Source organism: Pituophis catenifer, unplaced genomic scaffold (assembly GCF_029215685.1).
Source record: "Pituophis catenifer annectens isolate HBS135680 unplaced genomic scaffold, rPitCat1.0.hap2 SCAF_3, whole genome shotgun sequence".
Lineage (NCBI taxonomy): Eukaryota > Metazoa > Chordata > Lepidosauria > Squamata > Colubridae > Pituophis > Pituophis catenifer.
In genome coordinates, this window is record NW_027256883.1 from 111,625,151 (window position 1) to 111,769,329 (window position 144,179).

At 41.0% G+C, this 144,179-nt stretch overlaps 2 protein-coding genes across 3 annotated transcripts in view; both read right to left on the reverse strand.

Moving 5' to 3' along the window:
- Positions 1–8,514: 8,514 nt before the first annotated feature.
- Positions 8,515–85,676, reverse strand: SEC16B (SEC16 homolog B, endoplasmic reticulum export factor). The gene is made up of 26 exons (XM_070940933.1): positions 85,546–85,676; positions 84,234–84,580; positions 82,737–82,822; positions 79,645–79,765; positions 70,874–71,024; positions 70,558–70,705; positions 62,215–62,372; positions 60,737–60,798; positions 58,716–58,851; positions 57,779–58,009; positions 56,775–56,872; positions 56,595–56,676; positions 53,997–54,114; positions 53,066–53,177; positions 49,231–49,336; positions 40,848–40,988; positions 32,012–32,125; positions 25,673–25,742; positions 24,637–24,903; positions 21,464–21,534; positions 20,485–20,631; positions 15,621–15,731; positions 11,166–11,301; positions 10,338–10,402; positions 9,921–10,007; positions 8,515–9,338 (listed from the first exon to the last, which is right to left on the reverse strand). Exons 2-26 carry the CDS (start codon positions 84,512–84,514, stop codon positions 9,255–9,257), a joined length of 3,183 nt encoding a protein of 1,060 aa, XP_070797034.1. The 5' UTR covers positions 84,515–84,580; positions 85,546–85,676; the 3' UTR covers positions 8,515–9,254.
- Positions 85,677–125,036: 39,360 nt separating this feature from the next.
- The window catches only part of LOC139313782 (quinone oxidoreductase-like protein 2), a 26,417-nt gene continuing 7,274 nt past the window's right edge, over positions 125,037–144,179 (reverse strand). Inside the window, exons 2-10 of one of the 2 annotated variants that reach the window (XM_070939237.1) lie at positions 142,749–142,905; positions 139,367–139,463; positions 137,816–137,874; positions 136,395–136,460; positions 134,105–134,214; positions 131,328–131,409; positions 130,470–130,651; positions 126,754–126,982; positions 125,037–125,546 (exon numbers count right to left, since the gene is read on the reverse strand). In XM_070939237.1, coding sequence (XP_070795338.1) covers positions 125,478–125,546; positions 126,754–126,982; positions 130,470–130,651; positions 131,328–131,409; positions 134,105–134,214; positions 136,395–136,460; positions 137,816–137,874; positions 139,367–139,463; positions 142,749–142,905 — 1,051 coding nt within the window. In that variant the 3' untranslated portion in view covers positions 125,037–125,477. Of the gene's footprint in view, positions 125,547–126,636; positions 126,983–130,469; positions 130,652–131,327; positions 131,410–134,104; positions 134,215–136,394; positions 136,461–137,815; positions 137,875–139,366; positions 139,464–142,748; positions 142,906–144,179 lie in introns of those variants that run through there. The other variant, XM_070939236.1, reaches the window with a different exon arrangement.

Below are 144,179 nucleotides of genomic sequence, written 5' to 3' on the forward strand. Positions count from 1 at the left end.
CTTCTCCTATAGACCTCATAACAATAACCCTGTGAGGTGAGTTGCATTATATATCCAGAGATAGAGCCACAGTGGGTCTGAAATGGAACAAGCCAAGCACACGGATTTGTCACTTCGGTCATGATCTTTGGCTGAGATCTCTTGAGATGCATTTACAAATCTTTATCCAGTAGGACAGATTCCTACTGTGCTACTTGACATTTGCAGGAAAGCTGGAATTCAATCTGATTTTAGAATTCCTACTGACGTCTGTGTGATTTGGAACTGACATAAGAACAAAAGAACATTCAAAATGTGGGGGAGGAATACAGATCAGATGGGAGACTTTGTTCCTAGTTGGCTTAGAGTCTTTGAACTCACAATGTAGATGCATTCATTGTGTTTATCTACTCCTGCAAAATCAGGAGGTATTACCTAAATTATGGGAACAACCCGATCCAGTGATAATGTGTCATGTCTAGAAGACAGATTGGGTTTGTTCCAGCGTATTTCACCTCCAACCTGCCCTTCTGCCATTGAACGCCAGTGTCCTTCATAGCCAGACTGTGCTGGATGTTATTGGTATACAGGTGTTCTCTACAGTCTCTGAACACAGAAACTTGGAAAGTGTCACACAAGAGAAGATCACGATGCCTGTGCAATTGGAGCAACATTTTTCACTGGAGCAACAAGAAAAATAGTGTTGTGTAGCTGCCTACCTCCTACTGTACAGACTAAAACATCCCCAGGAACAGCAAGGGAAGAAAAAAGTAGGGAGCTTGGTGGCCCGGCACTGGATCCCTCTTCAGATTGTGAATGAAAATGGGGCAGTTATTCAGCCATATAATAAAAAGCTACTCTTTTTTAGTCCCCTACCCTACCAGCATGCTGCTTTCATACATCTGCTCTGCGCCCCCCTAATGGTGATACTGGGGACTGCTTATAAACTCCTTTTCATATAAGCTCTACTTTTCTCCACTCTGTTTTCTTTGAACATATGGCCACCAAAGCAAGGAGCCCCTTCTGAGACCTAATTCTTGAACAATTCATGCAAAATGATCAAATACATAGTTTTCTAGTTGTTAGGGAAAAAATAAAGCCCATTATATTCATAGGGTAGAATAAGCTAGACAACACTTCTGCCCAGTGGTGGGATTCAAATAATTTAACAACCGGTTCTCTGCCCTAATGATTTCTTCCAACAACCAGTTCACCAAACTGCTCAGAAAGTTAACAACCGGTTCTCCCGAAGTGGTGCAAACTGGCTGAATCCCACCACTGCTCCTGCCTATAATCAAATCGGAATATCCTGTTTCCAACAAAACTTTAAATCTTTTCCTGAGGGGCTTCTTTCTGAAATCTCATCTACTGAATCTGTATCAGAAGAAGAGATGTGAATAGTGCCTCATTCTACATTATTAACCATAGATATATTTTATTTAGACTCTGATTATCAATTCTTAAAACAGCAAGGTTACAGTTTGAATACAAGAAAAAAAAAACCCAGCAAAATGTAATTTGTCATGCAAGTGATATAATCTGAAAATTTCCTCTGAATGCAATGATTAAGATGCAGAGGCCCTTCCATTTTTTTCACAAAGCCATATCTACCACCTCTGTTGAGAACAGACTCAGGGCAAATACAGACACTACATCAAGCGATGAAGGTCTACTGTGTATTTATATATGTAAATAAGTATGTAGCTTTTATGCTAGCCTTAAATCTTAAAGCAAGAGTGAGAAACATGTATCCCTCCAGACATTGCTGAATTGCAACAACTCTCAACATCTCTCACTTTTGCCTAGGTTGATTGTGCCAGTTGAGCATTGTAGAGCAGTAATATCGGCAAGGCCACCGGCTTCGTCTCCCCTCATCATTTTTTAATGAGAATCACTGTCATGAGAATCTTACAGTACTGCACTCTGGTGGGGCTGCTGAGAAGTTGCTATTGAAGAATCTTCGCAAACTCTACTCTCTGATCTTCAGTACCCAGAGAAAGGCTTTCAACCTACCTTGGTTTAGTACTTGATTGCCCTTTAGCTTTAAGTGTAATGTGTCATAGCTACCACAAACATCAAGGGTTACATCTGTTTACAGTTTTCAATCAGAATTAATCTAAGAGTAGGATTCAAGGATTTTAAGATGTTCATGATCTTGGTTCTTAAAGTAAGTTGGGGATTCCAAGTAGTTGCTTTTTGTTGTCAATATATATTACACTGAAACTTATTGTACTTCTATTTCCTTACAATATCTGTTAAAGCAGAGATGAGCAAACCACATTCAGTCCACAATCATGCAAAATTTTACACACTTCTGGTTAAATTTATACAGTTCGATGAATTTCTAGGCAAACAGAAGCTGACACAATCTCCACAATGGCCCAAAGTTAAACTTGATGTCTTTCTGCACATATGAATGCATCTTATTATTTATGTATAAATGGTGCTTCTTGTTTTTCCCACCCAAGAGGGATAAAATGCACGTCTTCAGAATGGCTTTGCAAATATAATATATAAAAACCACCACCACAAAAACAATCCTTCCAATCCATCTTAACCATTTGTCTAACTCCATCATATCATCTTTCTTCCTTTCACCCCTTCCCCACATGCAGCTTTCAGGTATCTAATTGTTTTTTAACAATCAAAGAAATTGCCTGCTTCTGCATTAAAATATACTATTGTCAATGAAATAAAACTTGTGAGTGGTAGTTGTTCTTTATGCCCTCACTCATTCAATAAATCTTTTTGCTTTCCCTTTCAACCTTGCTTATATTTAAAAAGTGAGCCTCAAAGCAACTTGCCCCAAATGGCAGATGCTGAGATTTTACTAGAGCCTGAAATTAGAACATCTGTCTCATGTGGTTTATGGAAAAGAATTTATTTCCTGAGATTTTCTGCCTCCATTCTCAAAATATTATATTTCTAGCCCTTTCTTTCTTTCTTTTTTTTTTTTTTGAAGAAGTGTGTGAAGTTATATGAGTTTGCCTGCTAAAGATTTCTGACAATCATCACAAGGACTTCCATTGCCATGAATAACTCCTTGCTACATTTATGATAAGCAGGAACAGATTAATTATGCATAGTTTCTTGTTGAAGGGATTTAAAAAGCAGTTCTGACTCTGGAAAGAGTGCCAAAAAGAGCAGGAAAGATGATTAGGGGGCTGGAGATTAAGACATATGAAGAACGGTTGCAGGAATTGTGTATGTCTAGTGAAAAGAAAGACTAGGGCAGATATGAAATCAGTGTTCCAATATTTGAGGGGTTGTTACAAAGATGAGAGGGGCAAACTTTTTTCCAAAGCACCAGAAGGCAAGACAAGAATCAATGGATGGAAACTAATCAAGAGGAGAAGCAACCTAGAACTAAGAAGAAATTACCTAACAGTGAGAACAACCAACCAGCAGAATGCCTTGCCTTCAGAAGTTGTGGGTATCCCATCGCTGGAGGCTTTCAAGAAGAGACTGGACAGCCACTTGTCTGAAATGATATAGGCTCTCCTGCTTGTTCAGGGAGTTGGTCTCTTCCAACTCTGTTATTCTATGTTCTGTGTTTTCATATCTTTATTGTTTTAATATGAAGTGCACAATATCCTGCCTATAAAGTAAAATATTTTTTTCCATACTGATATCTTCCAGACTCCCAGATGCTGGATGGGAATTTTGGATTCCCTAATCCCAATATATTTATAGAGTGTTAGGTTTGGAAAGGTTGTTACAGATTCTCAGCAGTATAGGAACCCAACCCCTAGTCTGTTTACAAGGAAGGAAGGAAGGAAGGAAGGAAGGAAGGAGGGAGGGAGGGAGGGAAGGGAGGGAGGGAGGGAGGGAGGAAGGAAGGAAGGAAGGAAGGAAGGAAGGAAGGAAGGAAGGAAGGAAGGAAGGAAGGAAGGAAGGAAGGAAGGAAGGAAGGAAGGAAAACTGAGAATATCATCCAACAATCGCTCGCATTGAGTCCTGCTATCTATTTTCTATATTTCCTAATGCATATACACTGATTAAACATTAAATATTTTTGTTTCATGATTCTGCAGCCTAGAAGTTAGTAAAATAGATCTGACTAAAAAGTTAAAACAATATCAAAGAATTCTGAAAAACCCTAAGATTAAGTACAGGACTATAAAATGTTTTTTCTAATACATAAAGTTTGTACCAGTATTGTTCTGAATAAAATACCTAATATGTTTGCATTTTTCCTTAAGATTAGATCTGCATTTAGTCACATATCAAAAGCTCCTAAATTTTTGTGCTTTTTAAAGTCTTTTTAGCTTTTGTTTTCATCTCAGGTTTATTTCTTTTTTTACTTATAATTTCACATTTTAATGTTTTGTTTCTTCAATTAAAGTAAAAGAAATGAATATCCAACAAGGTTTTTGGAATTCCAGGGGTAGCCAGCCATAAGCAATGCCCACAACCTACTGGAGCCTCTCCCCCGCCCCCCCGCCCCCCAGGCTTATGGTTATCCATATCACATTGTAATATATCTTGACATGCGGCAAGTTAATGTAAATGAAAAGTTTGCAAAAGCCCAAGGATGGCCTGCAGCAGTAGGCATCACTGACATATTCCCTTGGTGACAAGAGAGAGGCAACACTAGCTTTTTCTGAAGTAACGTTAGAAATTCCATTTTTTGTGTGCAGAATATTGATGCCAATAAATTCCCCAACACAGGTACCTTTCCAGCCTAGGAGCTAGTTCATATACTACATTAGTAAACCATACTATTTTTCCTGGAATTATTCATATAGCAGGAACTGGGAAGATACTGGGTCAAGGCTGGTCCAAGAAAAGTTATCTGCATTAAGACAATAACACTCTCCAGTTGCAATTCTATGTTTAATATCTCCCTTCTCTTTGAAGGTAGCAGGCAAGTTTAGGAAAAACTAGAAGACTGCCTCCTCTAAATTGCAAGTATCTCTCAATTTACGACAAATTCAAACTGAACAAGCAGGAGTTATAACCAGTCTTTGGAGTTTTGGCCATTGTAGCTTCCCTATGGTCACATTACGATCCAGGCACTCGGAACCTAGCTCATGATTATGTCATAAACCACAGTCCCACAGTCACATGATAGTCATTTGCAACCTTCGTTGCCAGCTTCTCAGAAGCAAAGTCAATAGGGAAGACCAGCAGATTCCAAATGGCAACCATGTGACACTTAAGAATTTGCAGTGATTCACAACAGCAACCAGGACTGCCAGAATTGCCATCGCTAAGTGATGCAGTCACATGACATCATGCTTCATGACCATTTCACTTAGCAATGAAAATTCCTGTCCCAATTATTGTCATAAATTGAGGACTACCTGTAATGGTTTCCAATCACAATTTTCCAATCTGTATATGCGGTAGAGGTCAACAACCCAGTGCCTATGAGCATTCTGGCATCTGTCCCTATACAACTACAGGTAGCTTTCAACATTCGATCACATTTGAGCTCAAAATTTATGTTGCTAAGTGAGAAATTTGTTAAGTGGGTTTTGCCCCATTTTACAACTTTCCTTGCCACAGTTGTTAAGTGTTAAGCAATACTGCAGTTGTTAAGTTAGCAACATGGTTGTTAAGTGAATCTGGCTTCCCCATTGATTTTGCTTGTCAGAAGGTTCACATGAGCCCAGGACACTGTAACCGTCGTAAATATGAATCAATTGTCAAGCATCTGAATGTAAATCACAATACCATGGGATGCTGCAATGGTCATAAAAGTGAAAAATAGTCATAAGTCACTTTTTTCAGTGCTGTTGTAACTTTGAATGGTCACTAAGCGAATTGTGGTAAGTCAAGGACTACCTGTGTCTCCCAATTTAAAAGTGTGTTTGTAAAAGTTAAAAGTATCAGGCAATGACCAAATCTTCATATTTCAGTCTACAGTGTTACAAGATTTATGGAATTCTTCTAAAATTTGGGGCAATTATGGCGTAAATCTATGGTTTTAAGCAAATGTAAGATTTAATAATTTGGAACTTGGGCAATTTAAAAAATGGTTTAATTTGTCATCAGGTAGCCCCTCACCATGCTATTAGAGATCACCATATGTCCCCAGATTACAGATTGGGAAAAATTATATTAAATAATTTGGGTTGTCCACACCTTGATGCTGTTTTATGCTTCCTCCCCTCTCCCAGTATTTGATGCTGTCTACCCATGGAGGAGGACATATATGCAAATTTTATACATCTGTGTGCTGCTTCAGCAACTCAAGGGACACGTTCTGATCAGCATACATAATGAAAGCAATGTACATGTAAACCAGTTTGCCTCTATTTAGTATGCTCCTTGTCTCCCCATAATCATAAATTATACTCAGAAGTCTTGAAAATGCGGTTTTATTAGTCAGACAAATTAATATCAAGCAGACAAATAAACTAGATTTTTTTTTCTGTATAATAGTGATTCCATCTTTAACCAGGCCTAAAAAGAGAGCATGCTAACATGGAAACACTGGCAATAATTTTACAGTGATCCCAAAGGAAGTCAGGGGGTTCATGACTTGGGGTTCTTCCTGACTTTTAATCTATTTAAATAGCCAGTGGAAGTTAGAAAGCTTGATCTTAGTAACTCATGCCTGGATCACCATTAGTTGAACTCCTGAAATCTACTCTGCAAGGAGTCTCCGGAGCTCACTCAGAAGTTTCAGCTAGTACAATACAAAATTGCACCCAAAGTTGCTCCATTGGTTTCTGAGTCTGCGGACATTGTTTTTTAACACTATTTGTTTGTTTGTTTATTTATTTATTTATTTATTTATTTATTTATTTATTTATTTATTTAATTTCTATACCGCCCTTCTCCCGAAGGACTCAGGGCGGTGTACAGCCTAATTAAAAACACAAAGACAGACAATATTTAAAAATAATTAAAATTATGAAATAATAGGCCCAATTTATAAAACCCTGAATTTAAAATCCCATTAAAATCCCATTTAAAACACTATGAATTGCACAGCAGTGAGATAAATCAGGCAATTCCCTGCCAGAATTAAATCTGCTCTGGACAGATCAAATGGAAAGAGTCTACTGAAAATTCACACCCCTGACTGAGGTTCATGGCGCATGACTGAGATGGCCTGCCTTTTCCATAACAGCCTCCACTTTATGGTATTTTTTTCCTGAGAACAACATGCAGCATCTTCTTGTTGCAATTTGGTAAACAGGCTGTTCCAACATGTGTTTGATCCCAGCTCACTTATCATGAGCGCTTACCTTGGGTTTTATTTTTGCTTTGCTTTTGTATTTCTTTTTTCAGCTGCTTTACATTAATTTGGATTTGCTGTTGATTATGTTTTTGGCTGATGCCATATCCTGCTCAGAATCTTTTGGGGTTGGGCAGGGAAAGCTTAGATGTACTGTAAATATATATAAATGCATCCTCTGGAGATAAATTTGTTGACTACATGAACAGCATTCCCAGGGCTTCCCAAAGCCTTCAGAACATGAGCAGATCCCAGCAGTCTCAATGGTAAATTCTGTAGACTAGACTATATAGAAAATATCCTTTGGCGTATTTATGCACTTCATACTCCAGAATATCCACTCAAAACACCACAAATTTACACAGCTCTTCAAAGTAAGGAGCAGGAGATAGCAACACATTGATAGAAGACATTGAAATACATTGAAATGTATATGAGCAACGTTGCTGGGGGAAAAAATCTCATTTCCCAGATGAGACAGTGCCAGATTTGGCTACAAGGAACTACAACAGAACTTCTCTGACCCTAATAATATTTTACACATAAACCATTCAATTTTGTCCCATTTGCCATGTAGGATTTCATATCATGTACTTTAAGGTCTAAGTTGGAAAGTCAGTGGCAGCTTTAAGTTAGGGAACCTGCACTAATGTCAAATAGTTGGTAGAAAAGACAGCATTTTTACTGGTTTTACACAACACTTCCTATGTTATTGCTGGGAGTCTTGTGGTTTTGATGGCAACTGAAACTCACAAGACAATTGTTCATTCACTCATTTTCTTGACTGACAATTGACAAAGAATACCTTGCACAGTATTTAAACGTATCACAAACCGATTTGTATCAAGCAAATGTCAATGCTGTATAGGGTTAAAAGACAATTCAGCAGTTCAGCATAGTCCCTAAATCAAAGTAAGGAGAAAAAAATGTGATTATGATTTTACAGATTAATTTACAAGCTCTTAACAAAAGGTCTACCAGAAAAAGTATTCCAGGTAGGATTACTTCTGACCAGAGCTTTCTCAAGACAATGCAGTTTATCTATGCTTCCCAGCAATGTGATTTCCATCAGATAATTTCCAAAGGGGTCAAGGGAAAAGATACACTCTGGGACAAGGTTCTCAAATTCAAATAATCAAAAGTGCTACTACGATCTAGTTCACAAGGTCACAAATTGAGGGCTACAACAGTGGAAAACTTTTTCCTATATTGATACAAAAATCTTCGGTGATTCAAAACTGAAGCAATGAAGAGTACAACAGTATGCTAACAAACATAACTTTATCCAGAAAACACGTATTGCAAAAGAAAGCCATTTTGCTTTGATCATTTAACTGCCAGCATTTTTTATTAACAAGAACATCAACTGGACTACAATTTTTGGTTTTATTACTGGGATGATATGTAAAATATTTCAAGATTCTGCACTGCATAAAATAATTTTGCGTGTGTGTATAAGTTTTCATACAATATGGGGCTGGAACCAAACCCTGAGTATGTTATACAACTTCTTAACAAATAACATACAAATTTTAAAAATGAGATTTATTCCCAAGTAGCTATGTTTAAGTATATGTTCTTCTTCAGTACAAAGCAGCATAATTTAATTTGCCCCAAAATTACATAGATCTCAACTGAGATTTATTCTCAAGCAAATATACAAGAAATCCTATGTACATTTATTTTAAAAAGACGTTTGTTGTTCTTTCCCAGTTAGTACCCTCCAAATATGTTTGGACTAAAATTTCAAGCCAGTTGAGCAATAGATTATGAATACCTGCATTAAGTGGCAATGTAGACTATTAATAGCTCTCTTCTTAGAACGGAAGACAGAAAATAAGGGGGGGGGGGATTTTATTTTATGTCCATCTCTATACTATCTGCTGTAAAACTGTCTTTTAAAAGTACCAAGCAAATAAAAATGAAAGGGGCTTATCCATTAGTTCATATTTGTGCTGTTATCCTTTTGATAACAAGCTCAAATGCCAGTAAACAGGAAGGGTAGCAAAGAGAACATAGAACTGCCATCTTCGGGTAAGGAAATGGCTTCTGATCAGAGGGACAGTCATAGGAGTATCCTGGATTATTTGTATTGCAGATGATGTGGGTAGTATCGCTGAAAATTCTGTTGCAGATGCCCAGTGCCGGAGGCTGCTGGTGTGATGACCTGATAAGAAAGAATTATCTTGTAACATTGGCAATTTTCATAGTCTTCAGATCATCTATTGTTGACTGCGCAATAAGAATATTTAAGATGTCAATATTTTTGCACCGTTGCAGCTCCAAAATGGTTATGAGAAGTATCAACGTTACATTGTGTATCAGAATGCTACCCAAATTTTTTTGCCAATGAACTCATTCAAAACTACATTTGATGGAGAAGTCATAATGGATTGCTTAAACAATTGGAACACAGGTTTTCCCATATATTTCTCCTCCTAATTCTCCATACATACAGAAAATATATCTTTAGGATAAGAGATTGGCATCAAAGAAAAGCTATTGTCTCCCTCCTGGCTAGTCTGCAGCAAAATGTTCAATTGTATTGATCTTTCCCAATTTTGTGCTATCTAGATTAGATGAGCCTCTCTTTCCATTATTGAGGGATTATTAGAAGGATTCTAAAGGAGTATTTGAAAGATTCACATTGTTCTATTGATAACTTTCTTAGGTTGCTGTTTATAGCACAGGCCTGAAACTCCTCTTTCTTAACCTACCCATCCCATTTTACATGTGTAATCTCACATACCTGAGCAGGATTGAACATAGGAACTGTCCCTTCTGTGGGGGGTAGAGGCACATTATCAGGGTTGTACTGATGTCTGAAGGAACTAGTCTGAAATATCAAGGGGTAAATTATGAATTGTTAAGAGTACTCAAGAAAAACTAGAAGTAAGTTACCTATGGTTTCATATATTTCTGAATTTCATATCCAATAAGTCCAAATCAAGATTATTATGGAAACTGGTAACTGAAACATTGGAAAGGTTCATGGTAACCTATCACTGGAATGTACTATACCACCAAAAGTGAAATTGCCACAACATTTGGCTTCCAACCTGGATTGCCAGAAAGTCTGTTTGACTAGATTTCTGACTTCCCCAATGACATTTTTTTCCAAACCAAAGATTTCATTTTGTATTCCACACTGTTTTCCACATCTCACCTGATCACCAGCATCTGAAATGATAGTTGCTTCCTTGCTGCTATGGCCTTGTGAATTTTGAGCTTCTGGAGAAATAACAGATACGTTTTTCAAAAGTAGATCATGATGGCTCAGATTTAAAGTAGTACAGGTTGTCCTCGGGGTGATATGGTGTAATGTCAGGTGACCACACAGACTTAAAACAGTGATTGTGGCATTGCCAGCTATATTGTTAGATAAATCTCACATGGTCATAGCATCCTGTGGTCGTGTGATCACCATTTGTGACCTTTTGCCAACTTCTTGCCAATGACTTTGCTTGTCAGAAGCCAGTAGTGAAGGTCACAAATGATGTTGATGTGACTGCAGAATGCTGTGATATTGAAATTGAGAGGGCCAGTTGCCCAAAACCCAAATCAGAATCACATGACCATTCAGACACAGTCACAATTATGAAGATCCATCATACTTCCCCCCTCCCTCAGCACTGCGGTAAGTTTGAGAGGTCTTTCAGTAAAGACTATGTGTGGAAGGAATACTTCTCTATTGCATCCCCTTGATGACAAAACCCTTTAGTTTTCCCTATCTCCAAGAACCTGATACCAAAGGTTGAGGGGTATACCAAAAACTTAGGGTTTCATTATGAACAAAAAAGGAGATGAAATGCCAAAATTTTCTATGCACGAAATATTGTTGTTGTTGTTGTTGTTGCTGCTGTTGTTATTATTATTATTATTATATTTATTTCCTACCTATCTTGCCATTTGAGGCAACAAAAAAATCTTTAGTTGTAACTAAACTAACAAAATATTGAGCAAATAATTCAGAAACATGCAGGGTTATATTTACCTGGAGATCTCTTGGGAAAAGGATTGCCTTCTGTCGGAGAAAGGGGAGGAGGGCAATGACATGCGATAGATTTTGTCTCATTCATAGATTTTGCCTCATTCATGGGTGAAACTAAAAGGGGCTGAGTGATTTTCTCCTAGAGAAGGAAAATATACAATAGTGATGAAGTAAATTGCTGGCTATTACCTTCAACCTTCCTGAGAAATTTGTGGAACAAGCTTTCCCTTGAGATCTGGCAGGCCACTATATTTCCTTAAATCAGCAAAGAACTGGCATTTCTCGCAGGGACTGGGATGGTAAGATTGGAGCCCAGAGACCAAAGAGATTAATAGTTATTGTTATGGATTGGGTGCCTGGTTTTTTTCTCTTCCTTTTTGAATTGGTTTATTGTTTGTGTTTTAATACTGATGTTCACTACCCAGAGTTGCACATTACAAGAGGGCTGGCCATATACATCTTAGAAATAAATAAATAAATCCTGAAATATGAAGCAACCATTTGAAAGCACACGTGACTCCCAGAGGAGTCCTAGAAGAATGTGAGCTGTCCAATGGTTAGCATTAGTTGTTATGTAGGGACTCAACTTTAAGGCAGATTTGCTCTTCCTTTGGAAGTACAAAGGACCTTGCACCAAAGGAGTTTAGAAATAAAGCAAAGGACCAAGATAGCTATGATAGGGCATTGCAAAGAAATATTTAATTTAGATGTTTCAAGTACACTTCCGTTGCATTTCCAATTTTCTTTTTTGCCAAGGGAAATTCAAAATGAAGCAAATTGATCAGAAGGTCTTTTTCCCACTGCTATTTTGTGAGCTCAGCCTATTCATTATATTGGAAAGTTCCTCTTTATTAACAATTATTATTCAAAATGCTTTAGGAATACAATTAATTCATGCAAATCTCCCGGGAGAAGCCCAACCAACTGAAAGAGAGAGAAGCCAGATCAATGTGGGAAGAAAGAACTGATATACCATGAACATCACTAGGGCTGACACTTGTTGATACAAAACATCTCTCTTCATTTTTCAATGTTTTCTTGGACAGTAGAGTGCCTGTAATAAAAACTGTAGCCTGGCCAACCTGTTCAGTGTGGCGCTACTAAATTTATTCAATCTTTCCTGAAATATTTGAAGGGGGAAAACTCAATGGAGGGAGGAGTTCTTCTGAAAACTCCTAGGTTCTCCTAAGCATGACCATCTCTCCATCTTATTCTTAATAACACCATTTTACCTATAACTGCTGTAGCACACATCGCCTGAGTTAATTATTTTTATTTTCTAATTGCTTCTCCCCCAAAGAAACCTAATTATATGTCATCTGGCTGTAAGTTTACTTCAGAAAGTGAGAAATGATCAAACTAGCCAAGAAATTGAAAGTTAACTTCCAAGCCAAGAAACACAATATTGTCTGAGAAAACCTGAGGATCGATTCCTGAAGACAAATTTCAGGGATAGACAGTTCCCGGGGCCTTTTCTGTTGGTCCTTTTTCTTCCTCCTCTAAAAAACCATTTTCTTCTTCCCTCCTTATTCTCTGCTATTCTGGTTCTTGTCATAGAATTCTAAATAGGATTTGAATCCTAAACTTTTGAAGCAAAAAAAGGCAAGATGTCTCATTTCTCTTAGTTATTTTAAAAGACAACTTTGGTCCTATTTAATACGGCAAGTACATATTTTTCATCATGTCTCTGATATCCACTGAATGTTAGGATAATCCTATGTGACTAGATCATAAATTTTCCAACAACACTACTTTATTCCAATACACCTTCATGTCTCCTTCAACCTCATTCAAATGCATCTCTCAAGTCTGGGTAACTATACAAATATATTCATGTAGGATTTGGGGGCAACAATTCTTACCAACTCAATATTAGATCCATATCCCTGGTTAGTTAAGGCCTCCTGGCAAGAGATATGTGGTTCAAATCCAGGCAGTGATTAATTCCTGACAAAGTGGGTGGTTCCGCCATTTCTTAAAGAACTGGTGGTCCAGCCCTACTTTCTGGAGAATTTTCATCCAGTCTCCAGTCTCTTCCCTTTGTAGGGAAGGTTGTTGAGAAGGTAGTTGTACTGCAGTTTCAGAGGGCCTTGGAAGAAGTGAATTATCTGGAGTCTTTTCAATCAGGGTTCAGGCCTAAGTATGGGACCAAGTCAGAATTGATCATACTCTTGGATAACGCCTAGTGGGAAGAGGATGAAAGTAGTGGATCAATCCTAGTTCATCTTCACCTCTCAGCAAGAGGATGATATCCTTCCGGATTAGTTCCAGGAACTGGGAATGGGGAAAAATGTGTTATACTGGTTCTCTTACTTCCTCTAGCATTTGTTTCAGTCTGTGTTCATTGCAGTACAGAGGTGTCACAGGATTCAGTATTTCCTCCCTTCCTGTTCAACATCTAAATGAAGCCTCTGAGTGAAGTCATCCAACTGTCTGGGATGAGGTACCATGAGCATACTGGTGGTATTCAGTTTTATATCTCCACTTCAGGTTGCTGAATAATCTCATGGAGATTCTGTCTCAGTTCTTGGAGCTGTGATAGCTTGGGTTGAGTGCAACAGGCTTCAACTCAACCCAAGCAAGACTGTGTGGCTTAGGGATTTTGGACCTCCTAGATCTAAGGATCCTCCATCTTTTGTCCTGGATGGGATGGTACTGCCTCTAACAGCTGTGGGGGTCCTCTTGGATTCAAGGTCGAGGAGCAGGTGGTAGCCACAGTTACCATATCACTACTCTTTGAGCTATTTTGGCTACTGATTTGCTTCTAGAAGCAATTAAAGGTACTTTAAAGCCCTTCCTAGCTTGGGATCAAGTTACATATGGGAAAGTGTTTTCCTGGTTGTTTCTACCCTTCCTGCCCAATCCAGCAACAGAAATATGCTCTGGATCTCATCAACAAAGGAATGGCAGTTGCCAAGGAGTTGAAGAGTTTTTCTGCTGTGGCATCCACCCTTTGAAACATCTTCCCTCCAGACGTTAGGTTGGTCCTGACTCTTCTGGTCTTGCTTTTGTCCCTGAACCTAAGGCTCTGGGTGTATTTGGAACCTATCTCTTGCTTGTGTTAATGATTGTTTATGATTACAGATGATGTTTTTTTTATCTTTTGTATTATATGTGTTTTATTTAATTTTAGCTATTTTTATTGTAAGTCATCCAGAGTTACATTTGCAAGAAGGGCAGTTATATAAAGCAACAACTTTAAATACATGTAATCCTTATTTGCCACTGCTTTCTTTTGAATCTTTTCTGACTTCCCAGTTTAGCTTACAGCCCCAAAATTTCCTAGTGGTTTCCATCCAAGCGTTAACCATGTTCAACCCAGTTTTCTAAGATTACTCAAGATTGCCCAAGTGTTGCCTGCTATTGGTATCAGTAACTGCATTATTAACGATGTTATTATCCCTACACAATAAAAGTGCAAAGTAATCAATAAAAATAAGCAAGTATTTCTTTATCTCTAGGTACTGAAGAAACAAAAGGAATGAATGAAAAGAAATACTAGAGAAAAATTAACCTGAAGCCAGGATAGGTGGAAGAGAAAAGAATCCAATAAATCCTTAACAACATCATAAATATTAACGAAACACTCACAGTGGGAACTGGAGGTACTATACGGTACGTACAAAGTTGGAAATTGAGGTGGGAAAGCAAACAGACAAAGACTGAGATGAGGGCAGTGGAAGAGAAGACGGCCAATACAAGAGACAACACATGAATAATGCATCTGTGGATTTTTATTTAGACACACCAACTGCAGGGTGCAAGAAGGAAGAAGAATGTTCCTTCATGTGAAAACCTTTCTGCACAAACAAGAAATGTCAGAGAGGATCCTGCCAAGTTTTCACTTCAGCATGCTGTTTTTCTATCGGCAAACAGACTGTGGTGTTCATTTTTACTTACAGTTGTTCTTTTTTTACTTGGGTTCATTAGGGGCGCTCTAAAGTTTGATCTTCACAGTAGCTGAAAGTGATACAATCTGACAAAAGCTTTACTATTTGATTCTGTTGAACATACAAGGTAATCCTTAAACTTTTTGTGTGTGCGTGTCAGATAAAGCTGTCAGTTCCAGCGTTTCCCTTGTAGTTCAGTCTTCCCCTCCCCACCACATAAGCCTCCAGCAGATATAATGCAAGATTCCCAAAGCCCCCAACAACTCCAGTATCTTACTGGTTTCCTACAAAACGCAAATATGCTGTGTAAGCAATAGTGATCCCACTTTTTGTATTCAGTCTTCAGTCTAAAATGGTAGATCTAGGATAATATTTTCAAGCTGGGGTCCTTGGATGCTTTCAGAACTGCTATCAGTTAAAAGACCATTCGTAGTAGCTCCTGCTGTTCTGCTAGATTCTGCTGCTGCTGAGAAACACTAGATTTTTCTGAAGACACATTGCTGAAACCACCACTACTATCCCCAAAAAACCCCAAACTCTTTCTTCTAAAAAATGGAGTCTTTGTTACCTGAGAAACTGAAGCAGTTGAGTCCGAAGAAGCAATTGGATTTTTTTCAGATGTTTCTTCATCTTTATTTGCCTTGGAACGGAACCAACGGAACCAGCCAAAACCAGAAGTCTGGAGGGATACAAAATCTTGAGTGAATGTATAAGTATGAAATTCTTAACTGATGCGAAACTGTTAAAACAGAAAAAGGGTTAAAGCTTTCTTTTTGTTTTTAAAAAATGTTTAATAATTTTTTTTTAAAAAAAAAATTGAGTGGAACATGCTGGGCTTTTCTTCTTCTAGACATAGAAGACATTGAGTCTCTGATCCAGCCATAAGCATGCCATAGGGCTTATTGTGTAAAATAGTGTAAGAAATTATGAAGGAGCAGGAAGAACTGGAATCTCACATTTTACTGTTGAGAATATGAGCCTTCCCCCAACCTCATCTTCTTCATCTACAGTGGTTTTTCATTCCTGTAATTCTTCTTCTGGTCCAGCATTATGTTTTCAAAAGAACCCAATTAAATGTTTCTGAGAAGCTCACATGTAAGCATGGAAACAAACTAATTTCCCTGTTGTTTGTCCTCATACCTAATCTTGAATGGCATGTTGATTCTGAACATGAAAGATCCATTACACTTCCATAGTCTGACTCAATCTGTTCTTACTTCATATATAAGTATATTTTACACTGGTTCCATGATTTCATGAGTGGATGGTTTCGAATGGCAATAGTGGGAAAGAGAGATCTACCCCTTACCTGCTACAATAGGGAGCATCTCTCTTTCCTGTTTAATATTTATGTAAACTGCTGGGAGAAGACCTCTATCAGTTTGGGATCAGGTATTGCCATTTTTCTGATTATACCCAGATAGGCGTCTCTACTCTGGCCAAGCTGGTGATATCAGGATATCATGGGGACCTGACCAGTGCCTGAAGGCTGTATGGATTGGGAAGAAATAGATTAAAGTTGAAGCCCAAGTAAATTGAGTTACAGTTTGTCCAAAAACATATGGCAGTGGTTCTCAATCTTTTCTTCGCCACGGACTTGCTTTAAATACCTTTTCAATCAATCAGAACAGAGCTGGAAGGAACCTTGAAGGTTTTCTAGTCCAACCCCCTGTTCAAGCAAGAGACCCTATACCCTTGATGGTGAACCTATGGCACGCGTGCCAGATGTGGCACACAGAGCCCATTCTGTGGGCACGCATGCAGTCACCCCAGCCTAGCTCCAATTGTGTTTCTCCTTTGTGTTTCACTCAATCAATTCCAGCTTCTTGTGAAAGAAAAAGATCTCACAAAGTTGGAATTGATTGAGTGAACTTTTTCACTTGTGCGCTTCACAATGGAGGAGAAGAGATCCTGTCCTCCTCCTGAAGCCCATTATGACACAAAGCCACAATGCAACCCTGTGTCGACTCGGCTCAGAAAAAAAAAGCAGTTACTTTTCCTGCAGAGCTGCCAGTGTTGGGATGCCCCGCCTCCCCATCAACCAGCTGGGCTTCTTCAGGCACTTAGCTTGGCCACCTATTAGCTCCACCCCACCCTCTGCCTTAGCAAGTGGCGTGCAAAAGTTCGGCCGGGCTCCTCAAGAGACGGAGTTTGCAAGGGTCGATCTAGCACCCTTGCTGCTGGCTACAAGACAAACGTTCATTCTCAGCTTTGAGATTCCTAGTTGCAATGGGCAGCATAGCTAGGTTCGTCCCCTGCACTGATCTGGCAGACAAAACAGGAAAAGGTGGCAGAGAGAAACAGTCCCGTTGCCAAGGTACATGCGGGTCAGAGGGGAGCAGAAATCCCAACTTCAGCCTCCTGGTGTGGGGCTGTGGGCAAAGGCTGGAAGGAAGCACCACTGGCTCACTCACGCTCTTTCCCTCCCCAGTCTAGCTTGATGCAGGTGGCAACGCAGCTCACATTGCTCTTTCCAAGCCCACTGTCGGTGAAGCTGGGTGCTGGTGAGGACTGGCTTTTTGCCTAGCTTTGTCCGGCTGTCGGGGGGAAAACAGATAGAGACCTGGGGAGGAAGCCTGCATCAAGCTAGACTGGGAAAGCTGGCTGCGAGAGGAAGCCAGGTGAGCCAGACCCAGATGCTTCCTGAGTCCCCTCGTCCCAGAAGCAGCAACCTTGCATTCTCCCCTCTCTGCTAGCCTCCTTCTTCGCATGGGATCACCCAGCAGCAGGAATGGAGAGGGAGGAGGGGACGGCGTTCCTGCATGCTGCCATTTCTGTGTGGAACTCTCCCCTCAATGCTAGCGGCCATCACTGCCCCCTTCTCCCTCTCTGTTCCCACTGCTGTGTGATCCCGTGTGAAGAAGGGGGCTAGCAGAGAAGGGAGAGTGTGAGGTTGCTGCTTCTGGGACTCGGGGATTCGGGAAGCATCTGGGTCCACCTCACCTGGTTTTTCTTCTTCTCACAGCCAGCTTTCCCAGTCTAGCTTGACACAGGCTTCCTCCCCAGGCTCTCGTCCATTTCCCCCCCAACAGCCGGATAAAGCTAGGCAAAAAGGTAGTCCTCACCAGCACCCAGCTTCACCAACAGCAGGCTTGCAAAGGGCAATGTGAGCTGCATTGCCACCTGAATCAAGATAGACTGGGGAAGGAGAGCAAGCACTGAGGAGACCGCGGAGGAGGGAAGCCAGGCAAAGGGGTGAGCGAGGGCCATCCGCAGCATGCTGGGCCTGGCTGACTTTCTAAGCCTGCCAAAAGCAGGGAGGGAGGGAGGGAGATCCAATATAACCTCTGTGTGTGTGTGTGTGTGTGTGTGTGTGTGTGTGTGTGTGTGTGTGTGTGTGTTAGAGAGAGAGAGAGAGAAAGAGAGGGGGGAGAGAGGGAGAGGGATAGAGAGAGAGAGAGATCCGATACAATCTCAGAGAGGTTTTTTTTTTTTTTAATTTGATTTATATGCCGCCCTTCTCCGGAGACTCAGGGCGGCTTACAGTGCGTTAAGCAATAGCCTTCATACTTTTGTATATTTTATACAAAGTCAGCTTATTGCCCCCACAAACTGGGTCCTCAATTTACCTACCTTAGAAAGGATGGAAGGCTGAGTCAACCTTGAGCCTGGCAAGATTCGAACTTACTTTAATTGCAGACAGCTGGTGTTAAATTACAGTGCCTTGTCTGCAGAGCTATCCAGGCTCCTATCCAGGCTGAGTTATATCAGGGCTGAGTTATATCAGCCTATCCAGGCTGAGTTATATCAGGGCTGGCGGCAGTGTGCTCTCTATCTCTCACACACACACACAAACAGGTTGGATCTTTCTTTCCTCCCACTCCCCTCTCCCGCCACACCCACCAGAGACCCCTGAATTCCCTCCCCAACCCTGCCTGTCTCATACAGGCACCATCCACATGAGTGAAGTAGGATTGGCCATGCCCACTCAGTCACATGACCACCCCCAACTACGCCTACCAGGTCATTAGGAAGAACCTGTTGTTAAATTATTTGAATCCCACACTGGTAGTAAAACCTTATTATTCAGGTTAATTTGCCATATTGGCACTTTGCGATAAATAAGTGGGTTTTGGTTTGCAGTTTGGGCACTTGGTCCCTAAAAGGTTCGCCATCATTGCCCTATACCAGTTCAGACAAGTAGCTGTCCAATCTCTTTTTAAAAACCTCCAGTGATGAAGCACCCACAACTTCCGAAGGCAAGCTGTTCCATTGATTAATTAGGACGTTTCTCCTTAATTCCAGGTTGCTTCTCTCCTTGGTTAGTTTCCATCCATTGTTTCTTGTCCTGCCCTCTGGTGCTTTGAAAAATAAGTTCACTCCCTTCTCTTTGTAGCAACCTCTCAAATACTGGAGACCACAGACCATGGCCACAGACCACCAAGACTGAACTCAAGATTTAATTATAACATTTCTTCTTTGCGGACCCCCTGGAATGACATCAGTGTCCCCCAGGGGTCTGTGGACTGCAGGGGTCCGTGGACTGCCATATAATGCCTCTCTCTGAACCAGTGATAATTCTGGAAGAGATAGTCCTCCCTTTGAAATAACAGGTCTGTGATTTGTGAATCACTTAGACTCATGGTTATTGTTGGATAGATAATGGGAGATTATAATTAAGGGCCTTTGCTCAGCACTGGCTGGTGCATCATTTGAAGCTCTTCCTGGAGGAGGCCTTGAGACCCTGACTCATGCCCTTGTCATGTTCCAGTTAGATTTTTGCAAAGCAGTCTAGACTTCAAGACTACTCAAAGACTACAACTGCTCTAACTTATCTATTACAGAATGAGAGTCATTATTCAGACTTAACACTGGGGCTTAGGGCTCTACATTGTCACCAGCAGGTGTCAGCTACAATTTAATATGCTGATTTTGGCTTTTAAAACCATTCATGAACATGTATTTCAAGTAGATCAAATCCATTCAGTTTCTGCATGATGAACAGTGACAATTAGGCTTCCTCCCTCATATAAGGAACATGGAAAAGGAGGAGACTTTGTCAATTGCATTTACCCTATTTATCAACCTCCTTTCAGAAATCCAGATGACTCCATTGCTTGCTATTGACCTTTTGAAAAAAATTATTTTTAAAAAAATGTATAAATACACATACAGGTTAAAGCAAATAGATACAAATAGTAAATAAGTAAATCAATGATGGCCTCTTTTGCTAGATCTAAATTGATTTTCTCAGAACTGAAGCCTGCATAATACACACTGGAACGTAATAAATGAAATATATAATACGGCTTATTTCTTAGTTAATATGAATTGGCTGCCACAATGCAGTTATGTGTTGTATGAATTTCAGCATGGGTCAATTGCCTACAATGATCCCACCATCTTCAAGGTAGAACAGAATATAATCCTAGCATTCACAACTGCATAATTTTCAGATAATAACAGCCGAAATTTCAACAAGATTGCCTCACCTTCACTACCTCTTGCTCTGTATTCTCCACTAATTTCTTCTCCGATGAGGTTTCATCCTGGGAGGCTTCTGAGGACTGAGGTGGATCTTCGGAAAGGGTTATTGTGGAACTCTCAGAGACAGTCCGGGTTCGTGCATTGAAAATGGCCTGGCATCAAAGAGAAAACATCAGCACAAAGTAACCTGAACAGAGCAGGTCCATAGAAACAACTAAATGATAGTTTTGTTTGTAGCCTAAACCCATAATTGGTTTATCATCCTATTTGTAAGACAAATCATTGTTTCCAGTCCTACAACAAATCAATACTTTTAAAGATGGAAAGTGGAAGATAAGTGACTTTCTCAAGGCCAACTAGAAACTTTCTCAAGGCCAACTAGAATTTAGTCTTAGTATTCAAATTTCACACATCCAATTTCATCACAGAACTGCTGCTTTTTATAATGTTTTGGGATACAAGTGGGATACTTTTGGGTACTAGTGGGATACAAGAAATTGGAATATCTCAATTCAGTGTTCCCTAATTTTAAAAAACAGAATCAGCAAGACAGGTGGCATATATATAAGAGCTAGTTTGGTGTGGTGGTTAAAGCACTGGTCTAGAAACTGGGAGACTGTGAGTTCTTGTCCTGCCTTAGGCATGAAAAGCGGCCGGATGATTTTGGGCCAGTCACTCTCTCTTAGTTCAACCCACTTACCAGGGTAGTTGTTGTCAGGAAAATAGGAGGAGAAAGGAGTATTAGATATGCTTGTTACCTTGAGTTGGCTATTTATAAAAGTTATGAGGGGGAATTAAAATCAAATGAATAATAATAAATATGCCATAAGACTTATTAAAGGCTTATTAAAATTGCCCACCTGGATGGCTTTGAAACAATAATTAGTCTAGGATTGCTATGTTTGCCAAAAAGAAGGGGGGGGGAGTCTTAGATCTGACTCCTGGATCCTGCCACCATCATAGATCTTCTTCTCCCTCTCTCACCTGATGTTCTGGAATGTGTTTCTTTGGATCACCAGGAAAATGGTCCAGCCCACAAGATTCCACAGTCTCCCCTGCAGGCCAAACAAAATTTCAGAGCACTATTCGAAATTGAGCTCCCGTAAATAGTGGAATAATATCCAAAGAACACCCTCATACCCTAGAAGCAGCTCTGGGCAACTAAAACCTCTGGCTTCTGATAAAGATACATTGCTATATATGGAAGTAGGCAGACAAAAACAGGTAAGAAACATTTTCACCAGGGGTGGGTTCTACTTACCTTTATTACCGGTTCACAGCGGGGCCGTACACAAGCATTTTGATGACGTTGGGGTTGGTGGGCGGAGCCTCCCGCCAGTTTTACTACCGGTTCTATAGAACTGGTGTGAACCGGGGGCAACCCACCACTGATTTTCACGTACAAACCTTTTTCATTCCAATTTTATTTGGGAGGAAAAATAACACACTTTCTGCTATGATGATTACAGCTCCTTCATTATTTTACAAAAAATGTTAAACAATGTTAATTTTTCCTCATGTATCACTGTGTTAGGTATGGTTTTGTTACAATGGCTGAGCAGGTGAAATAAACTTTCTGATAGACCTATGAGGAATTTAACATTTGGTCTAGCGTTGTAATGGTATCACTGTTTACAGAAGCTTATGACACAAATTTCAAATACACAGACACAAACACACACTCTCTCATGCAGTACGGTCCACCCTTCCATTTGACTTTCCCTGTTTTGGGGGGTTTTTTTTCTCTCTCAGATGAAAAGCAGCACTGACATCCCATGAAGCAGGAGTGCTGAAGAATTTAGAAAAGAGGAGGAGAGAGCACGCCCTCTCCTGGCCAAAAAAAGTCAAGGCTTTTTTTCCCAACCTGTTACAGTATTTCTGTGTTTGTTTTTAATACCTGGGCTACTAATCCAGGAGCAGAAAGGAGGAGATACTTGTCTCTTCCTTCTGTCCTTTTCTTAATAAAACCCTGCTCTCTGAACTCTCATATTTTCATCGGCCTCTGTTTGGAGACATTCTGTAAAAGAAAAATAGGATTTGGGGCCTGGGCGAGTAAAAAGAAAATGCATATATTTCACAGCAGGACTTGGCTCTTCATTTACAAAGCAACAAAAACATCAAACCAGTGTGATTAATGTCACATCTATTTTAGCCTTCAGTTTAATGTGCTTTTAGAAAGCAGGCAAACAAAAAAAAGGGTCTCATTGTTCCTTAGCAGCTCTTTTGTTAGACATTTCCTGAATCCAATCTGTGACCTGATTTCCCTATATAATTTCTTTCTCCTAGAAGCAATCACAAATGTCAACTGAAGAGCAAGACAAATGGTACTGTGGAGAAAATAAGGTGTACATGGACTGGGACTAATAGCAAAGAGGAATTACCAGCATGTATGCCCAGTGGTAATTATAAATAAATAAATAAATTGGAGGATCTCCATAGCTCTTAGGAGCAAAAGACACAGAAAGAGCCATCATCAGCTCAGAGATTACTGTATATCTACCTTCACCCAGAGTGCCATTTAGTTCCAAGCAAGAACATACAGGAATAGTTTGGAAATTGGCAGATTTATTGCAGTACCATCTTTGGAAATAATGAAATGGTTACTAAACAAGCATGATAGTGCTGAGTAGAAGATAGAGGAGCTAAAATAAGATAATTTTTATAACAGTAGGGTATTGTTGTTATTGTTGTTGTTGTTATGGTTAATCTTAAAATCGCAGATTTACAGTCTGGGACTGATAAAAATTTAACAGTTTTAGTACTAACCAAGAATTGTTAAGGTAGCATCTGAGTAGGCAGTTCCAAGTAAGGTGGGCTTTTTTGCAAAATCAGGATATTCAGATCCAATAAGTTGAAAATTCCTACGTATCTAGGCAGCCCTTTGGGTATTGCTCCAAGGACTCTTATTACTATTGGTACAACTATTGATTTCTTCCTCCATAATTGCTCAAATTCAATTTGCAAATCACACTATTTTGTTATTTTTTCTAGCTGTTTCTCTTCAATTTATGTATCACCTAGTATTGCAATATCAATAAACCAGACTTTTTTCTTTTCCACCATAGCAATGTCAGGCGTGTTGTGGGCTAGATGTCTGTCTGCTTGCATCCAAAAATCCGACATTATGCAGTATAAATTCAGGGAATAAAAACACCAATAGGTTTTATGGTGTTTATGGAACAGCCCCAGGATTTCAATGATTTGCTGTAAAAGAGTTGAGTAGAAAAAGATTAACTAAAGTGGAATGGAGTGATACGGGCATGTGGATCTCTGGCCTGCATCTCCCTGCTTAGATATTTCTTATTTTCCTGTCTTTGGGAAGGGTTTTCATCATACTATTTTCTCCCATTACACAGTCTTCAATATTACCCATAAAAATATATCATCCTTCTCTCTCAAACAATCCATGTCTTTCCTAGCTACCCTGAAATCCAAAGGATTAGCAAATGCTCCTGTCTTTCAAAGAGCCTTTGGGGTTTAACATCAAGATAAGGATTGTCTTCCTGCCTTCTGCCATTCAAGGCTTAAAAGAAATTGTTTAATGCATAAATACAGCTTGGCATTATCAACAATATTTGTGAAAAGAGACAAGCTTGAAATTAGTTATCTGAATTGAGTTTTAAATGTAGAATTTCACTTGTCTAATTTAATTATTTCTAGATCATTACAATCAGCAGAGGGAGAATATGGTGGTTTACCAAATGTACTTAAAACTGAAATGCTACTTAAAATTCTTCGGTTGTCTTGTGTTCTATTCTTGAATGAACAATTATTCCTCTTCTTTTGTGCTTTCCTTAAGTAGTATATAAAAAAGGTAAAAGGTCCCCCGCACATGTGTGCTAGTTGTTTCCAGCTCTACGGCCGGTGCTCATCTCTGTTTCTAAGCCAAAGAGCCAGCACTGTCCAAAGACACCTCCGTGGTCATGTAGCCGGCATGACTAAACATCAAAGGCGCATGGAGCGCTGTTACCTTCCCACCAAAGTGGTCCCTATTTTTCTACTTGCACTTCACTCTCTACCCCTAACGTCCTTGCACTCCACTAGAGGAGAATAAGGTGCAATAGGAACAAACGGTAAGTGTGGCCCTATAGTTCCTTACAATTAAAGTCAACTAACAGAACATCATGGATAACTGCTGCAGAAGCACCCATCTTTACCTGATGGCTGTTTCAGATGTGAGGAAGGATCATTTGAAAGACCTCCTGAAGACAAAGTGGAATTTTGATCATTTTCTGCTGAACAAGCCTCTAAACTGGCAACTGTCCTCTTTGAAGGATGTCCATGTCCAGAATAGATATGCAGCTGTTGATCCACATCTGGTTGGTGCCCACTTGAATTAACAGGTGATGGATGACTACAAGGATGATGCTCTAGATTCTCCCAGCATACCTCAGCTTGTGCAAACTGAAAATGAGGAGCCAAACCTGATAATCCAAGTTTGAATATTAGTATCATTCCCAACTGATAGATAAGAAAAAGAGGCCAGGAATTAATTATCTTATTAAGGTAAAAAAAATTGCACTCTTAAATGGGTTAATTTAAAAGAAGATTGGCCTTGTAACTATAATTTGTAACCATAACCATTGAAAGGTTTAAATTTCTAGAAAGCATGTCTAAGATCAGACTGCAAATAGGATTATCTCTTCCACCAATAATTCTCAGGTACAGTGCCTCTATGCAAAACTGGTGGATATATTTAAAAAAGCAAATAGCTCACTGAAAGATTTGTGAAATGTAGAAAAGAGAGGGAGAACAGAATTAGATTCCAAAAAGCAAATTCATTCTTTTCAGAAGCAACCTTCTTTATACTGCCATTCTCCTCATCTCCACTGCCCCCCAAAAAAGCCATGGACAAAAGCTATTGTTTTTAGAAGGCTTTAGAAGGGTCACAGTATGACTAGAGTTAGGAGAAGCGTAGTCTTGTGAATTTCACTATGTTTCCTTCCATCTCTCAATGGTAGCATTATGGCTTACTGATTCAATAAGATACATTCCTAGACAAATACATATGCAATTATAGCTGCAGACTTTCAATATAAATCCCCTTTTCCAAGTGGCATGTATACTTGAAACCAACTCAGTTCTCAAATGTTTCAAATCAAACTTGAAAGAGTTTAGTTTGGTTTAATCTGATGCATTTTAGAATACACCTTCTGGGTACACCTGCCACAATTTGTTCTTTTGTTCTTTTACCTGATATTGATCCATTGCCTCTGAAAACCTCTGGCTGGGTGGATGTGGTGTTGGGAAACCCTCTTTGATCCTTAAATTAGATAAAGAGAAAACACACATAAAATCCAAATCCTGATAATGATATAAACTCTGGGGCATCAGGTAAGTAAGTACAAAACAAAAACCCCTACTATAAAACCCTCAATTTCAACAAGTCAGAATAATATATTTACCGTATCTCTTTGTTTATTTAGTTACTTATTCATTCTAGGTATATGACTGCCAGCTTGCCAAGCAACTCACAGTGGCTAATATAGGTTAAAACATTAAATGCAAAGAAAATATAAAGAATAAGTCATTGGAAAATGAAATAAAATAAATAAAAAACACACTGCACTAGGAATTAGACACACAACATTAATAATTTCAATTTCTATCTCTAAGGAAGGAAACAGAGCACTAGCACCTGGGCGTTATTTTACCCCATTTATGGGTATTAATATGAGCCGAGCCAAGGTGGCACAGTGGTACTGCAGGCTACTTCAGCTGACTGCTAGCTGCAGTTCAGCAGTTCAAATCTCACCGGCTCAAGGTTGACTCAGCCCTCCATCCTTCCAAAGTGGGTAAAATGAGGACCCAGATTATTGGGGGCAATATGCTGACTCTGTAAACCGCTTAGGGCTGTAAAAGCACTATGAAGTGGTATACAAGTGCTATTGCTATTAGTTACTCCATACATGGTTGCTATTTCTAGCTACATAAAGGAGTTTCTACTTGTATTGGCTTTTGAATCACTTTGCCTCTACAGTCATTCCTATCTGAAGACAAGGAATCTGAATCTGATGATAAAGGTTGAACATTGACATCCTTTGATATTAATTCAAATTCTGAGTTTGGGGCTGCTGGCAAACATCCAATTTGACCATGTTTCTGGAAATTCCTGAAAATAAAAAGATTGCTGCTTTTTAAAATTAATCTGATGTCACTCCACCTACCACCTCTGGAGCAATGGCAGTTTATAAATCTTATGAACGAATGAAATAAGTAAATAAATTACTTATTATTTATTTTATTTTACTTATTTACTTTACTTATGTAAATAGGATATTGTTTCCCGTTTGGCTTGTTCTGACCTTCTTTTTAATCATCTAATTTGATGCACCTTTGAGATCTTGGGAAACCAATGCCATGCAGGTTAGGACTAATTTTATTATATAGTATATGTACAACATGGTGTGTATGTGTACTGTACATCTATTGGAAATTCATTTTGCAGCTTAGACCACTTTTTCCCCACTAGGTTTATAAATAGTGATGGCAGCTCTATTATGTGCCACGTTATATTTCTCCAAACAATTCAAAACACTGCATGGACAGATGCCTATCTAAATTCTTTATTGTAAACACTGATCCAGATACATTAATAAAATAATCTAAAAGCAATCATCAATTTCTTCTGAAAGTTTCAGTAAATCCGGATCACAAATTATAGCAGATGCCAAAATAAAGTATCTGCCACTATATATTCATTATATGAGGGTTACAATATTTCAAGGGCAAGACTCTGGCATCTCATTGGTACCCAAGCAAATTTAAATATTTGCAACTTATCAGGGAAATCCAATTCCTTCTAGTCTGTATATAGCTCTAAGGATTCCACATTCCCATGAAATCTTGCCTTCAATTTGGGCATATTGTGTTTCTGGATCTGTGGATGTTTTAGAAAAGGCTTTTAACTTCAGCTCCCTTTTAAGTTTTTGGAGCATTCCTCCTCCTCCTCCTATTTCATAGCTGCTGTTGTTGGGCATTATAATAATAGAATGCTGGTTGACATTGTAGAATACCAATAACAGGGTTTCAGTTAAGAGATGCTTGACACATCTAAAAGCTTTATCTTGTACCTGTCCCCACCATCAAATGGTATATTTTGAGCAGTATATTTAAAGTTAGTTTGATAAAATCTTCGGTCAAACGTAGAAATCTTTTAAAATACTGCACCATGCCCCCAATCTTGCTAGTTCTATTAAAGATAGTAAAGCTTCCACTATATTTGGATGTGGGCTTATTTCATATTCATTTCTGCAGTGTCCCAGATATGTAAACTCTTCCAAGCATCAGAGGTATTTACATTATGTTTGTTCTATTTGAAAATTACAGCTTTTACAGGACTAAAAGTTTGGGCAATCTCAGTCAAGTCCATTGACTTATGCTTTTAGACTAAGTTGCTATTCCTGAAAATCAAAATATCTTCCAAGTGCTGTAGATGTTTTCCACTGTAACAACCCAAGAGACCTAAAAATTCCAGTTTGTCTTTTAAAGAAAATTCTACCAAATGATATAATTCAACCTAAGATGAGCCTAATTTACTGGCAGGCTTTTGCAAATCATGGAAGATTGCTGTTTCTCTCTGTTCATGACTTTGTACACTTTTTTAAAGCTCTAAATACATACAAGCTCTGCCAGTTGTCTTGGCATGCATTAGTTTGCTACAATCATTTAGTTACTCCACATTTAACCCCCTTTTCCAGTTCTGCTTTCAGTTTGGCAACAACTCTGGTATCATTCTGGCCAGATGAACTGCCTAGGCAAGAACTCTTTCTTTAAGCTCTAGTTTATTGAAAGAATCTTCATGGTTTCTTTTTCCTTGCAAGACTCTATGTTGTTTTTCCTCATAAACATACTATGTCTATTTCAACAGATGCTTCTCTGTCCATTTACATTCTTTGCCTCTGTGCTGGTTACTAACTATAAAATACTCCTAGGAAGCCTAATTTCTTGCTGCCAAAGATGTTGTAGTCAGTTGGAGACAATGCACTCTGGAAGCTTTTTAGACAACTTCTGAAAACCCATTTTCTTTAGTTTGTATATCAGTTTTAAACACACTGCACAGCTGTTGGTCTCCAAGACACTTCTCATGATTTGGCAGAATCATCAAGCTTGCAACTGGTTCTCAAAAAAAAAATTCCTCATTATATTTTGCATGTATTCTCACTTTAGAATGCAGCTGTGATCTCTTTATCTATATTTGTAACATTCAGCAATTTTAGCATGACATTCTAAATGACCCCTGTGCATGTCCCTTCCCACAACAAGTACTTCTAAAGCCCTTCTGTTAAATTACTGTAGGTTCTTGTGACTGTGGAATAAAGTTTGTCAAACCAGACTTTTTGTCTACTTTCCTTCTGTAACAGGATGGGGCAAAGAGTGGGCAACGTCCCCTATAACAAGAATGGGCAACTTTTAGGGATGCATCAAGCCTTATATGTATATGTTTATATACACTATAAAGGTGATTTACTCCAGGATTGATTATGAAAGTTTGAGAAGAAAGAGTTTAAGGGACAAACCCTCCAAAACCAGTTTTAAATCTTTCCAGAATTCCCTTTTCAATCCCTTTTATTAAAAATAAGATATGAATAGTTTGGCCCCAGTGGTCTTGAGACCAGAAAAGATTGCTGAAAGACCTAGCCAAGCAAAAAATTTTGCTTTGTAGATTTGTTTGGATGGTTATGCTTTTTAGCAAACTTCTACCGGCCTCTTTAATAATCTTGCTCTTGAATAGCTCCAAGCTTCTTCAATTTGCACTCCCCTTATTAAAATTAAAACAGTTCCAGTACAGCCTTGGAAAGTGTGTGAGCTACCTAGAGTCACATGTGGAATGTAAGATGGGTGGCTATATAAATTGAGCAAATAAATAAGCAAATAATAAAGTTCACAATGCCTAGAACTAACCAGTCTGAGGCAGGTAGTTTCATTTCTGCAATCTTCAAACGTATCCATTTTCTTATGCAGCCATCTTAAATCTAAATATTCTAGGTTTGTCAGTATCAAAGAGTGGTGTAAATACCAGGAATACAAAGTGGTACTTTGTCTTGTGTCCTCAAGCATGGGAGGCCTGTCTAACTGCACCTTGCTACCCCATTCCTTGTTCTGCCCCTTTAAAAAACCTGATTGTGGAATATAGGGCTCTCATGATTAGGCTGCAAAAACCCAGACAACCCACTAGAGGACAACAATGAATTTGAGTTTTTGATATCGCTTTGCTGCTATGTGCAATTTAGATTTTTACAGCCCAAACATGTAGCCCAAACAAAGACTCTACCTGGAAATATGCCAGAAGAGCAGCACAGAGGAGTAATAGAAATGTCAGGCTGAAATTGATCAGTCCAATCTTCTGCAATGTGTAGGAAAGTCAGTCAACCTCCCCAAGAGAGATCTTGAAATCTGCCAGAAACAGAGAATCTTTATCTTTATATGGAGATCCTTCTATTTATTTTACCACTAGGAAGCTTTTCTTTACATTTAAATGAAATTTAGAGAGGGAGGGGAAGTGTTAGTGTTACTGCTATTCCTGCCACCTTCTCCTCCATGGCCACTCCTGAGCCTTGGAAGCTATATTTGCTTCTTCATCAATCAGTGTTAGCTGCTCCCTTTCTTTTCTCACCCTTCCCTTTCTTCTTGACTGTGGTGAAACAATGGGAGAGAAAACAGGCAAATCTAAATAATGGATAGACATGACCAAAAAAAGAGATACAGAAACTTTAGCACTTCTCTGGATTTTTGCACCACTAATAAGAGATTTGTCTTTAGATCCAGAAAGTTATGCCTATACCACTGGCAAACCCCAGCTGTCTTGTGGATCTCTTGGGCACCCAAAGCTCATCAAATTTTCTCAAGAGAAACTAACCATCTTACTAGCAGCAGCAGAAAAGCTCAGGCATTTAAAAATCTGCACGATCTGCGCTTCCATAGCATAAATGGTAGTGCACATCTAATTTTACCCTTCTCTTGCATTCTGGTTGATGGCCATTCTGGAACCTGTTTCCAAACAGGGCTATTAAAATCAAATCCACCTGCAAATTACAGGACTTCACACGACTGAAGAGCTACTTATGCTGAGAAGCCTGTATCACTGCAGAATGGCTAAGAGTTCCAACTCCTATTTTTCTTTTCATATTATAAAAGCCAGAAACTTTTAGTTAAACAATTCTTTAGCTGATTTATTTTTAAATAAATATATGAATTGCTTCTCTCTCCAACTAACTCTGCCTCTGTTTTTCTTGGGAGAGGTTCTTCCTTACCACAAATATAAAAAAATTGACTCCTCCTTCCCTTATTCACTGTATAGGATTACATTTCACTATAGAGCTCCATTGTAGTGAAAATAAAATATAGTATGTGTCTATGACAATCTGAACCACTATCAAAATAATTAGGGTTAGGGCTAGGGTTAGATTTCACACTAGGCAGGGCAATAAATTTTAGTTCACCAGAAATCTAATCCCGTATTCAGGAGCAGGAAGTTATATACAGAAGTTTCATAGACAGGTGGCTAGATAAATTACTTTATTGTAGTCAACTTAGAACACAGAAATTAATCAGACTTGGTTTGCTTATGTGTGTTTCTATATATCTAGTGTGTATCTATTCCAGGATTTAAATTTTACATCTTTTCCTCCTGCCTGTTTAAGTCAGTGGAAATTTTGTCATCCTCTTCCTAGCCTTGAGAATGAAGGACGCATATTAAATGTTGACATAACAATTCTGACTGACCTAAGCATCAGTAAGTTCCCACCTCCTCAGCTTCAGTCCTTATAAAGATTGAAAAGGAGTCAATCCTTTGAATTGAACTAGATTCCTGGTGACTAAATGGACCCACCCATGAGGATTTTTTGGCAACAATATAAAAGCGGTTTGCCACTTTGACTATCATCTCTAACCTACAGCCCTGAGACTTTCTGGCTGGCTCCCATCAAAGTATGAATTAAGTCTGGTTCCACTTGACTTTTTTTTTTAATCAGTCAACTAGATATTGTGGTATGTAGATTCAATTAAAAAAAAACACCCTAAATTCCAAGTCTGCCTGGCCCAGAATACTGAAGTCCAGCTCAGTTTAAAACTAATACATTCAATGAATGACAATTAAATAAAAAACGGAAAACCTATAAAGAAAACACAGTGGCTGCATCAAGCCAGATACTTGGCAGACCCAGATCTTGACTTTCATCCCTGTGTTTGGGAAAATAAGAATACTTTTCACTGATCATCAAGTGGTCTAGTTGTTAAGGCACCAGGCTAGAAACCCAGAAACTGCAATCATGAAAGCCAGCTGGGTGACTTTGGGCCAGTCACTCTCGCTCAGCCTAACCCACCACCCAGGGATGTTTTTGTGGGGAAAATAGGAGGAGGAAGGAGTGTTAGATGTGTTCACTGTCTCTATAAAAATAATAAAATTGGCATAACAAAAAAATAATCAATTCTAGTAACATGTTGATTTCAGATTCAATTCAATCTGCGTGCCAGAGTCACAAAATCACATATCAATCTATTTGCAAGGGCACACCATCCCATAATTTTTACCTCCCACTGTTGACAACGGGCTCTGAGTTCAATGAGCCAATCTGATTCCAAATCCATCTCATATTCTGCCTTCTCCAGGAGCCGTGGGTCAGAGAACTTTAATCGGTCTGCCAGCTGTTCCATTGGAAAGAGAAGAATTAGTAACCAAGCTATTAGAGACTTTTTAAGTTGCATGACAAAGATTTTTTTTTTTAAATGAAGCAAATAAATTGTGGGCAGAGGAGAATCTAGCAACAATCTTTCACTCTATAGACATTGCATTGCCTTCAGTAGAACTATTTTTCTGATACTATAAAACCAAGGGTTGTATTCTATTAAAAACTTTTAAGACTTTGATGAGCAAATAAAGGGAGGGAAACAGAAAGTGACTAGAAAAGTCCAGCTTTTATTGATCCTTTATAAGACCATCTCTTTGTACAGTATGTGATTGAGTTTGTTTGGGTGTGTTTATTTTAGGTTCTGTTTTTTGGAGGACTAAATTTAAATATTTTCCAAAGATGGTAACTCACCTTTCATAAGCAATCATGAGGGTCTGTTAAAAAATAACCCAGGCTGCAGCTATAAATATTAAATATTAAAATCAGCTCGGTTGCAACCTGGGTTATTTTCTAACAGAACTAGAATATGACCTCAAGCCAGGAATTACATTTTAAGAATCTGAAAAGTGAATAATACCACATTATACAGGCAGGCAGGGCTGGGTGGGTGGGTGGGTGGAATCATTGAAGCCTTTATTGATCGATAAATTTAGGGCTTAAACTTCTGTTTTCATCTGCTTTGCATTAATAATGCAAGAAACTGTGCCTTAGTTTCCAGACATACAAAAGGGATTCAGGGATTACAAATATATTTATTTATTCATATCCAATCTTCGTTATTTTTATAAATAACTGATACTCCTAGAATTATTACTCCTACTACAAGTTGCCCTATTTGCCCTTAAACCTTGTCTAAAAAAGAATGTGCCAGCTCATTTTGCTTTTAGTATAATCTAAAATTAATATCAAGCTTTGCTAATAAGAACGAATGCTGTTTTCTCCTTCTGCTTTCTGCTTTGCAAGGAGTCGTATGTTCTAATTAGTGAGGGAAACAGCTCTTAATATACTGGCATCATTCACATTTCCAAAGAGCGCTCAGCCATGTTGCTTTGTCACAGTATGCCTTAAAATGTATCTTTTGCACAAATTAATTTAAATTGCCTGAAAACAGCTTCCTGGATTCTCAGCTTAATAAGATTGCATATTGAAGATAAATCTCCCACCATCTCCTTTACTGCTCCTAAAAGCATCTTTCTCTTTTGCCCTGTTTTTCAATTTATATCACACCAGAGGAAAAGGAGAGTGTTGCTATCTCCTTTTAAAATAATGCTGAGATATTATGTTGCTGGATGGATTTTCCCCCCCAACATCTGGATTTTTCATGCTGGTGTCTGAAGTTTTTGTCACAACAGCACCCTTTGCACTCATCTCATCTAAGATCTATTTGCATTAGGATTGTGCCTAGTGGTTTATTTCCCCTTTAAATTTTTCCTGTGTGTTATAAATGTTTTTCAGCAGAATAAAATAAAAGGAGGAGAGATAAGAACTGGTTTAGGAAGTCTACAGGGAGGGGAGAAGAGTTCCCCTTAGTTCCTTATCTGCTGGAAATGGTAAATAACGTTTTTCCCTTGCTCTGTTGGATCACAGTGCCTGTAGGAGCTTACAACTTCCTTCCTTCCTTCCTTCCTTCCTTCCTTCCTTCCTTCCTTCCTTCCTTCCTTCCTTTTTTCAAGTAAAATATAGTTCTAATTCTGAAATGGTAAACAACCAGCTGTATGGAGGATAAAAGCCTGGGGTGCATGCCACAAACAAATACACTGGGCATTTTTAGAGTAAACAAATGAAAAATGAAACACCCTCTCAGCCACCTCCTGCAACCTCTCTTTCTGAGAATGTTTTTAATCTTATAATCTCTTTGAAAAAGGAACAAAAACATTGTCCCTCATTTGCAGAGTAAAGACCTTTCCTGAACAAGAAGCAGAGTTCAGCACAACATTCAAGCACAACATTTATACCTTGAACAATTCAAAGGAAGAAAATGTGTCATACTAACATTAGGAAAGTCAGACAGCTGCATTTGTACTCCTGAATTTAATATTAATTGTAGTAATGTAGCATGAAATTTACTCTTATGAAAATGGCTATTAACACGGTTTTTTGTTTATGAGATTAATTAGGTTGGACCATTTGATTGAGTGCTCCAATGGGTTCATTAGCACCAAAGTCCTCGCTGGGTTCTTACAAAATGATTTGTTGTATGGCAGCACTAGTTCTCTAAAAAGGCAGGGTGAGGCCCTTGCTTCAGAAGGTAATTCAGGCGGGCTGAAAATTGTAGGCTTCCTCTCCAGTTTCTCTCAAAAACAAACAACGAACAGTCACCAATAGCTGTTGTGCCAGCCATAGACATATCCCAAACAAATAGGGCCAATAACGTATTCTTTGAAAGGTTTCCTCATAAAGAGAGAGAACTATTGTGAAGGCCAGCTAGCTTTCTACTGTTGTAGGAATACAGCAATACAGATCTCTGAGTAGCCAGGTGCTCCGTGCTCTCACACTGAGGAAACTTGCAACTTGTTCTCTAAGGTAGCTATAGGAAACAATGCAACAGAAAAGCACCCACAGTCCTCCTGAACACACTCTTAAGCCAAACATTTGGAGGTCACTTAGCTCTGGTTTTGGTAGCAACATAACTTTCACCACAATTGGCAGGGTACATCTGGAGAACATGTATATTGTTGGGATTGACATAGAATACTTAGCTGTGCTTTACAAACATCTCCAACCCACCTTCCCATCAAAAAGAAGCCCCTCTCTGATGTTGACCCCAGGTACCACATTTTACTCGGTTACTTTTGCAAATGCTACCTGCTCATTTTGTTCACACACACACATCTCCTATAAAGGTAAAAACAAAGGATCCAAAGTTGCTTTTACCTTTTAGATTACTTTTATTATGCAGAACCAGTCAACAAATGGCACCTTATCCCTATATCTATGTTACTCTTTGCCAGAATACACATCACACTTGCAACCATCATCTCCAAATCTGATTCCTATGAGCAGGTTATTCATGTCAGCTGCTCCTCTTGAGAGATATATTTCCTGATACAGGTCAAAGATGCTTCTCAGATTGAAGGGCCTACAGCCCTTCATATTAATGTGTTTATGTGAAGGAAACACAAATGAAGTAAAATCTGTACCTCAGATAGCCGGATGTGAGTCCCTTTTTGTGAAGTGGGGTCGTGGGGCGCAGATGGGTCTGTTGATCACGTACCTGGCTCCCTGCCACGTGGCAACGACCCTGCCCGAGCTCCTCAATGTTATAGCCGAGGTGGCGGCTGATACCCCCAGACTTGTGGTCATGGGGGATTTCAACCTGCCATCCATCGGTGAAACATCTGAGGTAGCTCGGGAGTTCATGGCTTCCATGACGGCCATGGACCTGACCCAAGTAATTCACGGCCCTACTCATATGGGGGGACACACTCTGGACTTAGTTTTTATCTCTGGTCAGTGGTTGAGTGGCCTTGATATAGGGGATGTAGATATTGAACCCTTGTCATGGTCTGACCACTCGCTCCTCCAACTTGACTTTCTGACCGCCGTACCCCGTCGCAGGGAGGCGGAACCGACCAGGTGGTTCCGCCCCAGGCGCCTGATGGACCCTGATAGGTTCCAGATGGAGCTTGGGCCATTTCCTGAGACTCTAGCTCATGACTCGGCTGATGACCTGGTGGCCGCCTGGGATAGGGCAGCTGCTGGGGCTTTGGACCGGGTCGTGCCTTTGCGGCCTCTGACCCGGCACCGAACTCACTTAGCCCCTTGGTTTTCCGAGGAGCTGAGGGAGATGAAGCGCCGGAAAAGACGCCTAGAGAGCGGTTGGAGGGCCAGTCGTTCCGAGTCTGACTTGACACTGGTAAGGTCTCATATTAAGACCTACCTAGTGGCGATAAAAGCGGCGAAATCTAGCTACTTTGCCACTCTTATCGCGTCATCAGATAACCGCCCAGCCGCCCTGTTTAGGATGACCCGCTCCCTCCTCCATCTGGGAGCACGGGAGGACCCCTTGCAGGGCCGTGCTGAGGATTTTGTACAGTATCTGGATGATAAAATAACTCAGATTCGGGAAGACTTGGCCGCCGACTGGGTTAGTTCAGACGAGATGACTGAGGCAGGCCTTGAGAGTGTTATCTGGGAGGAGTTCGATCCTGTGGCTCCCGGGGACGTGGACAGGATCTTGGGACGACTGAACGCAACCACATGTTTATTGGACCCGTGTCCCTCCTGGTTGGTGCTGGCTTCCCGGGAGGTTACACGAGGCTGGCTCCAGGGGATTATTAACGCTTCTTTGAGCGAGGGTGTCCTGCCGGCCGCCTTGAAAGAGGCGGTGGTGAGGCCTCTCCTCAAGAAGCCATCCCTGGATCCGGCTATTTTGGCTAACTATCGTCCAGTCTCCAACCTTCGCTTTATTGCGAAGGTTGTTGAGAGTGTGGTGGCGCGACAGCTTCCCCAGTACCTGGATGAAGCTGTCTATCTGGATCCACTCCAGTCCGGCTTCAGACCTGGGTACAGCACGGAAACGGCATTGGTCGCGTTGGTGGATGATCTCTGGAGGGCCCGGGATAGGGGTTATTCCTCTATCCTGGTCCTATTAGACCTCTCAGCGGCTTTTGATACCATCGACCATGGTATCATGTTGCGCCGGCTGGAGGGACTGGGAGTGGGGGGCACCGTTCTGCGGTGGTTCTCCTCCTATCTCTCCGACCGGTCGCAATCTGTGTTGACAGGGGGGCAGCGGTCGACCCCAAGGCGCCTTGTTTGTGGGGTGCCACAAGGGTCGGTCCTCTCGCCCCTCCTGTTCAACATTTATGTGAAGCCGCTGGGTGAGATCATCCGTGGTTTTGGGGTGGAGTTCCATCAGTACGCTGATGATACTCAGCTGTACATTTCCACCCCAGACCATCCCAATGATGCCTTGGAAGTGATGTCCCAGTGCCTGGAGGCCGTGCGGGTCTGGATGGGGAGAAACAGGCTTCGACTCAACCCTTCCAAGACCGAGTGGCTGTGGCTGCCAGCATCCCGGTATAGCCAGCTGACGCCATCGCTGGTTATTGGGGGCGAATCATTGGCCCCCACGGAGAGGGCCCGCAACTTGGGTGTCCTCCTGGATGCGCGGCTGTCTTTAGAAGGGCATATGACAGCCGTGGCCAGGGGGGCTTTTTGTCAGGTTCGCCTGATACGCCAGTTGCGCCCCTTTCTGGACCGGGACTCCCTACGCACGGTCACTCAAGCACTTGTCACTTCTCGTCTGGACTATTGTAACGCTCTCTACATGGGGCTCCCCTTGGGGTACACCCGGAGGCTCCAACTGGTGCAGAATGCGGCTGCGCGGGGGATTATGGGAGCGACGGGGCGCTCCCATGTGACTCCTCTCCTGCGCAAGCTGCTTTGGCTTCCGGTGGACTTCCGGGTGCGCTTCAAGGTGTTGGTGATCACCTTTAAAGCGCTCCATGGCTTAGGGCCAGGGTACTTACGGGAGCGCCTTCTGCCACCAATAGCCTCCCGCCGGCCGGTTCGCTTCCACAGAGAGGGCCTCCTCAGGGTGCCGTCGGCCAGACAATGCCGGCTGACGACCCCCAGGAGGAGAGCCTTCTCTGTGGTGGCACCTACCCTATGGAACAATCTACCCCCAGAGATACGAGTGATCTCCGACCTCCGGATTTTTCGTCGGGCCCTAAAAACTTATTTTTTTCAGCTAGCCGGTCTGTCCTGATTTTAGGGTTAGTTTTAAAAATTTTAATATTTATTTTAATTGACAAGTTTTAAATTATGGGCCAAATTTATAAATTATTTTAACTTTATTTTTTAACTGTGATGTTTGTATAGATGTTTTTTATCTGGCTATTCACCGCCCTGAGTCCAAAAGGAGAAGGGCGGTATAGAAATTTGAATAAATGAAAATGAAAATGAAATGAAAATATAAATTTCATCAGATGAAACATTAGACAAATTAGGCTGACTCATAACTGCTGTATTTGAAATATGCAAAGTACTTTTTTGTAATTTGTGATGTTTTAATATTAAGAGGAGTCATTTCTTTTGAGTTGGTATATAACTGAATCAATGTTAGGGGAAAGGCAGAGACTTTGCCCTGGACAGACATAATCTTAGCTACTGCTATTCAAGTGAATAAGCCCCCATTCATGATTTCACTGGAGAAGCAGCTTATTTTGAACAGTAATTATTTGGCTATTTTGACATATGTCATGGTAACCTCTAGGACAGATTATTGAAATTATTTGCCCTTGAAGACTCTGTGAATCAATTCAAAATACAGCAGGGAGTTGTTTGAGCATATTACATTTGTACTAAAGGGGTTTCAAAGAATAAACTGTAATCACATGCAATTTTCTTGCTTAAGAATTGTGGACAAAAATCAGGTGTTCATTCAGGCAGAGATTGAAATCAAGTTGCTTTCTTTGCTTCTGTAATCAAAATGGACAATGCAGCAGCTTCTAGTAGGGAGGGGTCAAAACAAGGAAGAAGGCCATGACAGCATTATGGTCAAAAGCCTCTTTTTTATGAGCTTGTAGATGCCTACTTTGATGTGAATATCACTGGAGTTATCTCATTGTTATAGATAAAAGGGAGAAGCAGTTCAGTCTTTCTGAAATTTCAGGAACTGAAAATCATTCTTACTATTTGCATGATATATTTGACAGGTTTTGGGGAAGGGAAATAATGATGTCCAAAACAGAGTTTGTATCTACAGTAGTTAATTAACTCCACAGGGTTAGACTCAACCCCAAAGAGATCCAGTTTTGTTTGGTGATACAAATCACTCATCTTCCCCATTTGTCTGAACTTATTATAAGATTAATTTCCCCTCTAATGTCCATGCCTGAAACAAAGTTCTACAAAGTTCCAAAAAGGGACTTATTTCTATGGCTTTCCCAATTCTCCTCTCCTCACTATGGCCACAAGGGTGGATAGAAAATGATCAGAAATAGATGAGAATAAGTAACTTCTCCCAAATCTATTCACAGAAAAATCTTTTCTGCCAATCCCAGAAAAGCCTTTTCGGACATTATTTTCCTGTTCTGTTAAAAATTAAAAAATGGGAGGAAAAGGGAAGACGACAGGAAAAGACAATTCAGCATGATAGTAAGAAAGAATATAGCCAGTGCACAAAAGACACAAGAGGCGAGGTGACTCAGTGCCTTAAAACACGCTGGAGAACATCTATACTCCGGTGGATGGAGTGTGATGGAGTGAGCTTCTGTCACTTGTCACTTAGCAGTTCGAAAGCTTGTAAATGCAAGTAGATAAGTAGGTACCACTTCAGTAAGAAGATAACAGCATTCCATGTTTCGTCATATACAGGTAGTTCTCCACTTACAACAGTTGGTTTAGTGACTGTTCGATGTTACAACAGCACTGAAAAAAGTTACTTATGACCATTTTTCACACTTATGATCATTGCAGCATCCCCATGGTCACATGGTTTATATTCAGATGCTTAACAACTGGTTCATATTTATGACAGTTGGGGTGTCCTGGGGACATGCAATCATCTTTTGCGACCTTCTGACAAGCAGAGTCAATGGAGAAGCCAATTTCACTTAACGGTGTTACTAATTTAACAACTGCAGTGATTCACTTAACAAATGCGGCAAGAAAAGTTATAAAATGGGGCAAAATTGCTGAGCACATTGTAAGCCACTCTGAGTCTTCGGAGAAGGGCGGCATATAAATCAAATTAAAAAAAAAAAAATTCACTCAACAAATTTCTCACTTAGCAACATAAATTCTGGGCTCAATTGTGGTCATAAGTCAAGGACTACCTGTACTTGCGCTGCACCATGATGTCACTGGCCACATGACCATGGAAATGTCTTTGGACAGCGCTGACTCAATGGCTTCAAGAAACGGAGATGAGCACTGCCCTTTAAAGTCAATTATGACTAGCATAGTCAAGCCCACAGGACTCCTTTACCTTAACCTTACAAAAGATGCACCCATTCTATACCATAGGGCTGTGATGGCAAACCTATGGCACGCGTGCCAGAGGTGACACGCAAAGCAATGCCATCACAGGGGGTCTGCGAAGGCTTGAAGAAATGTTATGATTTAGATCTTGAGTTAAGTCTTGGGGGTCCAAAGGTATTTAAAGGGAAGAAAAGGTGGAGAACCATTGCTTTACTATCTATGCCACTATTACAGATAAAATTTCCCCCTTTTCTATTTGGCATCGGAGAGAACTACCTTTTGGCACCAGCATGAGTTTCTAAACTGCACCAATCATGAAATGTTCATTTTTTATCACAATCATTATTTGGGGGGAGAGTATAATAACTCTTCTCATATACCGCAATCTAGTCCTGATTAGAGCTCCAAGAAGCTGCTGTACACAGTGCTAAGTACACATTTAATATCTTACACAGTTTGTTTTGCATCATGTCCCTCCCTTTTAATCTTTCATTTATTAGCTAAAGAAATCTGCATTGTGGGTTGACATGTGTTACCTTTTAAAAAAAGGTTTCTCCCAACTCTTTTCACAACACAAAATGAAGACTAACTCTGTAAACTGACCAGAGTCAAAAAGGAAAGTGTGATGGACAGAGTCTGAATTTGATAAATAAACGAACAACCACAATGTATATAATTGCATTATGAATTGTATGTGAAATTCCCTGCAGTGTAAAACACATATTCCAACACATATTACAAGTACATGAAGAATTATAATTTTAAGAGATAAACACAATTCTTATTGGGGTCCCTCACCAGACACTCACCTTGATAAGCTGCTCTAAGAGGACAGGATAAGCATTCTGATTCTGGGCAAGAAGTGCCATTCCAATCCCTTCACAATAATGTAAGGCCTGAGCAGCAAGACCATAGTCCACCAGGCGAGATGCATAAATCAGTTTATATACCTATGAAAGAGAATTAAGAGAAAATGTATGGGCGCAAAAGAGGAAATACACACTCGAATTACTCTCAGTGTTGCAGCCCGTCTGCTCGTTTGTATGAATCCTTGTCTTAAAATACTGAGTCAACTACTGTGGTCAAATGGCAAAGAGAAAGTAGTGACCCAACAAATGTTATGTGAATAATATTATCTGCATTAATAAGCTTGATAAATAAATCACTGAGCTCACGTGCATGAAAGATTTTCAACAGTCAAAATAATACAAGTAATTAATTCCAAGTATAAAAACTCCTATTACAGACTACAGATTCCTCTCCAAAGTATTTTGAAACCAATTAGTTAAACATGTGTCAATACTCCTTGGAATTTCTTGGCAATGTAGTTGGCAGTAATGTATTTTTGACATTTATTACCCAGTAACTACTGTGCATGGTATCACTTAGAAAGCCAATTGCCTACATTCCCACAAGACTATTAGTGGTGCTCAATAGGTCATGCTGAATTATTGGAGAGATGGGAAGGGAGAATTATTGTTATTTACTACAAACAGCCCTGGGGATTATAATTTTTTAAAATGTTTTTATTATACAGTTTTCTTCGTTTTACATTACAGTTTCCACTTTGCAACAGCTCTATACCGGCTTATGTCTACACTTTTTTACATTTGTCTTCTTAAGTTTTCGCGGGTGTGTATATGCAAAAAATTAAAATCTCGGGTGTTTTCCTGCGTCATATTAAATAAGTTAGTTAAAATGTTTAAAATTCTGATTAAAATCCTAGCTTAAAATCTTCTAAAAATCCTTACAGAGCACTCTGCAAGGTCCTTTAAAACCTTAGCTAAAATCTTACCAGTAACTTTTAAAGTTTTTCTTATAGCAACGTTTCGACAGGTTCACAACCCTGTCATCTTCAGGCTCTTATCTAGTTTAGAAGCTGTGGGTGTGTTGCGAGGTCGGAGCTGTCGCTTTTCTATGTTTGCTGCTGCTGACATATGCTGGTTAGTCTGTAACTCTGTGTTCCGATTGGAGGACAACAGTTTTTCTTCCTGCTTCCTCCTCCTAGCTGCTTGGCTTCGTGTTACAGGCCCAGCTTTCTCAGATTCTCTATTATTATCTGTCTGCTGTAGAGGGGAAAGGATTCTGGTAGGCATCACAGCACCCTTGATTGTTAGTTGAGATCTCAGCCTGTCTTCTGGCTCGATCCTCTCTCTCTCCCTATTGCTAGCCACCCTCTGCAAAGAAGGAAGAATTCTGGCAGGCCTTACAACACCACCGGTTGCTTGTTGGAATCTCTGCCTCTCTTCTGATGTTAACACTCGAGTTTCTCTCAGTGCAGGTCCCCAAATAGGGGACCTGCACAGGCTGAGATCTCAACTAACAATCAAGTGTGCTGGGATGCCTACCAGAATCCTTTCCCCTCTACAGCAGACAGATAATAATAGAGAACCTGAGAAAGTTAGGCCTGTAACACGCAGCTGAACAGCCAGGATGAGGAAGCAGGAAGAAAAAGTGCTGTCCTCCAATCACAACATAGAGTTACAGACTAACCAGCATACGTCAGCAGCAGCAAACATAGAAAAGCGACAGCTCCGACCTCGCAACACACCCACAGCTTCTAAACTAGATAAGAGCCTGAAGATGACAGGGTTGTGAGCCTGTCGAAACGTTGCTATAAGAAAAACTTTTAAAGTTACTGGTAGGATTTTAGCTAAGGTTTTAAAGGACCTTGCAGAGTGCTCTGTAAGGATTTTTAGAAGATTTTAAGCTAGGATTTTAATCAGAATTTTAAACATTTTGTTGGAAGAAACATCCTTCTAGGTTCTGCTCCAAGTGGGGAAAACAGACACTGGAAACATGGAGACTGCTTGGAAAGATGGTTTAATGGTGGACAGGATCACATGGCTTGAGTTCCTGAACAGAAAAAGGGGGAATACAGCAAGTCCACGGGTTTTTATGCTCTCTCTGGCTCTGCATTTCTTGGGGCCCCGAAAGAGTATCCTGATTGGTTGTCAGACTCCCAGGGGGTGGGGGTCTTGCTGGCTGATGCAATCTTCCCAGGTGCCATGTGGTGAGCCTCTGTCTAGATGGGTCCCATTGTGTTAGTTTCTGTTGCTATTGTGTTGAGGGCTAATCCTATCTTTGTCAATTCCTACTATGGCTCTGCCTGAAGGAGGTAGATCTTTGTTATGTAGAATAGACTGGCCCAGGCCTTAATGGCCCATTGACAAAGGGTGAGGGCAGGAAGATGGGAGCTGCTTCCAAACATGCTTATCCCAGGGAAATATAATATTCTGCCTTTTCATATTTCCTAAAATATTTCACTCTTCCAGGAAAGGGGTGGGTGCTAACTTCCTACAATTTTAACTAACTTATTTAATATGACGCGGGAAAACACCCGAGATTTTAATTTTTTACATTTATATATACTATTCTGTTTACATTATATATTTATCATTCTAAATACTTTTTACATTTTACATTTTTTGGTGACATTTTACCGCAATCTAATATTGTATATAATAAATATTCTTCATCTTTCTTTATACTTATACTCTATTTCATTAATCGTCTTTCATTGTTAATTTTCTAATCTTTGCATTTACTCTCAAGCCATTTATATCATATATCCCAAATTAAATAATATTCTGTTTCTTCTTTGTCTTTAATTTCTATTGTCAACCTATTCATCTCAGCACATTCTAATATTTTCTTTATTACTGTTGGAAGAAACATCCTTCTGGGTTCTGCTCCAAGTGGGGAAACAGACACTGGAAACATGGAGACTGCTTGGAAAGATGGTTTAATGGTGGACAGGATCACATAGCCTGAGTTCCTGAACAGAAAAGGGGCAGATACAGTAAATCCTCGGGTTTTTATGCTCTCTCTGGCTCTGCATTTCTTGGGGCCCCGAAAGAGTATTCTGATTGGTTGTCAGACTCCCAGGGGGTGGGGGCCTTGCTGGCTGATGGTCACATGTGCTTCCCAGGTCACATGTGGTGAGTTTCTGCTGCTATTGTGTAGAGGGCTAATCCCATCTTTGGCAATTCCTACTATGGCTCTGCCTGAAGGAGGCAGATCTTTGTTATGTAGAATAGACTGGCCCAGGCCTTAATGGCCCATTGACAAAGGGTGGGGGGCAGGAAGGTGGGAGCTGCTTTGTCTGCAAAATATGCTTCTCATATTTCTCATCCAGGGAAATATAATATTCTGCCTTTTTCATATTTCCTAAAATATTTCACTCTTCCAGGAAAGGGGTGGGTGCTAACTTCCTACAATCCCTACTCTTTTTTTTTTCAAAACGTGAGTTTTGAAGCAAGTTCTTGGCAAAAGATTAAAATTGATCACATCAGGGAGGCTTAATGGGTGCTTTTAATTTTCTAATGCAAAGGGGAGGCATTGATAGAGGCAACAGAAAAGGATTCCTTTAGTGGCTCTTGAAAGCTTTCAACCATGAAGGTCTAGCAGCCAGGGGAAAAGTTCTGGTAAGAATTTTATAGTATCCAATTTTCCATGCCAATTAATTTCAGACTTCAGATATCACTTTCTGTGAGCTTCCAGTCAGGCTTCAAGCAAGCACATGTCCCAAAATTTTTCACAGCCATGATTTTCCTTTAAATTGCAGACTGCCCATTTCCAAGGGTTGGTTACTGAACCTGCCCTAGCTCTTACTGTGGTGCATCCAGGATTTGTGAGTCCAAATTGAGGTTAGCCAGTGTACAATATCCATTCCTTTTTTTTTTTTTATTTATTTATTTTTTTGGGTGTTACACATAATGAGCCCTGGGATTTCTACTCATGAGACCACCAGTGCAATATATCTTCCTTTACTGGGCAACTGGGCAGCATCATTTGTAAGTCACAGTCAGGGCTTGGGTTTTGGAGATCACTTTTCTGCTATCTCTTCAAGTGAGGGAATTGCCTGAGGGGTATTGCTTCCTTCCCCATGGAATTAGCAGGGAGATAAGACTACTTGGACTTTTAGTGCTACAGAGCAAAAATCAATCTAGGAGAAACTTTGTGTGGAGGTAAGTGAAGGAAATAGTTTCAATCTAATTCTGAATAGTGTGTGTCTCTCTGTGTGTGCATGTGTATGCAGCTACTTTTACAATACAGGCAATACAAACATTTTGGACATATTTCTCCTCTCCACCAGACAGAAATCTAGAGTGTACATAACTTGCTGTGGCAATCACTCCCAAATACAATTCTTACAATAAACTGATTACAATATAAATGAGACAAGAAAGAAAACTTTACAATGAATTTCCACCCTCCACCATAGTCTTTCCAGCTGTCTTCTGAGGATTGAAAAGAGTCTTTTGGTCTTTACTTGTACATCTCAGGGTCTTTTCTTTCATGTCTGCTGGTAAAATGCTTGGTGGTAAGGCTGGTCAGTCAGGCTTGGAAAGATCTGCTCCACTCTGGTTGCTGTGCTGACTTTCAGTGGAGACTGGATTCAAACCCAATTCCTGGTTCAATCAGATGGAAGGTCTCCTCTGGAGGCAGCATCTGGATCCATGTGCTCTGCTTCCACAGTTTGCAGAGTCCTTTGTGCAGGGCTGAAAGACATGAGAACAGGGTCCCCTCCCCCCTTTGTGGGTAATCTTCTCAGGAAAGGCATTGTAACAGGATTACAGATGGGGGGGGGGGTTAGATGGCTTGCAGGCAGAGTTTGAAAAGAAACAATACAACAGTATTGCAGTTACTAAACAGATAATGCAGTTTCAACAAAATGGAGACACAACAAATAGAAAAAACTGGATTCACATGCTTCAGGAAAGAGATGAACAGGTAAACCCATTTAAACACATACAGTAAATGCAAGACTGATTTTTTTCTTGTAAACAAACTTAAAACGTTTCCTCATAAACTTGAGTTGTTACTTTAAGATACAGAGAGGGAAGGAGAAAAAAAACCAGAAATAAAATGTCTCCTTACTCTGTCTTTGTTGGCCAGACAAACACAGGGCAAAGGCTCTTTCTTTCTTTTTTCTCTCTCTCCCCCATTTTCATTGCTTCAACCTTTTTTTTTTTTTTTTTCCTAACAATTTAAAATTCTTGTCTCTAGAGATCAGATACATTTTACAGTTACAATTACCTTGAGGGCGCCCAAAGACACACACACATAAAACAAAGAAGATGAAGAGAAGAAAACAGAACTCTGAGATTTCACACACACTGATCATTCCCACATAAATCTCAGTTAAATTAGGGAAGGCACAAATCTTAAACATACCACGTGGTTGCATAGAAGACAGAGAGACAAACAAACAAACAAAACAAACAAACAAACAAAAACCCAACATTCCTATTTATATATTTCCCTTTTCTTTTAAGTACCTTTATTTAGCCAAATTTGTCTCCCGGTGTTATCTCTTAGCAAAGCCCATTTTTGACACAATTTTCCTAATTTCCTTTTATCCATGCCCCTCAATATGGGCACCCGCCTGGCGTCCCAGGCCGCGAGCACTTCTTCCACAGGGGTCCCCGCCACCCGCGAACTATCGCTACCTATGACCCTTTCCTTTTCTCCAGAAGGATCACTTCGACTTAGCCGGGTGGCACGCCGTCAGTTTTCAGAGAAAAAGCTCTGGGAAGGACTTCGATTCCCTTACGAAGTATGGGCCCCTTCCTCTTAGGGAATCGCCGTAGTTTTTCGGATCCAAAAAGGGGATCCGGGAGGACCTGCTGACCCCAGCAGGTGGTACTGGCACCTCCTCTCACACACACACGCTCGCCCCGTGTCTGGGCTGGACAAAACCGGGTTTCCCTTTCACAATTTATTTCCCCCCTTCACACGCTTGGCTTTCGCTCGGCTTCCATTCCTTTTAAACACAAAGTTCCACATTTGGCAACCCCCCCTTGCTTTCTCTATCCTACCGGTCATGGCTCAGTGGAGCTAGCAGTAGGCAGAGGTGCGGCTAGAGGTCGCTCAAAGAGGTGAAATCAGACTGTTTTCCAGGTGGAATCCCACACACACACTTCCTCCTTCCCTTACAGAAGGTCCTGTGCTCTGGCAAAACCCCCATGCTCTCCAGACTGTTAGTCTTTCTGCGGCTAGGAAATGCACAGAAAAAGCAAGATCCAGCTGTGATTGGGAGAAGGGCCTTCATTCACACACATGCAGGCATAAACAAATTTCCCATGCTTTTCCATACTTTAAGATCAAAATTTAGAGGTACTCACCTTCTTTCCAAGCAGCCTTTGAGCTCAAACTCAAAACCCCTTTAAACCTAGTTCCAAATGGCCAAGGTCCAGGAAAACATACCCACAGACTCAATGGGTCTGCTGCTAGCAAGGGAGGCTTACCTGGGCCTGGTCCATTGGTTAGGTTAGCTTGGAGTCCCACTGGCTCGCCAATTGTTGGAAGAAACATCCTTCTGGGTTCTGCTCCAAGTGGGGAAACAGACACTGGAAACATGGAGACTGCTTGGAAAGATGGTTTAATGGTGGACAGGATCACATAGCCTGAGTTCCTGAACAGAAAAGGGGCAGATACAGTAAATCCTCGGGTTTTTATGCTCTCTCTGGCTCTGCATTTCTTGGGGCCCCGAAAGAGTATTCTGATTGGTTGTCAGACTCCCAGGGGGTGGGGGCCTTGCTGGCTGATGGTCACATGTGCTTCCCAGGTCACATGTGGTGAGTTTCTGCTGCTATTGTGTAGAGGGCTAATCCCATCTTTGGCAATTCCTACTATGGCTCTGCCTGAAGGAGGCAGATCTTTGTTATGTAGAATAGACTGGCCCAGGCCTTAATGGCCCATTGACAAAGGGTGGGGGGCAGGAAGGTGGGAGCTGCTTTGTCTGCAAAATATGCTTCTCATATTTCTCATCCAGGGAAATATAATATTCTGCCTTTTTCATATTTCCTAAAATATTTCACTCTTCCAGGAAAGGGGTGGGTGCTAACTTCCTACATTATCATTTCCTCAGAGGGTATATTTCCATTTTTCCAATTTTGAGCATATATATTTCTAGCTGCCGTTATTACATTTAGCATTAAATATTGGGTTTTTTTGCTATATTTCTCTGTTAATATAACTAACAGAAATAACTCTGGTTTTAACTCTATTTGCTGCTTTACCATTTCCTCTAACCATTTTTTTATCCTTATCAGCAAAAAAAGGGGGGAGATTATAATTTTGATAGACCACTGAATTATAACCTGGATTGAAAAAAAAATAACAGAGGTAACTACATAAAGCATAGATACTTTAGCGGAATTACCTCAGATTCTCCATGCAAGACTAGAGCATTCAGAACAGTTTTAAATAAATCTTCATAAAGCCGGGATAGGCAACCTTTCTGCAGCTGTGCTTTTTAAATATGTATCTTTTGACAGCAAGAGCATCACCAGAAGAGGTGACCCTTGCTGTACAAGAGCTTGGGGATTCTTTCTGGTACCAGAAGCAACCTGTTATTTGCTCCTTCACAATCCTTCTACCAAAGAGTGCTTCTGCCTTTACAGCATCTTGTAGGAAGTTAGCACCCACCCCTTTCCTGGAAGAGTGAAATATTTTAGGAAATATGAAAAAGGCAGAATATTATATTTCCCTGGATGAGAAATATGAGAAGCACATTTTACAGACAAAGCAGCTCCCACCTTCCTGCCCCCACCCTTTGTCAATGGGCCATTAAGGCTTGGGCCAGTCTATTCTACATAACAAAGATCTACCTCCTTCAGGCAGAGCCATAGTAGGAATTGCCAAAGATAGGTTTAATCCTCTACACAATAGCAGCAGAAACTCACCACATGTGACCTGGGAAGCACATGTGACCATCAGCCAGCAAGGCCCCCACCCCCTGGGAGTCTGACAACCAATCAGGAAACTCTTTCTGGGCCCCAAGAAATGCAGAGCCAGAGAGAGCATAAAACCCCGAAGATTTACTGTATCAGCCCTTTTTCTGTTCAGGAACTCAAGCCATGTGATCCTGTCCACCATTAAACCATCTTTCCAAGCAGTCTCCATGTTTCCAGTGTCTGTTTCCCCACTTGGAGCAGAACCTAGAAGGATGTTTCTTCCAACAATCTTTTTCTTTTCTTCCTTACTGTAAAAAGATAGAATGCCTTGTACTGCACTATATCCCTTCCCCAGAAGCTTTGCTAACCTTGAAATTCAAACAGTTGCCTCCTTCCATTTGCAGTTCATGGAAGTTGGCTAAACTAAACAAGAGGCCCTCACTCCAAGAAATATTTTTGTTATAAAGGCCTGTGAATATTTGGCCCTTTTTAATTGGCTTGTTATTACCTGGAAAGAAGGGATGAATGCTTGGGAACACCCCAGTAACCGACAATACTCAAGGATTTCCATTCTGTGAATACATTCTGTCCTTGCGAACTGGGAAAAGGCCTGGCTGAAAGAAAAAAGCAGATCAAGAATTGAGAAGCAGAAGCTAATTTCATCCTTAGAGCCCAATTTATTCTTTCCATCAAATTCTGTCTTCCACAGAAGTTGGAGGATAAAATTAGAGATGCTGGCAGTCTAAATGGTAGGTGATTGTTTAACTAACTTAAAAACTAATGGGCAATTAAGCTTCACTGAAGTATTACTAAAATTTCATTATTGGATATTTTTCAAAATATTAAAGAAAATGGCACATCATGTCTATTATGCAAAATAAAAGGTAAATCTCATTCTAAAAATTGGAATCTATCTTTAATGTTTCTTCCCTATAAATACACTATAATTAATAGACTTTAAAAATAAAACTGCTCATGACAAAAATGTGTTTCCTGCTAGCACTGTTTGATTTTTCTCTGTTCCTCTTCATTCAACAATATGGAGGCTTCATTTTTGTATCATTTTTATTTTATTAAGTCATCTGGCACTGAACAAGTGAAAGACAATACATTATGTAAATGCTTTAAATAAATGCAACATTTTGAGTTTGTTTTGGTTTCTTCCTTTCCTTTGTGTCTGCTTCATGAAATTGAGACTTAATGAATGAAAATATAAAGCAAAGTAGAAATAACAAATTTGGAAGACCTCTGTCTTATGATTACTGTGGAATGGGGAGAATAGAGATTCTTATTATGTAATAAATAGAATTTGGACTTTGAGCTCTCTTTCAGTGGATTCACTGCCCACCCAACTCCTGTTAAGTTTCCTCTCAGCAAATAGCTACAGCTTCCCAGACGGATGTATTTATAGGCCAGCTGTCTCCATGGTTTCATTTTGAGTGCCTAAGAGTTCATTTACAATATAATGGAAAGCTGGAAGATACAGGGAGGTTGTTTCTCTACTCCTAGGTGGAGCTGTTGCTTTACTTATTTTTTTTTTTAGAAGAAGTTGTACTTAAAGATTAGGAAAATTTAAGAAATGGGGAAGTTGCCTTAAATGGAAAAATGGAGGAAAATAATAACAAGGGTTGCCTTTGGATACTTCATTGTTAACTTTTGTGGAAGCAGTAAGCAGAAAATCTGGTTTCACCTAAGACTCGATTTCTAAACACATGTGATTTCACAGAAATTACTTTAAGCGACTCCCAAGAATTGGTTACGTGTGTTGCTTGAAGATGCAAGGTGTGTTTGGCTTTGTCATACTAATAAGGCACAACCAGCTTAAAGGTGAAATGAATCATTAAACACTTATCCTTGTTATCTTGCCAGAGCGCTATTAATATAAGTGGAATTGCTGGCTCTGTAAATTGGATTTTTAACCTTACCTGTGCCTCTTAAGGTGAATGATTACATCAGCTGCAGTGTTTGCCTTATCTTACAGGAAGCTAGCTTCAACAGGGCACTTTGGTACACTGAAGTTCAGATCTCTACCTGTCTCATCAGCTAGAGAATCACTTATATGTGCCCACTCAGAATACCAAACACTCTCCTTTCCACATTGAAGCTAAAATTAATTTTAATCTTAATATTCCCTGGTCTGCCCAATACTTGAACTTCTCATCAGCATTTGACATCCACACTGAATGCTAGTGAAATCAGTAGCTGGTGAATCACCTGTTTCACAGAATGATTGCTATCTTGTAGTAGCTATACTTTATGTAGCAAAAAAGAAGGGCTGGGGCACTGGAGAGGAAATGCATAAATTATATTTCTATATTCCAGCATATAGGATATGCTTTTTTAGACAGTTAGCTAATATTTATTATTTGGAATAATACTATTTTCTCTCAGTGCTCTGTCATTCTATTTTATAGGTACTGAAGATAAGTGCTCTGCTTTGTTTTATTAATACTTTTATACAATCTGATTTTATGAAAATAATTCAGAACCAAATCCCATTACATTTAGTAGATTTACTTCTAAAGTAATCACAGGCTAAATTCAAATATAGTTATCAAAATCAAAATGTCCAATTTTGCAAAATTGCCTAGTTCCAACATTTCTTTTATGCTTTCATTTCAGATCTATTCCCTAATTCAGGGGCATTCACTTTAGTCTGGTTTATAGAGTATAATAGGGGGAATGAAAGATTGGTGTATGGTTAAGGGAACTTAGTTTTAACAAAGAAGGGATGACATGATAGCTGTCTTCCAGCATTTGAGAGCTGTCACAAAGAAGAGATGATCGACTTATTCTCCAAAGTTCCTGAGGGCAGGACAAAAAATAATGGGTGGAAGCTTGTTAAAGAAAGAATTAAGGAGGAATTTCCTGAGAGTGAGAACAATTACTCAATGGAACAGCTTGCCTCCCAGAGATGTGGATGCTCCATCACCGGACAGTTTCAAGAAAAGATTAAACAATCTTTTATCTGGGATGGTATAAGTTCTCCTGTCTTGAACAGAGAGTTGGGCTTATCTTTACATCTTCCAATATAGCATGGAACACTGCAGCTTGGCCTAACTGCGGACTTCCAGTGGTGTGGGACTTCAATAATTTTTGACTGAAGCAAAGGTCAAGTCTGCTAAAGATTTGAAAGCTGAAATCCCATATACATAAAATCAGAGTTGGAAGGGACCTTGAAGGTCCTCTAGTCCAACCCTCTGCTCAAGCAGGAAACCATATACCATTTCAGGCAGATGGCTGTCCAATCTCTTCTACAACTTTTGAATATAAGCAGTTTCACTGATTGTTATCACTATCAGGAAAGTTCTCCTTAGTTCTAGGCTGCTTCTCTCCTTGATTAGTTTCCATCCATTGCTTCTTGTCCTGGCTTCAGGTGCTTTGGAGAATTGACCCCCTCTTCTTTGTGACAGCCCCTCAAATATTGAAACATTCCTATCATGACACCCCTAGTCCTTCTTTTCATTAAACTACCCAGGCCCTTCAATTGTTTTTCATATGTTTTAACCTCCAGTCCCCTAATCATTTTTGTTGCTCTTCTCTGCACTCTTTCCAGAATCTCAACACTTTTTATATTGTGGCAACCAAAATTGGATGCAATATTCCAAGTGTGGTCTTTATGTGGCATTATAAGTGTGGGCATTATAAAATGGTACTAACACTTCACAGCATCTTGATTTTATCCCTCTGTTAATGCAGCCTAGGACTGTGTTGACCTTTTTGGCAGCTGCACACCACTACTGGCTCATATTTAAGTGGGCTGTCGACTAGGACTCCCACTTAAATATGAACCAGCCTCAAGTCGTCCCCCTGAAGTAGAGATATAGAGTACAATGGTATATAATGGATATAGATTTATCTGTAATGATAACTGATGTGCTCCACCACAAACAATTATAACTATAGTATCTGGAGAAGAAGCTGGTCCAGTATAATAATTGTGAGATACATTGACAAATGTTCAACCAGCCTGTGACCTAATATGCATCTATTAGCAAATGATATTGTTTTATTCCCTTTCCATGGCTAGCTTTCTTTGCTGATTTGTTGAAGGCATAATAGCAATCCTAAACTTAGTTCTAGTTCCTACTACATGAACTAGTTATCTTCCCATCCTCATATACCATCTCATACCACCTCAGTAGAAAATGCTATCTTGTCTTCAAGCACCATTCAATATTGTTGGGTGTGCTTCAGGTCTGCTTCAACTTGAAATCAGTACTAAGGCTGCTCATGGGAATTTTGAAAGGGATAAGCGGCCTCAGTTTGGGAAAGAAAAGTATATATATATATATATATATTTTTTTAAATTAAGCAGGAACTTCTATTTCTTGTTCACTCACCTCTGACTACTTCCCAGCAACACCATATAATCTGTTTGAACTGGATAGTGGCCAAAAGGGACATTTGCCATCAGGTAGCAGAAGTGAGCAGCTTCTATTAACCCTTTCCCAGCTGAATAGATAAAAAGGCACACATTAATCTATGGGGAAAACATTTAAGAATACAAAATGCATTATGATTGTTTTAAGGAAAAGGAAGCCTTGTGAGAAAAGAGAAGATTCACTGCAACCTTTTTGTAGCATTAAAATGCACCCACATTATCCCTCTTTTAAAGACATGGACATTATAACAGTTTGCCAGTCCTATATAGTTAAATACAACAAAAGTTCTAGTTTATTTATTGGTTCGATTTATATGCCGCCTTTTTCCGGAGACTCAGGGCGGCTTACAATGCGTTAAGCAATAGCCTTCATACTTTTGTATATACCTGCTTAGTAGGGCTTTCGGCCCTCACCTAAGCGGTGTTCTTTTTTTATACAAAGTCAGCCTATTGCCCCCACAAGCGGGTCCTCATTTTACCTACCTCGGAAGGATGGAAGGCTGAGTCAACCTTGAGCCTGGTGAGATTTGAACTTGCAGTAATTGCAGGCAGCTGGTGTTACTTAACAGTGCTTTAGTCTGCTGCGCCACCAAGGCTCTTATATGGTTGCCGACTTCATTGATCGTTTCTGATATTATTATTGTTTTTTCAGGCAGATGTGGAAAAAGGAGATAAGACAGGAGGAATTATATGAGAAGATCAAGTGAGGATCAAAGGTTCGGCAGAGGGTTGACATCTCTGTGATTCTTCCCACATAGCCTTTCCTCTTTAAGTGATTCCTCCATTTGTATGCAGCTGAAGTATTAAGGAATGCAGATTCAACTCCTCTGGCATTAGAACTGGAAATCATTCCACCACCACTCACCCCACGTCTGTATGAATTTCCTCACCCAATGTGTCTCCCATAGTGATGATAGCTCTGGAATTCAGGTCCAGGTCTCCTCCTTGATTAGACAGCATGACAGCCAGGTGTGGCCTCCAGTCTCCCCACTTCTCATCTCCACAAGACTATAGTCAAAAAGGGGGAAATTACAATGTACAAAGGAGATAAAACATCACTATTTGCTCAAAGTTGTTTCCTCTGCATGGCATAAGATCAGGAAAAAATGCTCCAAATGTTTGGGAAGCAAACCAATGTGTGTGTGTTGTACCACTTTGGTTCATGCATTTAGCAAAACAACATTAAACAAAACACAGAGGATATCTGACTTGAAGCACAAAGAAAATATATAATCTTTAAGGAAACCTTCATCAAGTGCCAGTGCTGACATGGCAACTCCTAAAATGCTCGGCCAGCCTAGCCAAAACACAGAGAAGTTTATTTTCCAGCTTTTATTCAAGCAGCTTACAGTATATGAGGATCTCCCTCCTTCAACAGTAGCCAAGTAAGGTAGATTGGGCAGAGGGAGGGAGAGAGAGAGAGGGGGAGAGGGAGAGGGAGAAAACTTCAAACTACCCCAGCAAGCTTCATGGTTGAGGGGGCACTTGAATCTGCTTTCTTTAGTCTGACTCCAACACTAATGAGTCAGTCACCTCACTGACTCATTAGACTGGGGAGGGCTGACCTGAGGTAAACTTTCAGCACATTTTGGCTTCTGAAGTATACCAAAGTTTCTGGCCCCATTATTGGCTCCCATGTAACAGTGGTTAACCTTTGACTTCATGGTTTCTTTCTCAGCAGGAAATCTTCAGATTGCTAGAGAACTTGGCCCAAGGAACCACATATATTTGGATGCTCATAAGAAAACAGCAATAATGCAGCAAGAAAGGGGGCAATAGCAGAACAGTTTCTCCATGAGAATTCTCAAGAGTGTTTCATTCAGACTATCTCCACCCCAGTAAACTCATTCTTTCATCAACCTATACTTTAATTTGCCCTGATCATCCAGCAAAGGCAGAAGGTAGAATATGCACTTACATAGAATGCAATGCAACCTGAAAGAGATATTCCTATCAAGGACACTGGAATACAGGCTAGCTATATCTGAGGCAATGTCCACACCCTCATTTGGTTGGTTAGGCAGCAGCAGACCACCCCTTTCAGAAGAGAAGGGACATATGGCCCAAAAACTGGCAGGCAGAAAGAGATACCTAGAATGCAGTAGTGGGTTTCAATTTTGTTTGCTACTGGTTTGCTCGTGGGCATGTGCACATGCTGTTTCTGCACATGGTCAGAGATGTCCGGGTGGGTGGGTGAAGCAACCCACTACTGCTAGAATGGCATAATTTCACACTTTAACACATTCTACACTTCTCTGTTCAGCTGAAGGTCAGACTGCCAGATCCTAAGTCCCAGTCTAAATATGAATCAGCTGATTCCAATTCAGCCTTGACACTATTGATTAACTATAGTCACTTTTGGTTTAGACCAGGGGTGTCAAAATCACGGCGGCATTACGTGACGTATCAGGACTTTTTTCCCCTTTGCTAAACCAGGCATAGGTGTGGCCAGCATGTGACCCATCCAGCCCGCAGGCCAAGAGTTTAACAGCCCTGGTTTAGGCCAAGATTATTTTTAATCATTTCCAGAACATAGCCAATAAATTTAAGACATAAATTTTCCACAGCAGTTTTCAGGTATGGCTAACATGTCAGTCAGTTAAGTAGCTTAACTTATTTAGCCACCAAAGAAATGAATAGAATATAGCTGATCATTTCTTAACCCACTGCCTTCTGTACTGTAACTTATGCTTTCTCAAGCATTGTCAACAAAACTGGTCAAGTTCTAGATTAAAATGTTAGAATAGAGAAGGTTGGTTATTGGATTCTACCGATCCAATAACTATAGTAAGTCTGGGTATCCTAGCAATCCATAATTGTTGCTGGTGTCAACAAGCTATTGTCAATATTGACAGCTAGAAAAAGCTGAGCAATCTTCCCTGCTGAGCCTTGTAGACATTTACTAGAATTGCACATATGCCATGCCTACACCAATTATGGCATCTTCAGATGTTCACATGCACAGAGGTGGCAGGAAGGAGAAAGACAAAAACAGTAAGTGATTCTAGCAATCCGTTTAAGTGCCCATTCTTAGTTTAAAAAAAAAAAGCTTTGTTTTTATCAAAGTCTAGTTTTGGATTCGTCTAGACCAGAGATGTCAAACTCATGGCAGTGTCACATGATGTATCAGGATTTTTTTCCCCTTCGCTAAACCGGGCGTGAGTGTGGCCAGCACGTGACACATCCAGCCCGTAGGTCGGGAGTTTGACAGCCCCAGTGTAGACTGTGGTACTTCTCTACTTTATGCACCCTAATAGATGCTTTGTAGCATTTCTGCCCTGCTCTCCCTGCACAAAGAGCCCATGACTCCAGTGACCAAGAGGATTCCACCTGGTCCTATCAAACTGCTGCCTTAGGCTTGGCTCCTCCATCTAAGCTGCCCTTCATTGTCCATCTTCACTTGACGATCTCCTCGCCTCAGGTCCATCCTGCCTAGGCCAGATACACAGGACCCATGAAAGCAGAGGGGCGGAGGCAGAAACCAATACCAAAGATGCCTGGGGTATCCTTCCAGACATGAGCTGGAAAAGTGTCTGCAGAGGATCGTTGGAGGCCAGTGTGTTTGTGAACCTGTAACAGGACAGAATAAATCATTTTGTCAGACATGACAAATATGGGCATTTAAAATATCAGCTCACATTGAAGAAGTAGCAAAGCATTCTACACACCCAGTCAGGATCCAACTGTAAATCCTTGGGTTCATCTTGCTTGATAGAAAGAGAGCATGGCCCCACAGCTGGTTCCTCATAGCCCAGTCTAGGGCTTCCTATGAGCAAGCAAACCATAATCAAAACTCTTGACATCTACCAACTGCACCCTACTCTATCCCATACTATTATTTTCCAGTGTGACTAACAGTCAAAGTTCATGGCAGATGAGAGCTAGCCTAGATATCAATGGTCTCCAATGTGTCCCATGGACAGGGTAAACCTCTGTCTAAGTAAAATGGATATGAGAATCAAGAAAACATAGGGAAATGTTATTGCCCTAATATTATAATCCACAGGAAAAAACAAGTATTAGCCAGGTATTAAGCAGAACCAGATCAGCAACTTGAGATTCTTTAAGATCTGAAAAAATGGACCTGTGGGTCTTTTTCATGCAGAGCAGGCTGTGTGCTACCCTTTGAGGGGTTGGAAATTCTAGATGTTTCAAATCAACTAGCAAGCATAGCCAGTGGCAAGAGACTGTGTAAGCTGTAACCTTAAACATGCAAAAGACATCAAACTGTCACTTCTGAACCAATATAATCATTTGCCTAAGTATTCCTATTGTAATTTAGTTTTTTACTGTTTTTTCCTCATGAAGGAGCCCCAAGAGCTATATAAAAATAATAAAAACAATGTTCCATGAAAATAATTTGACAAAAGTAAATAATAATAAAACAAAGTTCCATAAAGCAAGACAATAAAACCAGTGGAGTACAACACTTTAAAATAGAGTTTAATTAAAAGACAGTCTAATAGTGCTGTACTTCTCAATAAAAGCAATATATTTCTCTGAGGAAATATATTGTGTCTGATTTGCATTCTCCCTGTATTTCTCATGCGAAATGAAACTGTGGATTCACAGACATATGAGTAATCATGAGAGGTTATAACGATATGAGTGTGATCCAAGGCTCTATGCATATAATCCCCTCAGAAAGCAAACATGGAGACGTAGCTCTTACTTTCTTTCTACCATAGAAAAGGAGTTTGGTGAACTTCTCTATTTTTTGCTCTAGTGTGCCAGCCATTGGGACCATCTCCCCTGTGAGAAGGTCCACATTTCCACATCCAGGCACTGGCCATTCTTCTCCTGTCAGGTTAATCAGGTTCACCCGTGGCTCTTCTCTTTTGTACTTTTCCTGATATTTACGATCTTGCATCAGCAGCTCAGCTGTATCTGATCCCACCATGGACTGCGAATGGGAAGGAGAAAACAGCACACATTAGATGAATTGGAAGATCAGAAATATCAGGGCTAACACAGCAAGAAAAGGGGCAGTAGCAGAACAGTGACAGAACAGAACCATGGGCATTCCCAGAGTATCTCATTAATTTGTTTTTAATTTTAACATTTTACTTTGCTGGAAAATAAGCCCCCCAAATTCATGAAAACCAGATTCAAGAACTGATTTCTCAATCGTCAAATCTGTGCTTCAGATTAACTCATATACTTTACTGCTAGAATTTGAGAATTAACATCATTTTAATGTCTTCCAAAAGCTATCTCAGAAGATTTGGAAAGGGTTGAGGGACCCGTTATTGATGGAGGGACGTTTCACCAGAGGGACAGCCCATATGTTTTCAATACGTTTACAAAAACGTATTCAGGCCCAAGAATGACCACAGTCTTTCCAATGTCAATAACACAGCATTGGCAATATTGGGGTAAATGAGGAAAAGAAGAGAGTTCTCAGTCTTCAATCCCAGTAACTATGTCAGGTCAGAAATTGGTGTAATCATCAGACACCCCAAGGAAGCGATTAAAATACTGCAGATCTGCAGACTATATTCAGTTATGGGGACAACCTACCCGCCACCCAGAAGAATAGAGATTCATCCTGTCTGGACTGAATTCATCATTTGCCATAACCACCCAGGACTGTCCTCCTTTATACCTACTCCATTTTGTCGGCAAAGGAGGAGGAGGAGCTTCCAAAGCAAGGCAGAATCTCGTCCCTGTTTAGTTGTCAGGTCACAGCCAGTGGCTGCTTTGCGTTGACAGAATGTCATCACATCCATCTTGTGCAGATCTTCCCTGAAAGAGAAGAAACGAAGACCACAATAATAATATAATTAAATCTCAGCAGGATTTAATGCATGTGTGTAATATTTGTGCAATTTTGTATAAGCAGTTCACAGAAAAGCAAAGACTTGTTCTATATAATCATTTATGTCACCTTCCCTGGCCTAGAGAACACCCATGTTTCAGTTAACTTCCCCACACACAAACACACACTTTCCTCCTGATTCTTCTGCCTCATTCTCTGCACATTCTCTGCCGTTAGCCATTTTTGTGCCTCCTCCAGATCTGTCACCCCCTTTGATGAGTATTTCATTCCCAAAGCTGAAGACTGATTCCTGGCTATTCTTGTCACCATTCCTCTTTGATGAAATGTCAGCCAGCCATTCTGGACCATTAGCCAGTAATTATAGACTTTAGAAAGACTGCTCTGCCAGCTCCCCTAACGGGAACTTCTGGCAAGCCAGCAATCTATCCAGCATCTGGAAAGCAAAAGTACGGCTCATCCCTTTGAACTAGCTACAGGAATAGGTGGTCCAAGTAATCACATTCTCCAGAAAATAATAAAGAAATATGTAAAGATCTCTTTCCTTTTCCTACGTTCTCTCCTTTTAGTCTTCTGCCACATAACTAAACTAGGTGGATTACACTGCAATACTTTCTGTGGCTCACAATGTATTAAAAACATCTCCAAATCATGTAAAATACATATCAAATTTTGTCCTAAGAAAATGCCATTGTCAACTCTGGAGCCATCTTTGAGCATCTTCAGGGTTGCCACAGCGAGGCTGGCTGGAGCTGTGGGAAAGGGAGGGGGGAGTAGAGATAGCTGAGGGGGATATGTAGCCAAAATAACATTCTTTCTTCTGGGAACCAAGGACACTCTCACCAGCACCTGGAGAGGTGTGGAAAGGAGACATACAGGGTGGGGAGAGAGACCTGATTGGGGCATGTGATGGATGTGTGTAATGTGGGGAAGAACTTTGGACTTTGAACTGGGTGGGGAAAACCCGAGGGACTTCAGATTCGGGTTTTCACCAGCTGTGGCAATATGACATGCCTAATAAATCTATACTTTGAGGAACCCTGACTTGGAGTCTTGATTTCCTATGGGCTGTTACTTGGAACCCTGACAACCATAACAAAAGGTCCCCTTAAGGTATGGGATGCCTGAAGCAGAAAATCCCAATGTTATCTTTTCTTAGTCACCAAATTATCATGAGACAGAATTATTTGTCAGAATGAACAAGAATTGTAGAAGCTTACTGCCATTTTAACCACCCTTTTAACTTTCAGGACAGCACTTAAGACCTGGATCGATAGATGGCTACATAAAAGGTTTAATTAAAATAGTATTGTACTGCACCCATTTACATATAGTCCTCCACTTACAACTGTTTGTTTAATGACCATTAAAAGTTACCATGGCACTGAAAAAAGTAATTTATGACTGTTTTTCACATTTATGACCATTGCAATATCCCTGAGGTAACATGATCAAAATTTGGACGCTTGGCAATTGGCGTGCATTTATGACGGTTGCAGTGTCCCAGGGTCATGTAGTCTTCTGACAAGCAAAGTCAATGGAAAAGCCAGATTCACTTAATAACAATGTTACTAACTTAGCAACTGCAGTGATTCACTTAACAACTGTGACAAGAAAGGTCATAAAATGGGGCAAAACTCACTTAACAACTGCCTTACTTAGGAGTGGAAATTTTGGGCTCAATTGTTGTTGTAAGTCAAGGACTACCTGTATTATTATGGACCTGACAAAGGGGATCTTCCAAAGTTTCCCCAGAAATTCTTCCATTTTGTTACCCTTAGTCCAAACTTCGCTGGCTTATGTGGCTGCTGTTTGAAAGGGCAAGGGCCAACCTATTCCCCTCAAGTCTTGTACCTGATTAGAGGTCCTGGAAAAATTCTCATTGTTTCCTGCTCAGCAGTGTCATGTAGAATAATCTGTAAAACAGAAGCAAGTTCAGAGGCCTGGCTTGCTGATTTTGGTATGGCAAAATTGTCAATAAATTATAATGGCCTGGTTCACTCATAAAGAATGGATTTATAACTCGCACTAAGCCAAAACAAAGAAACTACTTTATAGTTTAGAATTATGTGCCTACACTCATTAAGCCAAACTATAGTGTAGCCAGCATGCTACAGCACACTGGTTTAAGTCAGCAGAAAGTCAGAAAGTATATGCCTTTTGCAAATCTATCTACAGGTGGTCCTCGACATACAACAGTTCATTTAGTCACCATTCAAAGTTACAACAGCACTGCAAAAAGTGACTTTTTCACACTCACAACCATTGCAGCATCCCCAGGGTCATATGATCAAAATTTGGAAGCTTGGCAACTGGTTCATGACGGTTGCAGGGTCCCAGGGCCATGTGATTACCTTTTGCAACCTTCTGACAAGCAAAATCAATGGGAAAGCCAGATTCACTTAACAATCATGTTACTAATTTGATACCTGGGGTAATTCACTTAACAACTGTGACAAGAAAGGTTGTAAAATAGAGCAAAATTCATTTAACAACTATTTTGCTTAGCAATATAAATTTTGGGCTCAGTTGTGGTTGTAAGTTGAGGACTACCTATACTCTGGTTCCCTTTCCGTGGTACACTGAATTCTGACTTTATTGTTTTCTAAATAAATGTTCAAAGAACTTTGTATTTCTTATGTCAATTTCTTTGATCTAAAAGGGTATCAGAGCTTGCCTGATGGTAAATCTAAACTGAGCCCAAAAGCCACAGTTAAGACCTCTGGGTTTAACTTTGAGGTGGAAAAATTTAGAATCATGCTCTTCCTAACTCAAAGTGCAGACCAGTTCATCTGGATCTCCACAGTCAAGTGGGTTACAAAATGCAGTTTGCAATATAGACTTTATTTGCCTGCATAACCTCTGCACTCTCCTTCTTTCAGAGCATTTAATATGTAAGCTGAATGCTGAAAAGTCTATTGGATGTTTTTGCCAAACAGTTAGAAATTGAGGGTGTCTAGAGAATGCATTATAACAGAGGTGGGCAACTATGGCCCTTTTATGACTTGTGGACTTCAACTCCCAGAATTCCTGAGCTAACATGGCTGGCTAATGAATTCTGGGAGTTGAAGTCCACAAGTCATAAAAGGGCCATAGTTGCCCACCCCTGCATTATAACAACCATGTTACCTATAAGAGGAATGATGGGAGGTGCTTATAGAAAAAAAGATATTTATTAGGACACGCTCTTTGTTTACTGGGAACAAATCAGAGAAGAAAGTAAAACCAAGGAATAAGAAACAAAGAGCAATCAAATAGTGCCACAGTTCCGATCCCATGTAAGCAGATATGCAATATCGTATCTTGTTTCTAAGGGGCAAGTAGAAGTTTACCTCAAGGCTATGTATCTCAATAAGAGCAGGTTGTCCATCTGCTGGATCATTTGGACATCCTCGGACCAGCTGCCCTCCAGGTCCAAAACACAGAGGTACATGAGGGAGGGTAAATTTGGGAGAGGTCACATGGCTAGACATAGCTTGGAAGTCTTCGGCTAGAAGACAAAAAGACAGTCCTTTTACTGGTGGGCAAATGGCCTAGATCACGGGTGTCAAACTTGCAGCGTCATGTTGTCATCATGTGATGTTTCGAGACGTTTTTCCCTTTGCGGAGCTGGGGTGGGTGTGGCTTGAGCATGACGCATCCAGCCCAAATGACACCCCTGGCCTAAATGATAAACTACAAATATAAATATTCCCAAACCTGCTCTACAAACCGTGTCCCAATGTCTGTCTATTCAGAAATCCAATCCAATGGAAAATAAACTGATAGTTACCAAGTTGGATTCTAGTCCAGATTCCTTGAACTGTGGCATTGATTTATATGTGATTATGGATTAATGACAATTGATTAACTGATAGTACGATATTGTTACTGTGCAAGTCTTACCATGTATAGTGTATCAAAAAATGTACTGATTTTTAGGTTGTTACTATGGGCATTTTAATGTGACATTTGCAAGGTGCCATGAATTTATACAGATTTGGCAGCATTCAAATTTGATCAATCAGTCATTATTTACCAGGTATCCAGTTTTTGTAATTACAGAAGTATGAGACATGTCCTTCTGACATGTCCTTAAAATTAGGTACAATAGAACAGCTCGTAGTGGGATTATGTCCATTAATCCATTTATTTCAAAAATGCTTCCTCTCAAAACTGAAAAGGAGAGTGATAATATGATTCAGATTTTTATGCAACCCTGCCTCAAATGCAGTGCCCACCTTCTAGGGAAACAAAGGAAGGCATCCTTTGGCCCCTTGTCATGCAGAGATCATGGTGATCTAGTATGTGTTGATTAGAGCCTTTGAACTGCTCAAGACCACACTACAGCAATGGCTATAGTTCCATATGTACAAACTCATAATCATATACATTTTGTAGAAAGAGCCTGGGAGAAATATGCTTTTAAAAGCCAAGAGCATATGACTGTGAAATGCAAAACATTGTTTCTGCCAATGATTCACCATTCCAAGCCAATCTGGGCTGCAGAAATCCAGATGATCACTAGATGACAGCAAAAAAAAAAAAAAAAAAAATACAGAACGTTCTATTTCTTGGCTGCTATCTAAAAGTCATCCCGATTCTTGTAACTCAGATCTGGGAGCCCTATCCATAGCTTCTCTCACTGAGATCTTTTCTCTTCAGGTGCACTTTGATACCCAGAAGTCTCTTTGCTTGGGAGAAAATCATATGGGAAGAGAAACTACAAGGAAGTAGTTTCAAACTACTGGCAACTGATGGCTGGCTCTCTGCTTCTGTACAGCTACTTGGCTTTACAATGTGAGCATCACTTTTTCTTTTATGTGACTGGAGCCATTTCAGGTTGTAGAACATTGAATCATTGGGCTGGAAGGAACCTTAGAGGTCTTTAGCCCAACCCTGTGTTCAAGCCAGGAGTCCTTATACCATCCCAATCAAAGAGATGTCAAGATATTTTTTAAAATCTTTTTTTTTAATTTTTCAATTTTTTATTAAACAAACATTAAAAACATTGGATATAGTGTGACCATCCCGGTCTTGTCATATCTATATCTACCTATCTATCTATCTATCTATCTATCTATCTATCTATCTATCTATTTATCTACTGAGGTTTTCGCGGGTGTTTGTATGTAGGTCTTTGGTTATTTGGGTTTTCTCCCGCATAAAATTGGAGGTTTCTTGGCAACGTTTCGACGAAGTCTCATTCGTCATCTTCAGGCTGGTGTTCTTGTCTTCGTGCTTCTAGGAGCAATGTGTGTGATCGCAGCTGTTTCTTCCTTTTAACTGCCAGTGGGGATGTGAACTGATTGGGTGGGAGCTTGGCTGTGCTCTGATTGGATGGGGGGGTTGGCTGTGCTCTGATTGGCTCGGTGTGTGTTCTGTTTAGGTGGGGGCTTGGTTGTGCTTGGGTTAGTCTGAGTAGCAGGGGGATTTGAGCTGGTGAGCTGTGTTGCTGTTGTTTGGCTTTGTGTTCGTGGCCGTGCCACCTCTTCATGGTGGGTGTCAGTCTGCTTCATGTATGGATTGGAGGGGTTTAAAGTGGCTAATGATGCAGCTGTGGTCTGGCTTCTGATCCGGGGTCGTGCCTCATCATCAGTGTGGGTTTGAGTCTGCTTTCTGCGTGGATGTGTGGTGGTTACATCCTGTGTGGCTCTCGTGAGTGTGGTGTCATTCTTTGTGTTGGGGACACGTTTGTCAATAAGGGCGGGTTTCCACATGGCTGGTAGGCGGGAGGTATCATCTCATTTATTCATGCTGTGTGGATGTTTTTCTATCTCGATGGCTTCTCTGATTATTCTGTTGTTAAAATGTTCAGTTTTGGCGATAGTTCTGGTCTTTTTAAAGTCAATATCATGTCCTGTGGCTTTGAGGTGTTGGACCAGGGAAGAAGTTGGTTCCTCTTTTCTGACTGAGTTATTGTGTTCTTCAATGCGTGCACTTATTCTTCTGTTGGTTTGTCCGATGTATATGGTGGGGCAGACGGTGCATGGGATTTCATATACTCCTTGATTTTCTAACTCAATTTTATCTTTGGGGTTTCTTAGGATGGTGGATATTTTTCAGTTTGTGCAGAATGCTGTTTTGATGTTGTGTTTGTGGACGATCTTGCTGATTTTGTCTGTGGTGCCTTTTATGTATGGGAGGAGGGGTTTGTCGTTTTCTTGTTCTCTGTCTTGGATTTTAGTGGGGGTTTCTTTTTGGATTAGGTTGGTAATCTTATTTCTTTGGAATCCATTGGATGTTAGTACGTTAATGAGAGTGTGTAGTTCGTTTTTTAGGTGTTGTTCGTCAGCTAAGCGTTTTGTTCTGGAGATGAGTGTCTTGGCTACAGAGTTGATCTGTGCTGGGTGGTGGTGTGAGAGTGCGTGCAGATAGCGGTTTGTGTGTGTTTTCTTCTAGTAGATGGTGTGTCCTAGGAAGCCATTAGATTTTTTGTAGACTAAGACATCCAGGAAGGGAAGTTGGTTGTTCGCTTCTGTTTCCATGGTGAACTGTATTTTGGGGTGTAGGCTGTTGAGGTGTGTGAAGAAGTTGTCCAGTTTTCATTTCCACGTGGCCAGATTATGAAGGTGTCATCTACGTATCTGAGCCAGAGTTTGGGTTTGTGATCAGATTTTTCTAGAGCTTGGGTTTCAAAGTGTTCCATGTAGAGGTTAGCAATGACAGGTGAGAGGGGTGATCCCATGGGTGCTCCTTCTATTTGTTTGTATTTTTGTCCATTATAGATGAAGTATGTGTTGGATAGGCAGTGGTTGGTCAGATCTAGGATGTGCTTGGGGGGGTTATATTTGTTTTGGATAGTTGTCAAGGCTTCTTTGATTGGCACTTGGGTGAAGAGGGATATGACATCAAAGCTCACGAGTAGGTCGCTGGGCTGTAAGTTTTGTTTCTTTATGATCTCTATGAACTGGAATGAGTTTTTTATATGTGAGTTGATGGATTCTGCATAGGGCTGTAGTTGTTTGGTGAGAAATTTGGCTAGGTTTTGTAGAGGTGAGCCTATGGAGCTGACTATGGGTCTAAGTGGGGTTCCTTCTTTGTGTATCTTGGGGAGACCATAGAGCTTAGGGCATCTGGATGATTTCTCTCTGGGAATGATTCTTTGCTGGATCTCTTCGCTGATGGGGGAGGCTTTTATTTTGGATCTAGTGGTTTTTTCCAGGTAGGTGGTGGGATCTGTGTTTAGGGGTTTGTATGTGGAGTCTTGGAGTAGGTTGGTTAATTTGGTTTGGTAGTCAGATGTGTTCATAACCACCGTGGCGTTTCCCTTGTCTGCTGGTAGGATTATTATATTAGTGTCTTCTTTCAAGTTAAGTAGTGCTGTCTGTTCCTCTTTGGGTAAGTTGCTTTTGGGTGGCTTGCTGGTGCAGAGGATGTTGGTGATTTCGAGTCTGATTCTGTTAGCGTCATCGGGGTTGACTTTGGTCAGGCTGGTTTCAACTCCGCATATAATGGTTTCAGTGGGGATGTGTTTGGGAGCGACTGCAAAGTTGAATCCTTTGGAAAGGACATTGGTTTCGGCTTTGGTGAGAATCCTATCTGAGATGTTATGCACTGTTTGTTTCATGTGTGGCTATGAGGGGGGAGGGGTTTGTTTCTGGCGTTCTTGTAGTCTTCGGAGTTTGTTAGTGTGTGTGTCTGTCTTGAGGGTGGTCTGTGTTTCGGCTCTCCAGACAGCGAGTTGTTTGGATTTGTCCCAAAGTGCGGGGTGGATCTTGTTGCTGAGTTTGAGGTGAAGTGTGAGGAGATCTTTGTTGATTTGGTCTAGGAGGAATCTTTTTGTGTGAAGTTCATTTCTGAACTTCAGTTTTCTTCAGTTCAGTCCCTAACACAAAGAATGACACCAGACCCACACTCACGAGAGCCACACAGGATGTAACCACCACACATCCACGCAGAAAGCAGACTCAAACCCACACTGATGATGAGGCACGACCCCGGACCAGAAGCCAGACCACAGCTGCATCATTAGCCACTTTAAACCCCTCCAATCCATACATGAAGCAGACTGACACCCACCATGAAGAGGTGGCACGGCCACGAACACAAAGCCAAACAACAGCAACACAGCTCACCAGCTCAAATCCCCCTGCTACTCAGACTAACCCGAGCACAACCAAGCCCCCACCTAAACAGAACACACACCCAGCCAATCAGAGCACAGCCAACCCCCCATCCAATCAGAGCACAGCCAACCCCCCAACCAATCAGAACACACCTCCGCCCAATCAGAACACAGCCAAGCTCCCACCCAATCAGTTCACACCCCCACTGGCAGTTAAAAGAAAGAAACAGCTGCGATCACACCAGCATAATAATCCTACCAGCAGACAAGGGCAATGCCACGGTGGTTATGAACACCTCCATCACCTCATGCGTAAAAAACTCATTCCAGTTCATAGACATCATAAAGAAACAAAACTTACAGCCCAGTGACCTACTCGTGAGCTTCGATGTCATATCCCTCTTCACCCAAGTACCAATCAAAGAAGCCTTGACAGTTATCCAAAACAAATATAACCCCCCCAAGCACATCTTAGATCTGACCAACCACTGCCTATCCAACACATACTTCATCTATAATGGACAGAAATACAAACAAATAGAAGGAGCACCCATGGGATCACCCCTCTCACCTGTCATTGCCAACCTCTATATGGAATACTTTGAAACCCAAGCGCTAGAAAAATCTGATCACAAACCCAAACTCTGGCTCAGATATGTAGACGACACCTTCATAATCTGGCCACATGGGAAAGAAAAACTGGACAACTTCCTCACACACCTCAACAGCCTACACCCCAAAATACAGTTCACCATGGAAACAGAAGCGAACAACCAACTTCCCTTCCTGGATGTCTTAGTCTACAGAAAATCCAATGGCTCCCTAGGACACACTATCTACCAGAAGAAAACACACCCAAACCGCTATCTGCACGCACTCTCACACCACCACCCTGCCCAGATCAACTCTGTAGCCAAGACACTCATTTCCAGAACAAAACGCTTAGCTGACGAACAACACCTAAAAACCGAACTACGCACTCTCACTAACGTACTAACATCCAATGGATTCCAAAGAAATAAGATCACCAACCTAATCCAAAAAGAAACCCCCACTAAAATCCAAGACAGAGAACAAGAAAACGGCAAAGCCCTCCTCCCATACATAAAAGGCACCACAGACAGAATAAGCAAGATCGTCCACAAACACAACATCAAGACAGCATTCTGCACAAACCGAAAAATATCCACCATCCTAAGGAACCCCAAAGACAAAATTGAGTTAGAAAATCAAGGAGTATATGAAATCCCATGCACCGCCTGCCCCACCACATACATCGGACAAACCAACAGACGAATAAGTGCACGCATAGAAGAACATAAGAACTCAGTCAGAAAAGAGGAACCAACTTCTTCCCTGGTCCAACACCTTAAAGCCACAGGACATGATATTGACTTTAAAAAGACCAGAACTATCGCCAAAACTGAACACTTTAACAACAGAATAATCAGAGAAGCCATCGAGATAGAAAAACGCCCACACAGCATGAACAAATGAGATGATACCTCCCGCCTACCAGCCATGTGGAAACCCGCCCTTATTGACAAACGAGTCCCTAACATGACGAATGACACCAGACCCACACTCACGAGAGCCACACAGGATGTCACCACCACACATCCACGCAGAAAGCAGACTCAAACCCACACTGATAATGAGCCACGACCAAGGACCAGAAGCCAGACCGCAGCTGCATCATTAGCCACTTTAAACCACTCCAATCAATCCATGAAGCAGACTGACACCCACCATGAAGAGCTCGCACGGCCACAAACACGAAGCCAAACAACAACAACGCAGCTCACCAGCTCAAATCCCCCTGCAACTCAGACTAACCCAAGCACAACCAAGCCCCCACCCAAACAGAACACCCCCCCAGCCAATCAGAGCACAACAAACCCCCCATCCAATCAGAGCACAGCCAAGCCCCTAACCAATCAGAACACACCTCCACCCAATCAGAACACAGCCAAGTTCCCACCCAATCAGCTCACACCCCCACTAGCAGTTAAAAGGAAGAGACAGCTGCGATCTCACATTGCTCCTGGAAGCACGAAGCCGAGAACACCAGCCTGAAGATGACGAATGAGACTTCGTCGAAACGTCGCCAAGACACTTCCAATTTTACGTGGGAGAAGACCCGAATAACCAAAGACCTACATACAAACACCCGCGAAAACCTGAGGAAACATATATATATATATATATATATATATATATATATATATATATATATATATATATATATATATATATATATATATTAACATAACAACAAATATATTTAACTATATATTTAATTTTACTATTTTGTTCTTATATAGATATCCCTTGTCCTCATTTACATATTTGTCTAAATATTACCCAGTATCCATTTTACAAACCCTAATTCTTTTTTGTTCCAACTCCTTTTCTCCTTTCCAACCATTGATACACTTTGTTCCAAATTTTATAGTATTCTGTCTCGTTCTTGTTTTTGAGTTCTAATGTCAGCTTGTCCATTTCTGCATAAATCAAGATTTTCTTTATTATTTCTTCTTCCGGGGGAGTTTCTTCCTTTTTCCAGTATTGTGCATAAACCAGCCTTGCTTTTGTTATAACATGCAGCATTAAGTATATCAATTCTTTGCTACATTTCTCTTTTGTGATTCCAATAGGAATAATTCTGGCTTCAGATCTATGTTTTGGTCTAATATCTCCTCCAACCATATCCTAATCTGGTGCCAAAAATCCCTGGTTTTCTTACAATCTTCAGTGATGGAGCACCCATAACTCTGGGAGGCAAGCTATTCCATTGATTAATCATTTTCAGAAAATTTCTCCTTACTTCTAGGCTTCATCTTTAAAAGCTAGAGCAGTTTCCATCAAGTCTGATCTAACTCAAGCTATGATCTAGCTATGAATATAGTCAATACTCTTAAAAATCCAATCTAAAGGGAAATCTAGGGCAGACAACAGGAATATATTATTTATTCAATATTTTATAGTCAGCATTTTCAGACAAATCCTCCCAGAGCAAGTTTTCAAATGTTATTAATAATGAACATAATAAAAGTAATGCTAGTTTTTTTAAAGATATTTTTTGGAGGGTAGGAATAAAAGCAATAAAAGCTTGACTAGTTTTTTTTAAGTTTTAGGAACAACGTAGAAGGGATAGAAAGTGGAGTTCACCCAGAACTATTATGTAAATCTGGAGCAAACATCACAAGTATAAAGATAAAAAGTCCTTAAGACCCTCCAATCTAACTCTCCTTTGGGTAAACCATGAAAAAGGGCCTTTCTCACCAATCTTAGCATCACATACTCTTCAAAGGAAAATGAGCCAAATTAATACTAATATCACAACAAGAAATCGTAGCCATGTTATTCAGATGAAAATTATCATGGACAGGTCTATTCAGACCTTCTTTATACACAGAACACTTCTCCTTCCCTACAGATCAAACTGCTATTTAGCCCAATCCAGTGCCAGCATTCAAATTTGGGGGAATCTTCAGATTGTCCTTCTGAACCAAATAGATTTTTTTTGTTCTCTACCACTGAGTTTCACCATAGTTCTATCCAGTCTTTGACAAGTATTCAGCCTTATTACCCTCATCCTGCATCTTATCTTTGTTGAATAACTCACCTAACTGAACAGGGCTCCAATCCTTGGAGGGAGCTGCTTCATAGTGGTTGGAAGAATTTTCCATATATTGACTAAGCTCATAACTGCTGGAACTGAGACCAGATTCCTTGTACTGTTGGAGGGGGGTTAGCCCCTCAGGCAATGAAAGCTATGTAGGGGAAAACATAGAAAATATATGGGAGTGAATGGTAGTCTGAATTAAAACAAAGCAAAATAATCTACTATATAACTTCTTTCCCAAGGAATTTTACTATTGAAAAAAAAATACATCTTTCCTCCCACCGGCTAAACTGTCAGCAAGGATGAGATTAGATACCTCATGGGCTGGAACATTGGCATTCTTCAAAGAGTTCTCTTGGAAATTATCCCAAGTGTGTTCTTGCAACAAAGGAGAATGGTAGCTGATATCATAGGAAGCATCTTTCTTTGAAGCATAGCTATCTTCGTACGGATCCTGCTTCTTAGATCTAGAGGAAATCAAAGGAAAAAGAAAAAGATTGAGCTTAAAAACTACTGGACTCAACTTTACAGCAAACTTACAGTCATGGCAGTAAATGTTGGCACCCCTGAAATTTTTCCAGAAAATGAGGTATTTCTCACAGAAAAGTATTGCAGTAACACATGTTTTGCTATACACATGTTTATTCCCTTTGTGTGTATTGGAACAAAACCAAAAAAGGGAAGAAAAAAAGCAAATTGGACATAATGTCACACAAAACTCCAAAAATGGGCCGGACAAAATCATTGGCACCCTTTCAAAATTGTGGATAAATAAGATTGTTTCAAGCATGTGATGCTCCTTTCAACTCACCTGGGGCAAGTAACAGGTGTGGGCAATATAAAACTCACACCTGAAAGCAGATAAAAAGGAGAGAAGTTCACTCAGTCTTTGCATGGTGTGTCTGTGTGTGCCACACTAAGCATGGACAACAGAAAGAGGAGAAGAGAACTGTTTGAGGACTTGAGAACCAAAATTGTGGAAAAATATCACCAATCTCAAGGTTACAAGTCCATCTCCAGAGATCTAGATTTGCCTTTGTCCACAGTGCGCAACATTATCAAGAAGTCTGCAACCCATGGCACTGTAGCTAATCTCCCTGGGTGTGGACAGAAGAGAAAAATTGATGAAAGGTGCCAACGCAGGATAGTCCGGATGGTGGATAAGCAGCCCCAAACAAGTTCCAAAGCAATTCAAGCTGTCCTGCAGGCTCAGGGAGCATCAGTGTCAGCGCAAACTATCCGTCAACATTTAAATGAAATGAAACGCTATGGCAGGAGACCCAGGAGGACCCCACTGCTGACACAGAGACATAAAAAAGCAAGACTACAGTTTGCCAACATGTACTTGAGTACGCCAAAATCCTTCTGGGCAAACGTCTTGTGGACAGATGAGACCAAGATAGAGCTTTTTGGTAAAGCACATCATTCTACTGTTTACTGCAAACGGAATGAGGCCTACAAAGAAAAGAACACAGTACCTACAGTGAAATATGGTGGAGGTTCACTGATGTTTTGGGGTTGTTTTGCTGCCTCTGGCACTGGGTGCCTTGAATATGTGCAAGGCATCATGAAATCTGAGGATTACCAACGGATTTTGGGTTGCACTGTAGAGCCCAGTGTCAGAAAGCTGGGTTTGCGTCGGAGATCTTGGGTCTTCCAGCAGGACAATGACCCCAAACATACGTCAAAAAGCACCCAGAAATGGATGGCAACTGTGGAATTGGGATCGTAGAAACACCCAGGAGCATAGAAGAGTTCAGAGGCAGATGCATAAATAAATGTCTTAAACGTATTTATTCATATGATAAATCATATTAACTATGTACAACAGAGATCAAGTCTCATGAGGAACAAACATGAAAAGAGAGAGATGGAGAGAGCATGGTGGAAAAGGTTGGAGGGGGTTTTATACTCAGGGTAAGCCCCTCCTTTCCACATAGGGGTGGAGACACTCTCTGCCTCCACTGGTGTCTATATGACACATGTGCCAATGGCTTGCAAATTGCTGTTGGGAAGAGGCGCCCTTCCAATAAGAGAGACCTGGAGCAGTTTGCAAAGGAAGAGTGGTCCAAAATTCCAGGTGAGAGGTGTAAGAAGCTTATTGATGGTTATCGGAAGCGATTGATTTCAGTTATTTATTCCAAAGGATGTGCAACCAAATATTAAGTAAAGGGTGCCAATTATTTTGTCCAGCCCATTTTTGGAGTTTTGTGTGACATTATGTCCAATTTGCTTTTTCCCCTCCCTTTTTTGGTTTTGTTCCAATACACACAAAGGGAATAAACATGTGTATAGCAAAACATGTGTTACTGCAATACTTTTCTGTGAGAAATACTTCATTTTCTGGAAAAATTTCAGGGGTGCCAACATTTACGGCCATGACTGTATATATCTGTCTCCTTATACCATGATAAGTACATAAAATGAATGCCAAGCTTGAATATGTACTGTTTCCTACAAGATTCAGAATTTTGACCCAATTTCCTCATGATGTGTACACAGCAAACTGTCTAAGCAAATGTTTCACTTAAATCTTTCTCACCTATCACCAAATTAGCTATCAGGTGAGAAAAGGCTCCCTTTATTGATAATGTCCCCTCCCACAAGCTTACAGTTCTGCATTAGAAAAGTCTGCAGAATACTACAAGCACAAAGAATTGCAGTTTTCTGCAAGATCACGTGAAGTGTTGGTAACACTTTATAATGCCTTGGTAAGACCACACTTGGAATATTGCATCCAGTTTTAATTGCCCAATATAAAAAAGATGTTGAGACTCTAAAAAGAGTGCAGAAAAGAGCAACAAAGATGATTAGGGGACTGAAAGCTAAACTATATGAAGAACAGTTGCAAGAACTGGGTATATCTAGTTTAATGAAAAGAAGGATTAGAGATGACATATAGCAATAGTTCAATATCAATAAGGGGCTGCCACAAAGAAGGGTCAATCTCAGAGCTTATTGTCACTTTAAATGTACACTAATCAGCATACGTTAAAATGAAGTTTCATTGCACACAGCTCTCAAAGGGTCACCACCTCCAATATACATTACATAAACTTGATAATTAAGCAAGCAAGCAAATAAATAAATAAATAAATAAATAAATAAATAAATAAGAAAGCATATAACCACATATATTAAATAAAATAAATAATAAATATCTTTATTGTCATTGTATGTGTATACAGTATACCCATACAACAAAATTCACTTAACACCCAAAGACCAGGTCCAACACACATAACAATCCCCAAGCACACTCCCACCCATTAAATTCTCCACCCCTAAACCACCCAAACATCCACAAAACAGACCAAGTAAGACTGTCCAACAGCTCACTGATGGTGGCCCTTTAGTTCATTGTTGAGTGCAATTATAACTCTGGGATAAAAACTATTCAGAAGACGTGTGGTCCAAGTTTTAATTGTTCTGTATCTTCTGCCAGAAGGCAACAGTCCAAAAAGATTGTAAGCAGGATGGGAAGAGTCTCTGAGAATGTCATGCAACTTTCTCAAACAGCGAGATTCAAAGATGTCATCCAGGGCTGGTAGCTGGAGTCCAATGATATTCTGGGCAGTTTTAATGATTCTCTGTAGAGTTTTTTTGTCCGCTACAGAGCTGCTATTATATGACACAGAGAAACAACACAGTCTAGTTCGGATGCATACATGAACATGGTGAGAAAAACAAATCTTGCAAGTTTACCAGATGGATGGCATAGGAAACAAAGCTGTTACAGAATCAAATAGTTCTATTAGAAATACTTCAAATGCTCCCAGAGGGGAGCAACAGAAACAAACCGTAAAGTGGGTGCGTGAGGTCTCTAACAATACTTTCAGCTCTAAGCACAAAGCGCTTATAAGCAGTAACCTGAATAACAGGAAGCGAGCTTTCTATAATCTTCTTGGTTGCCCTTACCACTCTCTGTATGAACCTTCTATCTGAGGCACTGCTACTATCAACCAAACAGTGATGCAATTTGTTAAAACGGTCTCAATTGTGCCTGTGTAAAAAGTGGTCAGGACAAAAGGAGAAAGATGTGCTCTCCAGAAATGCAGATGCTGGTTTGCATGCTTCACTAAGGATGATGTGTGGAGAGACCAATTCAGATTGTTCATTATCTGCACCCCCAGATACTTAATACTGTTGACCACCTCAACATCTGCATCCTTGATACTGAGTTGAGTATGACTATGCTGGATCTTTCTAAAATCTACAATGATCTCCTTTATTTTATTAATGTTTAGAACCAGGTTACTTTTATTGCACTAGTCCACCAAAGCCTTCACCTCTTCCCTATAAGCATCTTCATTGTTGTCCTGAATAAGACCCACCACTGCTGTGTCATCCACATACTTCACAATATGATTCGTAGCACTTTTGGCACAACAGTCGTGGGTCATCAAAGTGAACAGTAGCGGTCTCAAGACATAGCCCTGTGTGGAACCGGTACTCAAGAAGATGGAGTTGGAAATTTTTCTCCCAATTCACACAAACCTGGGCCTATCAATAAGGAAATCAAGTATCCAGTTACATAAAGGACTATTAAAACCTAATAGGCCCAGTTTGTTCACCAAATGCTGTGGAACTCCGAACTAAAATCAATAAACAGCATTCACACATAAGTATTCTTCTCCTCCAGGTGCTTCAAGCTAAGATGAAGCACACAGGAAAGTGCATCATCTATAGATAGAATAGAAGATATTCTGATAGATAGACCCTATTCTACAAAGGATCTGAAGGCAGGACAAGAAGCAATGGATGGAAACTAATCAAGGAGAGAACCAAGCTAAGGAGAAATTTCCTGTTAGAACAATTAATCAGTAGGACAACTTGCCTCCTGAAGTTGTGGGTGCTCCATCATTGGAGGTTTTTAAGAAGAGATTGGACAACCATTTGTCTGAAATGTTATAGGGTTTCCTGCTTGAGCAACTCTGTTATTCTGTTATTCTGTTATATATAACAGTTTGGCTTTATCTTATAGCTAGGATGAAACTCTATCAAAAAATGCACAAAGGAAAGAAATGGTCAGTGTGACACAACTTTAAGTGCTGAACACTGAAAGGAAATATAATGAAGGAGGACAGGGGGGAAAATAATAATTTTTCTGTTACCCAAAGTCACCCAGCTGGTTTCTGTGCCTAAGGGAGAACTAGAATCTGGATCTCCCTGCTCCCTGTCCAGCACCTTAACTCACAACATGGCACAGACTCTCATATCGATATATGTATGTGAATGTATATAAAACATTTATTTAAAAACCTTAATTATGAAATTATTTAAAAACTAAACATAAATATAACTATATAACTATATTATTGTTGTATTACCAAAAATAAATTTAGTCTACTACATTTAAAAACACTATATGGTATAAAGAAGAAAATAACCTAATTCCTACTATGATAAGAACCAACATCTCTGGACCAGAAGGGTAGTAAATTGTAATTCTGAATCTTACAATTGTAGCCCATGATCACAAGTAGCTAAAAGAAGTTGCATTCTAATACATGACTTAGATTAATAAGTAAACCAATGACAAACTGGGTATTTGCTTCATCCATACAAATTTACAATAATCATTAACTTTTTAAATATGTTAAAACAAAAACTAATTAAAATATTTAAGCTGAACCAAGACAAGCATTGCTCTGAAAATATGTATTAGTTTGATGCTAAATTTGTTTTTAATAACACTAATCCTTCACAATAAACCTAAGGATGTTTTCATTTGCCTCTCAATAGCCTCTTTTACCTGAGAGATACCGGTATATTTTCAAATATTCTTACCTACTAAATTCAGTATCTTCCTGGGGATAGCTTCTGAATAATATAAAAAACCCTAATATTTTCCAGACACTCATCTAGCAGAATATTTGATTTACTCTATATTGTATTGCATTGCATTGCATTGCATTGTAGTATATTATAGTATATTACATTACATTATATTATATTATGTATGATGTTATATCTAGAATATTGACTCTGTGTGTGTGTGTGTGTGTGTGTGTGTGTGTGTGTATTAGCCATTGTCTATCCATTGCAGGAACATGCAAATTAAACATTAAATGAGATAAAGAACATCCTTGACAAGTTCTACCCTTTGCTTTTATTACTGGTGAAATAATTTAATAATTACAAAATCAGAAAGATTAGGATAATAAACTTTAATCTAAGAAATTAATTGCATAGGAAATCTAAAATCCTTAAATATCTGATACAAATCCATAATTTGAACATTATCAAATATCTTTTTCCATATCCAAGTTCACATTGCAGTTTAATACATTTAAATGTGCAAGGTTATTATATTAGCTAGAAGCGTTAAAGAACCTGAAACCTAAAACTCTTTCATTAATTGTTTCTTAAACATGAATTTCAACAAGTACTGTATTTTGCAGACTTTACACCAATGCAGCTGTTAAAATTTTAACATCAACATTCAAACTCTTTATAATACCATACTTCTACTTAATATTCAGTACAAATCATTCAGATTCTCAGACATTAGAACACTAAGTCTAGACGCATACACAAATACAAGCACATTTACACCCCAACCAATATAAGATCACCATGATTGTTTCCTTATATATTTATTCATAAACACAATAGACAACCAAGCCAATATGCTCAATGTTGACCCATTTGCTAAATACTCCATTTATCCTCTGGCATCTTTAATTCCGTCACCTACTATTAATATCACATTCAACCATCAACTTTCCATTCTATATTAATACAAACCATTCCATAATTCCAGCCTATTCATTCCATCATATATTTTTTTTTACTTCAACAAATGTACAGTAAACTTTCTCACCTCTGTACATTCTTAGTTTTGCCCCACTTCAAAAAGATTTTGTTTTATCTTCATTTTTAAATCTTAACCATATCCTGCTCTTGTTGAACACATACTCTGCATTTGTCTTTTCTCAATATATACACTGCTCAAAAAAATTAAGGGAACAAAGGAGAAGACATCCAAGATCTGAATGAATGAAATAGCCTTATTAAATACTTTGTTCGTTACATACAGTAGTTTTGTGTTCCCTTTAGTTGTTTGAGCAGTGTATAAACTACTGTATGTAAAGAACAAAGTATTTAATAAGGCTATTTCATTCATTCAGATCTCGGATGTCTTCTGCTTGTGTTCCCTTTATTTTTTTGAGCAGTATATTTTATAAAATATCTGCCTCTCAGGCTCATTTTTGCAACAATCTTGTGTTTGTGTTCATTTACCTAATCCACAGCTTCTTTTACCACTGCAATGTGTTTTTATTTCCTTTAATATAACACTACAATCTTCTGTAATGCTCTGTAACATGTTCCAAGCAGCTTTCAAGTCCTCTTTCCTTTTACACATTTCTCATTTATTCTGTTGAAAAATGCATTTATCTTGTAATACTTTTCCAAGCAGGACTCACATTTTCTCTTCCTATAGTCCTTCCACTTTGATTTTTTCCAATTATTTTCTTTCTCTGTGTGTCCTTTATTCTCTAAAATTCACTCATGGTACTGTGTAAAAGTAATCTGCTTCACATTCAGAATCTCTCATAATCTTTGTATGATGCTCTCAATCTTTGACCGTAAAAATCATGCTTCTCAATTCATCTTTGTGTATGCATGAACAGACTTACACTTAAACTAAGGACTCAAAACAAACATTTATATAAGCAGATACTCACAAATCACCATTCCAGCCAAAGCTCAATTTTGCCTCTCGGTGCACTCACACTACAGTACATTACTCACACCATAGTATTTGGTTCAAATCTAAATGATCTTGGAAGGCAGCATACTTTTGCCACAACCCACTAATAGGAGATACATGTAATGCACTGATAAGCACTCAGGAATTGTTCAATACCATATCTGTACATTTCTGATATTCCCCATATACAGGTAGTCCTCAACTTACAACAGTTTATTTAATGACCATTCAAAATTACAACGGCGCTGAAAAAAGGTGACTTATGACAGTTTTTCACACTTACGACCATTGGAGCATCCCCGTATTCATGTGATGAAAATTCAACTGCTTGGCAACTGATTCATCTTTATGACAGTTGCAGTGTCCCAGGGTCATGGGAACAGCTTTTGTGACCTTCTGACAAGCAAAATCAATGGAGAAGCCAGAGTCACTTAACAATTATGTTACTAATTTAACAACTGCAGTGATTTACTTAACAACTGTATTTATTTATTTATTTATTTATTTATTTATTTATTTATTTATTTATTTATTTATTAAATTTATATACCGCCCTACTCCCAAAGGACTCAGGGCGGTGAACAGCCAAAAGATAAAAAACACATAGTACAAACGTTAAAAAACCATTTGTGGCAAGAAAGTTCATAAAGACCCTTGATGGTACAGTGGTTTAATGCACCCTGTTATTAACACAGCTGCCTGCAATTTCTGCTGGTTCGAATCTCACCAGGCTCAAGGTTGACTCAGCCTTCCATCCTTTCTAAGGTAGGTGAAATGAGGACCCAGTTTGTGGGGGCAATAAGCTGACTTTGTATAAAATATACAAAAGAATGAAGGCTATTGCTTAACGCATTGTAAGCCGCCTTGAGTCTCCGGAGAAGGGCGGCATATAAATCAAATTAAAAAAAAAATGGGGCAAAACTTAACAAATGTCTCACTTAGCAACATAAATTTTGGGCTCAATTGTGGTCGTAAATTGAGGACTACCTGTAATTTTCTTAGAGAATCCCTAAAATAATCCATAGAAGGTCTATGCATGAAAAATAGAAATATGAATACATCTTCTCACACATCTCAGCTTGGAAAAATCTAAAATATCTCCAGTAGGGAGGTAGGTTTCCAGAGGGCATGCAGAGAGAGGGGGGGGGGGGGAGGAAGGGAGGGAGAGAGAGAGAGAGAGAGAGAGAGAGAGAGAGAGAGAGAGAGAGAGAGAGAGACTGAAGGCAAGGCAAAGATAACATCTACAATTCTATCTTCATGCTGGCCAGAGATTTTGTCAATAAATATCAAAGCCATCCATTGACCCAACAGTACTAAGAATAACTGGATAGGGATAATCTTAAACATTGTCATTCAAGAGTTTTACTTACTGAGTTAGTGCAACATCATAATACCCCAAAGAGTCGTTACCACTCCTAGACTGGCAATCTGGATAGTAATTCTGGTGCCAGGAATTTGCACTTTCACTCCAGTTATCTCTCCATCTTGGATCTGTACAAAGTAAATATAAACAAATAGGTCTTCTTGCATGCATTAAGAATGAAAGGCTAGTCAGAATTAGGCATAGAGCAATGGAATGCCATTCTCCTTAAACTACACAATTGAACTATGCTCTGCACTAGTGGAACAGATTAGATAATAATGATTATTTACCTGGGGGTGGGGGGAGAGAAGGATTGCAGGTAAACAGCATGAAGCTGAGAAACAATTAAGAGAAATGAAATGGTTGAGTTACAGTAATTTTCCCAAATACTGGCTAGGATTGTAGGAATCGTACTTGCTCTTGAAGAGAAGCTATCACCTCTTCCTTCTCTTAGCAAATCACCACTGCGAGAATATTTCCTTATCTAAACCAAACTATAATATAATTTAGTGCAATGGTTAAGGCATCAAGATAAAAACCAAGATGTCATGAGTTCTATACCTGCCTTAGGCACAAGGCCAGATGGGTGACCTTGGGCCAGTCACATTTTATCTGCCCTAGGAAGGAGTGAGTGGCAAATCACTTTTGAAAAAACTTGCCAAGAAAATTGCAGGGACTGGTAGCTTTCACTTTTTATAACTATCATATTTGGGCTACAAAAAGCTTAAAAACCATATGATGGAAGGTTTACAGCAAGGGTCTCCAACCCCTGGTCCATGGACCGGCATTGGGCTGCAGCATGCAAGAAACTGGACTGTGCAAAGAAGTGAAGCCCCATCCATGGGATGCAGGCAGCATGTGAAACCATGCCCCCTCTGGTCTGCAGAAAAACCTCTCTCCACGGAACCAGTCCCTAGTGCCCAAAAAGTTGGGGGCCACTTGTTTATAGCATCTCACTACTTCCACCTACAGGTTATCCAGATATTTACAACCCAGCTATAGCACACCTAATTTTTTTAAGCACATGTATTTGAAATAATGAAATGAAATGAAATGAAGTGAAGTGAAGTGAAATGAAATGAAGTGGGGTGTGTGTGTGTGTGTGTGTGTGTGTGTGTGAAACTTTGCCCCATGGTTCTCTTTAAATGAGGTTAAGAGTAAGTGGAACTGCCTGTCAGTGGTGGGTTGTTACCCGTTCTCCCCAGTTCTTGTGAACCAGTAGTGGAAATTTTGAGTATTTCGGAGAACCAGTAAATACCACCTCTGCCTGGCCCTGCCCCCAATCTATTTACTGCCTCCCAGTCTCCCAGCTGATTGGCTAGAAGGAAAAAATCAGGGCTCACTTGACAAAGAAGAGGGGGAAAAAACAAGACACCATCGCTTTAAATTGAGAAGCCAAGAAGCCTCCCAACTAATCAGCTAGAAGGAAAAAATCAGGGTTCACATTTTAGCCAGGAGATCACTTGGCAAAGAAGAAGAAGGAAAAAAAACGCCGTTGCTTTAAATTGACAAGCCAAGAAGCAGCTGCTGGAATGAGGTTTTTACTTGCAGAAGCGAAGTGACATTCAGCAGTTCGTTTCTGGGTCAGCTGAACAACAAACTGGATAAGAGGAGGGATTCTTATATGGTTCTATGTTTTTGAAGTTTTGGGGTTTGTACAACATGGGCTTTGTGTTTCTAAAAAGGTTTGGGCGATTTCCATTGTGAAATATCCTGTCTTGAATGAGTTTTCTGCCTGCTTGTAAATGGAGCTGAACTTCCGGCTTCCACCTTCTATAATCTCTAAGCACCGGTAGCTGTTTTCTTCTTACAAAGTTTCCTTTATGCAGCTGATAGGAATGTGGAATGAGCCTCAGGCAGGTTCCTTGTTAGCAGCTTGATTTTTCCTTGCTTTTCTGGGAGCCTTTTCTTATAAGTAATATTTTATTTGGGGAAATAAAGAGGGGGGAGTTTGATTCCTTCCCCGAGCAGGTTAGTGGGGTGGGGAGGGAATGGGGATTTTGAAGTAACCTTCCCCTGGAGTGGGGAGGGAATGGGGATTTTGCAGTATCCTTCCCCTGTCACGCGCACAGAACCGATAATAAAAAAAATTGAAATCCACCACTGTTGCCTGTGGTTTTTCAGTTTCAAAGGGAAGTACAATTAATGAAGAAAATGGCATCCATGCTTCTTGCTTTGAGAAATGCTTTGAGAAGAACAGGGGAAACTATAGAAAGGAGTTTTAGAACTATAGAGAAAGGGTGAGGACGTTGGAAAGATATAGAGGAAACCAGACTAAGGCTAAGCTAAAGGGGGAAGAGAAAAGAGAGAAAAAAGAAACAGAAATGTGAACTATTTAATCCTACAAATGGAGCCACAGAACTGAAACAGAATTTTGGACTTAACACGTGATCCCAGGAAGATTTTGAGACTGAGATTGAGATAGGAAACTGAAATGTTTGGTGTTAGCTTACATCCCCAGTTTTTACAGAACTTGAAGACAGCATATTTGACACTTTCTACCTATGGTAGTTTTCTCTACAAGAACATTCCTGTTAGGTTGGGCTGAATGACTGATTCAAAGATGCCAAGTGAATTGCATGGCCAAGGGTAGATTTGAACCTGAGTCTCTCTAATCCTCTCTAATCCTCTAGTCTCTAAGAAATATGCCACACTGACTGTCCTACCTTAGTCTCAAAATCTGGCCCAAAAAGTAGGGAATTACGAACTCCTTTTTCAAATCTTAAATGTTAGTATACTGTAGTAAGTTATGAATACTTAAGTGTTGCAGTTTCACAGGCCTGCTGCATTTGTCTCCTTTTCAGGAGGACATTCAACTCTAACCATTCTAAACTTTAGTCCCTCACTATACTAAGATACTAAGAATTCATAAAGAATAAAGAAATGCTTACAAATGACTTCCCATAATACATATAAATATAAGCATACCCTATTACTTTACTTCCGCATTTCCCAATATCCATTATTCCTATATAGATTGGTCTTTGTCAGTGCTAGTTGGAAATTATAAATTGTTTTAGCCCAGAAGGCACCAGACTGGAGAAAAATATTTTAGCTCCATAATGTTCTCAGCCATTTATCCTATGGGAAACGCAGTACCTCTTTTGCTTGGATGTACTTGGGTGAATCTTTGGTACGCTTCAGGGTCCTCCATGAAGCCATGATGCAGCCCTTCATATTCTTGCCTGAAAAGTAACCCAAAAGGAATGAGCCAAATAAGAGGCAGAAAAATGTGCTTTAGTAGGCTATCTACTGTATATCTTTTTGTAGTTGGAAATAGTTGAAAATAGTTCATCAAAAACAGTTCCAGAAACTAACACATATTGATTATGTGCCATCAAGTCATTTTCAATTCCTAGTGACCACATAGATTTTCTCCATGATGATCTGTCTTTAACCTGATCTTCCACGTCTTCCAATCACCATTGTAAATCCATCCACCTTGGTACAGACCATCCTCTTATCCTTCCTTCCACCTTTCCCAACATTACAGCCTTTTCCAGAGAGCTGGGTCTTCACATAATTATTAGACATAATAATAATAGATCTTTATTTACTGTTATAATATATCACCATTATTCGATCATTAATGTGACTCTTTCTCCTAAATCTATTATTAAATAATTTTAAAATATGAGTGAGATTTCATTGACAACTTGGTAGGGCCCACTAACTCAGTAGACGGTTGAACTTAGTGATCTATAAGTCAATAGAATAAGTAGTGGCAGTACTAACAAAAAGATGGGACAAACTGAAGGATGCAAAATGTAAAAAAGTAGCAAAACCACAAAGCTTTTGCATTCTAATTTAGGAGTTACAAAGGCCTGGTTAAAATAATAGCAGGAAATTATAGCTTCCATTATGTGAATAATTTGGTCTTTTTTTCACTTTCATAATTTTTCAATTATACATAAATGGATTGGTTTGAACTTTGGGTAGTTGTTCCTTTGGTTTCTTGTTTGTGTTTAGAAGAGTTGATCAGAAATATTCATTTCTAGTTTACTATAATTATGCTCAAAGATAAGGGCAAAGCAGAACATTAGTTTGTATATAATACTGTATAAATGCAGGCAAATCTAAAAAATATATAATGCTAAACAGTTGTTTCAGTGCAAAGAATAGATTAGCTAGACCACATAAAACCTACTAAATATATACTGTATATTAAACAATATGCAGTATAGGCCAGAGAATCATGACAACATACAATACATTGCACACTAAGCAATATACAAGGCAGGGAAGCCACAACTTTATAGTCACTCAATGATCAAAATAAAGTGGTGGTGGTGTTGTCAACAAAAGTTTTAAATCCAGTGCAGGATCCAAAAGGTCAAAATTAAGATTATTATGGTAGCACTTGACCTTATTCAGGACCCCATGCAGGGCTCTGCAGGCTATAGATATGAGAGAAAAAGATTCAAAACAACCCCAACTGCAATAAAACACACTTTCTCATAATCTCTGAAATCAGACAATTTTGTTTCTTTAGACTATGATTTAGAACCAGCTGAAATCAGAGCCTGGACCTCCTTGTGCTGCCTGTCTATATCATTTCCCAACATTGTCACTCCTTATTTTTCATGTTAGCTTTACCTTGTGTAAGACCAGTCTGGATAGCTACTTTTATAATATTCTGCCCTGGAGTTTGGTCTCATATAGTTCTGGGGCCTTGGATGATGGATGGGATGGTGGTGCTGAGTATCTAGCCAAGGCGGAGGTCCTACTTGGAAATCAGGATGGTATCCTTCATGCCTGAAATGTGGAGGTGGAGGACCATGGTAGACTTCCCTCCATGGGCTCCTTCCATATCCTTCAAACCAGGTTGCACACCTCCCTTGGTCCTGGGGCTGTCGTGGTGGCATCCATGAGTCCATTCAGGACTTTTTATTAAAGACTGTTCTTATTTAGATTTTGTTCAGTATCTAAATTTCTTCAGTTTCCTATAAATATAAAAACAATCAAAAGGCAGTAGGTTCAATGAAAAGAAGCATTCTTCCAAACAAGATAGCCAAACTGTAAAGACTTTTGCCTTCATGGTTATAGGTCTAGAAAGGCTCCAGGGAAGACTATTCTTGCTATGTCCTAGAGGCATATCTATAACTTCTTTATAAATTAGGATTTTTAAAATACCTTTTCCCCCTTTGGAAAAGAGAATATATGAGATTGTTAATATTTATTCATCTCTTTGTAGTTTGATAGAAAATACATGAAGTTACTGTTAAAGAAACAAGTTTATGCCCTAGGCACAGAATTCTTACAAGTTTTTAATACTGCAATTAGCTTTCACACTAATTGATATCTAACATTGGTAACTTTACTGCTAAATGAAAATAAAGAGTTATAATCAGGCCAATCCACATACATTATTTCAAAATTATACAACAAATCCTGCTTGATTTATCAGAAAACAATGGCTTGATAATACTTTCATTATTTAGTTAATACATTAATGATAACATCAGATATCTGACTATTTTCTGACATACAGTATAATCTTTCCGATATTATATCACTAATTATTGAAAAGATGTCTGTAATAGTTCCCTAAAGGCTGAATAAACTTGAGATCTTTCTGGTCTCTTAGTCCATTTTAAAAGGGTCATACAGATACGTAGTCCATCTTCTATCTATACATCAGTCATTCAGTCACATCGCCAAACCAGCAGGGAGTGATATTGTACAAACATCTGACAACACATTTTTATTGATTGCAATCCTCTCTATCAAACGTGTCTTCTGTGCAACTCTAACATTTGTGTATGGTGAAACCTATTTCATTTATACACCAAAAGGGCAAGAAAAAAAAATCAGGTAAAATGCTACAGGATAACTCCAGGACAACTTGAGTGAGCAATGCTATCTTATGTCTATATACCCATAATACCCCTACTTACAATGCACATACCTTTATTAGAAATGAGACCACCAGCTCCAGTTCTTTCAGCTTACTCGCAGTGGTACTTATCTGTTCCAAGACAGCTGTCAAAGTCCATTTGCCACATGGGTGGATACCTGACCAAGTTTCTACCCACCATAGATGAGTACTCTCAGTTTTTTCCTGGTGTCAAAGTCCTGGACAATGCAATAATCCTGACTGAGCAGAGCAAAGGGCACATTAAACCTTTGTAAACAATACATTGGATCCTTCCAAACAAACTAAATATTTAGTGCATTTTGCATCACTTAAAATGCAGGTAGAGTAGAATGACATGGGAAGTTGCTCAGCAAAATTGGATTACTTGTTTTCCCTTCCCCCATCTTCAGGAACCTTTTCTACATATTCTTGGGTTTTTATAATGAAAGATGAATGGCTTGGAGCAACTTGTTTCAAGAGCCATAAGATGCTCAGGTTTGTTCCAAAAGCTATTCTAAATTTAAAACTTAGTACTGGCCAGGTAAAACCTAGTGAGTACTGGCCAGGTGGAACAGGTGTCCTCAAGGTGAAGCTATAGCAGAAGAGTAGTATGGAGGATGGAGACTTGGAGAAGACAGCAACTTGCCTTTATGGAGTCAATGGGAGGAAAGAGAATGAATCCAGGAGTCCTTCCTTCATTCTTTTAGCCCAGTTGATTACATCAGAGACAGTACTATGGGGTTCTGACAGAAATCCTTTGCTTTCGAGCCAAAATGCTTGATGATTTCACATTAAACTGAAATACATGGTTACTAGGTAACTAGGTTATGCAGGTGTAGAAAAAAAAAGAAATTCTAATTCAGATTCTAATTCAGATCTGCATTTTATTCTATCACATAGAATAGCAACTGGAACAAGTATTTCAAACCTGGACACAGCTCAGAACTGAATGTGCCATCTTGCTTAAGTTCACACTGTTAACATTGTTAATCACAAAAATATCTAAGGGGAGGTAGATCACCATGCAGATCACCACTGAAGATAAATTGAACATAGTCTCACCTAGGGCTACTTCTTAGCTGGAACAAAACTTTATCCACACATGATTGTAAACAAACATTGCCGGAAATAATTTATTTTCTTTCCTCTCCCTCCCTCTCCCCAAAAGAAACTAAAAATTTCTTAGTGACAAAGTTCATTTTATATATGTTCTTCTATCTTATATCCCGTTTTATATATCTTTCCCTTGCTCCACCTTTAAAACCTCCGCAATTCTTCTTAACTGACCTTCAGAGATTACTTACAAAGTCTATCACTAAACCAAAAGGCTTGCAGATGCTTCTGCATCCCATGACAGTAGCAAGCTCGGCCGCTGAATCGGCTCATTAGAATAGGCGCTATCCCCCTTGCCACGTCAGCTAAGCGGAACCTTCGAGCGGGGGTTCTTCCTCCCCGCCGGAGCTGTTCCTTCTTTACACGCTGAGAGTGAGGGGGGGAAAGTTCGATGGTTAAATTTAGGTCGCCATGCAAAGAAGGTCACTCCAAAGAAGGTCGAGAAATTTGAGGGCAATTTATAATTAAGCTTGCCATGGATTGGCGGAGGCAGAGGGGCAATCAATGTTGCAAACTGAGGTTTGAGACAAACCTCACTGCATGTTTGAAGGGGGGGGGGGAATCAAGATCTGCTTTAAAAAGAAAGAAAAAAACCACGACCCGTTTTCCCATCTACGAATTCAGAGTGTTTATAAAAGCCATGAAGGATGAAACCCAAATGGGAGAATTAGCACTGCAGCTCTCCTAGAACATGCCGGGCAGTGCTCCGTTCAGTATATTTTTCTCTAATTTGGAACCCTACAGTTCGGTCTGATTACCGTGCTTCTTTGAGCCTCTCTGACCGCCTTGCAAATGATCCCCATATTTTTGTCCCTGTCCTGGTTTGGTGGGGGGGATTCATGTCAGTGATCCTCTCTGACAGAGGGTTTGTCGGGAAAGTCAAAGGACTGAAATCGTTCTTGGGATTATTTGCCGTCTTGAATTATAAGTATCGAATCCCCTGATCAATTCAAATAGCGGAACAGCCATATTCTGCATGGGTGTGATCCAAGTTAGGCACCAACCTCCAGTTTGTATTAGGCAGAGTGGAGGATGAGCTTGAATAGGGAAGTGAAGGATTAGAGTCTTCATCCATTTGATGCTTGGACTTCCAAGAGCCTCTGTTTTGCATTGTTCATTTTTTGCATGTAACATAGGGGTTGATACCAGTCCTGAACTAACTGTACATTCATGGGTGGTGGTAAGAACTTCTCAGATAATATTTGTCAGTGTTGAAATTCAGAAAGAAAAACAATGTGGAGTCCATCTGGTTTAATTTGGAGCCTTTCTCCTTCCTTGCATTTCTCAGATACAATACATTGTCAAAATCAGAGGTGCATGAAAACAAGTCGGTAGGACAGTAATTTAAATTGAGTCATGAACAATTCCCCCAAAGAATGTTTTTTGTTTTGTTTTTACCATATGTAATGAATAATGCTGGATGTGATTTCTGAAGGTATCTGTACTCTCAAACTGGAAACTAAAGTATGCAGTTATTACATGTAATTAGGCAAGGAATTAATTTTACAGTAGAGAGCATGTAGGATGTAGAGAATTTTAAATTGGCACATTCTAATTGAAGCACTTTAAAAACATTTACACAGATGAAATGGCTGAGTTAATACAATATATATTAAGTGTCTTTTGTTTATATATTGTCTTGGTATATTGAGTGAACCAACCATTAAATCCTAAAACTTTGATACTGCATATTATGTCAGTGTACAAATTGTATTCTGTTAAACTCGATTCAGAGCTTAGGACTTCAAACCTGACTAAGCATAAGAGAACTCATATTTTTTTCCTTTAATTTCTCTTGTTTGCCTGACTTCTCCAAGTGTTGAAATGACAAATTTGCTATTTCTACTTTATTCATTTTGTGATATGGAATACATTAAAATGGATAGTCAGTCATTGGCTTTGTAGTTTGTGCATTAAAACGGGCAAGTTTGTTCTATTGCATTGGTACATCTATTTTCTCATTTGTATGATTACATTTTAAAATATATTTTATTATACACTTAAAACAGCTTCATTGCAATTCTTAACATATTTTTTGTAAAACTTCAACCTAATATTCTTCTGGTAAATTAGCAATATCGGTTCTCATTATGAACAGGCTTCACAATATTATGCTGTGGGGTTCCGGGCATCCACACATTCCCACACTCAAGAAAATTCAATCAATCTGGCTTCTTTATTATAGTTGTCCAGCATGTTTGCTGGGAATTATGAGACTTGAGATCCTAAATAAGCACTAGGTTGGTGAAGGCTTCTCTAGCATAATTATCTTTATAAAGAACATCAAACAAAGAAAGAAAATATGTAGATGCACTAGCTTGATCCAAAGTTCTTTAGATAGAACTATGTTCATAAGTTATTTCTCCTGACCATCAGTCCTTCCTCAATGCTAGAACAGCCTTCATAACAGAGCTAGGATTTTTGAGCTGGTTATAGGGGGAGTAACCAGTTTTTTCTTTTCATCCAGCAAGGGCCTGATTTGTAAATGGTTCCTCTTGGAATTGGGAAGGAGCTCTTGGACCAAGGCAATCTGATAAGGGAAGTTAAACTGTGGTTGGCTGGTTTTTACTTGTTTATTCAACCTTATCTGATTTTTGGCAACTAAAAAAAGGGGAAAGGTTAAGAGAAAAAACTAGATTCTTCAGGATTCTTGTCTTGATTATGATTTCCTGTATGTTATTAATGTTACCTGAGGAGAGGACTCCGCTTGCTCTTAAAAACAGCAACATGCCCTGTGGCACCAGCATCAAGTTTTTCTGCAATTAACAGAAGTGAAGATTGAAACTAGAGGAACTTAAATGGACTAAATACTGGAGGTGTAAAATGCTAGCAATGTTTCTGGCATATCCCCATTCCCAAGTATTAGTGTGGCTTGTTTCATTTAAAGGTCTACCTACAGTTATGTTCAGATGAAAGGAAAGCACATTAAACAACTTGTGAGAAGGCTGAAACTTCTTACAGCCTTCATTCGAAAAAGGCAATGGAAACTAGAGGAAAAAGGAGAAGTGTTTTCTTCATCTGTTGTTTGCAGCTATTCTCTTTCCATTCCCTTCACCTCTTCTTATTCCATCAGATAAAAATACTGTACAGTAATTAGTTTCTAAGAAGCAACAAGAAGCAGTTTTGTATAATGGTTAAGGCATCAGCCTAGAAACTAGTAGTCCATGAGTTCTAATTCCATTTTAAGCATGATGCAAATTGGGTGACCTTAGGCCAGTTACTGTCTCAGTCCTAATAAGAAGGCACTGACAAACGACTCCTGAAATCTTGCCAATGAAACTGCAGAGACTAATCCAGATAGCCACTAGGACTCAACACTGATGAGAAACTACGCAGAGACAAATCTTTCTGCTATTATTCTCTGGTGTCAAAAATGGCTGTAATTCAAAATCAGTATGTAGCATAGCCTTTTGCAATGTGGTACTCTGCAGAGATGTTGAATTTCATTGCCCATCATCTTTAGCCTGAACAACCATTAATCATGCTACATTAAAATAATGGATGTTGAAGTTCATAATCTGGTGGGCTTCAAACTGGGGAAAATTAATTTAGTGACTATCTGTATTGCCTTCTTTCCAAGGCCAAATTTCTAGCTAAAGAGACAGTCAGTTTTAGAATGTAGAATCATTATGTAAGTAAGTACATGCTTCTAGTTGCTTCATTCAGACAGTGTATCTAAACAACAACCACAAGTTTTTTTTTCTTTTTAGCTATGATTTTACAGCTGTGCAGCACAACCACAACCACTTGGAAAGGAGCATCAGATGTCGCACAATAAATATTAAGAAGCAGTTGAGTCTACTGTAGCTTGTTCTGTAGTTTTAACAACATAAGGTAGCTCCCTTCAGGCTAGGAATTATCTTGTATATTCGGTTTTGAAAAAATTCTGAAAATTTTATTAGATGTTCATGTTATTTTCTACTACTTAGCAGTGGTATAGAAACAACAAACCCCGTCTGCTCTTATGAGTGCAAAAAGATTTATGTTAAAAGCAGAAAGGGACCCATTCTTTGCCACTGATATAATGATCTGAAACACTAACTCTCCCATTTCAGTGTACCCTACCTTCTGCATTCTCAAGCCAGAGGGCTATTTAGAATTTTGTTCTATTTATACAAGCACACAAAACTTTATTGCAGTCAATGACCAGAATTCCATAAGTAGACAATAAAATGAAGACTAAATGAAAAAAAATAAAAGCTATATACTCTCAAGGCAATTAAATTAACCCTAGTTCTACAAACAATAAAGCAGAAGGTTGCCACCTTCAAAGAAACAGAATTGCATTACAGCAGCTATGCATTAAAAAAACGATAACACCCTGGAAATTTTACTATAATCATTCTTCTTTGTAAAAGGATGATACCATAATTATGATCTATATTTTAAGGAATATAAATTGATACAATATAAAAATACAATTCCTTAAATTACAAAGCAAAATCCTGGAAAAGTAAATAAGAATTTTCTTTAAATTGGTGGCATGTAAATATTTCTTTGAAAAAAATAGCACAGTAATGCAATCATTACTATTAATGATAGGTTTATGCATTTCTAATCACCATTTCTTACCTGGATTAATAGTGTTTCTCCTAACAGATTACCTTGATCCGAATAACCAGCATTCTGTAGAAATATTAAATACTATTATTTTTTTTTCTAAATAAGATCACATATTTATACACACCCACAGAGTATATATATCCACTTAGATATATATTCTGTCATGAGAAGCCTATCTCTATAAAGATTGTCAGACTAATGAACAACTACTTAAATGGGACCCACTTTTCTCCCTGATTAACTCAGTAATTGATCAGTTGCCCTTCAGTTTTCAACACAGAAGTGCTTTGTCCTTGCTTTCTTCTGGAATGCCCTTTTGACCTTCTAGTCCAGCCAATAGCTCAGAGAGTCCTTAGAGGTTTAATTAATCAGGTCTGACCTTGCTTAGCTTCTGACCTAGAATAGTCAGCCAGACGTTGCTATCTGGTGATCAATTCATTCTGTTTTAAGAGCCGTGGTTAGAATGCAGTACTGCAGGCTAACTCACTGCTCACTCCAGGAGTTCAATTCTGAGTGGCTTAAGGTTGACTCAGCCTTCCACCCTTCCGAGGGCAGTAAAATAAGTAAAATAAGGACCCAGATTGTTGGGGGCAATATTCTGACTCTGTAAACCACTTAGAGAGCGCTGTAAAGCTTTATGAAACAGTATAGAAGTCTGAGTGCTATTGCTATTGCTGAGGCTGAATCTGTTGTCCACAGGATATGGTCAAAAAATTCAGGATGGTAGACACAACTGTATCATTATCATGATGTATATAAAAAACAGGTGGAGTTTGAAGACATCTTCCTGGCCAACATCTTGACTTTTTTCTCACTATACTCTGCTGAGACATCTGGACTGAATCCAAACTATAACCTTCCATTTTACAGCATTTTGGTTAAATTACAGATTTTTCATTCTACCCCAATCCCCTAGTCTACATCTTACCTGAAGTATCTGAAAATTTATTTTCGTATTATTGTCAGTTTGTTTGGTCCTTAACAACATGCACCAATGGATTTTCCTTTTCCTCATGAGCCACCCCTTTGTTACATAAGCATGCCTTCAGACATTCTGCACAAATATATCCTCAGTTTAGCAGATTTTAGTTTAGCACACTTTATTTTATTTATTTATTTTATTTATTTGATTTATATACCGCCCTACTCCCGAAGGACTCAGGGCGGTGAACAGCCAACAATAAAATACATAAATACACAAAATTTAAAAACCCGATAAAATCAAATTAACTTTTTGGCCCAGACAAATTAAAATACCCCAATAATTTAAAAACAGATTAAAATTTACATATTTAAAAAGGGAAGAGATCAGGCCAAGCCCGCTTGATGGAATAAAAAGGTCTTCACAGCACGGCGGAAGGAGCGCAGATCCGGGATCCTCCGTATCTCCGGGGGGAGCTCATTCCAGATGGTAGGTGCCCCCACAGAGAAGGCTCTCCCCCTAGGGGCTGCCAGTCGACACTGTTTGGCTGACGGCACCCGGAGGAGTCCCTCTCTATGAGAGCGTACTGGCCGGTGGGAGGCTATTGGTGGTAGTAGGCGGTCCCGTAAATAACCAGGCCCTAAGCCATGGAGCGCTTTAAAGGTGGTAACCAAAACCTTGAAGCGCACCCGGAAGACCACCGGGAGCCAGTGCAGCTCGCGCAGGAGAGGTGTTACATGGGAGCGCCATGTCGCTCCCATTACCACCCGCGCGGCCGCACTCTGCGCCAGTTGGAGCCTCCGGGTGCTCCTCAAGGGGAGCCCCATGTAGAGAGCATTACAATAGTCCAGGCGGGAGGTGACGAGGGCATGAGTGACCGTGCGTAACGAGTCCCGATCCAGAAAGGGACGCAACTGGCGAATCAGGCGGACCTGATAAAAAATCCTCCCAGTCACGGCCGTCAAGTGCTCTTCTAAAGACAGCCGTGAATCCAGGAGGACGCCCAAGTTGCGAGCCCTCTCCGTGGGGGCCAATGATTCGCCCCCAATAGTCAGTGATGGCGTCAACTGGCTATATCGGGACGTCGGAAACCACAGCCACTCGGTCTTGGATGGGTTGAGCCTGAGCCTGTTCCTCCCCATCCAGATCCGCACGGCCTCCAGACACCGGGACATCACTTCAAGGGCATTGTTGGGGTGATCCGGGGTGGAGATGTACAGCTGGGTGTCATCAGCGTACTGATGGTACTCCACCCCGAAACCACGGATGATCTCGCCCAGCGGCTTCACATAAATGTTGAACAGGAGAGGTGAGAGGACCGACCCTTGTGGCACCCCACATATGAGGGGCCTCGGGGTCGACCTCTGTCCTCCTGTCAACACAGACTGCGACCGGTCAGAGAGAAAGGAGGAGAACCACCGCAACACAGTGCCTCCCACCCCTAACTCTTCCAACCGGTGCAGCATGATACCATGGTCGATGGTATCAAAAGCCGCTGAGAGATCTAACAGGACCAGGACAGAGGAGCACCCCCTGTCCCGAGCCCTCCAGAGATCATCAACCAACGCGATCAATGCCGTTTCCGTGCTGTACCCGGGCCTGAAGCCCGACTGGAACGGATCCAGATACGTCGTTTCATCCAGGTGCCGGGGAAGCTGTTGCGCAACCACACTCTCAACAACCTTTGCCACAAAACGAAGGTTGGAGACCGGACGATAATTTACCAACATTGCCGGGTCCAGGGAAGGCTTCTTGAGGAGAGGCCTCACCACCGCCTCTTTCAAGGCGGCAGGAAAGACACCCTCACCCAGCGAAGCATTTATAATCCCCTGGAACCAGCCTCGTGTCACCTCCCGAGAAGCCAGCACTAACCAGGAGGGACACGGGTCCAATAAACAAGTGGTCGCGTTCAGTCTACCCAGAATCCTGTCCACGTCCTCAGGGGTCACAGGATCAAACTCATCCCAGATAACATTCTCAAGACCTGCCCCAGTCCCTCCCCCTGAGACTATCCAGTCGGAGTCCAGATCTTCCCGAATCTGAGCGATTTTGTCATACAGATATTGAACAAAATCCTCGGCTCTACCCTCCAAGGGGTCCTCCCGCGCTTCCTGGTGGAGCAGGGAGCGGGTCACCCTAAACAGGGCGGCCGGGTGATTATCTGATGACGCAATAAGAGCAGCAAAATAGCTACATTTCACTGCTTTTATCGCCACTAGGTAATTCCTAATATGAGCTCTTACCAGTGTCCGGTCAGATTCAGAAAGACTGGCCCTCCAACTACTCTCTAGGCGTCTTTTCCGGCGCTTCAACTCCCTCAGCTCCTCAGTGAACCAAGGAGCTAAATGAGATCGGCGCCGGGTCAGAGGCCGCAAAGGCACGACCCGATCCAGAGCTCCAGCGGCCGCCCTATCCCAGGCGGCCACTAGGTCTCCAGTCGAGGCGTGTGCCAGAGCCTCAGGGAATGGCCCAAGCTCCATCTGGAACCTATCCGGTTCCATCAGGTGCCTGGGGCGGAACCATCTTACCGGCTCCGCCTCCCTGCGGCGGGGTGTAGCGGTTCGAAGGTCGAGACGAAGGAGAGAGTGATCAGACCATGACAAGGGCTCGGTGACTATATCCCCTATCTCGAGATCACTCAACCACTGTCCAGAGACAAAAACCAGATCCAGCGTGTTTCCCCCCATGTGGGTAGGGCCATGAATTAACTGGGTCAGGTCCATGGCTGTCACACTTCAGGTACAATAGAGTTTTTGTTCATTTAGACTTCACCTATGTTTAATAAATTATGTCTCTTAATCCAATATTTCATTGCAAATAACACCACTTAGGTCAACTTGTAATTATGCAAATTGTAATTATGCAAATGATGCAAATAGGCACAGATGCACATTCTCATTTAATGAGCATTTTGATTTAACAGAAACCTTGTCCCCATAAATTGCTCTTTAAATTAAGGATTTGCTGTAGTTTACTTTCATAGAAACCAGTACTGACAAATGGCCAGGAGATGTCACTGTGAGCACAATAAAGTAAGTTTGAAAAAAATGGGATTACTATTGTTTTTTTAAAAAATTCTAGAATTCTTAACTATTACTTCCCAGTGACTGCATCTGATCTATGAATGAATATGTTTGATACAGTGTAAGGTCAATTTTAAAATATTAAAGATAGCAACACTGAAAAGATCTAAAGCAGGCCGTCTCATCTGGGAAGGTAACCTTTCTGTCCTTCTCAATGGAATGTTCCTCACTTTGGTGAGACTGCCGTTCCTAATATATAAAGATAGAGGAGAGAAAATTACAAGAATAGTGTTTTCCATTTTTTTAATGTGCAACACATGACTGTTCATTTAGAAGACAAAGAAAAATCAATTGGTGCTTTTACACAGCTGGAAAATATTTTCCTGATTGAAATGCAGTGTAGGTAGAAGCATTTGATGCAAACTATGCTGACCTAAATGTGTCACTACACCATTTGTGCAAAATGATGCAAGTATTATTTGCATTGTTTGTGCAATGATATCATGATGAATGAGACACCATCCTCCCCTTCCCCAGTTGCATATGAGAATAGTATTTATTTTAATTTCATAAAATGGTCAATTTTATTTTAGCATGATAAAAAATAGTATTTATTTCTGGCAAATTTACATTTCATGCTTTGCAATTACAGCATAATGATATCATCAGTTTCATTAAGAAAGAAGGCAAGTTGGTGGGGATTGCATGCCCTGGATCCCCTCCTTCACTCTCCCTATTGCATACACTGCTGAAAAGGACATATATATGGCTTACCAGTTGTATCCAGGTGTCAGTTAGTTAGGCTTAGTTGTATTGAATTGTGTTAGGCAATAATGTTGCTTAATTAAGACCGAATAATAATAATCTGAGAGAGATAGGGAGATAGATATTTTGCTTTTCTTGTGATACTAGGCCTGCAATGTTAACTATATCTGAATGGTATTTGATGTGTATTCTCTCTGTCTATCGCTCTGTCTCTGTCTGTCTCTCTCTCTGTCTGTCTCTCTCTCTCTGTGTCTGTCTCTCTGTCTGTCTGTCTCTCTCTCTGTCTCTCCCTCCCCCCCTCTCTCTCCCTCCCTCGGATTCATTAGCTACATCGTTCTCTGTTAAAAAGTGAATCATTATTTGCAACCTGATTATGTCAAATTATTATGGCAGCTTGATGAAACACACTATCTAAAAAGTTAATGGCCATAAATATGCTGGGGACAGTATATCTGGGAACTAAGGGGTGAAGAGATAAGGAGCAAATACCTATATCTAATATCAATAAAGCACTGAAGTCAAGAAATTCAGGAACACTGCAAAAATGACATTCTTGTTTGCCAACCATAGAGACCCAGAAATTGGAGCACTGCTTGAAGGAAGCAGTGTCCCATGAGTTGATAGCAGTTCCATTCAGAGCACTGAGCATCCAAGGCAAGGACTGGAACCAATCAACTCCAATGGGCTTTGAAGGCAATGTGGTCTTCTGAGGACTGAAATGTGCTGTGTTACCACCTGCCTGGGAAACTTTACTATGTACCTCCTGACGCATCTCTTGTCCTCTCAAGTTGATATCCTGTACTGTTCTTCCTTTCTTCTTCATATATCAGTGCATCACTCTTTCTTTTCCAGCCAAGCTGAAAGTCTTTGGATACTGAATTGAATTAACCACCAGACTCTTATGTCTTGTGCCATCTAAGTATGTTCTTAGGCCTTTAACCTTTTTTTTAAAACTTTCCTGTTTCTCTTAAATTGTATTCTTGACATGTAAACCCTGAAATATTCTTTCAGTCAAACTAAGAAAAATATATTTAAATCTTGTATACGAAGATGCACCAAAGCAGTTATAGAAAAAAGCTTTTACTTACTGCTATTTAGCACATTGTATGCATGAATGCCTGAGTAGGTGGAGAATTCATATCCCACATTAGTTTATGAGCCAGTGAAACCTAAATATGAATTCTGGAGTCCAGGAATCCATGTTTAGATTAAGTCTTATATAAGCATTATTAACAGAAGGTACACAGCATGGAGAGCCAGTTTGGAGTAGTGGTTAAGGCATCAGGCTAGAAACTGGAAGACCATGAGGCACAAAGGCAGCTGGGTGACCTTGCGTCAATCACACACTCTCAGTTTAGGAAGCAGGCCATGGCAAACCATTTCCAAAATCTTGCCAAAAAAACTGCAAGGACTTGTCCAGGCTGACTCGAAGTCACCATAAACAAACAAACAAACAAACAAACAAACAAACAAACAAACAGTTTAAGTATAATACACTGTTACCAGGGAAATTGTTGGCAGTAAACTGATAACTTTCCCAGACCTAACAAGCTACATCTGAATTCAGATCCTGATGATAAAACAAACAGCCTATTGCACATTTATACATTAAACAATGCTGTGAACATCTTATCCTGGTGACTGGAAACTGTAAGAGTTTGGATGAAGAGCAATAGACTTCAGCTGAATCCTGGCAAGACTGAATGGCTATAGGTTTGGAGGCCTGCCAGTCCTAGGGCTATGCCATCTTTAGTGCTTAGTGGGGTTGCACTGCCCCAGACAGACCCATTGTGCAATCTGGGGATCCTCCTGGATTCACAACTCCTGCTGAAAGAGCATGTGGCAGTTGTAACTAGATGGGCCTTTGCACAGCCTTGTGTTGTGTGTCAGTTGTGCCCATTCCAAGATTGGCAGGGAGAGGAGGCACTCTGCTTACAGTGACTTATGCCATAGATTGGACCACTGTAATGCACTATACATGGGGCTGTCCTTGAAGAGAATGCAGAAGCTTCAACTGATACAAATGCAGTGGTGTGGGCAGTTATGTATGATTCCACAACATCACATGTGAGCCACATTGACTGCCAGTTTGCTTCCAGATCCATCCAATTCAAGGTGATGGTTTTAACTTTTAAAGTCCTTCGTGACATGGGATTGGGTTAATGAAGGCCCCCTCTCCCTGATTACATCTGCCATCCCATCAGATCTTGCAGAGAAGGCATGCTGTAGGTCCCATCTGCTAGGGCTTTACAGTCTTAGTAGGTGAGCCTTCTCTGCTGTGATGGCTGCCTTATGGAACATTCTTTCTACCTTCCCCAAAATGAGGTTCCTTCTTCATCCCTGTTATTATTCTAGAAGTTCTTCAAGATCTGACTAGTTCATCACCTCTGGTGTCCTAAGGGATCATCAGTGACATTCTAAGATGGTTCCATTATTGCAGCTAATTATGATCATTTGTTATTAATTTTTTTTACATATTTACTGTTTTATTACTTGTACACTGTCCAGACTCACTTTTGTATAAACTTTGCATAATAAAATTTGAAAATAAATGTCAATGATATCCAAGCTTGGGGTTGGAACAAAATATGGATTTTTTTCTGAAATATGGAATAAAAGCTCACATGTTAGGTTTCCCCATAGTAAATCAAGCTCAGAAATAGCATTTCAACAGAATTCAGGACGACCCAAGGACAGCCTAACAAAGAAATCTTAGTACACTTGAGAAGAATTAGCTGTTCTCCTCCCAGCTATTAATGCACTACAAATGAACATGGCTTAACAAGTTACTTGCTATCACTCACGCATTCTCCTAAAATGGGAGGTCTATAAAATTAAATGTAATATAAATAGTATCTAAGCAAAACCTAGGCTGGAGAATTCCAATTATTCGAGATCCCTTCTCCTCTTACACTCTCCTAAAAGGCAACAAGGTGGGAGCTATCTTGATCTCAGGAAATAAACTGTTCCAAAGAAGAACAATTGCAACCAAGATGGCTTTATGATCCTGCAGATCTTTAAGAGATGGGATGTGGAGTAAGCCAACCCTATTCAATTTCACTGGCTGAGCAAAAGCCACTGGCATAAGCAGTCTTGTAAATATCTAGTCCCTGAACAATGTATGGTTTCAAGAGCATATTGAATTGTATTTTGGATGCAAATTGGCAGCAAGTACAGCTCTTGAAGTAGGTTTGGTACTCTCATCGCTATTTGACCTGCTGCATTTCTTGACTAGACTATACATGGTGGGCAGTTAAACAAGTAAGCATATCTAAAATTTAAGAGATTTTTGTTTTTAACGTATTCCCTCTTCTTTCTTGTTGGTCAAAGTATGGTAAAAGAGATATAAATGGTACAGTTAAGGCTTGGATACAAATAGTAAGAAAATACTGATTAGATTTGGACAACTGGTCTGCATAAATGGGGGAGAGTTTCCCAACTGTACAGAAGAAAATTATATTGCATCTGCAAAAAGAATCAAGGGCCAACTCACTCTTTCCTAAGGAGATAAGAGGAGAGGAGATGGCAGCAAGAGCCTGCAGTTCTCCAAATGAAATCTGGAAGAACTCTAGCCTGTGTTGGCCATCTAAGAAGGAAAACACCTGCAAGCCAAACATAACCAGGTTTTCTTCTTGGATGATCTTCCTTACAGTCATTTACAAGTAGTTTTGAAGTCATGAGGTGAGACTAGCAGCAGATACTTTGCTGCAGCTATGAGACAAAGGGACCTAAAGGGGACCTTCTAGGGCAGGGGTGTCAAACTCGCAGCCTGCAGTCCGGATGTGTCACGCACTGGCCACGCCCATCCCCAGTTTAGTGAAGGGGCGGAAGTCATGATACGTCACATGACAACAATGTGACACCGCAAATTTGACACCCCTGTTCTAGGGAGTATTTCTCTTTTGTTTGACTGAGAGGTGTTTGGAGGAGAATCTGTCAATATGAACAACAGCAACAACAATAAAAATGAATATTGGTTTTGTTGAACCAAGACATGTATAGCATGTGATACATTCCGGTAATTAATTATGTCTTTAAAAATGGTTAAAATATAATTTTCCCAGGATCGGGAAAAAGCTTTTGTATTATATGATCTCTCCTTCTATTTGCTCCTAAACTACCCTCCCCCTTCCAAAAACCCACCCTCCATTGAGTATTTTTTTTTGTCCCCTATTGAACAAAGGAACAACAGTGTTAGGATTCAGAGAGTGGGTTGGTTGCACTTTGCCAGAAACAGCTTGGATCCTGACTCCATTTGTTACATTCTACCCATCAGTGAAATTCTACTCGTTGTGCTACTGGGCAGCCATGGGGATGAATGTGTTGCCATGGAGCTGCTGATGTATGACTCCAGTTCTTTAAGTTGCTGGCTATTCTTAATTTTCCTTTTCTCGAGTGAGCAGCAACCTTATTTCCCACACAGGTTCTATTTGAAAAGGAGAAGAGGAGAAGCAGGAGAGCAGGTCATTTAAGGAATGTCTGCATTGTATCTGCAGATATAATGACTAAGTTACACCACTTGCCCTTCTCAGACTAGTGGTAGTCCTTGACTACAACTATTCATTTAATGACCGTTTGAAGTTACAACTGAAAAAAGTAACTTACAATCGGTTCTCACACTTAATAAACAACCCCACAGTCACCTGATCAAAATTCTGGTGCTTAGCAACTGGCAATGTATTTATGATAGTTATAGCATCCTGGGGCCATCTGGTCACCATTTGGGACCTTCAGAGCCAGCTTTCAATAAACAAAGTCAATGGGGAAAGCTGGATTTACTTAATGACTGCATGATTCACTTAACAACTGCAGTGATTTGCTTAACAACTATAGCAAAAAAAAGTTTGTAAAATTGGATGTTACTCACTTAACAATCAACGTGCTTAGCAACAAAAGTTTTGGTCCCAAAGTAAATGAAGACTACCTGTATACATTTCAGATCAAAGTGGAATGGAGGGAGATTGTGTGTTCCATCTAGGCATCTGGCTGACAGTATGATCAAGAATAATATTGTGATGATACCTTTAGCACCCTCAAACAACATCTGCCTATCCCAGGTCCTTGGGAAGGACTGGATAAGTACATAAAAATGCCAAATCCAGTCTAACATCTGGCTGACTTTGCAACCAACATAAAGAAAAATAGGGAATTGGTTACCAAGTGAAGAATTACATAGTTTTTGATACATCTGACTGGTCTACACCCTTTCATTGCCATGCAGTTTAACAGTATTTTTTCTTTGAGCTTAGTTCTTTCCCCTCAGTTCCCAATCATTTCCCATTTCCCAGTCAACCATAAAAAGTAATATTTTATTCTAATGTTTAGAGTGGGTATACATGAAATTGTGTCTTGACAATTATATCTATTTGAAATCTGAATGTTTACTTAACTATAAAGAAATGGAGGGTCAGATGTGCAGGGATTTAACCTGGAAATAAGGAGAAATTTTCTGACAGTGAGAACAATCAACCAAAGGAACAGCTTGCCTTCGGAAGTTGTGGGAGCTTCATCACCTGAGACTTTCAAGAAGAGATTGGACTGCCATTTGTCAGAAATGGTGTAGGGTCTCCTGCTTGGGGGGGGATTGGACTAGATGACCAACAAGGTCCCTTACAATGCTGTTATCTGTATATATAACTGGAGTCCTTTTCTCACTGTCATCTCAAAGCACTCCCCACCAGCTGCATACATACAATACACCTATCTCCCATTGATCCTTATTCTGCCTCTGTAGCAGGTCTTTTAATCTGCCAACAAATGATCAGGTCTTCATTTACGATATGTAAAGCAAGTTAAGGAATGGGATTAGTGGCCTCTTCCAGCTTTGTATTTCCTACTTTCCACTGTATTCCCCACTGGTTGGTAGGAAAATAACCTTCAATCCCACTCCTGAGTGGAATGGGAATAAGGGGTAGGTGAGTTGTCCCAAAGACTGAGGATCTCCATAGACAGGTAGGTGAGTTCTGAGAGATGTCTAGTTCAGTAACTTAGCAACGTATCAAATCACACACAAATGTTTCTGCTGGTTAGAAGAATCAGGCTAAGTGCTGCTTACTCTTTCAGAGCCAAGTCTCTGAACTGAAGGCACAGCAAAGACAGGGAGAGACCATAGGTAGAAAGAACTAGACTCTCCTGCGTTCTAAGCCAAAATAATCTTGCACCAGGAGCCACACACCAGGAACCACATCCACACCAGCCAAAGTGGTTAACAGGCACCTGATTGATCTCAGTGCCTAATTACCTGACTGGAACACTGACAAAATAGTTGTTAAAGCATATCCAATCCTGCCTATTGTAAAACTGCCTGGGTTTGTTGCCTCTTTTATGAGGATAAGCAATATTTAACGCCAGAACAACGAAAACTGAATTAAAGCTATCTGAACTCTGGTTAGTAACAAGATAAAGGCATCATCATGGAGAGACAGTTGAAAAAAAACTTTGCCAGAACATTTCATTCCATGATTAAGATACATATAGGGACTAAGCCAATGGTGGGATTCAAAAATTTTTACTACCAGTTCTGTGGGTGTGGCTTGGTGGGCGTGACATGGCTTGGTGGGCGTGGCTTGGTAGGCATGGCAGGGGAAGGATACTATAAAATCTCCATTTCTACCCCATTCCATGGGAAGGTTACTGCAAAATCCCCATTTCCTCCTGATCAGCTGGGACTTGGGAGGCAGAGAATAGATGGGGGTGGGGCCAGTCAGAGGTGGTATTTACTGGTTCTCCAAACTACTCAAAATTTCTACTACCGGTTCTCCAGAACTGGTCAGAACCTGCTGAAACCCACCTCTGGACTAAGCCTGTGCCTTGAGAACCAAGGGACTGCTCTGCCAAATTTTACTTGGCTCACCTCTATTTTTCTGGTTAAGGGAAGAGCCTAGGATGGCTCAAACGAAGAACCTGCCTGGATGTACAGTAGTTTAATTAGTGGCTGCTGTCTGGAACGCAACATCTGTCTCCTGATTGCCAAATGGTCATGCTTGATCTGCTTTAGGTGAATGAAAGTCACAGCAGCAGTGGGATCTTTCTCGCTATTGGTGTGATTCAGAATTTAATTCCCACAGAAACTACTTTAAAAGGTTTTCTTAAAAACCTGTTGACTATAGGAAGGGAGAATAGAAAAGCATTACTTGTGTAAATCAGTAAATTGTTTTCTTGTTTTGCAGGGGGATTTTGGATTTTATTTTTTCAGGAAGATAAAGGGGGGAAAGGAAAGTTAAGGCAGAAGACGAAGTATTTTTCTATAAATAAATCAATTGCAGTACTTTCAAGGGAGAAAATGGGATTTTTGTTAGTTCTGTTTTTCAGAAGGGGAAGCAAAAAACCAGGGATCAAGGCATCTGAGTAGGCATAATAATGTAAATAAATCAGTTTATGGCTTGGTGGCAACTAGCTAGGTGAAATGTTGATTTCATTTAACTTTGGATGGTGAATAAAGATCAGGCAATAGAGCAAAAGGCTACAATTTCACATATTCTATTGTTACTGTTTATTGTGTATGTTACTCAATTGCACAATCTGTGATCATTATTGTTATTAGATTTTTATTAGGCTTTTTAAATATATAACTCAAGCCAATGAACAAACCTAATAGCCCTGCCTTCTATTTTACCTGTAACAGGAACCCTATGAGATAGGATAAGCTGAGAGAAGGACTGGTCCAAAGTCACCCAGCCAGCTGTGTATTAAAAGGATGGCTTTCTAGACCCATTTCTTTCAGTTGGCATCTTTGCTATAAGGAGGTTAAGATAAGAGTTTATGCAAAAAAAAAAAAAAAAAAATCTCACACATTCTATTTACAGATGCTTCTTTTTAAGTTGTAATATCCTATAGTGGTTAAGAGCTGTAACTTTTGCTAAACGGTGATAGCAGTAAAAAAGCCCAATCTCTTTTCAGCCACTCATGAAATCTGTGATATGTTGATCTTATATGGCAGACTAATAATACTACATTAATAATACTATATTATTCTTATTTCATGCAAATCAATTTATTACTGCTATCACTCACTGATTTCAGAACAAGCATCTTTCCTCATTTATTCACTAAAAATGGCAGCTTATTTAAGTGAAATTCCTTTATCAGAAGATTAGACTGAATCTAATCTTCCATTTCCCAACAATGGGTCTGCTGCTTTGGAAGAGTGGCTGCGTGCTTTTGAGTCCACCTGAGTGCAATATGTTTTAATTGTGTTAATTATTTTTAATGGAATGTTAGCTGCCCAGAGTTGCATGCTGAGTGAGAACCATTCAAAAAAAAAAAAGCTACTGAAGTTGTAGAAAAGAACTGGTATTATGTAAAATACTTTGCTGAAATAAAGTATGACTGTCTGCCAAGGTGCATGGAACACTATTACCTTCCTACCAAACTGGTACCTATTTAACTATTTGCATATGCATGATTTCAAACTGCCAAGTGGGCAAGAGCAGGGGCAAGTAATGGGAGTTCACCCTGTTGCACAGCACTCGGGTCTCAAACCCAGGCTGTCAGCTTTCCAGCTGACAAACTCAGTGTCTTTAACCACTGAGCCATTGCACCCCTCTATTTATATAAATGATGGTAAATAATTGTAAGCTGCCTAGAGTTACTGTCTGTGAGATGGGTGACTATATAAATATAATAAATACATGAAATTAAATAGATTGGGGAACAGATGCAGTACTGAGACTTTAGAGATGGGAGAGGTGGATGAGATGGAGAGAGATGAATTAATGTAAAGGCTCATAGAATGTCTTTGGGCTAGCAATGCTAGGAGCTCTTTTATTGGGACTGGTCAGTACAGGAGAACTTTAATTATATTTGTAATTAGGGATTAACTTTTGTTCTCTTCCTCCTTAATGAATTTCCATTAATGCATAAAGACATGCCTCCGGGAGATAATTTTAGGTGTTGGTGTCTACCCATATTGTTAGTGTTGTTTTTAATTTATTAATTTCTTTTTTTATCCCGCCTTTACTATTTTTTATAGTTCACTTGGGGCAGTGAACGTATCTAATATGTCTCTAGTTTTCATTTATGTACATAGCTCTGAGCCATTCAGAGTACAGATGTGTAAATGTTAGTAAATAAAAATCAATTTTAAAAAATAATACTGTGTTTAGCTAAATTTAGCTTTTGCTCAAAATTGTTTCTCTGTAGTTTCCTCAAATGTGTTTAAAATGGAGCTTTAAATGGTTTGCTATGGTGACCCACCTGACGTCAAAAAGAAACTGTATCTCTTCCATTTCTCTAAGGGACTCTCCCTTTATTTGAGGACTATAGTGTGGTACATATAGAATGAGTGAATATGCTTATCTTTGTTTAAACTGTTTTTACTTAAACTGTTAAGTATAGAAGTATAGAAATTATTTTGGGAGGATGAACTGCAAAGAGTATTTAAATAATGCAAAGCTTATCTTTTCATAAGATGGAAGAGCTGACATTAACTTTAGCACTTGAATTCTCTCTTGCCTTTTAGTGTGACTATAACCTATTGAAAAGGCGGCAGTATGTTGGAGAGTATTCAGTATAATTGCCTACTAAAATTCTCATGAATCAGCTTTCTTCATTTTCATTATTTTAACAGTTTTGAATTTCCTGAGTTCCTATTGGTAAGCAAGAAGGGAAAAGAAGAAATTGAATTCTTAACAGCAGTGACACTTCTTAATACCATTATTACTCTTTGAATGATATACTTACAGATTAAATATAACATAATTCATGGTCTTTTTAAACCATGAATTAATCATAATAGAGTGTTTTTAAAAAGTTGCCAAGAACTAATTAATATATTGTGACACACATTTTAATAAACTTTACAGTATATTTTTGATGAAGAAAATAAACAACACTAGTGCTAAAAGGATTGAAATTTATGATTTATACATGCCATATTATTCATGTATGGGGAAAAGTTGGGATTTAAAACTGTTCCTTCTAGGTTCAGGATTTACGTTGACAAGCAGACTGTTCTGGTGGCCTACCTTAGCAGAATATCAGAATAACAGAGTTGGAAGGGATCGGGGATGATATTCACTTACCTTTGCTACTGGTTTTGCTACTCGCAAAACTGAGCGCATGGGCCATCTCCACACATGTGCAGGGCCTTCCACACATCTGCAGAGCGCCAAAAACGGGATGTGATGACATCCGGTTGGGTGGGCAGAGCCTCTTGCAGCTGTCGCTACCAGTTCTCACAAACTGGATAGAACCGGCTGAATACCACCACTGGAAGGGATCTTGGAGGTCTTCTAGTCCAACCCCCTGCTCAGGCAGAAAATCCCATACCATTTCAAACAAATGGTTGTCCAGTCTCTTCATAACTTCTGGAGGCAAGTTGTTCCACTGATCAATTGTTCTAACTGTCAGAAAATTTCTCCTTAGTTCTAGGTTGCTTCTCTCCTTGATTAGTTTCTATGCATTGCTTCTTGTTCTGCTTTCTGGTGTTTTGGAAAAAGTTGATCCCCTCGTCTTTATGGCAGCCACTCAAATATTGGAACACCGCTATCATGTCTTGTCTAGTCCTTCTTTTCATTAAACTAGACATACCCAATTCCAGCAACCGTTCTTTATATTTTACCTTCCAGTCCCCTAATTATCTTTGTTGCTCTTCTCTGTACTCTTTCTAGAGTCTCAACATCTTTTTTATATCATGGTGACCAAAATTGGATGCAATATTCCAAGTTTTGACCTATTTTATGACTTGTTTTTGCTACAGTTGTTAAGTGAATCACTGCAGTTGGTAAGTTAGTAACACAGTTGTTAAGTGAATCTGGCTTCCCCATTGCCTTTGGTTTTCAGAAGGTTGCAAAAGGGGATCACATGACCCTGGGACACTGCAACCATTATAAATAGGAACCAGTTGCCAAGCATCCAAAGTTTGATCATGCGACCATGGGGACACTGCAAGGGTCATAAGTGTGAAAAAGAGTTTTTTCAGTGCCATTGTAACTTTGAACAATCACTGAATGAATCGTTATAAGTTGAGGACTACCTGTACTCATTATTGATGTGGGGTCCAAAAAATGGGAAGAAAATGCTGAAGTCACCGGACAGCTAACAGCAGGTAAATAGTATCAGTGTGGAAGGTTTAACCTTTCTCTTTCTCCCACTGGCAGGACAGGCCCAGGTTGAACCAATGTAAGTTCTAACAGCTGATTATCAAGAGAGCCAACCCATAAAGTATTCCTTTTTTGCACACTTTGCCAGATGTACTTTAGTAGGTGAATGTTTTACTGTGCTAGAGTAATGCTCTGTGCATCTTAAAACTTTATAGAACCCTCAAAAACATTTTTCCCCATATATTTTTTTAGCAGAGATGAGTGCAGATATTCATTTCAGAGTCTCAAATCCAAGACACTACATTAGAAGTTAATGTACATTAGAACTACATTACCATGTTAAAATCATGCAAATGCAAAAGGGTCCCTTCTGTGCAGCAACTGCAGAAAAAACAATTACTACCAACCTGCCTTCATTGAGGACCTGTATACTGCAACAGTCAAAAAGAGGGCTGTGAAAATATTTACAGACCTCCTCACATCCTGGACATAAACTGTTTCAACTCCTACCCTCAAAACGACGCTATAGAGCACAGCACACCAGAACAACTAGACGCAAGAACAGTTTTTTCCCGAATGCCATCACTCTGCTAAACAAATAATTCCCTCAACACTGTCAAACTAGTTATTAAGTCTGCATTACTATTATCTTCTCATTGTTCCTATCAGCCATCTCCTCCCACTTATGACTATATGATTGTAACCTTGTTGCTGGTATCCTTATTTATTTATTTATTTATTTTATTTTATTTCTATACCGCCCTTCTCCTGCGGGACTCAGGGCGGTGTACAGCCGAGATAAAACATTACATATAAAATTTAAAAACAGTTTAAAAAACAATTAAATAATTTCGGCCCAAGATTTAAAACAACCAATTAAAAACCAAATTCAATTAAAACTGAGAGGATGGGATCAAGCCAGCCTGGCTAGATGGAATAAGTGTGTTTTCAGGGCCCGACGAAAAGTCCGGAGGTCTGGTATTGTGCGTATCTCTGGGGGTAGGTCGTTCCAGAGGGCAGGTGCTGCCACAGAGAAGGCTCTCCCCCTGGGGGTCGCCAGCCGGCACTGTCTGGCCAACGGCACCCTAAGGAGGCCCTCTCTGTGTGAGCGAACCGGTCGGTGGGAGGCTATTGGTGGCAGAAGGTGGTCTTGCAGATACCCCGGCCCTAAGCCATGGAGCACTTTAAAGGTGGTCACCAACACCTTGAAGCGCACCCAGAAGACTACAGGAAGCCAGTGCAGCTCGTGCAGGAGAGGTGTCATATGTGAGCGCCCCGTCGCTCCCATAATCCCCCGCGCTGCCGCATTCTGGACTAACTGCAGCCTCCGGGTGCACCCCAAGGGGAGCCCCATGTAGAGAGCATTGCAGTAGTCCAGGCAGGAAGTGACGAGTGCTTGAGTGACCGTGCGTAGGGAGTCCCGATCCAGAAAGGGGCGCAACTGGCGTATCAGGCGAACCTGATAAAAAGCCCCCCTGGCCATGGCCATCATGTGCTCTTCTAAAGACAGCCATGCATCCAGGAGGACGCCTAAGTTGTGACCCCTCTCCGTGGGGACCAGTGATTTGCCCCCAATAGCCAGCGATGGCACCAGCTGGCTATATCGGGACACCGGAAGCCACAGCCACTCGGTCTTGGAAGGGTTGAGTCGGAGCCTGTTTCGCCCCATCCAGGCCTGCACAGCCTCCAGGCACTGGGACATCACTTCAAGGGCATCGTTGGGGTGGCCTGGAGTGGAGATGTACAGCTGAGTGTCGTCAGCGTACTGATGGAACTCCACCCCAAAGCCACGGATGATCTCACCCAGCGGCTTTACATAAATGTTGAACAGAAGGGTCCGATTTATGATTTATATTGACTGTTTCCTTATGACTATCATTAAGTGTTGTACCTTATGATTCTTGACGAATGTATATTTTCTTTTATGTACACCGAGAGCGTATGCATCAAGACAAATTCCTTGTGTATCCAATCACACTTGGCCTATAAAGAATTCTATTCTATTCTATTCTATTCTATTTTCCTGTGCGCTGCTCCCACTATCCATGCATGGGTTAATCCTTCAGTGCTTGGCAACAACTGAGTGAAAACAAAAGGCTTTTGTTCCCCTTTCCGGCTCCCAAGCCACGCCTCTGGTCCCATGATCCCCCAGTCTTCACTCAGTTGCTGGCAAACACTGTAGTGATTTCTTTGAGCTCCACAGATTGCTGGTATTGGTGAGTCTGTGGGGGATTTCTTTCCTTTTAATTCTATAAACTTCTTGGCTTTTCCCTTTCCTTTGAGCGTTAGTTTTTTTCTGTTATTTTTGAGTAGCTCCCCCTCGCGTTTTTTTTTTTTTTTTTTTTTTCTTTTACCTTGACTGCTGTGTGGGGCGATTGGAGCGGAGGAGGGGGAGTGGGGCAGAGCGCTCACACGCTCGCTCGCCGGCCTCCTAGCCTAAGCTACAGGGAGCTCGTGGCTCATCGCCCCACGCCGGAATCACAGCTGGCCGGCGGAGCCCCAAGCGCCGGCCGCCCACGTGGAGACTAGCGGCGGCGCGCTCATCAGCTGGCCGGCGGAGCCCCAAGCGCCGGCCGCCCACGTGGAGACTAGCGGCGGCGCGCTCTTCAGCTGGCCGGCGGAGCCCCAAGCGCCGGCCGCCCACGCGCCGAAATTCAAATAGAGGGCGCCGCGCTCATCAGCTGGCCGGCGGAGCCGGAAGCGCGGGCCGCCCACGCGGCGAAGATCCGAAGCCGCCGCTGAAGTCGGAGCGTCGCTGGGCTGCACCGGAGCGAGGGCGCGAGACAGGGAAAGCGCCGGATGAAGGAGGCAGCCCTCCCTGCACTACGGAAAGCCCCTCGTTAAGGGATTGCGCGGCGTCTGGCCGGACCCTCGGGCCGCCATTGTAAGTCCGCTGCCAGGTCTGCCTTGCAACACGTGACAGCGCCATATTGGTGGACCTTCGGGCCGCCACCTGGGCGAGATCCTCAAGCTCGTGCCTCCCCAACCCACGGGGAGCCAGCTACAGACCTGCACCCCCCCTCCCCACACAGCTGGAGGGGCATCAAACCGCCTCTACCACCACCGTCTGAAGAGGTTTGGTAAGGCCCTGGGGCGCTCACTCAGCGATCACCCGTGAGCTGCAGGACAAGGCTCCTAATTCAATTTCCCAGCCGCCTCAGCCATGTCTCACTCCCCCCCATCGTCAGACATGGAGCTGGAGCTAAGCCCCCCACGCACAAACGAAAAAAGGGGGAAAAAGAAATCAAAAAAGAGGCACCTCAGCTCGGCCAGCAAGGCGGCCTCAGAAGGCTCCTTACCCTTCCAGGATAGGGACGCCCCGAGGAGGCATAACACCCTAGAGCGGCAGTGGGAGAGGGCGCACAAGGCGGTTGCAGGAACCACGTCCAGGGACCCTGCACCTGGGGAGCCTACTCCCCTCTCCCCAAGAGAGGCGGAACGGGGACTAACATCTGTGGCCGACATCACACTCACCCCCAATACCCCGGAGGGGTTTGGGCCCGCTCGCACAACGCATCGCAACGAGACAGTGTCAAGGGCTGGATGGGAGATTCCAGCCTCCCCTGCGCCAAGTCAGCACCGCCGGGCCAGGGAGGCAAGTTCCACACCCTCAAGGGTAGACCCACAGGGTCAGGGCGGACTGGGCCTGCCACCCCCAGTGGACTTCCAGGCCATGTTCTCGGCGGCCCTATCATCCTTCTTCACCACAACAATGCAGCAGGCGGCCCAGGTGCCCATACAAACCGCACCCAGTCAGGCGCGGCCGGTCCACCCTCAGCCCCAGCCCCTCCCAGAGCGAAGTCGGGACTCTTCTTCAGACGAATCAGACCAAGCAGAGGAGGGCCCAGAGGAGATGGAGCTATCCGAGGACGAAGGACTAGCGCCGGACACCCCGGCCTTTACAGGTCTTTTCCGCCCAGCCCTTTTCAAGTCGCTCCTCCACAAGGCACGACTTACAACCAACCTTGGAGTGCCAGGAGATATCGCAGTGCCCTCCACCTCAACGGCGGGCCCTCACGATGCCCTCTTCAAGTCCTCAAAGCCGCAGAAGGACTACATCCCTTGCCCGCAGCTATTTACAGAGGTGATTCAGAACCCCTGGGTGCAGCCGGCCTCCATGGCAACACCCAGCAACCTCGATAAAAAACTCTACTGCTCAGCCCCAGAGTTAGAAGACCTGCTGGTGCTCCCCTCAGTAGACCAACCAGTGGCTACCCTAGCTGCCAGCTCCCTGATCTCTACCGACCCTCTAGACTCGCTCAAGGCGGAGGAAAAGAGGATGGAATGGGCCTTCCGCAAAGCGCACCAGGCCGTGGGCTGGGCAATCAGATCCGCGACAGCCTCGTCCTTCTTCAACAGAGCCTCGCTTATCTGGCTTCGGCACCTGCAAGACAGGCTCCCACCTGAGGACACTAGGCTGCATCAGGATCTAAACAAGATAATAGCTGCTACCGAATACACCGCCGACAGCTCCCTGAATTCAGCCAAGTTCGCCTCAAGGGCGCTGGCTTCGACCCTTACAGCGAGGAGGCTATTCTGGCTTCGACCTTGGAAAGCCGACTTCAAGGCCAAATGGAAGTTGGCGGCTTCCTCATATAAAGCACCAGATCTGTTTGGTGCCTCGCTGGAACCCCTACTCATTGAAGGGAAGGACAAGAGGAAGATCCTCCCTTCAACCTACAGGCGCCAGGAACGCAGGTACACGCCTTACCCGCTCCATCAGCCCTTTCGTGCAGGCGCCGGACCCAGGGGGTCCTTCTCGCATCGCTCCCATTACCAAGGGGGAGACAGATTCAACGACAGACAACAGTTCCGAGACCGAGGAAGACACCAACAGCCCAAACGCAACTTCCGCGGGGCCGGCCCTAAGCCCGCCAGAAGGGGGAAATGACTTCAGGCCCTCGGGGCCCATAGGGGGACGGCTCATCCACTTCCATCAACAATGGGCCAGATCGACCTCGGACTCCTGGGTAAGGCGTACGACCTCTTTAGGTCTGTCCATCGAATTCTCCGGCCAGCCGCCCCACCGGTTTGTCAGTTGTCCAACCCCTCGATCCTCGGAGCTTCAGGACCTGATGTCGCAGGAGATCGCCCACCTCCTGGAGGTCGAGGCCATAGAGCCCGTTCCGCACAGCCAGCGGGGCTCAGGATTCTACTCGACCCTCTTCTTGGTCCCCAAGAATTCCGGAGGCTGGAGGGGCATACTGAATTTAAAGCGCCTGAACCTGTCGGTACAATACCACAGGTTCAAGATGCACTCCCTCAAGACCATCCTTGCGGGAGTGAGACAGGGCGACCTCCTTCAATCAGTCGACCTCCGGGAGGCTTATCTGCACGTGCCGATTCACCCGCTTCACCGGCAGTACCTGAGGTTCGCGTACGCGGGCCGTCACTACCAATATCGGGCGATGCCATTCGGACTTTCCTCGGCCCCGCGCACCTTTACCAAGCTGGTAGCGGTGGTGGCGGCCAAGCTCCGGGCCGTCCCGATCCGGGTGCTATGCTATCTGGACGACATTCTGGTCCTGTCGTCCACGCCCGACCAAGCTTACAAGGACATGGAGATGGTGATCAAGGTATTTCAGGATCACGGCTTCACCATAAACTTTGCAAAGAGTCAGCTCATGCCCACCACCAGACTTCTCCACCTGGGGGCACAGATAGATTCGGCCAGCGGGCAGGTATTTTTATCACCGGACAGAGTCCAAAGCATCCGAACCCTAACACGGCAGGGCCTGACGAGGAGGAAAGTTGCTCTGAGCCACCTCTCAACCCTCCTCGGGAAGATGGTATCCTGCTTCGGCATCGTACCGTGGGCACGCAGACACTCGAGGCCCCTGCAGTGGTTCCTCCTTCCGTTCCAGCGAACGGGAAGGGCCAACTCCAAGAGGGAGGTTCGCCTCACTCTACAGGTCCGCAGGTCCCTCGGGTGGTGGACGTCACCGTCGCTCCTCAAGGGCTCCAGCTTCCTAGAGCCAGACCGTCTGATACTAACCACCGACGCCAGCCTTCAGGGGTGGGGAGCCCATCTCCACAACCTAGTCACACAAGGTCGGTGGTCGCAAGAAGAACGTCAACGCAGCATCAACCTCCTAGAGCTTCGAGCGATCAGACTGGCACTCCGCAGCTTCCAGACGACGGTGCAGGGGCATCACGTCCTAATCCTGACCGACAACATCTCGGCCAAGGCACACGTCAACAGGGAGGGGGGCACGAAGTCCCGTACCCTGATGAAGGAGTCCGTGGAGCTGTTCAGCTGGGCAGAGAGACACCTGCTCTCGATCAGAGCAGATCACATTTCCGGGGCAACGAATGTGAGGGCGGACTGGCTCAGCCGCGAAACAATAGATCAAGCGGAGTGGCAGCTCCATCCTCACCTGTTTCAAGAACTCTCTTCACGCTTCGGAAGCCCGGTCGTAGATCTCTTCGCAACCCCGACCAACGCTCAGCTTCCCCGCTTCGTGTCACGCTACCCGACACCACAAGCGGAGGACCACGATGCGCTGCGCTGCAGGTGGCCCGAGGGTCTCTTGTACGCATTCCCACCAGTCCCGCTGCTCCCGCGACTCATTCGGAAGCTACTGGCAGAAAAAGCCGACCTACTCCTGGTAGCCCCGAACTGGCCCCGGAGACCCTGGTTCGCCGATCTTGTAGCACTGTCCGTAGAACAGCCATGGCTGATCCCACCACAGCAGCTCGTCCTGTGCCAAGGAGCAGTCACGCACCCAGAGCCCCAGTGGCTCCAATTAGCCGTCTGGCACTTGAACGGGTCATCTTGAAGAAGGACAGCCTACCAGACGAGGTGGTTGCCACTATCCAGGCGGCCAGACGCCCAGCTACGACCCGCATCTACGAGTCGTCATGGCAGGCGTTCTGTCGATGGAGCGCCCAACAGCACATCGACCCCACATCAGCCACCATTCAGGACATCCTGCGGTTCCTACAGGCCGGCCTAGACAAGGGTTTGGCCCCCGCAACCCTACGGAGACAGACAGCGGCGTTGTCAACAATCATCGCGTGCCCTCCATACCAATCCCTCGCGCAACACCCGCGCATCAAGGGGTTTCTGCATGGGGCCACCAACCTGCGACCCCCCACAGTTCACCGATACCCCTCATGGGATCTACCTCTAGTGTTGCGGGCACTGACCGGACCCCCTTTCGAGCCCCTAGATTCAACATCTCTGAAGTACCTATCGCTTAAGGTGACCTTCCTGCTGGCAATCACCTCAGCAAGGAGGGTCTCAGAGCTAGCAGCCCTGTCAGTCCGCAAGGACTTGTGCATTTTCCACGAATCCACGGTGACCCTGCGCCTGGATCCGGCATTTATCCCGAAGGTCAACTCATGGTTCCACCGAGCTCAGGAGCTCATACTGCCGGACTTCTGCCCTTCACCTCGTGACCCCAGAGAGGAGAAGTGGCATACCCTAGATGTGCGACGTGCCATCCGTACTTACATCCGACGGACTGCTCCTTTCCGCCGTACAGAGGGACTCCTGGTCGCCTTCAACCCGAAGTCCATGGGTCAGAAGATATCAGCAGCCACAGTCAGCAGATGGATCAAGGCCTGCATCGCCCTGGCATATGACCTGAATGCCATAGCGACTCCCGACAAGATCCTACCGCACTCGACGCGCAGTGCAGCCACCACGGCGGCCTGGTCCACCCAAGCCTCGATCGTGGACATCTGCAGAGCGGCGACGTGGTCGTCCCTCACACCGTTCATCCGCCACTACAAGATTGATGAGTACAACTCGGCGGAGGCATCCTTTGGCCGCAAAGTCCTGCAGAAAGTACTGACAGAAGAGGACTCTGGAGGCAGTCAGCTCCCCACCCAGGGAGTTTAAGCTTGGGTATATCCCATGCATGGATAGTGGGAGCAGCGCACAGGAAAATGGACGTTGTCTTACCTGAACGTCCCTTTTCTGGGCGCTGCGTACACTATCCATATCCCGCCCGTTAGGGCTGCCTGCCACCGTTATGGCTGAATTTACGTTCTTTCCTTAAGTTGATTTGAGTTAATAAAGTTGAGTTATAAGTTACCTATAGTATGGATTCCTGTCTGCTGCGCCTTCGTTCAGACTGGGGGATCATGGGACCAGAGGCGTGGCTTGGGAGCCGGAAAGGGGAACAAAAGCCTTTTGTTTTCACTCAGTTGTTGCCAAGCACTGAAGGATTAACCCATGCATGGATAGTGTACGCAGCGCCCAGAAAAGGGACGTTCAGGTAAGACAACGTCCATTCTATTCTATTCTATTCTATTCTATTCTATTCTATTCTATTCTATTCTATTCTATTCTATTCTATTCTATTCTATTCTATTCTACTCTACTGAGTATTTTGGAGTTTGATATAAACTTAGAGTGTTGCACAATAAGGGTCAAGTATTCTTGGAATTAGCTGGCAGGTCTATCATTGCCCACCCTACTCTCTGCTAAATTACTTAGCTTGTACTGAATCTGTCTCTTCTGTGTTGATTTTTTATTTATTTTTATTGCTTTTAAAATAGTAACAGAAAAAAGGGGAAAAACACTAAAAATATAATGCAAATGCATACGTTCTCAAAACAAAAGTGTGTCTCTTGTGGGTTGATTGACAGTGTCTTGATGCTTCAAATGCCATCAAATGGCTGGTTGGCCTAAATGTTGATTTGTTACTTGGCATTTGCAATATATAAATGGGTTTGTCCCAGCAGGTGGGTAATTGAGATGAGCCTTTAGTCAGTCTTGATTAAGATCTGATACTCCAAGCAGTAATCCATGATTCTTTTTTATAATTGCAACTTGATACTTGATTTTTTTTAAAACAAACATGTTTTAACCTTTAAGTTTTATTTTAAAAAATTGAAACCAAGCATTATGAGCAACCCACAAAGCAAAGTGCTGAAAAGAGAAGAAAAATAAGTATGGAAACTTGGCAACATAATTTGAAAATAATAAAGTGGAGCTTTAGAAGACAGTTTTCCAGGATGAGTTCCTGATGTAAAAGAAAACAAAAGATTATATTTCTTCCAACATGTCTTTGTGATTCATATTTCTCAATTTTCTCTTTGTGTGGGTTATTTTTGGATATATTTAAATTCCATGCCTTTGACATTCAATTCTGCTAGTTAAGTTTTGCCATTAAACAGATCAAACTATTCTTCATGCTTTTCCAACTAACTTGTTAATTAAAGTTTGGTGTGTTAAGAATTAATTTAATTAACCAAAAAACAGAGTACAAGCAATACAGCATTTAGCTGGGAAAATTACAAATGATCATCACATGAACCTGGGAGACTGCAAGAGTCATAAATACATTACAGTTGTCAAGTGCCCAAATTTTGATCACATGACCCATGAGAATGCTGCAATGGCCATAAGTGTGAAAAACGATCATAAGTCCCTTTTTTTCAGTGCAGTTGTAACTTGGTCACTAAACAAAGGCTTACAAGTCGAGGACTACCTGTAGAGCAGGTCCATAACATAAACAAGATAGATCATGGCTTAATGTGGGGTCTCAATTCACCTAGAATACTAAGAATTGCTGGACTGAACCACAAATAATCTGACCTCATTTTAGTCTAATTTACCATATTGCATGAACTGATGGATACTTTTTCATCTCTAATACGCCATCAAACTTTCTAAGATAAACTGAGCAGAATGCAGCTGCATAGGCAGTTCTTGGGGCCCATAGCACGGCCCATGTTACACCACCATTCTGCGTGCTGCACTGGCTGTCAGTTTGCTTTCAGGTCCAATTCAAGATGTTAGTTATCACCTTTAAAGCCCTTCATGGCATGGGTCTGAGGAACCATCTCACCCCAATGGGACTAGTCTGTTTCATCCGCGCTGGTAGAAAGGACATGCTGTGGACCCCGTCCATCAAGGAATTTAGCCTGGCAGCATGTGGCTCCCACACTTTGGAACATTATGCCCCCCCACCCCCGAGGTGAGATCCACACCTTTTGGCCTTCCAAAAGGGCTTTAAAACATGCCTGGGGCTCCAATGAGGGTATGGCATTCTGGAAGTAGCTAATGGATTAGATAATATCAGTCTCCTCTCCATGCACACTTTGCTCCCTTCCTCTCCATCTTGGTCAATTTAATTCAAACTGAATTGTTAATTTAAGATCTCTATTGTTTTAATGTTTTATATGGTATTTTTATTGAATGATTGTAAGTCACCTGGAGTCAGTGGTGGGTTGCTCCCGGTTTTGTCTGGTTCTATAGAACCAGTAGTAAAATCGGCGGGAGGCTCTGCCCACCCACCCGGATGTCATAAATGATGATCTGTGCATGCGCAGAAGTGCGCGGCCCCATTGCGAAATAAAGGTAAAGTAGAACCCACCCCTGCCTGGAGTCACTTTTGGTGAGGTGGATGGCATATAAATTTAATAAATAAATAAGATGAGCATTACTCAGGTAACACAACCTCAAGTACTTGGGTCACAGAATCAGATACATTTTTAATCTCATTTGTCAAAAACATTTTTTTAATTTTCCATCTGTGTTCCACATGTACACAAAAATAGTTTTTTGTGTTGCAAACAAGTGGGCTCATTCATTTCCCTCTGTACACAGAGTTGCCCAGCAGAAACTGAGTGATTCATTTGTTTCTCATTAGTTGTGTAAGTTGCATCAATGAGGCTCTTTATTTAGTTAAGCAATGTATAGCTGCACTTGGGCAGGTTAGTTACAGAGCAATAAAAAAAAAAGACAGCTGTCAGGCTTATACTAACAACTGGTGGAAAAGAAAAACAAAATTATGTCTGCATCAGTTCTTCATGTTGGGATCCTGAATCTCTCTGTCACAGTTGTTGGCAGGAGATGACTGATGATTATTGGCAGAAATGGTTTCTGGGATAAGTGGATCTTTTCCTCTTTTCCTTTTCTTCCTTTATTCCTTCGTAAGGTTATTATTTTACCAATGACATATTTTTCTTTAATATTCTGCTGCTGTTCACCTACTTTCACTGCTTAGTCTTCATTTCATTGCTATTACTCTATAAGCCATAAAGATTTCATTCAGAAGGTTCCTTTGGAGATAGGATAGAAATACATTAAATGACATACGTGTGGGCCCTCATTGTCAGTAACTGGGGATTTAAGAAGCAGCCCCATCATAGGAGATATGGAACTTGGGATCCACGAAATTTCCGGCTAGTGTGCTAACTAGCTCTACCGTTCCTTGGATGAAAAGGCATGTCAGACCTAGGAAATCAAAGCCCAACAGGATTGCCTACCCAGATCAGTTCTCTGACAGAGAGTATAGCTTTTTTGGTGTGGGAGATGGAACCAGATAGTATATTGTACTGCATGTGGTTCTCTGGTATTAATAATCTCCCATTTTCCCCTATCTCTAAATAATTAACATTTAGAGAAATGTGAACTGCAAGGGAATGCTATATTCTGCACAAGTACTCACAGAAGCATCAATCTACATTAGAACCATAGAAGTGTAGCTGAATCCTCCAAGTATCCCTAGTCATAACTGTCTCATCAATTTTAAACCTGTCCTACACATTTGTGGAAAGAATTGAGGGCACCACTAAATGCCATCTTACCCTATTGAATGTCACCAGACACTGCAGCTGAGATCCAGGAAAGAACTTTTTCCACTGGATACTTTCTTCATGGGTGCTGGGCAAGTGCCAATCCAATCAGGAGATTTTGGGGACTATGAAATAGGACTTGGCAACATTTTGAAGAGATGGTTTGCTTTGGCAACATTCCTATTTAATCAACCCATGAAAGCAAAGTTACAGATTGAAATGAGTCCTAGTAGGAAGTTGCCTATTAACCTCAGGACCCGCATAATGCTTTGCAGTCTTTTGAAGCACTTTGAAGATTTCTGAAGTTGTTAACAGCATTTTCAATGTTGCAACTTTATTTTTACATTGAATGTTGAGTATCAGCATCTAATGTGGGTAGGCTCCTTTTCTGATACAAGCAGTTAGCAATAAATCTTCATCTTATTCAACTCTATGTCTCTGCATTGGGGTGACAAAGTTTGCATTATTTAGAGCATCAATCGCATACTCAGCTCTCAGCTTCTTTAATGTGGTGAGCCACAACATTTAATATTACCAGCTCCTGGGATAAATTCTGCACTGGTTATGTCAACAGAAATGGAACCTAAGTACACTTTTCTGAATAGTGTTTCAAGGCTGAATAATCAGAGGCAGCAAAGCATCCCATCCCACAAGGGTAAGTCAATGATCATGCTTCCATGTCATGTCAAGCCTGGCAGCCTCAGCACACAGGGAAAATTAATAGCTTAGTTTAAAAGAGTTGAAGTTTAAATAAGGATTCTTCTACACTGGGGCTGTTAAACCTCTTGCTGAGCTTTTTTCTGACAGTCTGGAGGCTGCTATGTTGTCATTCCGTACTCCTTAAAAGAGCCACAGGGAGCATGTTTCAAAGGTTTATTGTGGGTGAAGCTGACACTTGAGAGGGTTAGGGTTCTCTGAAGGATCTATATCTGTGTGATTTGCATCTAATTCTGCCTAAAATAAAACAGCTCTAGCATTTTGATACTTCTCTATTATGGCCTTGGTTTTTTTCCCCCACAAATCAAACAGTGAGATGTTCAAACAATCCAGAAGAGATTAACCAGTTGTTAAGGTTGTTAATTCCAGAAATCAACTGATTCTGAGATAGTTCCAACATTAGCTCTTGTTGTGGTAAATTATTTATCCCCAAGAGGAGCTGGTTAATAATCTCAAGGTTGTTCTGAGCTCCTGGAAGAGCAAATGGAAGCTGGTCTTCATCCAGCTTCAGTTGGTGCACCAACTGAGGCAGTTTCTGGGATGGAAAAAACTGGGGAAAATCACTCACACTTTTATCACTTCCCAATGGAACGCTAGATACTTCAGTTGCTACAGAATGCACTATCTGTGTATTAACAGGAACAACTGGACGTGCTCATACTATCTCCACCACTACAGAAGCTGCACTGGGCACCAGTTTCTTTCCAGAATTTTGCAATTCAAAATTCAGGAAACAACTTCTGAAGATTTGGTTTGAGATATGGTTAACTGTGGAACTGCTTGCTCCAAGTACTGTCTCTCTCATAAGGCATGCCAGCAATCAGAAATCATGCCGAGTCTCCTCCTGTGTGAGGCTCAGCAACAGGAATCTCAGAAACAAGAACCAAGCCATTCTCTATTGGAGCTCCTGCTGAATTAGTTCCTCTCAGAAGATCAGCATCCTTGTTAATTTTTAGACGTGCTGTAAAAACTTGGAAATATACTGTATGAGCAGACATTTGGGGATGATATATATGAGTACTGTTGGTTTTGTTGATTTATTAATATATTTCTTTGCACGTGTATTGCTTCTACAGGCCACTTAGATTTATTTTTTATTATTGCACAATAAAAGCATGTGAAATTAAAATAAAAATGAAGAATAACATTTCCTTGTGCAATAGACTTTATGGAGAAGCTGAAATGAGACTCAAGTATAACTACAATTTAAACCTAACCCATTTATGAACTGTACCAACCATTATTCTTTCAGGTTAACTTAGTGTAGAATTAGTTGGGATTGATGCTTTTTTACTCTTCTGTTCTAGAGCTTTGGGTGATGGGTGGTATAATAGTATTCTAGCAAGCTGTTCTCCAGTATTAATGATGGTATATTTGCTCACTGCTATTTTAGGAATAAGGAAACTCATAGGACAGGGGTGGGCAAATGTGGCCCTTTTACAGCTTGTCTCAGGAATTCTGGGAGTTGAAGTCCACAGGTTGTAAAAGGGCCACATTTGCCCACCCTTATCATAGGACATTCCCTCTACGGGTCCCTGCCATAGTCTTTCATTCATGCTATATGTGTCCTCCATGAGTTTCTTTTAGAGTGGAACCCATGTCTACCTTGGGCTTGCTGTCAGTTTTCTTGGCTTAGTTTGTTTCAGAATCAGAACTGCTTCAGAAGGCAATGAAAAACAAGATTCACAAATAGCATTTTTTTAAATTAACCAGCTTCGTTATATGGCTATAAAAACCAACAATCAGAATCTGTAGATGATCCTGCTTGAAGGGAAGAAAGCCCCTATCATGTTTTGTTTGTCCACCTGGAGTCTTCTTTACAGACTGTCAAAATGCTTGCATTTTTCTTGGAACAGAAAGATCAAGGCTGGAGCATATCATCAATAGTGTTCAATTTAATGAAGTTTGATACAGAGTAATTAAATTGGAAACTATTTTTAGATGTTGGGAATAAGAGTGTAGGTTGATTTAAATATTTATAAATAATAAGAGCCAATATAATCTAGTGGTTATAAATAAATAACAGAATAACAGCATTGGGAGGAATCTTGGAGATCTTCTATCTAGTCCAATCCTCTTCTCAGGTAGGAAACTCTATCATTTCAGACAAATGGTTATCCAATCTCTTCTGAGAAACTTCCAGTGTTGGGTCATCCAAAACTTCTGGAGGCAAGTCATTTCACTGATTAATCATTCAACTGTCAGGAAATTTCTCCTTAGTTCTTGGTTGGTTCTCTCCTTGATTCGTTTGTATCTATTGCTTCTTGTCCTGCCTTCAGGTGGTTTGGAGAATAAGTATTGGAACACTGCTATCATGTCACCCCCTAGTCCTTCTTTTTATTAAATTAGACATACCCAATTTCTGTAACCATTCATCATGTTTTAGCCTCCAGTTCTCTAATCATCTTTGTTGCTCTTCTATGCACTCTTTCTAGAGTCTCAACATCTTTTTTATATCATGGTGACCAAAATTGGATGCAATATACCAAGTGTGATCTTACCATGGCATTATAAAATAGTACTTATTATAAAGTGGTACATTATAAAGTGGTTAACTAGGGATGGGAAGAAACATAATCAAGTCCACAATTAAACATAAAAATGCATTAATGACTCAGCCCAATTTACCACACTGGGATGTTCTAAAGCAGAGATAATATATAAATCATCATCGCTATCCTCACTACTACTATACCCAACGTACATTATCTCAACATTTTACAACCATATTGTATAGTTTACTAGAAAAAAAGTATATTGATACAAGCTGTAACTTCATTGTAGACGGATATATTTCTAAATCACAACTCTTAGCTACTATATTACAATATTGAAAATCTGCTGCAAAAAGTTTTTGAAGGCCGGATGAATTTGGGCTCTTAAGTCCATCTAACCTGCTTCCAAAACAGACTATCTAAGCCTGAGAGACATGATTAAGAATTAGGGGAGAGTGCCATAAATTTAAATAAATTTAAACATGTGTCAGATAAGCAAAAACAAGGAATGTTAATGTATTTGATTAATAATGCCAAACACAGCTTTTGAAAAATATTAATATCATACATTGGAAATTGTGGATTTACAGGAATCGGTCATCTGGAAACATCAGAATTCATATAATTGGATGGGGGACAGACGTAGTTAGAATGCATAACTTTCTAAGAGTTTTACCCATGACTGTCAAAAGAGTGCATCCAGACATAAAAATAAATTGTGTTCAAACAGCATGCTAGATTAGGCTAAAGTGGGATTGGATTGTTTTTTTCCCAGTGTTTTACAATAACACCAAGCTATTGTGTTGCGTGAGCCAGAATTTGAAAGCTTTTATATAAATGGTACATTGTTTATTTATCAGGATGTAGCAAATAAAATAAGCGAAGGAATTTTGTTCCATTTACTGAGCCTTATGGGTTCCTATGACCTTCTAATTAAACATTTGTGTAATTCAGGAAATAAAAAGAAGTGTTATTACGTAAAAGGTGAGAAATGTGTACACCAGATGCTGAAGAAGCACAGTTGGGTTCCTCTTTTCTCTTAGCTGTTCTATTTGCCCACTTAGATACCCAATTATTTCCTGCTAAATGGGTATGAACTTTTTAGAACTTGTATCAAAGATTTAGGGAGAACACCCACCCACCCCAACAATTAAAAAAACCAAGAGAAATGATGAATGTTCTGATCTTTCTTCAGATCATATAGTTTTTTCTATATGATCTAAAATGGATGAGAATGTGTAATTTAAATATAATTTAAAATAAAGAAGTAATCTCTATTCAAACTCTGAGAAGGCATTCTGAAGCAATGTAATTTGCTTCAATCCTATGAGCCTTTCCCTGTGGTTGATAGGAACAGTATTTGCCAATCTTTGGGTCAGCAGGAAATTATATCAACCTCTATTTCCAAGTACATTATAATTTACCACATTGCATGAAGCCAGTCTGCTTGTCAGAAATTCAGACAATGGAAAGAATTGAAGACAGACAGCTAATTTCTAAATACCACTTTTGAAAGAAAGGTGATGCAGGCCCACTTAATGAAAAGGAAAACTGAGCCATCCTATTTCTTAAAATTAGCATTATTCCTGCCATGGTGTAATAAACTATTTAGCCAGGCTTTGCTAACCCAGTGCAATTTTTTAAATAAGATAGGCAAATGACTCTTTAGCTTAAAAAAAAAAAGGAAGAAAGTAACAGAGAAAATTGGGGGGGGGTCTTACTCAGCTCTCAGTTATGAGGCATCTGGTTTCTGTTCTTATTTGACCCATTCATATTTCAGGATTAAATTGCTGAATAGGAGTGAAGGGCGATGTTGAGAACTTACATTAGTCCTAGCCTCCCCATAGTCAGAAGGAGGAGTCAGCAACTGGAGACCTGTGCTCCTTAGTTACCAGCTAAAAGATGGAAGAGCTGTATGGAAATAACATCTGAAGAGATGCTAGTAGGTCAGGTCTTGGACGGTGCTGCTAGCAGAAATGAGACAGATTCTAGGATTAGATATAGTGAAAACCAAGCGCAGGTGACATAATTTATTGTTAATAACATTAATCATACAAAACCAGTGTTATAAAAAATTATTAGACATGGGGGAAGAATGAAAGAAAGAAATGTGTAAACAGACAACTCCTTTTCCCGTTCATGTACACAACTTGATGGCAAAGTTATCCCCACCCTTTAAGTTCACTTAGACTACTTGCGCTCTTAGATACTGAACTCACAAGATTGCCACACATCACCTATATCTGTAGGAGTTTCATTATACATTAAATCTTTAGGAATGCACTTACACCAGATACAATGATAAACAGAAACAACTCAAGGAAAATTATATATTTTTTATTCATAAAAAAGAAAGTAACATACAAATTACATATCATTTTGACTTTCCTCAAGATACAATAGTTTCCCCAATATTCCTATTCCCTCCAGTCTGCTCTCTCTCTTCAAATTCAAAAGAAATCCCCCAATTGTTGTTAGGCAGAGTTCCTTACAGCCTAATCTTCAAAGCCCAAATAGTAGAATTAGCTCCCATGTCTCAGCTTGGAAGCTTCAGGAAAGAACATTGCCCCAGGCCAAAGGATACTGAGGTGTCTGCAAAATATCTAGAATCTTCAACAGCTTATTCCAACAGAAAAGTTGGAATAAGACCAATCACCAACTTTGGATTCTGATAGAAGCTACAGACAGAATGGGATGTTTAGGCGGTGACCCTTGGTCGCGTCTTCTTCACTCCCAGCAAACCCCTGTTGCCAAATCACATTTAGTTTTCCTCCTCCACTGGCCCATTTCCAGCAACTGTCCACCGCCAATGGTCCCTGGCCCTCCACCCCCAACCCTTCATCACTGCCCATTCCCGAGGCAGGGTTAGACATGGGTATTTTGCTGCATACGACAATTAGCGAATTGGGTGGCGGACAGAAGCAATAGCACTGCAAGGGTGGCATGCGATTAGCAGTTAGTAGGGTGATTGTGGGGGCTGTGGGGGGCAGTGTGCAATGCAATTAGTGGCAGGCTGGGGGGGGAGAGCAAGATCGGTGGTGGTATGCAACTGCCAGTGATGTGTGGTAGGATACGGGGCTTACAGAGTCATTGCCGCTTGCACTGCCACCACTCCACAAGGTTTGTTTTTTTTTTAAGCACCATGGCTACTCCACACTTTTTTCTAAAAAAAAAAAGCTGCTGCCAAGTGGTGGTGGGTTTGACCCTTTGACACTTTTGGACCAATTGGGTGGCTCCGTAAGCCCCCAGGATCTCCCCCATGCACTGCCAGCAATCACGCACCATCGCTGATCTTGCTATCCCCTCCAGCCTGCTACCAATTGCATGGTACACTGCCCCCCACAGTCTTTGCGATCACCCTGTCCACTACTAAGTGCATGCCACTCCCAGTGTCATTGCTTCTGCCCACCACCCAACTGGCTTGTGATTATTTGTCCTGGGCAGCAAAACACCTAAGTCAAACCCTGCCTCAGGGAATGGGCAGGGACAAAGGGCTGGGAGTGGAGGGCTAGGAACCATTGGCGGTGGACAATTGCTGGCAATGGGCCAATGGAGGAGGAAAGCTAGCTGTGGTTCAATGGTGGCAATTGGCTGGGAACGAAGAAGGCACAGCCAAAGGTTGGTGCCTAAACATCCAAGACCCACTACAGAAATGGTAAAAAAAAAAATATATCAATGAGTATGTTTGACTAGAAAGTTTCTTTTGTAATCCAAAAAGGCCTGTCGCAGGCTGAGTGATTTGAACTCAGTGACAACAGCTTCTCTCTTCAGCAGGAAGTAACACAGAAGATACATTTTCCCAAGAGGTTTAATCAATTGAGATGACAATCTTTCCTGTAGATTTACGTTGAATCACATGTGCAAAGGCTTCATTTACCTGAATAGCAATTAAAAGAAAGGGTCACTGAACGTGTTACAAAGTTAGAGGTGTATTTAGTGTCACTCATATATTCACTATGCTAGACTGTGAAATGTTAATCCTATAAGTACATTTTATGGCACCAAGTATATTCCTTGAAAGTTGCAAACATAGGCTGTTTTGCTTTTATCCCCAGTGGCATAAAATTAGGTAAAAGCAGAAACTTGATTTGGTGGATTGGAAAATTTTATAGGAAATCACAATTATGCAAGGTCAGAAATAATCCCCCAGTTCCCCCTGGAACTGAACGCTAAGAATCTAGATAAAATCCAATTAATGATACTATTTAAAGAAAATGGTTTCCATAATTAAAGACAATGACCAACATTAAAGCTTTTCCCAAGTTAATTGTGGGAGTTAAATTTGCATGTATTTAATGAGATATGAAAAGCAATTGGACTCTTAATTAGAAACAATTAGTGATAAATAGATTAGATGAACTGAAAGATTCCATCATTATTTTCAACTACAAGCTAGCATGGCAAAGCTTTGGAGGCATTCCTCTTAAAGAGAAACCTCATTTCAATATTATTTCAAGTTTTACCTGTTCTTCCTCAAGAGTACGGCATAACATACATCCTAGGCACCAACTTCATCTTAATATTCATATGGAGAGTTGAGAATTGAGAGATAAGAGTTTAACCCCTTAAATTTCATGGATGAGCAAGGATTTGTAGTCATTCAGATCCCTGCCTGAATCTAAAATGGAAATGCAACATTGGAAATACTTGCATTTCATGACTTTGCTAGTGGCTAATACCGTCTACTCTACATCTCCTTTGGGAAAAACTTATTTACTCCATACCAAAGCTTTATCTTCAACATACATTGTGGTAATGTTTGCCTATGCCACCCACTATACTGAAAAAATTACTGGATTTCAGTAACCTGCAACATTTAAATTTATGGATGAGTTTTTATTCAGAAAGCCAATTTATACACCAGTCCTATACAGAAAGCAGCTGTGATAAATCTGAGTTATACTTTTCTCCAAAGATAAAAGATTAACAATATTATCCTGGAAAATAGCAGCAGGTCATACAGACATCTATTCATCCAATTTCATTAAAGCCTTTCTTTCATCGTTATAAAGATTGTCCATTGGACAATCCAAGAAATACTGGGAAAGCTTCAAAACTGTTAAAGTCAAGCTTCTTCTCCTTACCTCCTCTAGTTTGAACACTCCTCCTATGTGAGGCTGGATTTGACCCTCTTGATAATATGAAAGAGCTGAAGAAATGGTTGCAGAGAAGACTGGGAAGTCTTCATCCCGGTACCGGCCCCAGAATAGTCCCAGAGCAGAAATGTTTTTCAGAAGCAGTATGTTAGCTGGAATGGACGGTATCGTTCCTCCAGCAAAACCAACCACCACAATTCTGCCTTTAAAAGCCAGACTGCAAAAATGAAGCAGAGAGACCCAGAGATTAATACTTGGATCAAATCTATATTAAAAAAAATGTAAATGTCCGTTTGTACATAACCGCACATCTCGGAAAGTTCTTCACCAATTGCTTTCAAATTTTGACACAATGTTGCATTCGACTACGGACGTGTTTTTATATACCTATATTATATACATGTCACACCTGTGACAGGTAAAAACATGAAAAACATTGGAAAACATTGAAAGACATTGACAAACATTGAAAAACAGCACCATCTGCTGGACGTAAAACCAACATGGCAGCCTCCCAGCCCTGATTACGCTTAACAGATTTCTGCTCCTTATATTTAGACTCTCCATATTGCTTCCAAGAAACTGTGCATTTGGAAGGCAGAGGGCATATCCTGCCACCAGTCTTGGCAGGTAGGCAGCCGACTCCCCGCCGGGAAGCCCTCACACTTCTAGGGCTGGGCGGGGCCCGCCCGAGCCTGGCTCTAACCTTCCCCTCCCCCGGCCACCCTGCGAACTAGCCTCGCCCGCCGCTGCTGCCCATCCCCCTCGCCAGCCGCTCTCCTTCCAAAGAACACCTGGCAACAAGGCTGCTTGGGTCCGCCGAGCGGGAACCCTCCGTCCCTCACCTGGCCCAAATCGTGCCTGGCCCAGCGTTACCATGGGCCCCGAGGTCAGAAAGACCAGCCCTAACTGGCGCTATGCGAATCCGGTCGGTGAGCGGGAGATGGTGGCAACTGGAGCCTCGGGGTCGCCTTTGACCAGCGCCGCCTTTGATTCCCAGGTGGGCGCTCTGGCAGTTCATGGCAATTCACGGAGCCTACACAAAAATTTTGGCCTCTGGCAGAAAAGGGGCTCTGGGGAGGCTGTGGGGGGCAGAAACGGGCAGGAGGGAGGATGGCCGCCCCTCCTTCGTTTCGCCTGGAAGAGCAAGGGATTTAATCATTCCCTTGCCCTTGGCAGGCGGGGGAGGAGAACTGCGCAGCAGGGGTCCAGTGGGGTGTGCGTGGCTCCTGGCTTTGCCGCTTTCTTCCTTTGGGCGGGAAGTCCCAAACCAGCCTCGACCTCCCGCTGCTTCCCTTTCCTTCCCTGCTATGCGTCTCCCCATCGAGCCCCCAGAGAACATCTGTGTAGGAGGACGGAGGGGGCCCCCGAGTTTCTGCTGTGGTGTGGAGAGCTGTGAAGGCCTGGCCTGAGAAGGTAAGGGAATGGCAGGGGATGCAGAAGAGGCCGGGCCAGAGACAGAGATAAACAGAGAGAGAGGGAGAGAGAGACATAGAGAAATACAGAGAGACAGGGGGGGAGAGAGACACATACAGAGATACAGAGAGAGAGGGTGGGAGAGAGAGAGACAGAGAGAGAAGGGAGAGAGAGAGATAGAGATACAGAGAGAGAGGGGAGAGAGACACATACAGAGATACAGAGGGGGGAGAGAGAGAGACATAGAGATATACAGAGAGGGGAAGAGAGAGACACATAGAGAGATACAGGGGAGGAGAGAGAGACAGAGAGATACAGAGGGGGGGAGAGAGAGAGATACAGAGAGAGGGGAGAGAGAGACACAGAGAGATACAGAGAGAGGGGGAGAGACACAGAGAGAGATACAGAGGGTGGGAGAGAGAGAGACATAGAGAGATACAGAGGGGGGGAGAGAGAGAGACATAGAGAGATACAAAGAGATAGGGGGAGACAGAGAGGGAGGATTTTGTGGTTCCCATTGTTTTTTAGCAACCGGTTCTCTGCCCTAATCACCAGCTGGGTAGGCGTGGCTCGGGGCCTGTCATGTGACTGATGAAAGTGAGTGATGTCGAGTTGGCCACACACCCCAAATGTTCGTGGAGAGTTTGGAACTTCAGCCTCGCTCTTTTAGCCCAGCGGAAGCACCAGACTGGGCCACAGCAACGCGTGGCCGGGTACAGCTAGTAGTTAATATAGCAGCTCCCACTCCTTGAGTGGGTCAAAATTTATTCCTGAATGGATAGAAATCAAGTCATCAATTAAAGCAAAAGGGTTATTGTCTAAAGAGAAAGAGCAGATGTACACTTGCTACACAATTATACAAAGAGTGGAGAGGGCTGTGCTAGATATTTCAGAAACAAAGGGTTTAAAGCAGGGGTGTCAAGCTCAGGGCATCACAGGACTTTTTCCCCTTTTGCTAAACTGGGCGTGGGTGTGGCCAGCATGTGACACAGCTGGTTTGACAGCCCTGGTTTAAAGCAATTTACAGGTAGTCCTAAACTTATGACCACAATTGGGATCAGAATTTCAGTTGGTAAGTGATGCAGTTGTTAAGCAAGTCATCACATGACTGGACTCAATTTGGTGACCTTTTTTTATCATAATCATTGGGCAAATCATGTGGTCATTAAGTGAATCAGATGGTTAAGAGGATCTTGCTTCTCCTATTAACTAACAAGTCAGTTGGAAAGGTTAAAATTATGATCACATGACTGCAGGTTGCTGCAATTGTCATAAATGTGAGCTGGTTGCCAAGCATCTTAACTGCAATCATATTACTATGGGGGTAGTGTGATGGTCATAACTTTGAAGATGGGTTGTACGTCAGCACCACTGTAACTTTGTACTGCTGTTAAATGAATGGTTATAAATTGAGAACTAACTGTAATACAGGAATGGAGAACTAATGGCCTTCTAGATGTTGCTAAACTACAACTCCCAGAATCCCCAACTATTGGCTATGCTGACAGGAACTGCTAGGAGTTGGAATTCAGCAATAGCTCACAGATTGTCCATCCGCTTTTGGATGCAATAAGTAAAGGATTTCTAAGAATAGAACATTGTGACCAAGATATTGGAGATATTCAAAATTTATCAGACATTTTCAGATATCTCCCACTTCATAAAAATCAGATACATTTACAGAAGATAAAAATGATTAAACATTTAAACATTTTCAATTGTTAAGAGAAGTTATAATCAATTCTTCCCCTCTAATTTCTTCTGAGGTACTTTAAAAAAAATTCTACCAGTTCTCACATGCACTGGAAACCATACACTGAAGGCTCAGATTTTGGGAAATCAAATTTAATTCCAAGCAGGTAATGATTATTCACCTTGCCTGGCTAGCAAGGAATGGCCCTAATTTGAACTAATTTCAAGTGGAAAACAGCTAATCCAATAAAGTCAGAATAGTCTTGTATCAAATATTTATAACATATCTATATCAAACAGCCTTGATGCAGTTCTAAAATAGCTGTAAAATTCACACCAAATTCAGGAAAAAGTACAAAAACCTGTACACCTTCACCCTACTCACTACAGCCTTTGCTCTAAGAAACCAAAAAGTTGCAGGATCCAATCTGAGTCAGTCACCGGCACCAGAATTTTTGTCTTTCAAGCTGGAGCCTATCCTCATGATTGGATCCTGTAACACTATCCTCAGACACATAATATTCGCCTTCATTCATGAAACCAAAAAGTTGTCAAATTTTGCTGTCCAGAAGAAATAGATCATGGCTTTAGCCCACCTATGCAATGCCTGATTGAAGATGTCTCCACCAACGGTGTCAATAACCACATCAACTCCCTTGTTTGCTGTTAGCTTCTTCGCCTCTTCTTTCAGACTAGCCTCGTTGTAATTCACACTCTCAAGAGCTCCTTTCTGGATAGCCAGGTGGCATTTACCATCACTTCCTGCTGCTGCTATCACCTGCAATCCCAAAAGACAACTGTATATTCTTCCAACTGACATCGTTGCATTATAGCAGATGAGCCCTTTCCATCCACAGTTAAAGCCAACAGAGCTTTCCCCAGTTTTGAACCATCCAATGTATCTGCCATAATTTCTAGGCACCATGGCCAACACACTTAGCACACAGTAGATTAGAGGGAGCTGCTCTAACATTAATTTGGATGGAATCTAAGATGATGGGTCTGGTTGCATTTTCTGGTTTCTTCCCTGTTTTTCTTCGTAAGTAAAATTAATGCTATTTTCTCCAAGGGAGATTTATTGGGAGAACTGCAGCGTAAACTGAATTTACGCTGCAGTTTTAGAGCAGCCTTTGGAACAGAGCAGCGAGTTGCTTATGGGAGGAATAACTGAAAACTTATTTTCTTTTCATCTGGCAAGGCTCTCTGTTGTGAACAGACCCTCTTGGACCTGGTAAGGAACTCTTGTAGGAATGGCAACTCTGAACGCTGCAGTCTGATAAAGGTAATTTTATGAGTAGAATCTTGTGTGTTAACCTAGTTGATAACCTGATTTTACAGTGGAAATAATTATTTGAAACCAGAAGTGGTAAAGGAGTTTTTAAGATGTTTCAGTGTCCTTGTCTGATTTGGAAGATTGTTTAGATATATACTAATGCTGATGAAAGAAGGCATACCTTTGCTTTAAGGACATTAGCTGCAACATCCACAACTGCAAGCCCTGTAGCACCAGCGGCTGCAGTCACCAAAACAGTTTCTCTGCAAAAAACAGAAGCATAGTTTGAGACTGGCGAGATGTGTTAAATACTGATGATTTAAAACAGAGACCTCCAAACTTGGCAACTTAAAAAACTTGTCTTCAACTCCCAGAAATTCCCAGCCAGCATGACTGTCTGAGGGATTCTGGGAGTTGAAATCCACAAGGTTTAAAGTTGCCAAGTTTGGAGATCCCTGATCTTAAATATTAAAAGACACACTTCCTCACTTCACTCCACCCCAGTCTCCGTCTACATTATTAGGCTCACTATGGAAAAAACTGGACCCATCAAATCAGGCTGAGATCACACATCCAGAACTGCTTTGCTATGTTCCCTTCCAGTCCTTCCATAGCTGACAAGAAGTCATGCTGCCCTAAATCTGGACCTACCACAGCACATCCTTAGCACATATCTGGAATAGATCTGTTCTGTTCTGTTCTTCATCTAGCTTTAACAGACATACATTTTAAGGGACATAGCTGGTAGTTTCCTTAGTTAGAATTCCAGCCCTATCCAATATCCTTCATTGTGTGAAACGCCTTCTCTAACTGATAAGCACATTGCTCCTGGTTACTTGGTGCACTGTTTGCTTTTCTCTTTCCTGTTGTAACATTTTCATTCTTTGGTAGACAACCCATGATCTTTTGGATCACTGTTTCAGAAATATTTCCTTGCTAGATTCCTCAATGCCTTCAACAATGGTAGTGTTTCTAATATATTTGAAAAGTTCTTAAAAATTCATGGAGATATTCAGAGAGATAATCTGTATCTGTAGCCCACAATGAATCATACAGCACTAGTCTAAAGGACAGAACCACAGAAAATATTTTATGACATTTTGTATTATGTCATAAAATGTTTTATGATAATTTTATGTCATAAAATATTTTGTAAATTTCAATTCCACAGGAGTCATGGGTCTCAGATTTTGGATGCATTAGCCTATTTGAGGTACTTGATTGACAAAATTCTTCCCCATAATGCACCATTTCGCCCAGTTAAAGGTTACAGACACAAGAGTTTTAGTAGTTTATCAATTAATATGGCTTGACCATTTGACCATAGAGCCGTGGTGGTGCAATGGTTAGAATGTAGTACTGCAGGGTGAGGCAGAGAAACTCTAGGGCAGTGATGGCTAACCTTTTTGCCATCGCGTGCCAAAAGTGGGGGGAGCATGGGGGATCACACTTGTGCCCACACCCATAATTCTATGTGCCCCGCTCCCCGTGCATGCGACCCCCCCTGTGCTCCCTCTGCACATGATGGTATGGTGGGCCCGGTAGGCTCATTTTTTGCTCTCCCCAGATTCCAGAGCCTCTCTAGGAGCCTGGAGAGGGGGAAAATAGCCTTCCCCACCCTCTGGAGGCCCTCCAATGGCCGGAAACAGTCAATTTGCTGACTTCCGGTCCCACCTCCGAGGGGGTGAGGAAGGCCGTTTTCCCCATTCCCAGGCTCCTAGAAAGGCTCTGGAGCCTGGGGAGAGCAAAAAACAGGCCTACTGGGCCTACCAGAAGTTGGCAAATGGGCTGTTTCCACCCTCCGGAGGGCCTCCGGGGTGAAAGGCTGTTTTTGCCCTCCCCGGGCTCCTAGAGACACTCTGGAGCCTGGGGAGAGCAAAAAAGAGCCCTACCAGAAGTTGGCAAATAGGCCATATTTCCAGCCTCGGAGGGTCTCCGGGGGGGGAGGCTGTTTTCGCTCTCCCCAGGCTCCTAGAGAGGCTCTGGAGCCTGGGGAGAGCAGAAAATGGGCCTCCCTGTCCCTTTGGAAGTTGGCAAATGGGCCGTTTCTGGCCTCCGGAGGGCCTCTGGGGATGGGGGAGGCCATTTTTGCCCTCCCTAGGCTCCTAGAAAGGCTCTGGAGCCTGGGGTGAGCGAAAATGCCCCCCGCCAGGTCATCTGGAGACAGGAAACAGCCTGTTTCCCTACTTCCAGTGGGCCCAGAAGGCCCGAAAATCAGCCAGAGCTGAGCTCGTGTGCCCACCAATATGGCTCCGCATGCCACCTGTGGCATGCGTGCCATAGGTTCGCTATCACGGCTCTAGGGTTTTGGTTTCAAATTTCTGTAGGCTCTTTTAGGGGGAAAAAAGCAGTGAAAACTTAAGAGCAAGTCAGAAGGATCTCTAATTTATCTTGAGGACATAAGGTTAGGCAAAACTGACCTAGTAGTACTTACTGCCTGTCCTAAATCTGTATTTCTTTGTCCATGACTATCTTACTGGCTGAAGGGATAGACAGAGAATGTAGGGTTGTAAGAGTACAACATATGTCTTCTAACTTATTCTGACAGAAGTGATATAACTAAGGAAGCAGCCAACTTTTTGGACAACTGCTCCTACAATTCCTAATTCTTAGCAGTCCATTTTATTAGGAAAAAAACATGCTTTACTTCAAATCCGATGCACATCAAATATATCAATATATTACACATTAATATATATCATATTAAAAAATAAAGCAAAAAGTCATCTACAATATTTACAAAATTGTACATTAGAACAAATCAGGCTATAAACTGAAATAATGGGACAATTCTGAATGATATGCAATCAATCTTATGATCTGTTAGACACAGATCTTGGTATCTTCCACGCAGGGAAAGCCTCAAGATAGCCACCAATTATTACAGAATTTCAACACAACCCAGAACTTTGTTGACCAAACAAGACTTTGTGCTACTATTGTTGGGCTTCCACTCACCCTAGTTGTGTTTGTGCTCTATATTTCAAGGCCAAGATGGCTGTCCCATATGAAGCAGGCAATGCTGCAGCTTGTTCATACGATACTCCTTGGGGGATTTTCCAAAGTAACTTTCAAAAAAGAAAAGAAAATGAAATCCTGAACACAGGCATCATTTATTTATTTAATCATTTATTTTATTTTATTTTTATACTGCCCTTCTCCAACAGGACTCAGGGCGGTGAACAGCCAAGATAAAACATAACATATAAAATTTAAAAAACAGTTTAAAAGACATTAAATAATTTCGGCCCTCAATTTAAAACAACCCAGTTAAAACCAATTTCAAATTAAAACTGAAAGGATGGGATCAAGCCAGTCCGGCTAGATGAAATAAATGAGTTTTCAGGGCCCGACGAAAAGTCCGGAGGTCTGGTATTGTGCGTATCTCTGGGGGTAGGTCATTCCAGAAGGCAGGTGCCGCCACAGAGAAGGCTCTCCCCCTGGGGGTCGCCAGCCGACATTGTCTGGCCGACGGCACCCTGAGGAGGCCCTCTCTGTGCGAGCGAACTGGCCGGTGGGAGGCTATTGGCGGCAGAAGGCGGTCTCGTAGATACCCCGGCCCTAAGCCATGGAGCGCTTTAAAGGTAGTCACCAACACCTTGAAGTGCACCCGGAAGACCACCGGAAGCCAGTGCAGCTCACGCAGGAGAGGTGTCACATGGGAGCGCCCCGTCGCTCCCATAATCCCCCGCGCGGCTGCATTCTGGACCAACTGGAGCATCCGGGTGCACCCCAAGGGGAGCCCCATGTAGAGAGCATTGTAGTAGTCAAGCTGGGAAGTGACAAGTGCCTAAGTGACCATGCGTAGGGAGTCCCGATCCAGAAAAGGATGCAACTGGCGTATCAGGTGGACCTGATAAAAAGCCCCCCTGGCCATGGCCGTCATATGCTCTTCTAAAGACAGCCGTGCATCCAGGAGGACGCCCAAGTTTCGAGCCCTCTCCGTGTGGGCCAGTGATTCGCCCCCAATAACCAGTGATGGCACCAGCTGGCTATATCGGGACGACGGAAGCCACAGCCACTCGGTCTTGGAAGGGTTGAGTCGGAGCCTGTTTCTCCCCATCCAGGCCCGCACGGCCTCCAGGCACCGGGACATCACTTCAAGGGCATCGTTGGGGTGGCCTGGGGTGGAGATGTACAGCTGAGTGTCATCAGCGTACTGATGGAACTCCACCCGAAAGCCACCCAGCGGCTTTACATAAATGTTGAACAGAAGGGGCGAGAGGACCGACCCTTGCGGCACCCCACAAACAAGGCGCCTCGGGGTCGACTGCTGCCCCCCTGCCAACCCAGATTGCGATCAGTCAGAGAGGTAGGAGAACCACCACAAAATGGTGCCCCCCACCCCCAACCCCTCCAACCGGTGCAACATGATACCATGGTCGATGGTATCAAAAGCCGCTGAGAGATCTAACAGGACCAGGATAGAGGAACAACCCCTATCCCGAGCCCTCCAGAAATCATCTACCAACGCGACAAATGCCATTTCCGTGTTGTGCCCAGGCCTGAAGCCGGACTGGAGCAGATCTAGATAGACAGCTTCATCCAGGTACTGTGGAAGCTGCCGCGCCACCACATTCTCAACAACCTTCGCAATAAAACGAAGGTTGGAGACTGGACGATAGTTAGCCAAAACAGCCGGATCCAGAGAGGGCTTCTTGAGGAAGGGCCTCACCACCGCTGCCTTCATGAGCCTTCCGAACTTATTATCCTCTGAACTTATCTTTTGCAATAAAGAATTTCAGAACACCAGTGACCATCCCAATGAACTAACAGTATGACATGTAGCACAGTTTACAAAGTAATTTTTCCAAAGATCCACAATCAAGTGACTTAAATATGCTGCCACTTCAACCAACAGGACAGAGGAAATTACTTCTGTATGATCTTACAGTTGTAAATAGGTTGATTTTACAATTAGGAAGAATACTCACTTTCTTCTAATTTTTCTATGATAGTAAAAACCTATCTCTTTTTCTGTTGGATCAGCTTCCTATCACTTGAAGTCTTGACAAGAATCCAAAAGAAATTAGGTTTCTTTTATTACTCCATATATTTACTCTTCCCATTGTTCTTTCCTCTTTTAAAGTTAGGCAAAATGAGCTAAACTTAATTTTTTGAATATATAAAAAATATTTACTGAATAAATTATGAGTGATAAATATTCATGTAATCCTCTTTATTCTCTTACATATTTATATTTTTGGTTTTTGAAAAGAATACTGGAGGGGGGTATTTTTTTTCATACCTTTGAATCTGCAATGTATTCTTCTGCCAGAGCTTTTCCATTGGTCACACCAATGACACAGTCCCCCTGTCCAAAAGCATCATCAGAGAACCATAAGGATGAGAAAAGTTGACACATTCCCCCTTTTGCCAAGGACTAAAAACATATCTAAACAAGTAGAAGATATTTAAAACATTAACATTTTAATCAGCATTTCACTAAATTCTTAGATTGGACATATGAATGAATGAATGAATGAATGAATGAATGAATGAATGAATGAATGTTTACAAAATTGTACATTAGAACAAGTTATAAACAATTCTGAATGCTATACCATCAATCTAATGATCTGTTAGACACAGATCTTGGTATCTTCCAGGCAAGGAAACCACCATGCTCCAGAAGCTCTGGGCAAGGTTGATAGTTAAAAATCTTGTTATTGTTGAAAACATTTTGTAGAAAGATTAGTCACAATTTCCCACATGGCTCTAAATGGATAAAGTTAACCAAGATATGTAAGTTTTTATTAAAGCTACAATGTGGAATATCTGAAGAATAAGGAATTTTACTTAATTTCAAATTAAGGGAATCTCATCAATATTACATAAAACTCTAAGGACAGAGTCTCTTGAATATTTCAAAACATTGAAAGTGTGAGATTAGAATTTGATGAGCTTCACTGCAACTCTCTGTGGTAAAGAATCCTTTTTAAATTTATTTCAGCTCATCACCAAAGAACTGAACATGAAGATAATCCACAAGTGACACTGTATTTGACTAAAATTGCATTATATTATCTTTCTAGAATTAGTTAATGAAAGTGCAATCAAAATGGTATATATTGCTACTATTATATAATTGGCAACAAATTCAGAAAACTATTTTTGCTCAAAGCTTATTAGGAAGTCAGAAAAGTTGTCCAAAAATACAATAAATAATATTGGTTTCATGTTCATTTTTCTTAAGACATATATATTGATGCAATATGACAATACTTCAGTTTCTAAAGTTCGTTGCCAGGTTTGCTATAAAAAAAACCACGGGAAGATTAATTTTCATCTTTCGTTGGATCAATGGCATTTGGGAAACTATTGTTGCTGAAAAATTAACATAATAAAAAGCACTGAAAATCTGTACTATTATGAATAAATTAGTTCAAATCCATTTGGGATATATGAACAATATTCTTCCTAATTATTTTCAAAGTGAAAATACTGGATAAGTCTGTTTTACAATTTGTGCATTTTTCTTAAGAAGACATGTGCATTTATACATATTCTTCTTGTCCTCTTGCTGTCCTAGTTCACAGATTACAACTGCAGTAGTCTAGTGAGCAACTACTGAAGGAATTTCCATATTCTTTTTTCCTAGGCCAGGAGTGTTCCAACTTTGCATAACAAGATCATCTTTTAAAGCTTATTCCAAATAATCTCCTTTACCTCTTTGATGTTGGTGACAGCTTTCCCAGTCTCCACCACATCTCCTGAGAATTCCATTCCTAAAACAGAACATCATCTCTATAATAATACAGAGTTATTTCATGAATCATCAGTCAGTTCCACATTAGTTGTCACATCTATCATCAGTTACTTCCCCACTAGTAGCAACCACTTTACATGCAGAGTAAAAACACTTATATACTTATAAACTTATTTTGTGTCTAGCAAAAGATTTAAGCCAAAGGAACAGATCTGAATTATCTATGGCCTTCACTGTTTTCAGGAGATGCAGGGGCAGCAAGATCAGTAATTTTCTTTGCCTTGTAATATTAAATATGCTTTGAGTACCAGCTTTCTCTGGTCAAAATCTTGGTGACTCTTATTTATTTATCTATCAAATTTATTTGCCACCTATCTTGCAGCTCCAATGATTCTGAGTGGCTCACTGACATATAATTATCTTTGTGGCAGTAAGAAAATGTTATCACTGCTTCTTACTGAGATGTTTTTCATTTTTCTTATCTAACCTGGGATCCTGGAAGTCCTTGGTGGTTTCCCATTCAAATACCCAGTCAGGTCCTACTTCATTGAGTTTTTGAGCTAAATCAAGGTTGGCCAAGTGTTGCTATCTGAGACATCTACCCCATCATCTTCTGGTGACCAACGCATTCTGTTTGGAAATTCCATTTTGAGGCTTCAAATACGAACTTTAGAGGTCTATCTGACCTAATTTGGAGATATTTTTCATATTTCCTCCCATCTCCTACTTTTTACTTTATCTCATCTGAAGGGCTCTGGAGAATTTGAAAATTTGCACACTTTTATGCCATTTTTCTTGACCACCAATGGATTCTACATTATTCCTCCCCCCCTCTTTCTATATACTGTACATACAGTATATATAGAGTACACACACACATGTATGTACACAGTGTGTGTTTGTGTGTGTGTGTGTGTGTGTGTGTGTGTCCCATACTAAAACAACTGATAATCATTGCAGAGCATTGGCCAGAAGATGTCACCATGAGCACAATAAAGATTTTTTTAAAAAATGGAACAAAATATTAATACTATTATTTTTTAAAAAATCCTACTTGTTATCTTTTTTTAAATAAATTTTATTAAGTTTTCAAGAAAGTGAAAATCAAACACCAACTAATGCAAAATAGAAAGAACAAAGATAGAGAAAGCAAGAAGAAAAACCTTTACCAACCATTCCTTCATTGTGGGTAGAGTCAAACGTTTCTATTGAGTCTAATTTTTTATCTATATGTATTGTGGTTACATCTTAGATAAAAAATGTATGTCTGAAATTTGCGTAGTCTTCTTACAAAGCAAGGTTCTCATTAAGAAATCTAGGAATGGAAAGGGAATTAATATCAGCTTTCACCAATATGACACTGTCAGGAGGTTAAACTGCATTTTCTATCACTGAATAAATTTATTTCAATACACCTATTGGAGAAGGCTGATCTAGCAAAGGGTGCAGATTTTGTTCTTATGTTAGGGCTCCTTCTCACAACATATCACCATGAAAATGTTTTCACTCACCTGGGATGAATGGGAGAGGATGCTGATGTTGGTAAAGACCCTGGCAGGCCAGTATGTCAGCAAAATTGACTCCACAACAACGGACATGAATTCTGACCTACAAAAAAAGACAATCCACATTCCTCACATAACCAGAAAACTCTTTGTGTGTGTAAGAAAGGGGGGAGGAGGAGACAGGTTGAACATTTAAGTGCCATGTTTTCTTCCTCTTTAGAATGAAGCTACAGCAAGTAAACTGATTAACTTGGGAAATGCAACAAATGAAAGAATTCTATACATGCATATAAGATCATAATATTCCTGGCTGCTGTTTTGTGCAAGGGAAGAAGAAGAAACCAAAGGGGGGGAAAGGTGGATTTCTCATGTGATCCTGCTTCCTTTCCACAAGGTCTATATATTGATTGCCAGAAAATGAGGGAGAGGGAGAATTGGTTTTTTTTTGTATGTGTTTCTTTGTGTCAGTGTTGACTCTGGGAAACCGACCAGACAAATGTCTGTGGTTTTCTTGGAAAGATTGCCATTGCCTCTTTCCTGGAGCTGAGAGAGCATGACTGGTCCACAGTCATACAGCTGGCTTTGTGCCTAAGATGGACTAGAAGTCATGGTCTCCTGGTTTCTAATCACTACTCCAAACTGGCTCTCTAGAAAATAAACTAGAGGTTGCATAAAGTAATCTGGTGAATAAATATCTGTCCTATCAATTCTGGATAGAAAAAATAGTTTTTACTAAACTGGTAAGGAAGCTATTATAACCCCAGTTTCTTTTGAGGTTACAAATATACCTTACATTATTCATAAAAATAGGCCTGTGTTCCTGGATTCCTAAAAAGAAGTGCTATGGGTCAGCATGCTTTGCCAGTCATTTGCAAGATTTGGGCAAAACAATGCACCCCATTAGGATTAAGCATAATACTACAGACAGGCTCAAAGCTTCTAGAAGTGAAAAAATATATACCAAGATCTGAACAAGCTTATAAATTCGAAGGAAACTACTGTCCTAGGGAATTTTTTTGCTGTTTTATGTTAACCCAATAAAATGTAATAGGGATTCAACTACCACCATTTTTTTTTGTTTCTGCTTTTCAGTAGGACATTAATATTTTTTATTGTCTATTAATCATGTTGTCAGCCTTTTTATGGTCTCTTTACGAGCTGTCTGAGTAGTAGCTGACACTCTGTCTTTTCAAAGCATATCAGTTTTGATTACTGCATTGCAAACATTATACAGCTTCCATGACCTAATCAACAAGAAATCCACAAGTCTGAAAAATGTCAACTCTCTGTGAAAAATCCTCATTTGCATTCTCTTATAATAACCACAGCCTCTTTTCCCATATGCATCACTGCATTTTGAAAACTCCTAGCTTAATATCTCAAAACATGATTGAAGAAGACATTCTAATCTTTGCTTTTAAACTCCAACCTATGATCAATTTAACAAGCAAATAAAATAAATGGGAAATATAATTTATAAATGTAATCATTTTCCCAAGGACTAGTGTTAATCGGCACCTTAAAGACTAACCATAATTCGATAATTAAAGCCTTCACAGATCATATTCCACACCTTCAGATGCAGTGAGTAAATGCTGCCAGAATTTTTTGGAAGATAATAACAAGAGGAGAGGATGGTTTGTCTTTGTTTCAAATAACATACATGCTCCCTAGTTATTTCAAATACCAAGGAAAAACTAATATCTGGTCTTTCAAAGCTTAAAAATGTTTTCCCAAATTTGTGGGGAAATGTGTGGTAGCAGTTACGGTTCACAAGACAGGCCAATTTTATTTTGCCTTAACGAAAATAAGATTCTTTCTTTCTTTCTTTCTCTCTCTTTCTCTCTCCCTCAACCTATATTTCATGCTTTCCAGTTACAGGGTCACTTTTCTGCTATACGTAGCAAACAATATTTATTGTATTTACACACACATGTCAGAGTCATTGGTATGGGATCCTTGATGTTCTATGAGTTTGGTTCTTTTTTTGCAGATGTTTCATTACCCAACTAGGTAATATTATCAATGCTAGAAGGGAGTGGGATTTACTTGCATTTTATATACTAGTGGCTTGCCATGTCAATGTTGCTGGGAGTGGTCTTGGTGGTTCCTTAATTAAGCTGTTGTTTACTATTAGCTTGTTTGTTTGAGTTGTCAGAGAGCACCAAGGACCTAACAATTCAATTCTGAACTACAAATGTTCTCTTCCATCAGAGTCACTGGTTTTCATTAACAACAGGGAATAAAAGCACATTATTTTCTTGGTCTGTTTTAAGTGTTGGTTCATATTTTGCCTTTTCCCATATAGCAAACTGACCCTACAAATGCTCTTTCCAGGTGCCTGAATTATCTACAAGCAACCTAGCAAGAACATCTTAAGATGCTTCAGAATAACTGGCTCTATAATTCCCAACTAACAATGCACTATCAGATAGTCCTTGGCTAATAATGGCAGTTGGGACTGGCAACTCTGTTACTGGTCAAGCATCATGTCCTATGACTGTGCCAACTTACATTGGCAATTCCAGTTGTGATTGTTAAGAAAATTCTGCACAGTCATTAGGTGTGACAATACATCATTTGTGACCATCTGCCAGCTTCCTCATTGACTTTGTTCATCAGATTGAAGCACACAAATGGCACCTCATGACCGCAAGATATTATGACTGTCATAATTGCTAGCTGGTTGCACAGAATCCAAATTATGATCATGTGGCTGTAGGGATGCTGCAACGGCCACCGCTTCAAGAACTGGCCATAAGTCTCCTTGTACAGTGCTGTTGTAACTCTGAACAGTTGCTGAACAAGTGATCGTTAACTGAAGACTACTTGTAAATCAGTAGGGTAGAAACTATTTGTATAGATTAGTAAATTCTTTTTAAAACTGCAGTAATAGTACAATTTTCTTTCAACCATTTTGTTTGACTTCCTTTCCAGAGGCCCTTTAAGAAATGACAAATTAATCACATTATTTACTAAGGCCAGATGGATAGTTTATACCTAGGAAATGGGCCATGAGACAAGATGATAAAAATTCAAGGGGGAAAAAAAGAAGGGAAGAAAAGGCTATAGCTGTATTCATTCAACATCTGTAGCAAGTTAGTCTTAAATGGAAAATAGGTGTAGTCCAATTACATCCCACAGCTTTGAACTGTATTCAAAGAGTCCAATTTGGATTCCTTTCAAAAGCCTGATCAGAGAAAGAAAGAGAAGCCTTACCAGAGATCTGAATGGAATGTTTCCAATGGCCTGCATTGAAAAGGCCGAAGACCACACTCTGCCCAATCTGTTTTAAACAAACATTCATGGTAATCTAAATCCTACAAACAAAACCATCTTAACTGATCACGTAGGAGAACTTTCAATCCTAGTACTGTAACTTGCTTACCTCGTGCGACTGAAGCAAAGCAGATGGAACATCCCTGACAACCAATGGCTTTTTCAGTTCAGTGCACAGCACTGCTCGATAGGTCCTCTGGGACTGCAGGAAAACAATGCTGCCTGGAGAAATGGGGTCCCATGATTTAGGGCCAAAGATATTCTTCCTGTAAAAAAAAAACAAGAAGCATGATTCTCAGAGCACTCCGCTTACTCGGGTTTTTTTAACCTTCTTTTTTAAATAAGATTTCATTAATCTGATATTTGCAAATGCAAATGATCATATGATCCATTTGTTGTAATTGCAAACTTGTGCAATAAAGGTTTGATCTCAGGAATATTAATGTTGTATTCACCTAAATGTGATTTAAGGTCCTCTTTGCATCTTCCCATTGAAGCCACGTAGGGCTGCAGTCTACCACAGGGGTTCCCAACCCTCGGTCTGTGGCACGCCAGAAACGGGGCTACACAAAGCCCCATATGTGGGATGCAGGCAGCACATGAAACCATGCCCCTTCCAGTCTACAGAAAAACCTTTATCTACAGAACTGGTCCCTGGTGTCCAAAAGGTTGGGGGTCATTGGTCTGCAGGACAGTTATATGCAAAGTATTACCACCAGTTTTGTTTATTGCCAATGGTTAAGGCACTAAACTAAAAACTGCAAGTTCTAGTCTTGCCTTAGGCAGAAAGTGTTGTGGTCCGACAGCAGCTTGCAGAGCTGGCAGCAGAATCAGATAGTGAGGCGGCTGGGGAGGAACATGGGCCAATCTTGGGAGTCTGGGGAAAGCTCGGATGAGGGCTCTGCATCAGAGGCAGAGATGGGGCCAGGGCCATTTGGGAGTTATGTGCTGACTCCAGAGCCTCCAGAGTCTGACGTCAGTGAGGCAGAGGAACAGAGGGAGCCTGTTCCCAGTGCGCATATGTGCAGAGCTGCCAGAAGGAAAGAACAGTTAAAACAAAAGGGGCAATTCGGGAGTAAAGCTTGGAGATGATTGGCCCCTCCCATAAAATATAAAGGAGGAACAAAGGCACGTGAGCCTTTGCAGGAAGCAACTTTGCTCATGCTGGTCGGTTTAAATTCGGAAGCTCCGTTTTGACTCTGTGCTCTGTGTGGCCTTGCAAACCTAATTGCCAATTAGGTCTTTGGCAGCGTGTCAAGGGAAATAAAGGTGGGTGCTTATCAGCCTTATTCACAGAAGGACTCTGGTAGACTTCTGGCGGACTCGTTACAAACTATTTGTGACTCATCGCGGGCTGTGAATGGACAGAATTCACAGCCGTTGAAATAAAAAGAGGGTTTTTGGGACTAATTGTATGCTTTTTACTTGTCTCAGGAAGCCTAAGTCAAAACAGAAAGCCAGCTGGGTGACCATGGACCAGTCATTATCTGTCAGCTCTAGGAAGAAGGCAATGGTAAATTACAGGCAGTCCTCAACTTAC

Coding starts and splice junctions, on each gene's coding strand:
- SEC16B (XM_070940933.1), bottom strand. CDS start 84,514: ATGGACTCATGGATGCCACCACGACAGCCCCAGGACCAAGGGAGGTGT. Junction 71,025..79,644: donor TATGATGTTGCACTAACTCA/GTAAGTAAAACT, acceptor GATTTCCTCTAG/ATCTAAGAAGCAGGATCCGT. Junction 25,743..32,011: donor CCCGTTGTCAACAGTGGGAG/GTAAAAATTATG, acceptor ATCTAATTTAAG/GATCAAAGAGGGTTTCCCAA.